This window comes from Schistocerca serialis, chromosome 2 (assembly GCF_023864345.2).
Source record: "Schistocerca serialis cubense isolate TAMUIC-IGC-003099 chromosome 2, iqSchSeri2.2, whole genome shotgun sequence".
NCBI lineage: Eukaryota > Metazoa > Arthropoda > Insecta > Orthoptera > Acrididae > Schistocerca > Schistocerca serialis.
Genome location: NC_064639.1, coordinates 663,866,541 through 663,991,619, shown reverse-complemented (window position 1 = coordinate 663,991,619; position 125,079 = coordinate 663,866,541). Strand labels below are relative to the sequence as shown.

General features: G+C 38.6%; 1 protein-coding gene across 1 annotated transcript; it reads left to right on the top strand.

Annotated features, from left to right (window-relative positions):
- The first annotated feature begins 58,357 nt into the window (after nucleotides 1-58,357).
- On the top strand, nucleotides 58,358-118,165 carry LOC126457745 (protein FAM98A). Its single transcript, XM_050094292.1, has 8 exons — nucleotides 58,358-58,616; nucleotides 58,709-58,914; nucleotides 61,923-62,083; nucleotides 79,931-80,041; nucleotides 90,555-90,734; nucleotides 99,309-99,509; nucleotides 100,591-100,669; nucleotides 116,549-118,165. The coding sequence occupies exons 1-8, from the start codon at nucleotides 58,579-58,581 to the stop codon at nucleotides 116,923-116,925; spliced, it is 1,353 nt and encodes a 450-aa protein (XP_049950249.1). The 5' UTR covers nucleotides 58,358-58,578; the 3' UTR covers nucleotides 116,926-118,165.
- The last annotated feature ends 6,914 nt before the right edge of the window (nucleotides 118,166-125,079 follow it).

The following is a 125,079-nucleotide window of genomic DNA, read 5'->3' as shown; positions in this document are numbered from 1 at the left end:
GTCTGTTTGATGACAGACTAAAAAAATGCTTCCTCCTTCCATATTTTACTATATATTGACAGACATGTATTTCATGGAACATTTTTTACTGTAGCTACTTCCTATGTACTGGGCGATGAAAAAGTCAGTATAAATTTGAAAACAATAAACCACGGAATAATGTAGATAGAGGGGTAAAAATTGACACAAATGCTGGGAATGATATGAGGTTTTATTAGAACAAAAAAAAAAACAAAGTTCACAAAATGCCCAACAGATGGCACTGGACAGCGAAACGTCAGTGACTGCGCATGACAATCGTGTATAAAAGAAGCAGTAATGAGAGAGAGAGAATCAGATGCGCCAGCAGTCGCAGCATGTTGAGGTTACCTGAAAAGGCGCTTTTAGTGAAGCTGTATTATCGGAATGGGGAATGTGCTAGTTAAGCGTTATGATCCTATCGCCATAGGAAGGGGATTCGAATGGGTAAAGGTCCGTTGACAAATTCAGCTGTGGTGAGAATGATTTCGAAGTTTGAAGCCACGGGTTGTTTAGACGATAGATGCAATAGTGACCAACCGAGCACAAGGCGTAATGCTGCTGAGGCAGTTCAGGACTGTAGCGGGTTTGTCTATGCACGGGGAAGTCAGCGCTCGTGCAGTCACACGTCGCTCAGGCATTCCATACACTACTATTTGGTTGGCACTAAGACGTACTCTCCGATGCTATCCGCACAAAATTAATCGGCATCATGAACTGTTACCTGGCGATTTGGTGAAGTGGAGGGCATTTGCAGTGTGGGCGTTTCAAAAGATGGTGGAAGATGACGATTGGTTGAGTAATGTGTTGTGCACCGACGAACCTCATTTCACGCTCCGAGGATCTGTCAACGCCCACAACTGTAGAATTTGGGCTACTGAAAATCCTAGACCTGTCGTGGAAACTCCATTGCACAACGAGAAAGTCACGGTATGGGTTGGATTTACCACATCTACCGCTATTGGGCCTTTTTTCTTCGAGGAAATGCGTGATTCTGGTTTTGTAGCTGCTACTGTGACGGGTGAGAGGTACGCCGATGTACGATGTTTATGCGGGATGGCGCTCCACCCCATATTGCCAGATGCGCAAAAGATCTCTTGCGAGTGTCGTTTGGTGATGATTGTGTGCTCAGCCGCCACACCAAAAAAAATATCAATCAGTCATTACTCAAGGAACAAATAGATTTCACAGAAAGATATTTTTTCAATCCGTTTGATGACAGACTGTAAAAAAAATGCTTGCTCCTTCCATATTTTGTTATGCAGACATGTATTTCATGAAACATTTTTTACTATAGCTACTTCCTATGTACTGGGCGATCAAAAAGTCAGCCTCCCAGACCTCAGTCCGTGCGATTATTGGCTTTGGAGTTACCTGAAGTTGCAAGTGTATCGTGATCGACTGACATCTCTAGGGATGCTGAAAGACAACATCTGACGCCAATGCCTCATCATAACTCCGGACATGCTTTACAGTGATGTTCACAACATTATTCCTTGACTACAGCTATTGTTGAGGAATGATGGTGGACATATTGAGCATTTCCTGTAAAGAACATTATCTTTGCTTTGTTATGCTAATTATTGCTATTCTGATCAGATGAAGTGCCAGCTGTCGAACATTTTTTGAACTTTTTTTTTGTTCTAATAAGCATATGTGTCAATTTTTACCCCTCTATCTACATCATTCCATGATTTATTAGGATTTCAAATTTATACTAACTTTTTAATCATCTGGTATAATACAAGATGTTGAAGAAACTGGAAAAACTTATTCTGAACTTGAAGAAATGAAACCACTTACATCTGAAGAAAATAAAATACATAATAATACATAGTTTTTACTTTGTGTAAATGTAATTATACGAAAAGTAATAAAAAAAGTTTGTTATGGTTCAAATGGATCTGAGCACTATGGGACTCAACTGCTGAGGTCATTAGTCCCCTAGAACTTAGAACTAGTTAAACCTAACTAACCTAAGGACATCACAAACATGCATGCCCGAGGCAGGATTCGAACCTGCGACTGTAGCGGTCTTGCGGTTCCAGACTGCAGCACCTTTAACTGCATGGCCACTTCTACCGGCAAAAGTTCGTTATCATGACCATCTAACTGGATTATATATTGCTCCATTGTGCAATAATTGTAATTTAAAACTAAAACAACAGTATTTAGTACCTATTTACTTACATAATTTATCTGGTTATGATTCTCATCTTTTTGTAAAAGAACTAGGTTTTGATAATAAAGAAATAGAACTAACACCTAACAATGAAAATAAATACATTAGTTTTGTAAACATACAAAAGTTTAAAAATGATATTTGTTAATACATTTAAATTTATGGCTTCTACACTTGAAAAACTTCCAACAAATTTAAGGAAAAATTAATTAAATATATTAAAAAGTATTTTTCTCAAGAATTATTTAATTTAGTAGTTAAAAAGGTGTTTATCCATGGATTCTTGGAAAAAATTTGAAGAAACAAAAGAACCAACAAAAGAAAACTTTTATAATAAATAAATGATTGTAATGTAACTGATGAAGATTATGAACATGCAAAATTAGTTTGGGAAAAATTCAGTATAAACATTGTTAATGGATATCATTACTTATATCTTAAAAGATGAACTATTATTAAGTGATATATTGGAAAATTTTAGAAAAACATGTATCTCAATCCTTCTAGGTATTTTACAGCTCCAGGTTAAGCTTGGGATGCAATGTTAAAAATTACTGAACAAAAACTTGAGTTGTTATATGATTATGATATGCCTTTGATGGTCGAAAAAGAAATGGGAGGAGGGATTCCACAATGTTGTAAAATAAATGGAAGAGCAAATAAAGCACATTTAAAAGATTTTAAGAATAAAGAAATATCAAATTAAATAATGTATCTAGATGCAAGTAATTTATATGGCTTTGCTATGAACCAATATTGACCATATGGTGGATTTAAATAGGATGGAACAAATAATTTTAATTATACAAAAAAAATTTCAAACAGTTGTGAAAATGGGTATATATTTGAAGTTGATTTAGAATATCCAAAAGAATTACATCATTTACATAAAGATTTACCATTAGCTCCTGAATGAAAAATTGTTCCAGATACAAAAGAAAGTAAATTAATAACTACTCCAGATAAAAAATATAATTGTGTTGTATATAACAGATATCTTAAACAATATGGAACTTATAAAAATACATAAAGTTTTAAAATTTAAATAAACTGAATGTTTAAAAAAGGATATATATTCAAACATGTAATAATGAACTAAGGCTACACATGATTTTGAAAAAGATTTGTATAACTTAATGAATAATTCTTGATTTGGAAAAACAATGGTGAATATAAGAAATAGCTAATGTACAAATTTAGTTTCAAATAGTGAAATTCGTGATTAACTAGTAACTAAACCAAACTTTAAATGTAGGACCATATTTAATGAAAATCTTGTTGCTATTCATATGAATAAAACTAAAATAACATTTGATAAACCTATCTATGTTGGATTAAGTATACTTGGCTTATCAAGAGAATTAATGTATGATTTTCACTATAGTGTTATGAAACCTAATATGGAGAAAATATTGAATTCTGTTATCAAGATACAAATAGTTACATTTATAATATTAAAACTGAAGTTTTCTACGAAGATATGAAATCAATGATTGATTATTTTAATACAGGAGATTATCCAATAGATAATATATCTAATATTACACAAAAAACTGAAAAGTTTCTGGAAAAATGAAACATGGATATAGTGGAAGATTGATTGAAATATTTTGTGGTTTAAAACCAAAAGTATATGCTTATGAAGATGGTGAAAAAATAGAGAAAAAATCTAAAGAAATTAAGATATGTGTGGTTGAAAAATAAATAAGTTTAGAAGATTTTAAAGATTGTTTGTTTAACAAAATAGAACATTTAATTTAATTAAAAGTGAAAAACATGAACTATATACGATTCAAGTAACCAAAATCATACCAAGTCCTCATGATAATAAAAGATATGTATTGGAAAATAAAATAGATACCTTACCATATGATCATTGTAAGTAATTAAAAATGTAATGAGTTAATAAAATTATTTGTATATAAAATTAATAAAAATTTCACATGTAAAATTTTTCTGAATAAACGGAAACTTTTTACAAAGATGAAATAAAATTTTACAAAGATCAAATAAAATACAAAGATTACTGTATAGAAAAACTACAAAGATTGAATAAATTTAACAATGAAATAATTAAAATGAAAAATGAGATAGGTTTTTCTTTATATACAATTATATTTTTAAAATTTCTGTATTTACTTCTATTAGTTTCATTTTTATTTTAGATTTGTTTTGTATTATTAAATTCATCAATTAGATTTCTAATTAATTTTAACCTTCGACAATGTCCTTGTAAAGCATTTTTTTCGCCATTTTTTCTTTAAATGTTCTATTAAAATGTTCAACAACAGATGCTTTTAATTCTGAAAGAGTTGAATAACGATTAATGTTATATTTCTCCTTTAAATGTTGAAAATATTTGTTATAGAATTCGGTACCATTATCTGCTTGAAAATTATTTAGTTTTCTAACTATTTAAATTTTTTGAAAAGCATCGACTATATTTTTAGATTTTTAACCTTTAATAGCAGCAGCAAACGAATGTTTTGAAAAAACACGAATTATTGTTAATAAATATTTATAACTTTTATTTAATCATGAAATTCCTTTAAATTACCAGAATACATTTGAACTAGAACAGCTTGCCATAAAACACCCACACCAAAAGAAACAACATTTCTTCTTTTAAAATTCTTTCTAATTGGTTTACGTAATTCATTAATTATATTTTCATGAATATTATTTAAACCTGCACCATTTACAAATTTTTTTTATGAATTTTCCTTTTTTTAGATTTACGAACTGTACAGACACCTTTGGTTCCTTGTCTTCATTTTTAGTTATTATTTTATGTCGATTATGTGTTTGTAAATATTTTACTAAATGGGAATTATGATATTTCACTTATAGACATAAAAAAATTATATAGATTTAAACATTTAATAAGGTTAAAATGAATCTAGCGACCTTATTTCTTCTATATCTTCACCTTCTTTCATATGTAACCCATTATTAATTTGTGATTCTAATGTTTTAAATGTACTTTCTAATGAATTAATTATAGTTCTTGTATTAAGGAATTCGTTTGCGTTTCGATTATTTTATTATTTTGTTCTTCCAAGTTACTAACGATAATACCATTTATTCGCTTCAAATCTAAACAAATCTTGTTATATTAACATATTAAATTGTGTTAAAATGCTTGTGTATTCTGGTTTAATAACATATTCTTTTTCTAAGCATTGTTTGTTAACTACATCTTATGCATCAATTGGATCATTTACATTAACAAGTCTTCGTATTTTTAATACCAATATAACTTTTGCTTATTTTAAACATAGCATTAAAGTCTATTTGACATTGTTAATTGTGTTTGATATCTTTGGATCTATTACTATTTCAAGTTGTTGAATAATATTTTGAATTGATTCATTGCATTAGTTATCTTTGGCTCTATTGATGATTTTAGTCATTTCATACTATTTTCAGTTTTTTCAAATTTTTCTAAATTGGATGTTGGTGTATTAAGTACCTGTTCAGTTTGTGTAGTTAGTTGTACCTTATTTCCAATAATGTCCATTTATTTAATATCATTGAAATTATTATTTCGCACGTAGCACTATAAAACAAATAATCATAAAAGACTGCATATTACTTCATCAAAATTTTGTATTCTTTCTGTATTGTAGTATAGTTCATTATTTCCTAAATAGTATCTAATTGTTTTGGTATATTACCACCAAATGAATAAAAACAAATTTTTTATCCATATTTTAATAATAACAAATCCAATGAGTGCCAGGATTATCAGATGTACCTAAATTTACTATACCACATTCAATTTTTAGTGGTTTATTTAGTAATTCATCAATCATGTATACATCATGAAAGTGTTTAATTTTTCATTATCTAGTAAGGTATTCTATATCCAAATTTTTTAATGCAGAAGGATATTTATCGATTACTTTTTGAAAATTTTTTGTAATCTTTTTTATTACCAACTTTTTTTGCATGTATAAGCTATGTCTCTTTTTTTCTTCAAATTTTTTATCAATTTCCTTCAATTGCTGCAGATCCACCAGCTAATGAATCAATTGTTGCTAAATATGGTTATGCAGATACCAGTAATGGAAAAAATCCACCTTCATGTTGTGTTAATCCTTTACCATTTCTATTTTTTGCTAAACATTCAATAATTTTTTTAACAACAGGAATAGCTAATGTAACAAGTAAATTTCACTGAACATTCTTTTTTTTCCGTTTTTTGGATATCTATTGAAAAAGGTACAGCTGCATTAAATTGCTCATTATTAAATTTAATTTAATTGACTTTGGTTTAGCTTAACTACTAGGTAGCAAAATATAATTAATCGTAAAGTTATTCATTTATATAATTAAAAATTTAATAAAGATTTTTATATACAGTTTAAAATTTAATAAAGTTTTTTTGTATTGTTAAAAATTTAATAAAGATTTTTAATGTAGTTTATAATTCTTTATGTAGTATAAAATTTATTAAGATTTTTTATGCAGTTCAAAAATTATAAATTTTTTATGTATTTAAGAAATGTATAAGAATTTTTTGTGTAGTTTAAAAATTCATAAAGATTTTTTATATACATTAGAATTGATAATGGTTTTATTAATCCGAAACCATTTTCATCAATATTATCACTAATTCTTATACCTAATCTTTTTTCACATACATTAATCCTCTAACAGCTCTTGCTGCAACTTTTTCACCAAATGAAACATCTATGCATACATTCTATCTTTTGCAGCTAGTAGAAGTTCTTTATTAGCTATAAGTCTTTTATCTAAATCTTTATTATCTGTATAAGCATTGTCTTGGTTTAACAAGCTTAATCTAATGGATTTACACCTTTCTCACCTTTAGCTAATCTCTCTGCTAATTTTGTTCCTGGTCCACAATAATTATAACCTGGAAGATGTATTTCAAATGGCAATTTGTTAATTAAAGTATTTACTAGTCCTTTTCCATATTTATCACTTTTCCAAAATGTATGTGGAATGTTATTTAAAAATCTAGTTAAATATTTAATTCCTTTTGGATTATCAATTAAACTTTAAATCTCCACCAACAATTTCATGACAAATAAGATTTAAATTTGTATCATCTTGTCTAAAAATATTTAAATTGTCTCTGACTAAGTGTTTTGGTATTTTTGAATAAGATTGTGCTAAATAAGAGCAATCTATATCTTATGTCTACATCTAGTGAAATATTGTCTTGGAATATCTTGATTTTCTAGAATAGAATCATCAAATACTATAACTGAATTATCTTCACATTCATCTAAAGGAATAATTACTTCATTATTTTCAATAAAACTAATGGTTTTTTCATTAATTTTATCTTCAATTTTTTGCATTTTTTTATAAATTCTTGATAGTTTTGTTGTTCTATACTTTTTGAATAAAAATACAAATGTTTAATTTTATGCCAGTTTAACCATCCTGGAGTTAAAATATAATTATCAATCATAATGTTGTTTTTCCACAACCACTGCGTCTAATTATAGCACATCTTATAGAATGTGGTAAAACTTTGCCATTTTTGCTTTTTAAATTATTTTCTGGAATTCTTACTTTAGTTTCCCAATCTGTTTTGTTCATTTATTAATAATTTTTTCTTTTATTAAATTTTTTCGTATATTAATCATATTTACATTTATTAATAATTTTTCAGTAGTAAATGAGTAGATTATTTCAACTTAGTGATAAATCTTCTATACCTAGATAAATATTAACGGTTTCAGTATGTGATAATTATAGTAATGTGTCATTAGCTGGTGATCATTTAACTTTTTTAACACCAAGTGTTACAACAAAAAATCATAAACTTTATTGTGATAGAGAAACAATAGAAATTCCTGCAGGTCAGTATAATTTTAAAAATAAGAAAGTTATACATTTGAAAGAAAACCAATATACACATTAAAGCAGATTAATTTTTTTAAACAGAAAAATTATTGAAGGTGATGTAAAATTGTATATTGGTATATCAGATAGTATTGGAAGTTTACTTGGATTTAATAATCAAATTGTTCAAACTAATGGAAAAGCTGTAGGTAAAGATGTTCCTAATATAATTCCTTTTGAATAATAAAGATAAATTTTAATCTTGGTAATGGAATGTATACAAAACATAATGATTATTTTCATAAAAAAATTAATATTGTTGCTTCATTTAAACATAATGCAGAATTTGGTGGACCAATAATTTATGACCAAATCATCCTGTAAATGTTCCTATTTTTTATACAATTCAAGATTTAGAAGTTGCTATCACCGATAAAAATGATAATTTAATTGACTTTAGTGGTGCTACTGTAACAGTTATTTTAAAAGTACCTTAATAATTTTTTTCTTAATAAATCAAGAATAACATTGAAAGTTAACAGTTTTGTTCATTTCCTGTTCATGAAAAAACTAAAAATAATTTAAGTTTTCCTAACAAAGATACAAAAATTGAAATAAATATTGGTGATGATTGACTACATCCAAATCATGCACAATTTAACTTTAATTTTTGGTATTATTGGAAATGATGGTACAGGTTATCCAACTTATGATGGAAAATCAAACAAAAAATTAATTGATAATTAAGTAACTAAATTGTTTGACCTTATAACAATAAAAAAGGAAATAATATATTATATAGAATGGAACAGCCTTTTATTTCATCAACAGTTTTTCTATATTTAACTTCAATTATTACCAACAAAATAAGTTTACAAGGACATATTCATAATACAGGAAAAATAAATAGTAAAAGAAATGAAGTACTTTATCCATTATCATTACTTGTTGGATTTTTAAAAGATTATAACGAAATTATGTTTGAAGGAAATTTAACAGTAGTTTTTACACGTAGTTCATCTTCTGGAGATTCAACTTTACATTGGTTTGATAAAAATGATGCTTGTGTTGAAATAAAAGATACTCTTCCTAAATAAGGTAAAATTAATATAGAATCTACGGAAATTTGTGTACAAGTTGTGAAATATGAACATAATTATGACCTTGAATAGTGTGAAAATATTTTTAAAAATCCAAAAATTCATATTTCTTTTTATGAACTTGAAACAGAAGAAATTACTGCATTAGCTGGTAAAAATAACTTTGAACTACCTATTACAAATTACTGTAGTTCTATAGAATTTGATATGCCATATTTTGTTTTTGTTGTATTTCATACAAATCGTATAAATAATGAATTAATTGATTCATCATTATTTTATCATGTTAAACTACAGAATATATATTTAAAAAATGGTAAAAATGAAGTTTATCCTGAAGAAACATGGAATATTATCCCTCCAAATACTTTTCTAAAAGCATATGAAAGATTTTTAGATTTTTTAAAGAATTACTTTACTAAAATCAGGACTGATGGCCATAGCTGTTAAGTCCCATAGTGCTCAGCGCCATTTGAACCAAAATCAGATATTGATATTAATCCATTTAGTTTTGTATCTAATTATCCAATTTATGCAATCAGTATGACACATAGAAAAAATGTTATAACTACACAAAAAGAAAGATGACACTTTGATAACTTTTAATGATTAAATTCCAAATGATACACATGCTTATGTAGTTATGTATGGTAAAAGGAATCTTAACATGTGATGCACAACATAGATTATTTACTGAAAATTTTTAATTATTAACGTTTGCTTGTATATAAATGAATGAAAAACTAAAAAAATATAAAAGTGTTAACCTCATGCTTAATTACATTTCTGAAACATATCAAGATAGATAGAAAAATGAAAACTAAAAATTTGAATATAATTTACTTTTCTTAAATAATACATATTAATTAATTTACTTATGTTCACAATGTGATTTTTTAAAAATAATGTACTTTTGTTAACTGATACATTTTAATTAATTTACTTACATTCACAATTTTATTCTTTTAAAAATAACTTACTTTTATTAACTAATACATGTTATTTTGCTACAATCATGTAGTAAATTAAATAATGAAATTAGAAATCGTGTTTTTTTTGCATTTAGTTATCTTATGGTAAAAATAGCTGTATAGTTAACGTTAATAAGATCGGTTGATTTAATTAAATATACTGAATTTTTAATTCAGTTTTTAAAAATCGATTGTTTTATATATAAAATACAGAACTTATTTTAACATTTAGTTAGTGAGCCAGAACTTACAAATATATTCTACTGCGATAATAAGGGACATGAGCTTTACTGCGACATTTCACTTGGACAATGTTGGTCTGTCAGCTGGTACAGCTAGCCTGCAGTGATGTGGCCAGCTGCAGTTCACACATAAAAAGAGACGAACAGAACAGCAATACAGCTTCGAATGTCATTTAATTTTTAAGCAGAATGAAAATCTACCACAATCTGAAAGTCTCCAAAAACATGCACCTTAGATGACTAGACGAAAACCGCAGCACATTATTGTTTTTAGCTAACGCAGTATTGTAATTAAAAATAAGAATTCCTGACGTAACCACAGGGCAATTTTTCCGCATTAACTGTGTGTAACGTAAGAGACTGTTGAAGGATTTCACCATTTAGTTAAATATTGAAGCCACTGAAAGTATTACTGACAGTCCGGTAATCTCTTAGCTCCTTCCTTGCCCGAATCCGAGAAATACATTTTATTTCTGGAAGTGTCACCTGCTACTTTGATAACTAAACTATCAATAACAGAATCCACGAAGCCAACCAGGTGCAGTATTTTCTCCTCTTCTTTTATGACGAGCCGTTCTATATTCCAGCAGCGTTTGGCAGTGACTTGTGAAAAAGCTGCATGCGTTAGTTCCAGCATGTCTGGCACTTAACAGTCTTGTTACTTCTCGGGCCAAATCTCGCAGCTTGGTTCCAAATCAGTTTTGTTGGGTTCATATTGTAATGCAGCATTTGTATGATGTGCTCGAGGCTGAGAAAATGATTTTTTTTTTCATGTTTCTACCATACTTATCTATCTCTGTGGTATAAAACTATGGACATAGTCTAAACAAAGAGAATCTGGTTTTTAATTTTTGCCTTGAAAATGAAATTGTTATGTTTTCTTAATTTAAACAGCCTTTATGAACAGTTTTTTTAAATAGAAAATCGATAACTAAGAATTTGTATTTGAAATGGAAACAGGATTTCGCCTCCAATACGTAATTAGAAACAAGAAGATGGCAAACTACAAAGCCGATTATCTCCATAAATTTATGAAAAACGTTGAGAACAGCCTACCTCTCAGCACTTTTTAACCATGTTCCACGCGCATTTCACCATGGAACAAAAGCAGCCTCAGCCATTATCATACTGCGCGTCAACAGCGCGACAATTAGAGCAGAATGCAGGCAGAGGCTATGACTGTACACGATTTTTTAAATAAAAACTACTATTTGGGAGATAATCTGAGCAGCCGTCTTCGGTTGCTTGCAGATGACGCTGTCATTTATCGACTAATAAAGTCATCAGAAGATCGAAACAAACTGCAAAACGATTTAGAAAAGATATCTGAATGGTGTGAAAAGTGGCAGTTTACCCTAAATAACGAAAAGTGTGAGGTCATCCACACGAGTGAGAAAAGGAACTCGTTAAACTGGCAGTTGACCCTAAATAACGAAAAGTGTGAGGTCATCCACATGAGTGCGAAAAGGAACTCGTTAACCTTCGCTTACACGATAAATCAGTCTAGTCTAAAAGCCGTAAATTCAACTAAATACCTAGGTATTACAATCACGAACAACTTAAATTAGAAGGAACACAGAAAATGTTGTGGGGAAGGCTAACCAAAGACTGCGTTTTATTGGCAGGACACTTAGAAAATCTAACAGACCTGCTAAGGAGACTCCCTACATTACGCTTATCCGTCCTCTTTTAGAATACTGCTGTGTGGTGTGGTGTCCTTACCAGATAGGACTGATGGAGTACACCGAAAAAGTTCAAAGGAAGGCAACACGTTTTGTATTATCACGAAATATGAGAGGGAGTGTCACAAAAATGATACAGGATTTGGGCTGGACATCATTAAAAGAAAGGTGTTTTTCGTTGCGATGGAATCTTTTCACAAAATTCCAATCACCAACTTTCTCCTCCGATTGCGAAAATATTTTGTTGACACCGACCTGCATAGGGAGGAACGATCACCACGATAAAATAAGGGAAATCAGAGGTCGTACGGGAAGATATAGGCATTCATTCTTTCCGTGTGCTATACGAGATTGGAATAATAGAGAATTGTGAAGATGGTTTGATGAAGCCTCTGCCAGGCACTTAAATGTGATTTGCAGAGTATCCATGTAGCTGAAGTGTGATTAAGAAAAATGTTGATGGCTGTTAATACATTTCAATATCTTAAAATTTCATGTAACATAACTTAGTAATGATATATCTAATACATAAGTAGGACCTACTACCAAGAGCGTAATAACACCAGTGAATGTGTGCTATAGCTACCGACCAGTCATCGCGTTTGTGTTCGTTTACACCAGGTTTATCTTATAATGAATGGATTAAAGGAATTTGAATTCTATCAATACTCCCGGCGCCAACTCTCGTCATATTGAATTCAAATTTCTGTGGAGTATATTTGCAACACACGCGATCCCGTGGGCGGATCGATGCAAACTGGGTATTACTGCACTATTCACTCATCCAGGGGGAGCCACGAACCAAATTATCATAAGCTGCGGCACACTGATAACTCTCTCAGACTCTCCAAACTGGTGTTTGGCGAGCCCCAGCCCCAAACAAAAGCGTTTGCTGAGATACTGTTTCCGGCCGCGACCTGCTTGCTTACTGCTATGCTTTCTGCTGCATTCTCCAGACTCACAAGAATATTGGGAACCAGGCTCATATTTATCAGTGTAACTACAGTTAAATATACTATTTCTGCTGCAGTCTGACACTGAGGGATGTACTGGAAATGTCTGCACTTGATGGCTGTGGTTCTGGAACGAATCTCTCGTTGAAATTTTAATATTTATAGCGCATATAACTTTCCACGTCAAATCTCTCTCATGCCCTTACAGCTATCCATGTGTGGAATCTATACCTCCCTCATCATAGATGTACAGTAATTTTCTCTGCACGTGGCTGAATATAAGCCATGGTAACTTTACACTGCAGCACAGCAAAAAAATTATAGGAAATTATTTGACGTTTAAGTCTTCCAGTCAGCGCTTCTGGAAGGTGCTGCCTCCTGCCAAGACGCTCTTAAAGAAGTGTTGTGAAGCACGGGCGTCCGGTACTATATTATAATTAACAACGCTCCCGCGAACGAAAGGGTAGTAAAGTCATCACCGATATGGGTTGCTGATCTGTAATCAACATCGCAGTCGATAGTGCAACAAGGAAAACGAGAGGGTATACTTAGTGGAGCTGATGAGGAGACGTTCCATGTATTCATTGTTACAGCCATATTGCTCCTCCTGTTTGTGCACTATAGCGGATCCAGTTGAACCCTTGCATTGCTATGTGGTGCAGCTGTTTGCAAAATGAATCTATCACCCCTTACGTTCGGATATACTCCTCAATGCGTTGAAATCACAATTCACCACGTTTAATCTAGCCTCCCCTTACGACTAGACATAAGTAATTTTTTCACATGAATAGTAGTTTGATTAATTCCCATAAACATCTGGTGATATGTCGGAACATAATCCACAGTACCTTTACGCTGGAGCAGCATAAAATTTCTGACTATCGTTTATAGGTGTATAAAAAATTATGATAGTCCCCATTCGCACCAGCTGGGTGTCGTTTTTGCACTGCCCAGTAGCAAAAAGCCACCCGCTAACACATATTTGTCGATGAATAAAGGACGTAATCACAATTTTAAAAAGCCCTAGCTTCTTTATTTTATTTTGTCTATTTCATCACTTCCACGAAACCTTTTCGTATTTTTGATACTTATAAATCCAGCCAACACACAGTGGCATCTTATATATATTCAGACCGCCAAGTTGGGGTTAGTATCAGTGCATTCCTTGCATAGATCTCGTAGACTTATCTACCACCCAGACCATACAAATTTCCACTAACTAAGAAATCAATGCGAGTACAATATACAGGGTGTAAATTTTAAACTGACAAACCAGAATAACTCGAAAAAACAAGCTTTACACAAAAAAATTTCTAGAATCCAAAGTTAATTATTTTCGAGGGGAACATCTGCTGGTGCTAAAAATAGCCCGCCATCCCAGCCCCCTGGGGGTGGAGTGGGAGGCAACTTTAAAATATCAAATGGGAACTCCCATTTTTTATTGCAGATCCGAATCTACATGAAAAACTACGTACATTTTGTCTTAAACATTTGTTTTGTTTCTTACGTCTTGTACATTTTAGCAGCAGCAGATGTCCCCCTCGAAAATAATCAACTTTGGGTTCTTCACATTTTTTCATGTAAAGCTCATTTCCGAGTTATTCTGATTGATCAACTTAAAATTTTCACCCTGTATACTGGAGTACATGCATTCGGAACTAATTTTCAGGGGCCAAGCAAATGGGTGGAGAAACCGCAAAACTGTTCTGTATCGAGTCCAAGCACATTTTAGGTTCCTGTTGCTAACCACCGTACTTCTTTAACACTTTGGAGCAGGAAGAGGATCACCACGAGGCGGATCTGTTCTTGCAGCTGGCAAAACTGAGTTTGTTAAGAGAAAACAGAAGAGCCTGATAGAGCATCATACAAAGATTTTGTTTGTTATAATCTATTCATCATAAGAATAAACCTGGTGTAAGCAAACACAAACGCGATGATCGGTCAGTAGCTGTAGCACACGTACACTGATGATATTATCTCTTGGAAGTAGGTCCTACGTATGTATTAGGTATATCATTACTAAGTTATGTTACATGAAACTTTAAGATATTCAAATTTATTAACAGCCATCAATGTTTTTCTTAATCACACTTCAGCAATGTAGTTTTTATTTCAAAAATCGTGTACAGTCACAGCATCTGCAACGTTCTGCTCTGATTGTCGCGCTGTTAGTGTTCAGTATGAAAATGGCTGAGGCTGCTTTCTGTTCCGTAGTGAAACCCACGCGTGGAACATGGTTAAAAAGTGCTGAGAAGTAGGCTGTTCTCAACTTTTTTCATAATATTAATGGAGATAATCGGCTTTGAAGTTTGCGCGGAGTAGTATATAATGCAACAGACAAACAAAGCAAGTGTAGTGCAGATGTTAGTGTAATGGAACGTGAACATTCTGCCGTTATTTGTAAATTGGTTCAAATCTCCAGAGCATAATTTTTTTTCTCGTTCAACTTGAATACCTACATCTCGTAATTAAAAAACTCATCGTCATTTTTATGAATGATGCATGTGTTCTTCTTTCTAATTACATATTGAACGCGAAATTCCTGTTTCCATTTCAAATACAAATTCTTAATTATCGATGTTTTATAAAAGAAACTGTTGATAAAGGTTGTTTAAATTAAGAAAACATAACAATTTAATTTTCAAGGCAATAATGAAAAACCAAATCCTCTTTATTTGAACTATGTCCATAGCTGTATATCACAGAGGTAGATACGTATCGTAGAAACATTAAAAACAACAATTTTCTCAGCATTGAGCACATCATACAAATGTTGCATTTTTGCATTTGCTACTGTACCATTACAATAAGAAGACAACAGAACTGCTTTGGAGCCAAGCCGCGATATTTGGCCCTAGAAGTAACAAGACTTAAGTGCCAGATGTACTAGAACTAATGCACGCAGCTTTTTCATACATCACTGCTGAACGCTGGTGGAATATAGAACGGCTCAACATAAAAGAATAAGAGAAAATGCTGCGCCTGGTTGGCTTCGTGGATTCTGTTGTTGATAGGCTAGTTATCAACGTGGCAGCTGACACTTCCAGAACTGAAGTGTATTTCTCGGATTCGGATAAGGAAGGAGCTAAGAGATTAACAGACTGTAAGTAATACCTTCAGTGGCTTCAATATTTAACTACACGGCGAAATCGTTCAATACCCCCTTATGTTACACACAGCTCGCGCGGAAATATTACCCTGTGGTTAAGTCACGAATTCTTATTTTTAATTACAATACTGCATTAGCTAAAAACGATAACGTATTGCGGTTTTCGTCTAGTCGTCTAAGGTGAGTATTGTCGGAGATTTGCAGATTGCGGTAGATTTTCATTCTGCTTAGAAATGACATTCGAAGCTGTTTTGCCCTTCTGCTCGTCTCTTTTTACGTGTGAACTGCAGCTGGCCAAGTCACTCCAGGCTAGCCGTACCAGCAGACCGGCCAGTGCTGTCCAAGTTAAGTGCTCCGGTAAAGCTGTTGTCCCTTATTATCGCCAAGTCGATGTGCGCGTATTGCACAGCACAAAACGTATCCTTTTTATCGTACTTGACAGTACTCGAGACAGCTTGGCTGCAGTCCTACTTGGAATGGAAATCCAATGAGGTTCCAGCTAACGCAGAAGAATACATAGTGCAATGTTTACACCAGATTTATTCTTATGATCAACGGACTATACCCTCAGATCCTTCTGAGGCGGCCCCCTCACAGTTGGCGGGCCTCTCTGGCTGACACGTACTTCCATGGTTGCAGCCACGGGCCGCGTTTATGGCGGTAGTTCTCTCCTGCCTCTGAGCGTTAGTTCTGTGCTGCGGCATGGTGCACTGAGTGTTGACGTCTGGGCCGTGAGAACGTGGGATGTAAGAGTGTTTGCAGGGATCTCAGACATCTAGCCATGAATGGATCGTCTTTCTCAATACACTGCTGTGGTAGTTGTTGTTTCTGTGCTATCACGTGGTAGACCCTTTCCTCCCTCCTTCTGAATGTACGAGCGTGAGTCAAATGAAAACCTTAAACTTGTAATAACAAATCGAAATTCCGCGCTGTTATCCTGTAAGTTGGTAAGCGTGCTACAAACAGCGTGCAGAAAGGCCTGTGGGTGGCAGCATAGTGCAGATGCACACATACCGTCGCAGTATCAGTATAAAGATCGCTGCCCCCTAGCGAGTTGCACCAGGGAAGAACAGCGTTCTGTTATTCGGTTTTTGCGTAGTAAAGGTGTGAAACCTATTGAAATTCATCGACGAATGGATGTTCAGTACCGTGATGCATGTTTGTCACAGCAGCAAGTCTACGAATGGAGTAGCAAGTTCACAAATGGTGTGACTTCAGTGGAAGATGCTCCTCGTCCAGGTCAGGCACTACGAGTTGTGACTCCACAGAACATTGCAGCAGTTGAAGCCATAGTGACGGAAAACCGCCAAGTGACACTGAATAACATTGCAGCATGTTTACAGATTAGTCATGGGTCAGCACACCACATTGTACATGATGTGCTCCAGTTTCACGAAGTGTCTGCAAGATGAGTGCCATGGCAGCTGACTCCTGGGACTTAGTAATGTGATCTGTAATTAGGACATTTGGCAGTTTCGAACATTGTGGCGGCTCCCTGACGATAGACACATGCATGGGAGACCACAAACGGTGAACGCACTTCATTCCATTCATGATCTGTGGATCACTTTTGCAGAGGGACAGGGGTTAATTAATTGATCTATTTAATTAATTAATCAAATTGATATCAAAGAGTGCTTCTATTGGCGAGGGGATTATCCGGAGGGATGGGGAAGGAGGTGTCACAGGGGAGGAGGAGGGGGGGAGGGGAGGAGGTGGAGATGTGGGGGTCTCTTGGTAAACCACTTAACCGAATAATAGATTAAGAAGCTGTCAATCAAAAGGCTGGATTATATCCAGGGGATCATACTCCTCTTAGCAGAACAATAGGTTAAGAACCTGTCAGTCAAAAGAGAACAATAGGTTGGTCCTGAATGTATACTTGCCCCTCATGTAGGCAACCTGCACTGACAAATTTTGCTCATGTTCTTGTTGGGCTAATACTCACTATGCCTAACAATGGACTGCAGTAGGGAGAGAATGAGGCGGGCGGCTTCTGAAGTACTGCCGTTGTGCCGTGGCATCACTTGCATAAAAAAAGAAAGAGAAGTCCATGCAAACTGCAGTTAAAACATTGTTTCAGAGTATGTTTTTTTCTGATTTGAAGAGACACGTTTCGCCGCGCGCGCTCTCGCGGTAGTTTTCTCAAGCTTGAAGCCAACTGCAGTTTGGCACCGTCTGGCCTCATAAGCACTGTGTGAAAGGCTTGGCCGTTGGTTTCTATACGCCTGTTATGGCCGAGGTGGTGCCACAGCTAGTCTGACTCGGAGCTTTATGTTCCTTCCGCTAGAGAGCAGTAAAGTACAGGACCTACAGAAGCACTAACTGCCATCTAGTGATCAAGTTAGAACACATCAGGGGTCAGATTTCTTGGAATACAGTTTTACAGTCCTTCTGCAAGTTAATGCTAATGCATCCCTAAACGCTAAATAGTGTTTAATTAAATCGAACACTGAAATAATACACTTAAATATCGTTACAAATAGCTATATCTAATCTGAATATAATTATGGCCTCATATTTTATAACTAAGAGGTATTATTTCAATATGGTATATTTCATAACAGCAGGGCTATCACTACAGAACAAAAAAATTAACATATACACCACCTGTTGAGCATCTGTTTTCCAAACAAAGGTGTAGTATCTCTGTTTATATCCATTACGTTCGTGTAATACAGTTCTGTACAAACACGTTGTAGTTATTGTGAGGTTGAGTAATTGACTTTAGATATCTGTCTGAACAGCGTTATCTGCAAGGGAAAATTCAGCTGACTGTGAAAATAGCAAACATGAACAAAGTAAATGAGTTATTAAAAACGGTATTCAGTGACAGGACTCTCAGATAGAAGACACTAGGTAGGCCACTCACAAATCTGAATCTGTAGCAGCAAACAAAAAATCGATGTTGTAAGTTCAATCCAGAAATTTACCAAAACAAGAAATGGATTTGTGGTTATGAAGAAAGCAATGCTGTTTTTTGTTTCCCTTGTGTGTTATTTAGTCGAGATCTTCAATGGTGTAAGGCTGGAGCAACTGATATTGGGCATATATGGTATAAAATGAAAGTACATGACATGTGAAACCAACACATGAATAATGTGCTTAGTCTTTCATTTCTAGGCAAACCCAGCATTCAGCAGAAATTAGATCTGTAATATAGACAAAAAAATTGACAATCCCAACAAATGTGTAGAAAAGAACAGATATATATTGAATTTAATTGTAAACTGTATCCGGTTCTGTGGTGCTTTGGAACTGACTCTCAGGGTCCATGATGAATCTGATGCCTCTCAAAATAAGGAGGTTTTTAGCCAGCTAATTCAGTTTAGCACAGAACTGGATAAAGATCTTCAAGTTCATCTAATTCAAGCATCAGTGTTCAAAGGCATTTCTAAGACCGTTCAGAACGAACTACTACAATGAACGCTGGAAGTGTACTATGATGAAGTTCGTAAAGAAACAAAATGTGCCGATTATGTTGCAATAATCGCGGATGAAAGCACATATGTGTCTTGCGAATTTCAGTTGCTTATTGTTTTACGTTATGTTGTTGAGGGAAAACCTGTTGACACTGGCCGATGTGGCCGAGCGGTTCTAGGCACTTCAGTCTGGAACCGCGCGACCGTTACATTCACAGGTTTGAATCCTGCCTTGGGCATGGATGTGTGTAATGTTCTTAGGTTAGTTAGGTTTAAGTAGTTCTAACTTCTAGGGGACTGATGACCTCAGATGTTGAGTCCCATAGTGCTTAGAGCCATTTGAACCATTTGAAAACCTCTTGAAAGATTTTGGAAGTTTGCTAATCCAGAAAGTCAGAATGCGCATACTGTAGCTGAGAGTATTCTGAAAGAAATTGAACCATTAACTGGCGATGATAAAGCAAAACTAATAGCTCAGAGTTACGATGGTGCATACGGAATGAGTGGCAAGTCGAACGGGGTTCAGAAATTAACTAAAAACAAATATCCAAATGTAAACTACATCCATTGTTATGCGCTTCAGTTCAACCTTATGTCTACAGCAGCCACTGTTAATCGCAAAGCCCACGTCTTTTTTGCACACCTTTCAGGTAATTCTTTTTTCTTTTCTAACTCGCCTCAGAGATCAAAAGTGTTGCATAGCATTATTCAAAAAAGCTTGCCCGTGTGTGTGATGAGATGGAATTACCATTGGCAAGTAGTAATAGATGTTTTTGAAAATAGAGAAAAATCTTATTACTGTTATGGAATTCACTGAAACAAGTGAGAGAATGAAACTATCTTTTACTGCTGAAAAAGCTGGTTCATACAAACAAAGACTGCAAGATAACGAATTCATTTTCTGGCTACTATTTTTCTATAAGACAATGCCTTATGCAGATGTACTTATTAATCAGCTTCAGAAGAAGATAACCGATCCGACCACAACAACACAAGAAAATGAGAACTTATGAAGCGATAATGTAAAACATCAGAGGTGACATTGACTCCATCCTTAACGAGATTAGTTTCGAAAATGACGAAACGATGCCTGCCAAGATGCAACGGATTCATGATGGACATAAAAAAAGAGATGCTTTGGAAGTGTACGATGCCATCCTTTCTGAAATAAAATTACATTTTCGGTTCACTGGACGCCTCATTGCAACCAACTTATTTGATGTAAATTTGTTTGACAAATACATCATAGATTTACCTGACAAATATTGTGAAATTGTAGTGCATTTAAAATTATATTCGAACCCTGTGACACATCAATACTGCTCTCTGCACTCATTTCAAAATAAGAAAAGGAAACAACCAGCAAACACAACTCAAAGCAAAGTGGAGCACGTAAATCATTTGGTAACGGCTATAGCGCAGTTGTTAGCTGAGGTTGGCGGTGTCGTTACTTGGTAGTTCAGGCCCCATCTTAGGCAGCTATACATTAAAACACCCCCCACTTACGACTGCCACTTAAAAGTAACCGAACATACCCTGTGAGGAGTGAATAATTGTGCTGTTGATATGTGCGCGCGTGTGTGCATTTGTGTGTGCGAGAGAGATTTTCGGAGTTGTGTTACGTTTTATATCTCTTGCATACATGCGAAAAAGATAGCTAAAGCAACCTCTCTCTCTTATACAAACACTTGCTATCATTTTCCCCAGGAATATATCAATCTCTTACTGTGCATATTTCTGTTTCTCTGTAAGTTTTGTTTGATGTAGTTTCTTACGAAATATATTAATTATCGACAAAATTCCGTAATACTTTCGATGCTACGAAACTAAGTTTTTTTGGCATCACTGATGGAATCCCTCAACGGTCGCCACTGGAATGAGGTCTCGGTAATGTCCCATGCGAGCATCTTGCGTAATTCTTGTTTCACCACCACCTTCCTGGCCCATGGCATGGCATAAGTTTGTTTACAAAAAGTGTCATGGGAAGCAACATTCATGTGATAGACATATCCTATCACAATACCATGTTTCTTAGAGACAACACATACACATGTCTTCAAAAAATGCATAGATTCATTCTTCTGCTGCACATGAAGGCATTCAGATTCCTGAGCCTTGGTGCAAATTTTGTTTACACCCGTTAGATCATCTTCCGCACTGACTGACACCGGCTCTGCTTTGGTGTTGGTAAAATGACTGTCCACACCCAGCACGTTTACACCAACTAATCTGATTGACTGGCGATGGTATAATCTGCCCTGATTTTCCTTGGTACAAATTAATTGTAATTTCAGCTCCTTCTCATTAACAAGTAGGATGCATGTTCCGAGTTGTAGACTGACATACGCATTCCTCCATATTAGAAACTCCATCCCCACCAAGCAAAGTATGGTTACACCCCTAACCTCTAAGAACATGCACTCAGTGGCTCTGCTCTCAAATTCTATTAAAACCAATACCTGCCTCTCTATGTGTGCAGGCGCCAGTAGCTCCTGACACAACACAATTCTGTCACAGCAAAGTCAGAATCTTAGTTCTTTCCAAAATAATTTTTAAGAAATGAGTGGCCATCACACTCTTACTAGAATGATGACAGTCACTATGATGACCGGAATACCGCTAATTACACCATTCATTGCAGCTTGTACCTGACCTAGCCAGACTTCCCTACATGACATCAAATCATTATTATTAAATCAAGCTTTTTTATGAATGGATTACTGTATCACCGCCAAGTTCAGATTTTTATTCCTGAAAAGATATTTCCACACCCCATTGCCTTTATAAGAAGGACTGTTGCCTACATCATGAACGGATCACCAGAAATTATAATTCAAGCAGCTTATATGCAAGGCTTATCGGTCATCAGACAGAACAATGGTAACCAATCGAGACAAAACTGTCCACAGAATAATAATCCACAGAACGAAAATTATGGTTGGAATCATTCTGTTTCCAATTCGAGACCACAAACCCTACAAAACGAGACAATACAGACCGTGGAATGCGTGGATGACCGACCTCCACAAACGAACAATGCGCCAAATTCAATGGGAATTAATGGGGCCAGTAGTTCTTGTAATCTGATGAACATGCTTCGTCATAATGATAATCACGACAGTAGTAGGGCAACAAGGGCATCACCCCAGGGTGGGCGTCACCCCAAAGTAGGTCACCCCAGGGACAGCGTCACCACAAATCCAAGATGGCGACCGTGACGCAAGTACGTGACGTCAGCTGATGATGCGATTGACGTCAGCTGATGATACAAATACCGTTATCCAAATATGGCGGGAAGACAGGTCAATTGGGCTACCTGCACTAACCTAAGTCACCCCATTCTACAAACTTATGAGAAGTTTTAACTTTGGTGGGAAGATAGGTCCATTGAGCTACCTATACTAACCTAAGAAAATGGTGGGAAAGAAATGGCAGTTGGACTACCTCTACAGCCTAAGTGATATCGTCCTAAGAACTGACTGGAAGTTTGAATTTTGGTGGGGAGACAGGTCAATTGGGCTACCTCTACTAACCTAAGAGAATGATGGCAAAGAAACAGTACTCAGCCTACCTCCACTAACCTAAGCCACCTCTTCCTAGGAACTGGACATAAGTCTTTCTTTAAACAATTACAAGCAGTACCATTATGAATTATATTAGCCATTCTCTTGGAAAATTTAGTTGAGCAGAAGTGGTATGGTGTCGCTCCACTAGATGCTGCTCATTTAATTCGAATATAATTTCTATAAATTTGTTTAAATTTGTAAAAAGTTCTTTAAATTTATTTAAATGTCTATAAATTTGATTAAATTTATTTAAATATGTTTAAATTTATTATCTACCTGCAGCATTAGTGTTGTGTTATCACCACAAGAGGTCGAGATATCAGTTTCTCAATGTTTTAATATCTTTATTACATATACTGGACATAAGTCTTTATTTAAACAATTACAAACAGTACAGCCATCAAGTGCGTTCGCCATCCTCTTCGAATTTCGAGTTTTTTGCTCTAACAGCTTGCATTCAATTCGAATATAATTTTTATAAATTTCTTTAACTTCGTTTAAATTTCTTTAAATGTCTGTAAATTTGTTTAAATTTATTATCTACCTACAGCATTAGTTTCGTGTTACGACTACAAGAGGCTGAGCTATAGATAGCTGTATTACATACACTCATTCAGCTTTGGACATAAGTCTTTATTTAAACAGCTGGAACCACTACCACCATCAAGTGTGTCTGTTGTCCAAGATTGCGGCTTTTGGCGGGAAGATAGGTCAATTGGGCTACATCTACTAACCTAAGAAAATGCGCGAAATAAATGGCACTTGAGGTACCTCCACTAACCTAAGTCACCTCTTCCTACGAACTGGACATAAGTCTTTGTATAAACAATTAGATGCACTACTACCAACAAGTGTGTTGGCCATCCCCTTGAAATTTCGAATTTTGCTCTAAGACCTTACATTCAATTCCAATATAATTTCTACAATTTTTTTTTGTTACCACCACAAGAGGCTGAGGTATCGATAGCTGTATTACATGCACTGGATATAATTCCTTATTTAAACAATTATATGCAGAACCACCATCAAGTGTGCTCGCCATCATCTTAGAAAATGTTCACCAATTTGTTCTTAGAAAATGTTCATCAATTTTACTCTAAGAGCTTACATTCAACTCGAATATACATTTTTTTTTAAATTTACTATCTACAGCATTAGTGTCATGTTACCACAACAAGAGGCTGCACTTCATGAAATGTCACATTGTCCTCAGGCTCTATGTGTGTGTCGCTAGCTAATAATACGTTCGACAGCCGACTAGCCTACTTTCACGCCTGCTGACGTCAGCCGAACACAAACATTCTCATTTTCTCTAAGAAAACTCAGGCCCATCTGGGCTAGCCTTATGTGAGGCCGAAGTACCACAAAGCTTTACATAGGTAAGAAAAGGGGTTCGCTACACTTTCAGCTACCTAGTTTCAACTACTTTTCAACTACTTTTCAAGGTCATCCAACCACATTTCCCGCATACATCGAGGGACAGATGTCACCTAGTTTATTACGCTGATACAAAACACTCACCACACTCTGGAGGGAGGGAAAATAGGTCTGTAAAACGAATCGACCTGTTCTGAGATGCTGGAGAGAGGAAGGAGTGTACTTTATTTATTGTTTGGACAATTTATTTAGCTACAGATTTCACCTAATTTATTTATTACACTGATGCAAAACACTCACCCTAACGTGGTTGGAGTCACAGTATACAGTTTACAGATCTCGAAAGTACTCCTAAAAAATGCATTACACTGTACCATATCTGTACCATTCTTATCAGTTGACATACTCTACCCTTTGCTATCACAGTATTCCATGTCAAATCCAAGCCTTCCTTACTACTGGACATAGTCATATCCTTTACACACATCTCAGAACATAAGCACAGACTTTATAAACCAGATGCTCCCAATTTAGAAAATAATTCTGCTAAGGAACTTGTTATGAAACCAGTATTTTCAACCCCCTCAAGCCACCGCAGCTAGATATTTATCTAGTATTTATAAAGCATTCTCTCTCTCTATCCCATGTCAGAGGTTCCGAGATATATTGTCTGGGCTATAGGCGATGCTTGATTGAGAAGGATTACAAACAGTGGATGATGTCGTAAGAATTGTACACTAGCTTTTCAGATCTCTAGTACTACGCTATCCGCTAGAAATGCAGTATCCGATTTTGAATCAAGTCCTCACATTCAAGCACATACCTCCGTAGGATCCTATGGAGAAGTCCTTTATTACAGCCGCTAATGAATCATATTTCTAACACTCTCGTATCTCGAAACGACTCACCTTTCTCGAGCCGACCTGCCACAGTTTTAGTTAGCCCCCATGCAAGTGCTGCCATTTCTCCAGCTTTACGAATCTATCGTTCCAACTTAAATCGAAACTGAGTAGGAGTTGGGGGAAAATGTCTCTACCATCTTCTGCAACCCATGTAGAAACAGGCTAAGCTGCGTTTCTGCGACAGGATAGTGTTTTAACCATTCGATGGAAACTGGAACTGCTACAAGGACAATAATTTTTCCTACCGCGCTGCGGTGCCCCCCCTCCCTCCCAACTACATATAAGTACTACAGGTCTGCGTCCATTCACATCTATCATCGTTGTTCTGTACCATCCAACAGAGAAATATTACCAACTATAAAAGCTCCACTAACTTCATCTGACAGGCAACTCAATAAGATTTTCACCGCATCTCTCTCCTACCATATGTCAAAAACAAAATACCGCATGCCTGCAGGCATCGAGCACATGTGATGATCTTATTAAATATACACGTCTTGATCAACTACACACTTCAGTTTCAAGTTTCACCACCTGTACTGTAGGACAATGATTGTTTCCCGATGACTATACTGTAAGTCGCAAGAGATGCACCCTGTGACCCTGTCTCATTGTTTGAAACATTAATTTTTCTGCTCTAACATGCTTTGTACACTGTCAAATATTTTATTTATTTTTCCCCTCCATGACTCCGAAGTCTGTGTCAAGTTCTAAACTGACATTAACACAGCCTCTCGCAGAAAACTAGACCTCCCCCAGTGACATGATTGACATCAGCTGTCGGCATGAGTACTGCTACCCAAGATCACGGGAGAGTGCTGTGCCACCCTGCCAAACCCCCCTTTGTGGGAAGTTTGAATTTTGGAGGTGAGATAGGTCAATTGGGACACCTCTAGACTTCGCACGGTGTAAATAAATTTTTTACCATTGTTACTATAACACACACTCGATGATTTTAAATAAAATTCACTTGCAATATAACGAAATTGGAATAGCTTTACCGCCTCTGCGTGGGTTTCCAAACTACAGTCCGAATCTGATTGCTATGCGTTCCATTTCGACTGATTCCTCATATTGCAGTCAGGTACGTGATCACTGTTTCGGTGCTAACATTCCCCAGAAGGTGTCGCCCCTCAACAAAACTGTTTCTCCAACTATAACAAGGGTTGTCAGTCAATCATTATGTGGTAACCAACAACGTGCCAGTGGACGACAAAGACACCGCCGATCTACTCAAATAATAAGCATTACAATTGATTATATGAACAATTTTACCAATTCAGAATTAATTTCAACTCCAACCAGTAATGTGAGAGCACGTATCATAGCTAAACCACCCCTTCTCCACTTTTGCGAATCTGGATAGATGACTGTGCAGTATGTCTGCACTGCAGCATCGGTCCATATATACAGTAACACGCGGCGGGTCCACACTCGAACGCCAACTCTGCTCTAGTGCGGATCCTGGAGGTCTTCTGTGACACATGCACGTACACAGTCATACAGAAAACAAGGCAAATGCTCTCCAAATGTGTGGGTGACTGGATACAATCGAGTACTGTGCTATACTATGACTTCCGATCAGTGCATTTGAGCTACGTGTTGGCAGCTGTACTGATTTTAAAACCAATTCTAGAAAACAGAACGAGAGATTATTACACGATTGCATGGATAGAACTGCCATAAAATAGATAGAATTGCGAAAAGCGATGGGGGAATAGGTATAAATTGACAGAACATAAATGCTGCGAAATTGAGCAAGTACTTGCGCATCTTCTGGTTGGTGCAGAACAATTTGTACATCGGATCAAGTACGCTGCAGCAAGAGTAATCCAAGAAAACGTCGAAATGGAAGCGAAGGGAAGCAGTAAATTTTGTCTGTTGAGGCAGCATGATAATGTATGTCTATTGAGGTCTCAATGATGCACGCAGGTTGACTACTGTATTTGACAATTTTCAGGAAGATAGGGAACCATCTATCTATAAACTTAAATGTATCTGTGGTCAAGTAACATAGCCTGCATTCGACTCACATACAGCCGCGTGCTCTGTATATGATTTAAAGAGCTGTCTACTTGCAATCGTTCACTGTAAACCTATCCTGCATCAGATGACTTCCATCCCATGTGTGATGAAACGTGACACATTCCTCTAAACGAGTTATGATTTATGTGATGTACTTCACCCCTCCCCTGTCGCATCTTGGGTGTAACAGCTTCATAACTAAGTTAGTGATAGGTGCTTGTGAGGTACTGCAACGCCCTGTGTGTACATTTGCCTGACAGATGTGCTGTTTACAGAATTAGGAATGACTTGTTATTCGTGAGTGTAAATATCGTTTAAGACGTAAATGTGTTCGGAGAGGTGATGAGTTTCTAAGTCGAACGTGAAAAACTATATAGATTTTTCCTCATAAGACTGGATTTTGTCTATTTTCGTGAAAAATAGGACATTTATTGTGATCGGAAATGTTTATAGGAGCGAAGTTGATGTTAAATGAATAATAATCGAATGGTGAACGGTGACTATCGTCCAGTCCTGCTCGAGCATACTATGTGATGTAAAAACAAAGTTTGTGGGCACGAGGCATTGTGGGGCTGTGCCAGCGATGATTTGTGGGTATTAGGGACGAACAGGATGCACTTGAAGGTGAAAGCAGGGCTTTCGCGGTGAGGCATTTCGGTGAGGCAGGTGCCATGAGACTGTTAGCGTAGTAGCTCGATCGCGTAGTTTGTGGTTGTATATGGATGAGAAGGCAGTCTTTTCAGACAAGGATCCCCGCTGGCTTCGGTTAGGGTGATTTTTTAGTATGTGTGTGTAGTGAACTCTGACGTCAAACAGGGATAGATGGTATATGCTTGGAGCTAATAGACTTTTTTGAACTCATCTCAGTCGAATAGCAGGATCTAGTGAGTTTTCCCCTAGCTTGTAGGATTAGTGTAGAGTTTGAGAGTTTCTGTCGCTGGTTTCGAGTGGTACAATTTTTTCCCAAACAGGATAACACGATTAGTCAGTTTTCTGCACATTATTGCGGTTCTTGTGCAGTGCTACGCATATAGTTGTGTAATTAAAGCATGATAAGGTGAGTTGTGTAGTTAGTTTTTGCTATTTTAAGCCGTCCTTATGCAGTGCTATGCACATACACTCCTGGAAATGGAAAAAAGAACACATTGACACCGGTGTGTCAGACCCACCATACTTGCTCCGGACACTGCGAGAGGGCTGTATAAGCAATGATCACACGCACGGCACAGCGGACACACCAGGAACCGCGGTGTTGGCCGTCGAATGGCGCTAGCTGCGCAGCATTTGTGCACCGCCGCCGTCAGTGTCAGCCAGTTTGCCGTGGCACACGGAGCTCCATCGCAGTCTTTAACACTGGTAGCATGCCGCGACAGCGTGGACGTGAACCGTATGTGCAGTTGACGGACTTTGAGCGAGGGCGTATAGTGGGCATGTGGGAGGCCGGGTGGACGTACCGCCGAATTGCTCAACACGTGGGGCGTGAGGTCTCCACAGTACATCGATGTTGTCGCCAGTGGTCGGCGGAAGGTGCACGTGCCCGTCGACCTGGGACCGGACCGCAGCGACGCACGGATGCACGCCAAGACCGTAGGATCCTACGCAGTGCCGTAGGGGACCGCACCGCCACTTCCCAGCAAATTAGGGACACTGTTGCTCCTGGGGTATCGGCGAGGACCATTCGCAACCGTCTCCATGAAGCTGGGCTACGGTCCCACACACCGTTAGGCCGTCTTCCGCTCACGCCCCAACATCGTGCAGCCCGCCTCCAGTGGTGTCGCGACAGGCGTGAATGGAGGGACGAATGGAGACGTGTCGTCTTCAGCGATGAGAGTCGCTTCTGCCTTGGTGCCAATGATGGTCGTATGCGTGTTTGGCGCCGTGCAGGTGAGCGCCACAATCAGGACTGCATACGACCGAGGCACACAGGGCCAACACCCGGCATCATGGTGTGGGGAGCGATCTCCTACACTGGCCGTACACCACTGGTGATCGTCGAGGGGACACTGAATAGGGCACGGTACATCCAAACCGTCATCGAACCCATCGTTCTACCATTCCTAGACCGGCAAGGGAACTTGCTGTTCCAACAGGACAATGCACGTCCGCATGTATCCCGTACCACCCAACGTGCTCTAGAAGGTGTAAGTCAACTACCCTCGCCAGCAAGATCTCCGGATCTGTCCCCCATTGAGCATGTTTGGGACTGGATGAAGCGTCGTCTCACGCGGTCTGCACGTCCGGCACGAACGCTGGTCCAACTGGGGCGCCAGGTGGAAATGGCATGGCAAGCCGTTCCACAGGACTACATCCAGCATCTCTACGATCGTCTCCATGGGAGAATAGCAGCCTGCATTGCTGCGAAAGGTGGATATACACTGTACTAGTGCCTACATTGTGCATGCTCTGTTGCCTGTGTCTATGTGCCTGTGGTTCTGTCAGTGTGATCATGTGATGTATCTGACCCCAGGAATGTGTCAATAAAGTTTCCCCTTCCTGGGACAATGAATTCACGGTGTTCTTATTTCAATTTCCAGGAGTGTAGTTGTTTAATTAGGACCGATCTTTGTGATTAATTATGTAATTAGGATGGATATTTGGGTCAGTTTACCGCATCTGGGAAGTTTCCATACGTTAGGCTTTCCATCCAGTGGAATGGGGATTCGAATGGTTGATAAGTTTTACTTGCACTGAGTGTTTGTACATTGAATTATTTTCGTGTTTAAACGTTGTGAGCGTGTTTGCATGCATTATTTCAGTGATGTGCATTGTGTGTACTGGAGTATTTCGGTTGTGTTGTTTGAGGGAGGAGACCAGACAGCCTCATTGGATTAGGGAAGGACAGGGAAGGAAGTCGGCCGTGTCCTTTCAAAGTAACCCTCCCGGCATTTGCCTGGAGCGATTTAGGGAAATCATGGAAAACCTAAATCAGGATGTCCCAAATGCGAGTCTAGTGTGCTAGCCACTGCGTGACCTCGTAATTTACCAGTTGTTTGCGTTTCTACACCTCACTGTAATGCATTATTTAGGAGTACTTTCGAGATCTGTAAACTGTATATTGTGACTCCAAGCACGTTAGGGTGAGTATTTCTAAATAAATTGTTCAAAAAATAAATAAAGCACACTCCTTCCTCTATCCAGCAGCCCAGAACAGGCTGATTCGTTTTTCACATCTATTTTCCCTCCCTCCAGACCATGCAGGATGAGTGTTTTGTATCAGCGTAATAAACTAGGTGACATACGTCCCTCAACGTACGTGGGAAATGTGGTGTAGGAGACACCATACCAACTCTACTCAACAAAATTTTCTAAGAGGATGGCTAACAAAATTGATGGTGGTACTGCTTGTAATTGTTTAAATGATGACTTATGTCCAGTTCCTACGAAGAGATTGCTTATGTTAGTGGAGTACCGTTCTTTGTGGCCATTTTCTTAGGTTAGTAGATGTAGCCCAATTGACCTATTTTCCCCACCAAAATTCAAACTTCCAGTCAGTTCCTAGGAAGATGTGACTTAGGTTAGTGGACGTAGTCCAACTGCCCTTTCTTTCCCTTCATTTTCTTAGGTTAGTATAGGTAGCTCAATTGATCTATCTTCCTGTCAAAATTCAAACTTCTCATGAGTTCGTAGGATGGTGTGACTTAGGTTAGTGGAGGTAGCCCAGTTGACCTATTATCCCCTCATTTTTTGATAACGGTACTCGCATCATTAGCTGACGTCAATTGCGTCATCATCTGACGTCACGTGAAACCACGTACTTGCGTCACGGCCGCCATCTCGGATTTGGGGTGACGCCGCCCCTGGGGTGACCTATTTGGGGTGACGCCCGTCCTGGGGTGACGCCCTTGTTGCCCTACTACTATCGTGATTATCATTATGGCGAAGCATGTTCATCGGATTACAAGAACTACTGGCCCCATTAATTCCCATTGAATTTGGCGCATTGTTCGTTTGTGGAGGTCGGTCATCCACGCCTTCCACGGTCTGTATTGTCTTGTTTTGTAGGGTTTGTGGTCTCGACCCGGAAACAGATTGATTCCAACCGTGATTTCTGTTCGGCGGATTCTTATTCTGTGGACTGTTTTGTCTCGATTGGTTACCATGGTTCTGCGTGATGACTACTGCTCTGCGTGTGACCCATTCCTAACATTCTGGTAACCAAGGGGAACCTATTATTCCGGTTTCTACGCTGGACTCCAGCACCGGTATGAGCTTGTTATGGCTGCAGGAATGCACTGTTGGCGCGCATCGTTCCCGTTCGTGTATCGCGTGTCGTCATGGATTAAATCTAACGCTTCTACAACAGGCAGAAAACACTCAATGTCATCTTCGAGCACGTGGATTGACTTTTCACTTATGTCCACAGGTAATTAGCCTTTTAGTATTCCGATCATATCCTTGGGTGCGCAGGGATTATCCCAGTATCGCGTCTTATTAATGTACCACTCGAAATATTTTCAAAGGCTCCTTTGCTTAGTGTGGCGCATTTCAGGATTGAAAACTTTCCATCATAGGTGGGCCTGTATGTGCGGTGACCATACTTGACCAAGAACGCATGCTCTAACCGATAGTATGTAGAATATTGTTCATCTGTTGCTTTGGCCCACAGTGCAGACTCGCCTTGCATATAAGCTGCTTGAATTGTAATTTCTGGTGATCTGTCCATGATGTAGGCAACAGTCGTCTAAAACTTCTTATAAAGACAATGGAGTGTGGAAATATCTTTTCAGGAATGAAAATCTGAACTTGTCGGTGATTCAGTAATTCTTCTTCCAACAACACCGCGCTTAAAGTTGTTGCTGCCTGGACAGGTATCAGGGGGGAATTTCCATACAGACTGTAAGTTCCAATATGTAGCAGAATAGTATGTGCTTTCTCTCGTCCCTGCCGAATTATCATGCGAAAACGACGGTGGAGATGTTGCCACAAGCGGTGACTCTTGTATGTGTCAGGCTCTTGTATCTGTCGGATTTTCCGTTTCAACTCATTGACTTGTTGCCGCCAGCCTGGAAGCTCGTTTGTTAAAATATTTTGCCTCTGGTCGAGATCATTACGAATAGATTCGCCTGATGTTCCCGGTTCGGACAATATTTCCGCACCGACAGCTTGCAATGCGGACCATATTTCCTTCTCCACTTTATGAAGTATGTCCGTATTGCGCTCAGAAAGCCATTAATAAAAAAAATTGATTCTGCTTGGTCAAATGTGTCGTTTTTGTCGCACAGAGGTGTGAGTACCTTTCAACTCTTACATCTTCAAACAGGCTTTTAACTTGAAGAGGAACTTCACGTTATGTGACCTGCAGACTCGTGGTCTCGGTTCTCATCTGCGTGAGACTCGCATTTAATTGACCGTTTAAGTCTGTCACCACAGTATTAAAATTCACATGTATATTTCTATAGACGGCTTGATATTTCGAATCCAGTTCAGTGCTTTACTCACTAAATTTTGAATTTCATTCATTTCTTAAGTCTTTTGACACATTATCAAATGTCTCTTGAATATTTCTCGTTAAGTATTCAGATTTTGTATTTAACTCAGTAGTTATGTTTTCTGAGATCTTTGCTGCCAAGTCGGCACTATGTTTTGTAGTAACCTCAATCAACACATTTGCTAGCTTTTGGTATAAGTCATGATGCAATCGGTTGCTCAATTTAGGCAGTTGCTTCACTCGTTCCTGGTTGCATACTCCCTTACACAAATAGGTTGGAAACATTAAATGTTTTTGTGGATCTCGTTTCCGAAACATACGTTTTGCAATCCGTGCTCCCCATTATTGGATCGGTAGCATTGTCGCCATCGACATGCGTTTGTCTTTGCGTTTCATCTTCAGTATTAATGTTGGAAAATTTCCGTATTTCGGCATTTACAATAGAAATGACATTAAAATTGATATTAAAAATGGTGATGAAATTAAACTACGTAATGACAACGTACTGATGTCTAAATATTAAGCGCAGCTGCAATAATACAGAGCGAAACATTAGAAAAATAAGTATGCCACCTTGTCACGGTGTAGTGCAAAGGTAGATATGTATGACAACTTTTGGCAATACTGAAAATTGACTTTATAAGGAAAAGTAACACTTATTACACAACTTCTTTAAAAATATACCAAAACATAAGCTACTGAGCAACTGCTTAAAACCATCAAACATGTACAACAGGATAAGTGCGTTGATTTCCCTCACCTTTCCCACAAATGTGTAATTTTGAAAGCCCAGAATTTTATAATATCCGTTTTTCCTTTATTGTCGGCCAAGCAGCTTCTAATCAATGATCCGATTTCTTCCAATTATAACAATTTTTCACCATTTCGGCTCTCGAAGTATGATACATGAAACGTAGAACACAGTACAGATTAGTATAATAGAAATTTTGTCAGGCCTCAAAGTGAGTGTCAGAATAACACGTTGCAACCCTTAAATAGAATCAAAAACACTAATTTCAATTTTATATATATATATATATATATATATATATATATATATATATATATATATATATATATATATATATGTATTTATTTCAATTAAATCGAGTGATGCTGTCAGGTCTCACAGTGAGTGTCAGAATCGCGATGTGACTGACATGTGTAATCACACCTCCAAACTTATCAAGAGGTCCGAAACGAATAATACGGTCTGCTGCGATTACGGGCAGCATGGGGTTCACGCCCGAGCCTCAGGACGTGCGCTAGCAGCGCATGTCGGGTGTTTCAAGCGTCAACTTCGCGTCTTAATATCTCGAAATGTAATGGGAATATTGCGATGTAATCAACGCCATTGTGTATGTGCTTTGTCATGCTATGGATTGCTGAAGAAAAAATATTGGAGGTCCATTAAAAAAACATAAGTTTGTGTTAAAAAACACATACGCTTTCGTTTTAGAATGTTTCCAAATGCGTACATTCATGGGCCCCAGCCCTACATTGATACCGGTGAAATTAGGAATTGAGACACTTTAAGTAGATGAGTTTTGCTATTTGGGGAGCAAAATAACTGATGATGGTCGAAGTAGAGAGGATATAAAATGTGGACTGCAATGGCAAGGAAAGCGTTTCTGAAGAAGAGAACTTTATTAAAATCGAGTATAGATTTAAGTGTCCGTAAGCCTTCTTTGTAAGTATTTGCATGGAGTGTAGCTATGTATGAAGTGAAACACGGACGATAAATAGTTTTGACAAGAAGAGAATAGAAGCTTTCGAAATGTGGTGCTACAGGAAAATGCTGAAGATTAGATGGATAGATCACATAACTAATGAGGAGGTACTGAATAGAATTGGGGAGAAGAGGAATTTATGACACAATTTGACTATAGGGAGGGACCAGTAGGTAGGACGAAAAAGGGATCACCAATTTAGTATTGGAGGGTAGCGTGGAGGGTAAAAGTCGTAGAGGGAGACCAAGAGATGAATGCGCTAAGCAGATTCAGAAGGGTGTAGGCTGCAGTAGTTACTTGGACATGAAGAAGCTTGTACAGGATACAGTAGCGTGGAGAGCTACATCTAACCAGTCTCTGGACTGAAGACCACAACAACATATATAAAGAAAGGGTAGGTGTCACCAGATGATGGTTGGGCATATTGTCGTCCACAGTATCTACGGCACATCGTGCTAATGCTTCGTACCGAGTTTGGCATAAAGCTGAGGACGGAACATATAAGGAAAAGTAACCACCACCAAAAACTTTTAACTGGCCATCGGGTCTGTGTCCGACTGGTGTAGGCCGTACTACGACGTCATTTTTACAAGAAAAATGACCGAAACATTCTCTGCATAGCTTGCGTGAAAATCTTGCAAGATACAAATAAAATGACAAGGCCAAGTATCTCAGGGACGTGTAGCGTAAGACGCAATGAAAAGTAGTTACTGGACACGAAACGTGTTCGGTCATTAATGTTCATTAACAATGTGCCGTTGACGCCTCTGTTCTAGCCGCAATCCTCTGAAAACACATCATACAAATTAAAAATCATATAAAAGTGACATAGTTTTTGTTAGAAATTAAAGGCAGAATGACTTTAACTTCATACTATTTCAAGAAAACCTGTCATTGACATAATAATCTTTACAATGAGCACAGCAGACTCCAGTGAAGAGTGTGAAGTTTTAGGAGTCGATACACTCACGTAAATGCGTAAATTTAGAGTACAGGTGCATAATCGTTTACAGAATTATTTCACAAGCGGTTCATACATACAAAAGAGGATGAAACAAAAAGTAATAATACAAAGCTCACAGTACTGGAGCCCCCTTTTTTTTACAAATCAAGCACTAAAGAAAATGATAAGCATAGTCCAAAAAAGAGTGACTTTGTGGTATCCTGAGGTTAATAATAACATAATCAGGATATAATTTTGGATCTGTGGACTGAAATCGCAGATGTATTGGAAACCACAAATAGGCAAAACCTTTACTGGAAATTTTAGGCATAGATTATAGCCTCAAAAAAAATAGTTTGTTAAGTGAGAGGGGTGGTGCATCTAAGGAACTTGTAGGATTTGGGTAACGAGCACGATGTTCATGTGTAATGTGTAATGACATGTGTAATGACTGCCGACGTTACCGATTTACATAAACAATATTTAGTTATACACATTATACGGAGAGATACAACTTAAACCCTTGGTGTCCCAGAACACACTGCCCATGGTCCAGAGATACTGTTTTTTTTTTTTTTTTTTTTTTTTTTTTTTTGCAGCGATATTCAAGGCACGGAGTGCTGAAGTTGTGTTGCAGTGTGGTGCTGGTCGTCTCTGGAGTTGTTGTCTAGTTCGAACTCAAATAGATGTCTTGGTCGGTGCAGTGATCTGCCTGTTCTTACCGTCAGTACTGGCTAAGTAGGTGGTACTGGAGGTGCCATCGTTAGGTCACCTGCCGGTGGTTCTATGTGATCCTGTGGTTTGGCTGTAGGTTGATTCTGGTCCGGTTTTCCATGTTGTAGTCTGGGGCTGGCACATGTAGGATGCCATCCCTGGATAGCGTAGGTAACAGTTCAACTGTGTCGACTGACTGTGGTATCAGTGTGGAATGGTACAAAGATCGCAACATCGTTCTCTTGTCGACCTGTCGATTTTCGTACGTGGCAGATACCATGATCATCGTGTCATGTAGAGACACTGTGACATCTTCTGGAAGGAAGTGCTTGACATCGACTGTGGCGGAAAATGGGATTGTGTCGTGGCGTGAGGTCAAAATGTCGGTATTGTTCTGCGGTATCTCCACTGAAGTCCATGCTGGCTTCAGTCTATTGACGAACACAGTAGTGGGTTTGCTGGCTAGCATGATTTCGAATGTATTGAGTCCCCATCTTAGTACTTTATATGGTACACTGTACGCTGGGTGCAGCACTGGCTTGGCAGCATCTGTGCATAGCATCATATGAATGCAAATCTGTAGATTTTTGTGCACAAATACACTCGGTGTTGTGTGGTGCGATGGCGGTGGGACTCTGATGCTGCGTATCCGTTCTCTGACCTGTCGTATGAGGTCTGGGAGTCCTCATTGAATTCGTCCGTTGTCTGTGTGACAAATTCTGCCAGGAGGCTAATCGCTTTGCCATAGGGGATCTCTGCTAGCGAGGTGTCGAGGTCCTCTGATACCCAGCAGCACCCAGAGTAGGGCCTCTGACCATTCTTGGCATATCAAAGATGCTTTCAGTGTATGGTGCCAATGTCCCACTAGGCCATTTAACTGTAGATGGCAGGCTGTGGTATGGAATCAGTGGCAGTCGCAGAGGCGGCACAGTTCCGTAAACAGGGTCGATTCGAATTGTCTGCCCTGATCGGTTGTTAGCGATTCAGGGCAGCCAAACCTCGCTATCCATAGGTCGATGAACGATCTCGCCACTGTCTCCACTGATATGTCCCTGAGAGGAGCCGTCTGCACCCACCAAGTCATGCGGTGGATGACTGATAGGGTACAACTAAATCCGTTAGATTCAGGTAGTGGCCCACTAAATCTACATGTGCATGACAAAAACGGCCCCTTGGGACAGAAAAGCTCCCTAACGGCAGCTGGTTGCGTCATCCTGTCTTCGCCCTCTGGCAAGGAATGCACACTCGTGTCCAAGTGGCACAATCCCTCTTCATATTCAGCCACACACAATGCTCAGAAACTAGTTTCATTGTGGGGTGCACTCCGAGGTAAGCTAAGTTATGGAGCTCGTCTAATGTTGTTCAGTGATAGTTGGCCGGGACGGAAGGTTGGTGCTTCCCCGTTGACATGTCGCACCAAAATAGATCGTTGGTTCTGAGCACTGTGCATTGTCATAGTTGTAATCCTGTGTCGCTGCCTGACAAGAATCATTCCAGGTCCATTCTGATGCCTTTGCGTCCGCGAGATTATCGATATCCACTTGAGTGGTCACAACCACTAGACAGGACAGGTAGTTTGCAACCATATTATCTGCTCCGAACACGTGGTGAACGTCTGTTGTGAACTGTAAGATGTGCTTCAAGTGCCTAAACCGGTATGGTGTGGCCTTGGCAGACGGATTCTTTACTGTGTCAGCTAATGGTTGATGGTCTGTATAGATAGTAAGTGGTCTGTGTTCAATTTTGTCGTGGAAGTAGCATACCGCTTCGTATATGGCCAGTGGTTTGCAGTCAAAGGTCGACCACTTCCTTTGAGAGTTTGTCAGTTTCCTTGAGGAAAAACAGAGAAGTTGTGTCATCCCTGGCACTTCCTGCTGTAAATACACCGCTTATCGCTCAGTCGCTCATGTCTGATGTAATGATAATGTAAGTAGGCTGTTTAGGATTTTATATTGGCAACACCACGTAGCGCTCTGTATGAAAATCATGGCTGTGCTGTGTGCAGTCTGTGGCTAGTTTGCATTGTTGTCTGCCATTGTAGTGTTGGGCAGCTGGATGTGAACAGCGCGTAGCGTTGCGCAGTTGGAGGTGAGCCACCAGAAGTGGTGGATGTGGGGAAGTGAGATGGCGGATTTTTGAGAATGGATAATCTGGAGGTGTGTCCATCAGAAACAGTAGATTTGTAAGAATGGATGTCATGAACTGCTATATATATTATAACTATTAAGGTAAATACATTTTTTGTTCTCTATTAAAAGCTTTCATTTGCTAACTATGCCTATCAGTAGTTAGTGCCTTTCGTAGTTTGAATCTTTTATTTAGCTGGCAGTAGTGGCGCTCGCTGTTTTGCAGTAGTTCGAGTAACGAAGATTTTTGTGAGGTAAGTGATTTGTGAAACGTATAGGTTAATGTTAGTCTGGGCCATTCTTTTGTAGGGATTACTGAAAGTCAGATTGCGTTGCGCCAAAAATATTGTGTGTCAGTTTAAGCACAGTCATGTATAATTTTTCAAAGGGGACGTTTCATATATTGACCCTTAGCCGAGGATACCTCACTGGAATCTTCTGATTTTTTCTTGTAGTTTGTGTAATTAGTGTAGCTTTAGTTTATTGCTAGCACGTAATTGTAGAGAGAATCTCCTTTGTAGTTGCAGTCTTTCATTGTTGTACAGTAAAACAGTTGTGGCATGCATGTAAATTTGCACCAAGTATTTCGCAGCTGCGCTTGCAATTAACTAGATATTTTTTTCAGTGCTATGTTAATGTGTTCTCTTATTTTTGCTCTTCAAATTGTGCTTTTCTGTGTTATCGTGTGAAATATTGTGACAATAATGGCGTGTAAAAAACGTAACACTAGGCTCCAAAGTAAACTGAGAAATAATACTGACGACGAGCGTGGCTTATCAGCACCACTATGTAATGAATTAACAGACATTCAAAGTAGTAATTTGGTAACTGTGCATAGGGAAATGGAGCGGGCGGCAAATAATGGTGTAGACAGTGAAACAAGTAGTGAACAGGAAAGCATTATCAATCGATCGGTCGGCAACAGCTCGCCTCGGGAATCCAAAATGACAGAACACAATATTGCAAATACTGTAGACTCAGGTTTTGGGTGCTCACCGTTTTCTCAAATAAGTCAAGACACATTTTCTGCTCGTCAAAATGTAAATGTTGCCGGTGCAAATGCACTGCCGAAAAGCATAGAGGAACAGATTCCAGACACTAATACATTATTATTGCAATTAATGCAACAAATGAAACAAAATCAGAGACAACCACAGCAACAGTTAGACACAATGGAACAAAATCTTGAAAAGTTAGACTCAATGGAACAAAATCTTCAAAAGTTAGACACATGGAACAAAATCTTCAAAAGTTAGACACAATGGAACAACACCAGAGACAAACACAGCAAAAGTTAGACACAATGGAACAACACCAGAGACAAACACAGCAAAAGCTTCAAAAGTTAGACACCACACTTGAACAAACACGTCAAGATTTAACTACTGAGTTACATAACATTGAATCGAAATTTCAAAAAGTCTGTAATGATGTAAAAACACAAATTTGTGAGCATTTTCAACCTATTTTTTTTGCGGCATGAAAATGCGTTACAGAATCACGAAGCAGCCATAAAAGAACTGCAAACTATTGTTCATGAAAATCATGAGACCTTGCAAGCTAAAATTGACTCAGTTGCATCTACCGATTCGGTTACGCAACTTGCAAAAACTCAGGAAAACTTAAAGAACACAGTAGATACTCTGAAAATTGGTTCAGAAAGACACATGGAGGAAATTAGTTCAGAGAAAGTAGTGGAACTTTCGATCAGCTAAATAATTTATCTACGAAGGTAGATGATAATCTGAAGGACGCAAGACCAGTAGTCTTTAATGACACAGAAGCGTACGAACAAATTACGAAATTCAAACAAAATCAGAATCAAATTAATACACAACACCAAAGAGAAATCCGGGAAGTACAAGATCAGCTGACACACGTAATACAAGAATTACGTATTTCAGAGGACACTCGCGCTCCAACACGGGAAGAGGGACTTAGAAATACGGAAAAGCCGCAAAATAATAACACAGCGCATTTCGGAAATTATGAAAGAAATTGGCAAAGGGCACCGAATTTTGAAATGGAACCGCCGAAACCTCGCAACAATGACCGACATGCGACTCGCCGACACGATGATTTTGACTATAAGCTGTTCATTACTACACGCAAATTCAAAACATTTAAGAATTCTGGCAATGACGTTCATCCACAAGCGTGGCTTCATTAATTCTCTCATTGTTCCCCCCCCCCCCCCCCCAACTGGTCATTAGAGCACAGATTAGAATTTATGTGTGGCTATTTAGAGAATGAACCAGCTGTAAGAATGCGATCGGTCATTCGCGATTGCCACAGTGAAGGAGAATTTTATCATGCCTTCCTCTCAGCATATTGGTCTCAAGCTACACAAGACCGAGTAAAACATAGCATCATAATGATGAAACATTTCGAACAATCTGAATTTTCCAGTCTTGTGAAATATTTTGAAGACATGTTGCACAAGAATCAGTACCTGTCAAACCCATACTGCCCCTCAGAACTCATTTGCTTAATCAAATTACCTAAACATTTACGACATATTATTTTGGCAGGACGTTGCAAAGACGACATTGAAGCTTTTCAGGGACTCTTACAAGAATTAGAAATTGACACTGACAATCGCGGAACGCAAAAACAGGAACACAACAATTACAGGTCACATCCGTCGCAATTCCGCGATGAAAGGAATAATAACTGGACACGACAAGGCTATTCTCACAACACAAATGGTGACCAAAACAGACATCACCCGTGTGACAACCGTTGGCAGAGTAGTAATAATTACAGGGAAAGATCACCTCTCCGCGGTAGTGACTATCACAGAGACAATCAAACAGTCAATATGGGAACCAAAATAATTATTATCAAGGGAGACAGAGTAACTTTAGACGCAACGGTCCAGCACGCAGTTACGATTCAGGGAGAAATTCTCCACCATGTGACCGACAAGAAAGAAACTATGGAATCTGCCGACATGACGACAGACGATATGATCTTAACGACAGACCTGAATTGCATCAGAACTGGCGGGATTCAAACAGGGCGGAGCCCTCTCGACAAGGTGAATTTGTAGAAGTTAGGTCTCCAAATCCCAATAACGACGCGCGCCAACAAAGAGACAATAGGCAATGACTCATACCGCTGGCAGCCACAAAACGTACTTCTGAAACTCACGACGCAGCTGTTGTAGCTATTAATTACGTAAAAATGGAAGACATTAGGGACATCTTACTCCAGGAACACGATGTAAAACATAACATCATTGCATACCCTGTGATTCACATTACAGTAAATGACGTAAAACTTACGGCAGTACTTGACTCTGGCAGTCCCATTTCAGTAATTAGTGAAACAGCCTTTAGCAAATGCAACAAATCGAACGATTGCCCCACACTTCCGTTACGTAAGATTAAATTACAAGGTGCGATCGTTGGAAAAAGTGTAGATGTACGCCAACAAACCAACGTAGAATTCTTTTGTCAAAGCCATAGCTTCTCTATGAACTTTCTTATTGTTCCATTATTGTCGACGGAAATTATATTGGGAGTAGACTTTTTGAATAAATACAAAGCAATCTTAAACCTTCACGATGCTGAAATAAGTTTAGAGAAAGAAGGTAAGTCAATAGCTTTGAATTTTGAAGATTGGATCTCAAACCATGACGAGGAAATTAATCGGCTTTACCTTCTGTTAGACAACAGGTCGGAATTTTCTACGGAACTTGACACTAACAATCACTCTGCAAGTACTGACGGGGATGATATCGACGACATATTTGATACTAATGAGCTAATTCAGAATAAAATTCAAACAATTGAGAATTGTAATGACACTGATAGGCAAGACCTTTTTGAGATTTTACAAGCACATTCCACAGTTTTTACTCACAAAACAGGAACAATCAAGGGATTTCAATACCAATTTCGTGTTCGTGAGCATACTAAATTTTGTGTTAGACCATACATAATTCCAGCACATTATATGGACCGTGTTAGAACAGAAATACAATCTATGCTTGATGAGGGCATTATTGAGCCTGCAGTAAGCTCATACAACAATCCATAACATGTTGTTGAGAAGAAAAATGGATCGATCAGACTTGTCTTAGATTCGAGACAAATCAATACTATCATTATTCCTGAAACAGACAGGCTGCAAACGATGGAAGAGCTTCTTCAAAATTTTAATGGTGTAAAAGTGTTGTCTTCTGTTGATCTCAGATCCAGCTTTTATCAGATCGAACTTCATCCAGAATGTAGAAAATACACAGCTTTCCTTTGTTTCGGCGTTTGTTATCAGTTTCGGAAACTTCCTTTTGGTTTGAACATTTCTTCTGCAGCATTCATTCGCGGGCTAAATTCCATATTACCTGAGTTCTTAAAACGTCACATCACCTTATATGTGGACGATATTCTGATAGCAGAAGCCTCATGGGAACAACACAATCGCATCCTCAACAGCGTGTTACATATTTTTGCAGAATCTGGAATTACAGTTAACTTGCAAAAGTCTGAATTCGGTAGGACAAAGGTGAAGTTTTTGGGACATATTATTTCTTCTGAAAGCATTCAGCCGGATCCTGAAAAGTTTGAAGCAATCAGAGCCATTCCAGTTCCATCCACAAAAAAACAAGTCCGCAGTTTTCTAGGTGTCGTAAATTTTTACCGTCCTTTTCTGAATATGCAAATTCTAGTTACACCAAAACTTTGTTCTCTCACTGGAAAAAATACTATTTGGAACTGGGTCGAACAAGCACAGTTGGAATACAATTCTTTGAAAGAATCGCTACTTAACGCGCCAATACTAGCTCATCCAGATCTGTCACAAGATTTCTGCCTTAGCACGGATTCTTCTAAAGTCGGTCTTGGTGCCCATTTATTTCAAGAAGCCATAGAAAATGACGCTACTGTTCAGAAAACCATTGCTTTTGCTAACTGAGTGCTAACAAAATCTGAAAAAAATTATTCCATTACTGAATTAGAAGCTTTAGCTATCGTTTGGGCATTTAACAAATTCCGTTTCTTTCTTTCTGGTAAGCACGTAAAAATATACAGTGATCATCGTGCATTACAATTTCTTATGTCTTCAAAACTAAATCATGACAGGTTAAAACGTTGAGCATTGTTTCTGCAAGAATTCCACTTCACAATAGTCTACATTCCCGGCAAGGAGAACATTGTTGCGGACGCACTGTCATGCGCACCGACTGGGTTTGAGAAAAGTAACACAGAAGGCAACCTCGAGAAAAATTTCAGTATTCTTTACATTCAGAAAATCGCCTTTGAAAACTTCATCACCACATCTTTAAAGGACATTGCTCATGAGCAAGATAAAGATCCGATTTGGAAAGACATCAAAAGTAAATGGCAGGAAAAGACACACACTCAGATTCGGCATTATTATCTGGTTAGAAACAACATACTCTTCAAACGCTGCACTGTTGATGACAAGCTATGGGTACTTTGCATTCCAGACGATTTTGTTAATAAGCTCATTTGGTACATTCATTTCAGCTACGCACATTTTGGTCCACGAAAATGTTATCATATTCTTCGAACGACTTGTTATTTTAACAATATGGAAAAGAGAATTCGAAGAGTCTTGTCTATTTGTAAACTTTGTCAAAAGGCGAAACCATCTACTATCTCACACTGTGCTCCGTTGTTTCCTATCATTCCTTCTAAATTAAAAGAATTTGCTGCAGTTGATCTCTTGGGACCCCTTATCAGAACATCGAATGGATTTTCGTACGTTCTAGTCGCTGTTGAACATACTTCAAAATTGGTTTCTTTCACTCCGTTACGTAAAGCCACTGGACGGTCTGTATCCAACGCCTTTGTTAAAAATTTCTTACGTGAAGTTGGCCACGTTGCTAAAGTCATTTCAGATAATGGACCGCAATTCAGATCTGCTGTTTGGTCACGCATGCTTCGGAACCATAAAATCAAACCTGTTTTTATTTCATTGTACTCACCACATTGTAACCCCCCGTCTGAACGGATTATGAAAGAAAACAATAAGCTTTGCAGACTTTATTGTCACAGAAAACATCAGCATTGGGACAGATATTTACACTTATTTCAAAATGTGCTGAATGAAATGCCTCATGACTCCATTGCTTTACCACCTACTCTTGTACTGAAGAATGAAGAACCACCGAACAGAATCAGAGAGCTTGTACCTTTCCCGAATACACATAAATTTCGACACAAAGACATAATTGATTTGGCTATTAAAAATATAAAATCTGCAGCAGACAAAAGAAAAAAAACTACACAGTAAAGCAAATGCAAAGAAATTATATATTGGTCAGAAAGTTCTCATTAAAGCTCATTCATTGTCACATAAGAAGAAACACTTGAGTCACAAATTCCTTCTGATTTACAATGGACCTTACAGAATCCGACATATACCACATGATAATTGCGTTGAAGTTGAAAATCTGCGTACTAGGGAGAGTAAAGGATTGCACCACATTTCACATGTAAAACCGTTTATTGAGAGATAATCTGTTTTTTTTAAATTTAGTCTTTACTATAAATTTTTTCACTTCACGTTACTAGTACTCTTTGTCACACTTAGAAACTGTTAACATGTAACTATGTTTTAAAATAAACTATCCAGTCTATAACCTAGGGAACATATTTAGACAGTAATTGCGAATGCATTGTTACAGTGAACAGACGACACAGTGTTATTGTGTGTGTACTTTCTTGCTTGTTAGTGGCACGATTACGTAACGAACATAAGGCTCACATACTTAGAACATGTACCGGTACTGCTAATGAGATTTTAATGCAACATTCTGGTTTATTTGAAAATACATTCTGGATTTAAAGTACTTTCTGAGAGATATCAGATGACACAGTGGTTAGTTTATTTGACAGCTACATGATTATATCACGACGCTACTAATGAGTGACACAATTTATATTATTGCTTTTGCGCTGTATCTGTTTTATATCTGCACAGTTTTTCTGTATTATTCTGGAAAGTAAAACATGTTTTAGTAGTAACTTATGTGGTATAGCTACAATGAGACAGCCTTTCTCATAGCACAACAATACGTTACATTATAGTACTTTCTTGATCACGGTAAGGTACGTAGTAACTACGATATCTATACGCAAAGCATTTCACTTTCGTTTATGATGAGGTAAGTACATTGACTTCAGCAGAACTTTGCTTACAGAGGACGATAACTACGACAGTTCCACAGAATTATCTTACAGCAAGACGCACATTTAGCGCTACAGGACACGCATTTGAGTGATTAATTTTGTACTTAAACCAATTATTTTTCAAGATTTTTGAATTACAAAGAAAGTTTTCCGTGATACATTTCATTCCATTGCTGTAATCTGTAACACCTGAGGGTATAATTACATTTATACTCAGGGGGGTACACACTTACTTTGTGTACCATGTTTTTGGCAAGCACAAGGAGCCCTAGCTAATATGGTATTTGCTTATAAAACTTTACACATCGGTACCATATTTCTCTAACACAAAAGCACACAGCTATCTGATTATTTAACAGAGAAACAAACATATTTTTACTACGCAGTCACACATGTTTACGCAATTACACCATTGGATAACTTCACACTTATGAAATTGTATTTTGTCTGTACTTTGTGAACTGTTCATATTTTTTCGGAACCATTGTGATAATATGAGAGCTTAGAATGATGTATTTGGTAAGGGATCATGATTTTTGAAGTACGTTTGAGGTAGATGACTTTATTGAAGGTCTTGAAATTATTGAAAGAAGCTGCGACGATTCTGAGATGTGATTGATCTGTTATGATGTTATTATTGCGATGACGATGTGTATTACGCTATTGAGGTACGTTTATGATCAATAAGCTGAGAATCGCACTTTAAAGAGTTATGAAATGTGTGTACATGCGTGAATGTATCACAATGCCACCGAAAATTTTTTGGACTCTGTTATATTGATAGGATTTTGTTTCTACACATTTGTAACGCAAATTCTCGACCTGTGAAATTTTTTTATGTGAGACTGTCACTGTAGCGGAAACTGCTGTCGTAAATATTTCGGTAAGAAAGGTAAATGACCGTGACGTAATGCGTTGTGAGCGGCCAGGTGTGCCAGCCGCCTTGAGAAAAAGCCATTAGGTGGAGATGAAAGAGGCTATTATCCTCGCTATTGACATTTCTTTGTAGAAAGCATCGCAAATACGACATGCCCAAACTTGAAAACATATGATTACACTGTGGAGCTCTTAATTTATGATATTTACTAAATTGCCTAATGAAATGATGAGAAACATTTTTATATCTATTGTCTTTCTAGTTGAGAGATTTTTTACTGCCTTTGGAGATGCCATATGGCTAGTGAATGACGCTTCACGCCTTGCTTTGCCTATTTTGTTTAATATCTAGTTTCTAGCTACACTCCAGCATTGGTTAAAATAAAATTTAGTGGATTTACTAATATAAATGTTTTCTGTCTACAGATCCAGTAAATAATAATTTTACGATCTACTTCCAAAAAAACGAGGGAGCACAAAACGAAATTTCCCTTCACAGGAACTGCATACATAATTTTCTTTTCAAGTACTTGGTAATTTATTTTGTAGAATAAGTTGTGGTGCACCACTTTAATGACATAGAGATTAAGATGTGAATATACATTTCCCTTATCTGCATTGTTGTCTTTAGTGTACTATTTTTTCTGCTTGACCTATGTCATGTTTAGATATAAGTTATTGCACTTGCTGCTGCTGTTTGCCAGGCATAGTGCTACCGAATTTCACTTTGCATTACTCTGTTAAGCCAGTTTTACTAATGATTTATTTTTATTGTTTGCTGCACATTGCCTTATATTAGATGTAATATTGCATTTGCTTTGCTAATTTATGCTGCTTGCTTTGCCAATTTGCATTTTTTATCATTGCTGTTTGTGTTAATTGTTTTGCGCTGCTGCATTATCTCGTCCCTTAGTTTAGCATCTGAGCTCAGTAGATTTAAGTTAGCTTAAGAGGGGGTAGACTATATAGGAAACTAACTATGATGAATGGAAAGAAATGCATTGAGAAGCTATAAGAAAATGGTTTGGCCAAAAAAAGAATTTTGAAAGAGGATATGAACAAAAAGTAGGGTTAGGGACAACAGGTTTAGGTAGGATTTTCTTCGAAATAAATGATGAGGTAAGATAATGGAAAATAAATAATGAGGTAAGAAATATGTGAACATATAAATACAGAAAACATGCTTTGATAAGATTATTTTTGGTGGAAACAAATGTTGAAATAAGACAAAAGATCTATGGAATGAAGTTTTGGGTTGGACTGCAGTACCAAATGTTACACTGAAAACAAACCCTGTCCTGTAATTTTATGTTATTACACTATGTGAATTTGTGTTTTTCCTGTCTGTATGTGTTTAGCTAATAAGATTTATGTTGTAGAATTCTTCTGATAATATGTTATTTACCTTGTAAAGATGCTTAGACATTATTTATTCTGTTTTGTTTTAATGCTCATGTGTGAAGTTGATGTTTCAAAAGTTATTCTGATCTTTTATGTATTTACGTATGTCATAATTCCTGTAACACTGATGTATATGTTATTTCGATTCTTCTGTAAAGCCTGCATTACCACAAATGGTATCTGTATTGTTATGTTCTTTAATTATGTATTTTGTACCTTTGTTATTGTATTCTTATGTTATAAAATTGTAATTGACACCAGTTCATCAAATTAAATAACTTGTAAGTTACATTTCACTGCACACGTTTCTGTTGGTCATAGTATATGCACAATATGTGAGAAGTAGGGACTGATAGTGTTTGCACGTGTGTTAATAATTCAGCAAGGGACTGGATAACAGCATTGCTGGTTCTAAGGACATTTCAAGAAAAATTTTGTGAGTGCACAAGTGGTGGTTCATGGACTTGCTATATTGTACACAAGACTCCTCGATGGTGATTGTGCACCTGCACAGTCACAGCAGATGGCTGCTGGCCATCTCTACAAGGACTGCAGTGGGTCTGCACCTTTAATGACCCACCAATACCTTTATTTCTACAAGGACTGCAGTGGGTCTGCACCTTTGATGGCCCACCAATACCGTACTCTCTACCAGGACTACAGTGGGTCTGCTCTGTGATGACCTACCTACGAATATTCTTCAAAACTTCGACTGACTCTGCTGTGGGTTTGCTCTGTTGTGGCCCATTACCTGTCTGCATATCAAGAGTCAGCACTGTCTTTCCGTTGGAAGGACAACACTACTTCTTCAAGACTGCTTGGAAATCCACTACTTCCGTGTAAATTTTCTTTTACTGCTCAGACTTTGAGAGAAAAAAAACACTGGAATTTTACTGTGATGAATGATCAGGACTGTCTTTATGGACTGTGAGAAGATTTTAGCTTTTGACCAACATTGTATCAATAAGTGTGTGCATTTGATTTCTTTGTTATTGTACTTATGAAAAAATTTTTCAAATCTGTATTGGCCACTGGCCAAAACAATTTGTAAAATTTTTTGTGGGGAGCATGGGGCTATGTAAGTAGGCTGTTTAGGTTTTTTTATTGGTAACGCCACGTAGCGCTCTGTATGAAAATCACTGGCTGTGCTGTGTGCAGTCTGTGGCTAGTTTGCATTGTTGTCTGCCATTGTAGTGTTGGGCAGCGGCAGCTGGATGTGAACAGCGCGTAGCGTTGCACAGTTGGAGGTGAGCCACCAGAAGTGGTGGATGTGGGGAAGTGAGATGGCGGATTTTTGAGAATGGATAATCTGGAGGTGTGTCCATCAGAAACAGTAGATTTGTAAGAATGGATGTCATGAACTGCTATATTAATTATGACTATTAAGGTAAATACATTTTTTGTTTTCTATTAAAATCTTTCATTTGCTAACTATGCCTATCAGTAGTTAGTGACTTCCGTAGTTTGAATCTTTTATTTAGCTGGCAGTAGTGGCGCTCGCTGTTTTGCAGTAGTTCGAGTAACGAAGATTTTTGTGAGGTGAGTGATTTGTGAAACGTATAGGTTAATGTTAGTCTGGGCCATTCTTTTGTGGGGATTACTGAAAGTCAGATTGCGTTGCGCCAAAAATATTGTGTGTCAATTTAAGCACAGTCATGTATAATTTTTCAAAGGGGACGTTTCAATAAGATGAGCATCCAGTGAAGGTATTGTGAGTGTGACAATGCGGGATAGCTGAGCTTTGATGTTGTCAAATGCCATGTACATCTTGGCTGTCCATGTTAGCTTCCTCTTCCCCTATGTATTTTTCCCCTGTAGAGCTTCTGTGATAGGAAGCAGAGTTTCAGCTGCATGGGGTAGGTGCCATCAGTAGAAATTGACAACACAGAGAAATTTACATAGTTATTGGTACTTTGTGGGAGGGGACCAGTTAGTAATCTGCTCAATTTTGTCCTGTGTGGGCTGTATGCCTGTTCCGTCGACTAGATGGCCGACGAACGTGACGCAAGGCTGTCGCAGTTGATATTTGTCAGTATTAATTTCCACCCTGTGTTGTGACAGCTTGTCGTTACTCAATGCAGGTGGCGATCCTGTTCCTCTGTGGGTTTTGAGAATATAATTAAATCGTCTACATAGTAGTAACAGTGTGGCACATTGAAAAACAACCTATCAATGAATATTTGCCACGTCTGTGCGGAATTTTTCAAACCAAACGTCATGAATAAGAATTCATATAAACCGAATGGAGTGGTAATGGGCGTTTTGTGAACGTCCTCCAGGGCCATAGATATTTGGGAGTACGCTATTTTACAGTCTGGTACGCTAAAGATGGTTGCCCCTGCCAACTCGTGTGTGAAATCTTGAGTATTTGGGACCGGGTAGCTATCTATAAACGTAATGGCGTTGAGTTACCGGTAGTCGCCGCAGAAGCGCCTTGTACCATCTTTCTATGGCCTTTTAGTGATAGATGATGCCCATTCACTATGCAAAGGTTTGATTATACTGTCCTGGTGAAATTCTTCAATGGCTGCCTTGGCCGTCTTGAGATTCTGAGGGGCTAGGCGCTGGAGGCGGTGGCATACGGGCAGTCTAAGAGTCGTATTAATTCTGTGGACGGTGCCATCTGTAAGTATGCTAACTGTTTTGTTTGGTGGGGATGGTCCGGGGGTGGTATCCTGTTGTCTGATCTGTCTGCAGGAGTGAGTAATTAGCTCGCTAGAGCAGAAACACTGTCGCTATTCGACTTGCTCCCAAAAGTGTAAACACTGTCACTGTTCAACCCACTTGCGAGAGCTGCGCCACAAGGTATAATAGTCACTGTACTAACCTATGTATTTTTGATAGTGGTTGTACAGTTATCCTGTGGCTCCCGAGTGCGCCTGGCCATGTAGTTGCTGCCAGATTCGTTGCTGTTGGCTGTCCAGTTCATGATGGTGGCTGAGTAGCTGCTCGTTCTCTGTACATATTTTGTTGTTCTCCTTGCAGATGTTCTCATAGGCCATGATCTTTTCATGGAGTTCGTCACACAGTGTTCCACACTGTAATGCAAGATCTGCTGTGGTCTCCATGTCTAAAGGTGGAGGGGGAGGGTTGGTGGTGGACGGCAGACTTTGACTGCAGATGCCCCCTACAGTGTGTAGCCCATCACCTTATAAAAGCAGAGCTCTAGTGAGATGAGGCTGTAATGACAAAGGAAGTCTGCTCTGAGTACTGGTTCCACCATTTTGGCCACAAAGGACGTCCATGGACGTGGTGTGTGGCCATCTAGCCAGAGCATTCCAGAGGTTGTCCTCATTACCGATATTATTGAATCATTTGCCGCTCAGAGTTGTATGATTGAGGGCTTGTGATCTTCTGTGGTGAGATGTGGGGGTACTGTGCTGATGTCTGTGCCCGTATCGACTAGCAGGTACTGGTGTATCCAGCAGTCATAAACAAACAGTCGTGCGCCGTCTACCTGTTGTGTGGCTTGTTATGTGCTTTGGTATCTCTAGTAGGAAGGCAGCTTGTTGTAGGGAGCAGGCTGGTGTGCCTAGGCCAGTCCGCCGGTGTAGTTTGGGTAGCCACATGACTGTCGGCAGCAGCATGCGTCAATGCTGAATCGCGCGTGAAACCAGCAGTCGTTTATCGTTTTGTTTTGGCTGGGCTGTGTTGTGGTTCAAATGGATCAAATTGCTCTGAGCACTAAGGGACTTAACAGCGGAGGTCATCAGTCCCCTAGAACTTAGAACTACTTAAACCTTACTAACCTAAGGACATCAGACATATCCATGCCCGAGGCAGGATTCGAACCTGCGACCGTAGCGGTCGCGCGGTTCCAGACTGAAGCACCTAGAACCGCTCGGCCATCCCGGCCGGCTGAGTTGTGGTGGCCCAGATGTTGACCGTCTCCCTTGTTTGTTTTTATCCAGCAGGAGCTGGGTCTGTGCGCCGTGATTGTCGCGGCGATGCAGCGGCCGCGGCCTGCAAGGCGGCTGGGATCCAGTTGTGGGGGAGGAGGACGTTGCCCAGGGACTGTGCATAGTGTTCTGTGCTGTGTCTGCCGCTCTCGCCGTCCTTGTCTGTTATACGCCATATCTATCACTGGCATGGCAGTTGTAGATAGGTGTCCTGCACTGATCAGTGTCCGGTGGCATGCGAGTGCCAGCATCAGCCAGTTGTAGGCACGTTTCCAATGGTGTGTCCGCATGTACTAGAAGTGGTGACTGTATTTGCTCTGGGAACTTGAGTAACCACAGTGACCATAGGGACCGGTCTGGTAGTAGATTGCTTTCAATTTTCATACGCAGTTTGCACCATAATGCTGATGGTGTGTCATTGACCAGCATCGTCTCATTTATGGCGAAGTGCAGTTGTTGCTCTGGCGTGCGTGAAAATCGTTGCAATATTAGTGACTTCACTGTCTGATACTTGTGTGCAGTTGGAGTGTTTAGCAGTAGATCACTGCCGGGATCTGCTTGTTGAGAAGTATTAACTGCTTGCTCTAGTCGTGTTCAATCCCAGCTGTCCTCATCATACATTTGCATAAAGCAAACCACACTTCTGGTGAGTCTGGGTGAAGGGGCAGCAGGTGGAGTTTGATAGATGGTGGGTACCAGAATGAGATTTTCACTCTGCAGCGGAGTGTGCACTGATATGAAACTTCCTGGCAGATTAAAACTGTGTGCCCGACTGAGACTCGAACTCGGGACCTTTGCCTTTTGCGGGCAAGTGCTCTACCAACTGAGCTACCAAAGCACGACTCACGCCCGGTACACACAGCTTTACTTCTGCCAGTATCTCGCTTCCTACCTTCCAAACTTTACAGAAGCTCTCCTGCGAAACTTGCAGAACTAGCACTCCTGAAAGAAAGGATATAGCGGAGACATGGCTTAGCCACAGCCTGGGGAATGTTTCCAGAATGAGATTTTCACTCTGCAGCGGAGTGTGCTCTGATATGAAACTTCCTGGCAGATTAAAACTGTGTGCCCAACCGAGACTCGAACTCGGGACCTTTGCCTTTTGCGGGCAAGTGCTCTACCAACTGAGCTACCGAAGCACGACTCACGCCCGGCACTCACAGCTTTACTTCTGCCAGTATCTCGCCTCCTACCTTCCAAACTTTACAGAAGTAATGCTGTGAGTACCGGGCATGAGTCGTGCTTCGGTAGCTCAGCTGGTAGAGCACTTGCCCGCGAAAGGCAAAGGTCCCGAGTTCGAGTCTCGGTCGGGCACACAGTTTTAATCTGCCAGGAAGTTTCATACCAGCGCACACTCCGCTGCAGAGTGAAAATCTCATTCTGGAAACATCCCCCAGGCTGTGGCTAAGCCATGTCTCCGCTATATCCTTTCTTTCAGGAGTGCTAGTTCTGCAAGTTTCGCAGGAGAGCTTCTGTAAAGTTTGGAAGGTAGGAGGCGAGATACTGGCAGAAGTAAAGCTGTGAGTATCGGGCGTGAGTCGTGCTTCGGTAGCTCAGTTGGTAGAGCACTTGCCCGCGAAAGGCAAAGGTCCCGAGTTCGAGTCTCGGTCGGGCACACAGTTTTAATCTGCCAGGAAGTTTTAGATGGTGGGTAGTTCCTGTTGTGTTCATTTTGTGTCTGTCCCAGTGTGTTGTTGCTGTGCAGTAGTTGCATAGCGTTGTTTGGACCAACTGTGGTGGCCTGATGAGGTATGGCCACTGTTTGTTGCACTTGTCGGCATGATGTGGTGCAATATTCCCGTTGGAGTTGTGGTCTGGCGTGTAGCGCGGCCAGCCAGGCGGCGACGTCATGCCCATACAGTGGCGAGTGTCGTGGCATGGCTGATATCTCTGTGCCGTCACCTGTGAGATGTATAGAGGCATCTGCAGACTGTGGAGAAAAATAGTTCTGTTGGGTATCACAGTTTTCTGGTGATGTTAGTCCGTGTGTCCACTGTGCACACTGTTCCGTTAGTCGCGTCATGGACATTGCAGTTGCTGATGTGGTGTTGGTGTAACAAAATGTAGCACATGGTGGGTGTTGTAGCAAGTAAGTCCGTGTTAATAACATCACACCCATCGGTTGTAACGTGTGTCGCGGTAGAGGGGATTAAGTCACGTTCGTTCCGAGGCCATCGTGACGCTGGACATCTGTGCAGCGTGCCCATGGGATTGGCGGCGTGTCATGTAATCATCATCAGCTGGATAAATTCGTGGTAGATCGTCGGCCCACTCGGTATGGGGTTCACTATAGGCGTGGTGGTGATATCTGGCTCGAAATTGACGCTCTTCATTGTCAGTGTGGATGGTGTAGCAGTCAGGTTGTAATTGTGATATCCATCTTACGGTCGAACTGCTGCTGATGCATCTGTTGTTGCATCCTGGTAGCTATTGATGTGTGGTCGTTGTAAAATGGTCGTGTTGCGTCCATACCAGCACACAGCGGGCATCAGCATATCCCGGTTCGAGCTGGGGTGTGGTGAGTGGTGCGTCTGGCGAGCCCGTGACGCCACGCCCGATATGTACTGTGATATGTGGCACGGCTGCCGTGACGTCACCCACCTGATATGTGACTGCGAAAGCTGTTTGCAGAAATTTGCCATTCTGTTCAAAATCACTGTTAACCAGCACTATCTGACTGTGAGAGCACCAAATACACTGGCCTACATGTTGGTTTGTTGTCACTGATTGTTCGGCCTTTGTTATGTCACTGTGGTTGGTGTCTGTAATTAGCCTGTCAATGCCTGACATCTCAATAATGGTAGAGTCACTCTGCTGATAGGGAGACTTATGAGAAGCATTAGTACTAGCTGGATGTATATCAATTGGAATACTGCACTCGAGAATGGCGCGGGCGGCAGGGTAGCGCCATTGTTCATTACCGCCGATCGTCGTTGTCCCTTCATTATGTAGTCTAACGATGTTAGTGTCCACATAAGCACTCTTAGTACTATTTTCAGTGTTTGTTAAAGGCACTGTGGCTGATGGAATTTCAGTATCATAGTCCTTCTGTGTGTGCTGATGTGACAATGGTTGCATTGTTGTGTGGGTATTAAACACAAAAGTATTGCAATTTCCGTCTTGTAGCAGCGAGAAGTCGTTAGCTAAACACTCACAAGACTTGCTATCGTTGACTGTAGCTAGCTGACCATCGACATGTGTAGGATCCACGTTGGCAAGGTGTTGGATTCTCACGTAGGGCGCGGGTGGAGCAATGGGTCACACGAAAATGTCGCGACGCGATTGTCAAAAAATTTGCGGTTACTAATGTAGGATATGCGTAATGAACACGATGCTCATGATCTGTAATGACTGTCAATGTTACTGATTCACATACACAATATTTATTTATACGCATTATATGGACAGATACAACCTAAACACTTGGTGTCTCAGAACATACTGCCCAATGTCCAGAGATACTATTTTTTGCAGCGATATTCCTGGGGACAGAAGTCCATAGAGCTTGTATCCCCACATATCTGTTGCTACTGTACTGGATCTTTTTTGTGGTAGGTTGGTATTTGCTGTCTACAGATTATTATTACTGCTTACTGGTGTTTTAATGCCAGTAGAGTAGCGATTTCATTAATATAAGGTAGTGTGCAAATGTGATTGTACGATATTTTTGGGAACTGATGACCTCAGATGTTAAGTCCTATAGTGCTTAGAGCCATTTGAACCATTTTGAACGATATTTTTTTTGCACTTTTTGGTGCTTTAGGTGTTCAGGGTAAGTTATACTAAACTTTGTGTTTGTCTTTTACAGGAGTGATGAATAACAGTAATTGAAGGTTAATTGACCTATGTATGTACAACTTTAAATAAATACAGCGAAACAAAGTATTTATAGCTTGCTTTTCAAGGTCACTACGAGTTATCTCGAGTACATAACTGAACATTTCTTCCGCCCACTGTTATGTTTGTAAAAGTTGCCTGGTTATTCCGATAACGGAGGACAGAATGTACAGTACCCACCACGTTGTTTTAGAGAGAGAAACCCTCATTCATATGCATGCAGCGTGTTTTTAATAGCAAAACCCACTATGTAGCACTTGTCTCCAAGCACAGAGGCGTCATGGTATCCATCCCACCCTAACCTGCGACACAATAACAGAGTCTAACCTAATCTAACCTTCACCCCCTCCAAAAAACTGACGAATAATATCGGACGCTATGTGGTCATGATGTGGCTGTCCGCCCCGATAACTGAGTGGTCAGCGTGACAGATTGCCGTCCTACGGGCCAGGTTCGATTGCCGACTGGGTCGGAGATTTTTTTCGCTCAGGGACTGGGTGCTGTGTTGTCTTCATCATCATTTCATCCCCATCCGGCGCGCAGTTCGCCCAATGTGGCGTCGAATGTAATAAGACCTGCACCAAGGCGGACAGACCTGTCCTACAAGGGGCCTCCGGGCCAATGACGCCAAACGCTCATTTCCATGATGTGGCCGATGACATCGGACGACCTCTGGGGCCGGTGTCTGACAACCTTTGTCGGTGCCTCTGTGAACACAGTCTTTGCTGTTGAAAGAACTACACTGGTATACTGTTGAAAATAGACGAAAACTATCCTGAGAAAGTCTGTTAACAAATTTTCAAGTACTGGCTTTAAATGATGACTCTAGGAATATGCTACAACCCCTTACGTATCACTCCCATAGGGATCATGAGGATAAGATGAGATTAATTACAGCATGCACAGAGGCATTTCCCTGGCTCTATACGTGAACAAAACGGGACAAAGCCCTAATGACTGGTACAGTGGGACATACCCTCTGCTACGAATTTCACAGTAATTCGTAGAGTAAAGATGTAGATATAGATTACTTCCAGAATAAGAAAAATATTGTGATCCAAAGTGAAGTGATTACTGTGTAATTTATTTTCTTAAAAACAACAGTGTAATTTATTTTCTTAAAAACAAAACATTTCTTTTAACAGCACTTGCTGTTTGCATTACCAATAATCTGCTGGATCACGAAGTGGACGTTTCTCGTATGTGGTGCGGTCAGCTGCAAACTCACTCTTAACTCTTACCTATTTCAGACTCCCGTTTCTGAATGCTTTAATAGTAATATAGTTCTGGTGGTGTATTATCTTACTTTTTAAAAATTATCAGTTTTATTGTAATTGTTAATGGCTGAAGGCAAAACAGAATAATTATTTGTGGCGAAATAGCGTATCAACACTGAAGGCCAAATAAATGAATAAAAGTACCAGGTCAACTGAAGAACGGGATACAACCTATCGGCTCTGACCAATTATGTCATAGATTTCTCATAGTTATTAATGTCTTTGCTGTCGAGCCATAGATAATAAATCGGTTGTCTGCTGTGGATAAGCGCCATCATTGTAAATTGAAATAAATGAATGTGTTTTTAAAAGACAGCACTAGACATTGTGTGATATTTTTTCGTTTGCATTGATTTAAATAATCGGTTCTTTCCAATTCATTCGGTACTTAATTTCTTTCTTAGTGAGTTTGAGGTAATTTGGAAGAATAGTTTTTCATTTAGAAGAATTTTTAGTCTTTGATTTTCGTTTGCAGTTATGGATTTTTCTATTCCCATGAATGATGAAGACTTAAAGCAGGCTTTGGGCGTAGGCATGATGGCAACCATTCGATTTTTGCAAATTCCTGGTCTTCTTGCTGATTACGTTTGTTGTCGCGAGTGCGGTGAACTTATGCGCCTGATAAGCGTGTCTGCTTGTCGTACGATTTGTTCATGTGGAGGTGTAGCGCTTAATTAGACGAGGAACTTAGAGGTCAACTGAAGTACAGGATGTCGTTATTTTCCCATTCGATAGTACTAGTATCCTATTCTTCAGTTGACCTATATAACTCAACTGTGGAATGGGACGGAAATTTTATTGTTGTCGGTTTTGCTGTCGTTACTAGCAAGACTATAATAATTTTCAGTCCATACTACTAGTATCGAAGGCAAAAAAAGTATCCCATATTTCACTTTACCTATATAGCTCAACTGGAGCATGGGATACAAATTTTATGTGTGTCTTTTGTTTTCGCCTTTGCGTAGTTCAACTGAGGTAGAAGATGCCAATGTTAAGTAAATCGATTTCTTCGTTTTCGTTTGCACTGTTATCCTATTCTTCAGTTGACCTACACAGGTCAACCAAAGTATGAGATAGAAATTTTACGTATGGCGGTCTTTCCGCCTTCGCTAGTAATACTGTCTACCTAAGAACAGAATGCTAGTAGTAGCGGAGGCCAAAAAACGAATACCTGAAAATCTTGTATCCTGTACTTTAATTGATCTACGTACAGGTCAGATGAAGAATAGGATACTAATGCTAACGAAAACGAATAAATTGACGTACGTTAAATTTATATCCAGTACTGCAGTTAACCTATACAGATCGACTGAAGTTCGAGATACAACTCATATATATGTCAACTGAGATATTTCATGCTAAAGTTACTTGTATCCTTTTTTTTCTTTATTTTTTACAGAAGTACTAGGAATCAAACAAGCGATATCCTTAACATTATGTTCGAAATATTAAGGCACATGATATATGTCTACCATCCGTTTTCTCCCTACTGCATCCCCTTCTTTATGAACACTTGTCTTTGCTGTTAAATCTGTGTAATAAATCATCTCTGGCAAAGTCTGACGTTATTGCTCAAAGCCGACGTATTGTATCCCGTTCTTCAGTAGTCCCAAGTAGCCAGTATATATCTATGGTCTATGTCAGTACACAATATAGAGAAACAGTTGGTAGTTCCTGAGATATATTTTTTTCTGACAGTACAGTAAAGGTCTTTGGTTGCCGGCTGTATGTGATGTGTTGTAGGCATGCGAAATCTTTCCCGGAGAATTATTATATTTTTGAGTCTCTAGAGTTTGTAATTCGAAGAAGTTAAAAATGGAGAATGATATTTTAGACTCTTTAGAAGATCTAGGGTAACAGTTTTTATTGTCAATGTGTAACTTAAAAATGCTAATGTGATATTGATGACCCAACCCAATATTATGAATTGTTATGCAATTTATAGGTACACCGGTCCACTGCTTGACGATTCCTGCTTGGAAAAAGCTTTAGACGGTGGCCCAAAATCCGTCGAGTACACGGCCCTTGTGGAATGGATATCAAAAGAACTCCAGACACTTTACCATTTGGAAGAACATGTTAACGCTATCACAACGGCAGAGGATTCTAGTTCGTTCATGCTAGAACTCAGTAGTTTCTTGAAGGAGTTGGGTAAGCTCCTTTCATTTGGAACATTTATCACACAAAGTATCCAAAAGACTGCACTGATACTTTATAGTAAGATTGACGAAGTCAGTTGATTTGGGAGCACCTATCTCATCGCATAGTTTTCTATTAGAAAGTTAAAACAAATACTAGCATAGAGAAGCTGTTATATGTCCGACAACTTGTACAAAATGTATACTTTACATATTGTTCATGGCTTAAATACGGAAAGCAAATTTTGTTGTGCACATTGCAGTGGTCAGTGTCAGCAGCAAGAAAAATAAATTACTACCGTGAATGACCCTTCTAAAGTGGCAGTCCTCCTGTAAGTGAAATATTTCCTTCAGTGTTCAGTTCAAAGCAATGGTTCCTTATTTCTTGTTCTCCTGTGTTTCTACCTCGAGGGACTGTGAGTGTATTGCAGTAAATTACCAGAAACTCTTATTTCTGATTCACAGTCATTGGAATTGCAGACTCCAAATCAAATTGACACTGCCCAACTCAACCTAGACCTTGGACTGTGCCACAAATGTCACCACAACCATGGTTTTGGAGCCGTCTATTGTTATATGAAACATATTATGATTACCTTATTTTTGCCTTTTCTGTCAATCTCCATTATAGAAAATACAGTGTAAATTCTCATCAGTGCCGTACGAGTATTATGATGTGTTTAGTTGGCAATTGTCAGAAAGATATTCACACCAAGAAATGCAAAATATTCACACCAAGATATGTAACTAATTGCAGGACATCTTTATAACAAAAATAGCTTTTTGGCATGTATAAATGTTTGGTTAAGGTGGCATGCTGTAGTTAGTAATTCATTTCTGTTGATCGTAGCTGGTTGGGTGATGATAGGCTGTATGATAGCCAGTGAGAATCGCTGCATCTAATGACTTATTTCAAAACCTATGCCTTGCATTAACCGAGATGACCTGGTTTCGGAGATTGTGATTCAGGAACCTAAGAGAACAGTATAAATTTTAAGGAATATTTGTTTTCTGCCATCTTGTTTACTCTTTCAATTCAGGACTAGTTGTCATCGCTTCCCATAATTAGCTGAGCAGCAATGTGAAAGCTGCTGCCACAGTAAATGCACTTTTACTAAATTTTCAATGTTCTTAAAAAATTATAGGCCCAATGTTTTTGTCCGGGGAACGGGAGGACTTAATTTTGAACTCAGCTGTATCGTATTGTGTAGAGCATTGGTAGTCAACCTGATCCCTACCAACCACGAGTAGAACTTACAAATTTCATCATGGGTGACGAGGTGTTAGTGTTTAAAAGTATTTTCTTTAGATTTTAATCAAATTTTGACGAAGTATTTGGTATGTTATTTTTGTTATATATATTAACTTTGAGGAACTCTGCTTTATAAATTTTATTAAGTAGAGTTACTATGCTAGTTTCTAAATGATCATTATTGTGGAGCCAGTGGTCAGTGAGAAGATTTCACTAGTTAACAGAGATACAAAAGTGGGCAGTTGGTAAAAAAGGTTGACTACCCCTGGTGTAGAGTGTTAGGGTTCCCTTACTTGTGCTGACATCTTTCCTGTGTTGACAGACTGAGCCATAGTGCAGCCTGAGTATTAAGTTCTTCATTTCAAGAGTGAAATAGAGGGAAGTGGGGTCATTATAAGCTTCGAATTCTATCCATCTGCTTTGACCTATGACATAATGGTGTCATGGTGTGTGGCGTCACTGTGGTGCTGTGTTTTAGAGTTGGTTTGTGTTTGTGGATGTCGTGTTGTATTTGTCGGCACCCTCTGGTGGTGGATGTTGACGTGTTGAGTTTAATGTGTGGTATCGAGTTCATTTGTGTCTTGGTTAGCATTGTCAAATGTTAGTTCATTTGAGTCGTGGTTAGCATTCTCATAATGTTGGTTCATTTGAGTCTTGGTAGTCATAATATGGATTTGGAAGTGTCTGCTTTGTTTTGAGAGTTATGGATTCTTCCCTTTTGTTTATGTGTGTGGCGTTTTTGCTAGGTGTGATCAGTTTGGTGTTGTGTGTGTGTGTGTGTGTGTGTGTGTGTGTGTGTGTGTGTGTGTGTGTTGTTGTTGTTGTTGGCAGCCAACCCAAGTGATTTTGTTGGTAAGTAATTTTTGTTTTGATTTCATGTGTAGTAATTCTGATATTTTATCTGTTTTATATTTATGGTGTTTCAGTGAAACTAGTGACTGAGGGTTTTAGGGCTTTGGATTTGGTGGTGTTTTGTGGGTTATGTAGGTGTGTGAAGTTTGTGGTTGTGATTTTTTTTTTTTTATATGTTTTTTTTTTTTTTTTATTTATGCTATGCCAGTAGGTATCAAGAACTGCATTTGAGCTCCGTAGGTCAAGCAAAGTGTCCATTTCCTGTTTCTGAAATTTTAAGTGTTGGTTTTTTGGTATCGAGGACAGCATTTGAGCTGTATAGATCAAGAGAAACGAGACATTCTTGTGTCGTTTGTATTTTTGTTCACTTTTGTTGGCATGTGTATGCAGTGACGATATCATTGCCACTTTGTATACAGTGGAAGTAGGCATTTCCACCATATTGATGACATGGGTCAAATGCCGGGAAGTGACTTCAGCATTTCTTGGCTGTCAAGCTACAGTTTAATTATTAAGTTTTGTATAATTTTCATTGCTTTCACACATTTTTCTCCCCATTTGATGGTGGTTCTGTATTTGTACCCCAACCATGATTGCGGAGTAACTGTAATTACCAATAAAGTGTTACTTTTTGTGGTATCCTGGTTCTTAACTAGAAAATACTTGTAGAAATGTAGGCCTGTAGTTATAACAAAAGTTTGAAATTAAGGTAGGAAGTCAAAATAGTTTTTACCAGAAAAGGTTAGAAAATACGTACTACTCAGCTTACATAAAGCAGTTACAAATGAATAGTATATTTTTAGCTTCATAATTTTCTTTGAAGTGTTAACTGCTCTTGTGGATAGGATTTGTCAGATTCAATATGTATTACATCAATAAGAATTTCATAAAAATGCTGTATCTGCATTCTGTAATAGGATGCGCATATAGCCAACTTACTGGGGGACATATGAGTGAAAGACTGGGATCGAGGAAGAATCGGATGTTACTTCTGGACTTTCTTCTGACTGAGCTACAGGCAGCACGGATGATCCAAGTCAATAAACCAGATGACTCTAAAACGATGCAAGTTGAGTTGGTAAGTTTGATTTTGAGATGATGCATTCACACATCATGCAAAAGTAATTTTCATTATGTCATGGCTGTGTAGTAGTTAATGTAGGGGATGTTTAAGAATATAACAGTTCTTCCAGCTAAATGGAACTCACTTGAATGTATCAGTGCTTTCGTTTATATCGAATATCACACACCCCTTACTGTTCAGTGAAAGATATGACATAGCGTAATTAATCTTAAAATTCTTTTATTGACTTTTGAAATCATCGTACATATGAGTTGTAGTATTAAAATGATCTAAGTTCACAGCAGACAACTATAATTTTTTGTAAAAGTTTTTTTATCAAAAAAAATGTTTGAAACATGTTTAGCTTACATTTATATTGTTACAATACACCAGTGGGTACTTGCTATTTCACACTTTAAAATTCTTCAATCAGATGAAGTCATTTTACAACTAAAAAAAGTTTTTTTAGCTTTGATTTAGACAGTCTCATGTTACCTGTTATCTAAGAGACTGGCAACTTTTTACACCATATGAGCCTATTAATGAGTGGACTCTTGTCAGTAGTTTGTGTTTTTTCTTCTTAGCATGAGGTAGTTACATTTGGACCTGATGTGATCATATACGTACTACATTTAGCCTACTTACTTAAAAGTTCCTTGATGAATAAAAAAGTAGTAGGACCTGGCTTTGTTGTCATGTATCTTTTATTTTAGTTTTCTGATGGACAAAGAAAGTGATAAATTTATGCAGGTACAGCAAATGGAGTGAAGTACCTGCATTGCACGAAACCTTCGTGACAAAATTCTCTTGACCCTAAGGTTTGTGTAATCCTTATCACTCTCTTGTAGCTGCAATACTTCTAATTATGAAAGTCTGCAGCACAACCTCATATTTCAAAATAGGCATAGAATGTCCCATGGTCCCGTTTTCAGCATGCGTATGGACACTAGTTTTGACAGCTGGGTAAAGAGATACCATCTGTTACCTCAACATTAATGTGGTTTAGAGTTTTTAGTTTTGAATCAAAATCGACATTATTGTTATCGCATGAAACAAGAGACAGAGCAGCCAGTCACACAACTGTATAACATCACTATTGAAGGGCTAGAAATGAGTTGCAGGCAGCAAATACGTGGAATAATTATTTCGTAAATGTAGTAAAAAAAATATAGGGACAAATGGTTAGAGAGAGAAATAATGGCAGTACATTGAAAGACAAATCTCATAAAATCCATTGTATGAACATATCATCAACTTCTCCTTCCAAATTTAATAAAATTATATATTCTCTCAAAAATTAATTCTCCTGAGGTATGTAAACTGCTTTAACATACACATCTTCAGTGCTGAGCTTTGTGTGCATCAATGGTGCTATACTGGTTGTACTATACAGTCAGGGTCACCCAAGCCAGACAGGCCTCATTGGAGGGGCCTTATGAAGTCTGTCCCACAACTTAGGGAATGAAGGACTCTATTTTTCCCACGGAACTCCACCACCAGTGGTCGGGTATGGTTGTGGCGTCCCAAGTTTTCCCGAGCTGGGAACTGGCTTGTGCTGCTATATCTCTTCTGACATAAACTCTGAGCACTATTCTTCGCAGTGTGGACCACAAGGAAGGTACACTCCTCTTAAAAGAAAACAAACCCTCAACCTAAAGGTGTGCTATGTGCTGATGAGGTGAGTAGATGTTTCGGTAAAACAGTCTTTAGTGGGCAATCCCTAGTTGTGTAAGATTTGCTCAGGCACGCCCGTATCTGTCAGGGTCGAAATTTGTATCCCTTGCGGTACATGGGATCCCTGTGGAGCGATCTCAATTCGGTCTACTCCATATGAGACAAGTGTACCATCAGGTAGTGCCTGCACCCAACCAGCAGAGACTACATGGTCAGTCTTCTCCTTGTGTAATGAGGTGGTCTTCCATTCTGCACAGCCGGAGACACTGCTCCAGGAATGGATCAGATTCATTATGCCATTCTCTGTCATCTGTGTCATGGAGTCAAAGGAAAGCTCCTATCTTGGTCCATCAGATCTCGTTTTATGGAAAGTGTCCCCCAGTTGGATATTCCATTGTGGAAACCAGGCAAGGACCCTAACAGTTACCCCAAGTGTATCCTTTATCAGTTGTCGGGTAAGACTGTCAAGCGCACGGTCAGCCGCCGCTTCGTCTGGGTCCACGAGTCCCGGGGTCACCTGTGCCACTGCTGGTACGGTTTCAGGTGCTATTGTTCTGTCCTTGACAATTTATTTCTGTTGGAGATTGTGATATAGGATTCTTTCTTACTCGAAAACCGTATGGTTGGTGTGTTTTTTGACCTCAAAAAAGCATATGACACCACTAAGAGGTGCACGGTCCTTCACCAGTCGTGAATGGGGACTACATGGACATCCGCTAGTTCTCACCCGATCCTTTGTTGAGGAGAACGCATTAGATATCGTGTTGATGATGCCTCGTCTTATCGCTATATTCAGGAGAATGGGGTCCCCCGAGGCAGTGTACTCACACTGTATGCAGTTGCTATCAGTGGCATCTCCTCCACATTCAGAAAGCATATTAAATGCTCTCTGTTAGTGGATGACTTTGTAATCTTCTGCTCTTCCTCCGACCTTAAGGCGACAGTGAGACTTCTACAGCTGACAACTGGGAGGCTGGAAGCTTGGGAAACTAAAACTGCTTTTAGATTCTCACAAGAGAGGACTGCAAGTCAATTTTTACCATGCTTGTCACAATTTCAACCAACCAGAGCTCACAAGGGGGACAATATTGTACATTTCAAGGAAAATGTGCAGGTTTTGGGCACACTATTTGACTCAAAATTATCCTGGCTCCTGCATCTGAGAGACCTATGAACAAAGAGCTTCAATTCATTGAATGTTTTGAAATGCCTCTGCAGAAAGGCTTGGGGAGCCAACAAATCCCGCCTGTCAAATCCAGTTAGATTGTGGTAGTGTGGTTTATGGATCAGCCGGTATTTCGTACTTCAGGACGTTAGTTGCTGTCCGCCACGAGGGCCTTCATATTTTGATCGGAGTGTTTTCAGCTATGTCTGCAAACTCGTGTGCAGAGGCTGGTGAACCACTGCTCTATATTCAGTGGCACCTTCTTCTGGTTTGACACCCCGGAAATCTCAGTGTTGCCTGTCATTGGCATCTACAGGGTGATTCAAAAAGAATACCACAACTTTAAAAATGTGTATTTAATGAAAGAAACATAATATAACCTTCTGTTACACATCATTACAAAGAGTATTTGAAAAGGTTTTTTTTCACTCAAAAACAAGTTCAGAGATGTTCAATATGGCCCCATCCAGACACTCGAGCAATATCAACCCGATACTCCAACTCGTTCCACACACTCTGTGGCATATCAGGTGTAACAGTTTGGATAGCTGCTGTTATTTCTCGTTTCAAATCATCAATGGTGGCTGGGAGAGGTGGCCGAAACACCATATCCTTAACATACCCCCATAAGAAAAAATCGCAGGGGGTAAGATCAGGGCTTCTTGGAGGCCAGTGATGAAGTGCTCTGTCACGGGCTGCCTGGCGGCCGATCCATCGCCTCGGGTAGTTGACGTTCAGGTAGTTACGTACAGATAAGTGCCAATGTGGTGGCGCTCCATCCTGCTAACTAACCTTTTTCGTAGGACTCTCCATACAGTTGATTGTGGAGTTTGCAGCTCTCTGCTAGTTCTGCGAGTCGATTTTCCTGGGCTGCGAACAAATGCTTGCTGGATGCGTGCTACATTTTCACCACTCGTTCTCGGCCGTCCAGAACTTTTCCCTTTGCACGAACACCCATTCTCTGTAAACTGTTTATACCAACGTTTAATACACCACCTATCAGGAGGTTTAACACCATACTTCGTTCGAAATGCACGCTGAACAACTGTCGTCGATTCACTTCTGCCGTACTCAGTAACACAAAAAGCTTTCTGTTGAGCGGTCGCCATCTTAGCATCAACTGACGCTGACGCCTAGTCAACAGGGCCTCAAGCGAACAAATGTACAACTAAATGAAACTTTATAGCTCCCTTAATTCGCCGACAGATAGTGCTTAGCTCTGCCTTTTGTCGTTGCAGAGTTTTAAATTCCTAAAGTTGTGGTATTCTTTTTGAATCACCCTGTAGTGTGGTGATCCACCCCAACTTTGAGCAGCTGTTCGGGAATTGTCCCCATGCAAGCATCCCGTTCGGAATACGTGCTACTGATTGAATCGAGAATCTAAATATATCAGACATCTGAATAGATGGCTAGTGATGGAACAAATTTACACCTTGGCGTATTGAAAAACGAGAGTTTGACACAGTACAAGAAAAGTTGGACTGCAGATTATGTATTTACAACTGTGTTTTCATTTTTAAGTACATGCTGTTACCACAGTTTTATGTTTGTTTATACGGATGGATCCCAGCAAGAGAATGCCCTCAGTTGTTAAGCTGTTCTCCCTGATGCGGTTTTCCGGGATAACTTACAATCATAATGCTGAGTTATATAGTGTTATGATGGCACTGGAGTGGATTCATAGGCATCATAGACCAAGGTATCTCTTCTGTTCTGATTCGCTTATTGCACTACAAGTGGTCCACAAAATGTATCTGGTAGACCAGTTGATTCGGCTCATCTTTGACTACTTACTGTGGCTCCAAAGCTATGGGAAGGAGGTGGTCCTTTGCTGGGTACCAGGACACTTATCTATACAGGGAAATGACATAGCTGACAAGCAGCCAGCGAAGCATTTTGGGATGGTACTGCATGCCTGTGTGCTGTCCCCTTGCATGCCGTCCTCTCATAATCTGACAGACAAACTTTGCAACAGTGGAAAACTGAATGGTTGGAGGTGTTGGAAAACAAACTGTAATCACCCAATTCGACCACACAGGCGTGATGGACTCTGTGCCAACCTTGCTAATGTGCGTATGACACGGTTTTCTCCTCTGACAGGAGAATTGACCATTGTGTGAAGTTTGTGGTATGCTACTTTTGGTTCAGCATATTTTGGCTGTGTGTGTCTTGTGTGCTGATGTCAGAGCAATGCTATGTTTGGCTGGAAATCTGCCAGCCATCCTTGCTGACACTGACAGCAGTGTTACACGGGTTCTGAAATTTTGTAGACTCAGTCCTCATCGTTAAAGTGCTGGGTAGGAAATAAATGGATAAAAACTACTCTTCATGTGAGGAGTCTCTCCCACCAAACCCTACAAGAATGACATGCTGAGTTTTCGTCAGGACGGTGATGACTGTGATGTTGAATGTCTTGCTTCCAAAATAATCATCATGATAAAAAATAAAAACATCTGGATTTCATTGTTTCAAACAGATTATTAAACATTTTTTTCCCAAATAGTAAGCCCTGTCTTATCAGAAATATGTAATGCATCGTTAGCTCTGGGCATTTATCCACAGAAATTGAAGTATGCTGCTGTTAAACCCCTATTTAAAAAGGGTGATAGGAGTGATATCGACAACTACAAACCTGTTTCACTCCTGACATCACTTTCCTTAAGTTTTGAAGAGGTGATGTGTTCTAGGATAGTACCTCATTTGAGCAGTTGTCAACGGGTGCTTGTTGCAGTTAACAACAACTCTGCACTTCGTCTCCACGTCACCAGTGGAGGAATTACTGGTCTGCTGATGTCTTTGAAACAGTTTACCATACTATAAAAATATAAAAACAATTCCAGTTTGGACTTATTGTTTTTGTTTCATTACACTACAAGACCACTGATGATCCATCTAAAAGAGTTCAGAATTTACCCCACCAGTAGCTGAAGATTCCAGTTCTTTTGAAGAGAAAGAATCTAATAGAAGCAGTGATTGTTCTTAGAGCTTTCGTGTTATGACTCCAGAAGTATTTTTTCTTGAAGACAGGAAGATTAGTTATAGTGGTCTATAATTTCCAACTTCTTCTAAACTCCTTTTTTTATCAGCATTGAAGAAACAATACTGCATAACACACACTGTCAATTTGCTGCTTAATTAAAAACTATGCACAGTTACAGCAAATTTGTTGCAGCTAGTTAACATATCTCTTCGCATTCTACTGCAGCTCAAGTCAAGACTTCATTTGACGGAAATGGACAGTGTTTCAAAGGAAAATCTTTCCACTAAGAAAGAAATCATCTCTCATTTGAAAGAAAGTGGAGATTCATTCTTGAGTGTGATTTACAGCATCAGTCGTCAATCCTGTGCTGATCTCCCTGCGGCATTTTTCTACAGTTCTGGCATTGAACACCTTTACTGCAGCAATATTGCCTTTAGCCTCAGTATTTCCAGTGCCTCAGCTATGCAATATTTCATTCTTTTACAATTACGTGAAATTCAGTATTTTTTTTTCCTTCTTTTATCGCTGTATTCTTTCAACTTCATTTTCATTGTACAGAATTGGAATTTCATTATTACCACGGTAACAGCAGATGCGCCAAGTCAAGTGTGCCAGCTGACTGAAATGCAGAAAACGGAAGAATCAGTAATGTAGTACTGCTTTTTCAATGTCACTGTACACAAGGTGAAGCATTTAATACTGTTTTTTGGAAATATCTGGGCAAAAATACAAATCATATTTAAAAAAATGTTGTAAGAAAAATTATTCATCTCTGAGGACACCAAACTCGAGCTCCTGTACCACTCCCAGGGGGTGGAAAGGGGCTCAACTTTTGAAATCTTAAATAGGGCACCACATTCAGAATCTCCGGGAAAACATTTAACATTTTTCGTTGGGTGAAAGGTGGTGACCTAATGAACAGAAATCAAAATGGGTTAAAAACTGTTGAAAAATATCTCTAGAAATACACATCAGATTAGAATCCCAGGAGGTTAGAAAGGCAGTTATTCCAAAGCTTTGACCAGAAACTGGTCTTTATAACAAAAATCTCGAGTCTCACAACTTAATAGGAATTAGGAATGAATCGGCCTTATTCAGCATACTTTGAGAAGTGCTACATATATTTGATCAAATTATTAGATTTTGGAGAACACAAGAAAACTGTTAGTGCACTAGGTAATTTGACACTTGAGTGTTGTCATGGTGGTAGAATGGAAACTGCAGTGTTCCATCCAAAATCAAAATAATTATCCTGCAGAATGCTTTTGTCTTATGAAAAATTTACCTGTCTGACAATTTAATTACTTTTGTTGTATTATTTGGAATCTGTAGTATCTCTACTACTTATTTGCCATGGTGAGCTTGAAATGCGGCTGTTCAGAATATTTTTGGCCAGATGGAGTATCCAGAAGAAGAAGCAGTTTACTAACACAAAATGGAAGCAAAGCATAACACCTGAAAATGTAACATTTCATTTCCCATATTTTCCAGACTGTGATGTAGCTACCTCAAGATTATCTGTATAGAATGAGCTGTCCCAACTTTTGTGCCCACTGACAGGCAGCCGGGCAGATATGGGTACTATTGTGGATTTGTGGCAAATGGCCGGTGTGGTCAGGCAACTTGTGCATGTGCAGAATGCGTGCAATATGGTTTCCTCGTTGATAGCCTACACTATTGTGCCTGTCAGTGAGCACAGTGAGAGGTGGGCACGGCCACTGTTGCCCCAGGGGGGCAACATTGGAATAGCCTGGTGAAGAAGATTGATCTTCTTACAAAATTCGATTCTTGAATACAAACGTATACCATAGGTAACAGTAAACCGTCCAGAGTGGTTATTGTGTATAAAGCTGATAATGCAGGAGTGGAGTGCTCATGGTTCTGTATCCATTTCCATTTTGAATGGCCGTGTCATTTTAGTGCACATTTCGTTTTCAAAACTTGGTGTTCTGCATTGTAAATGCGAAATTCACTAAAACTAGCAAATTTGTGCCTTCATTTGTCCTTAAGAGCTTCAATCATTTCAGCTTGAATCACTTCATTTTCTTGAAAAAAGTTATTTTTCTTGTGAAGTTTAATGCTAATTTTTTGAAGCTTTTAATCCAACTCTGACAAGCTGTTAATTCTTCTTCGCATCTTTTGTTAGTAAAGCCCAGCCACACAAGATGCTATCACTGACACCAAATGACTTTAATCTACTGTCAGAAAAAAAAATTAAGGCACACATTTAATGTTATCATAATTTCTAATTGGTCTTACAACTGCAACTTCATTTTTCCATCTTTACAGTTCGCATTCAGAACAAACAAAGTAAAATTCCTTTTGAACAGTGCTCTGATGTTGGTGTTTTGTACTGCTCTTACCTTTTGTTCAGTACACCACTGCTTTTTCCTTGTCCGGTAAGGTTATTGGCATTTCTTTCAAGGTTATCAGTTCATTAAATGGGGTACTATCATTTAAAGACTCTGTACAAATGTAACTGTATTCAGTTTTATCAACGTAAATGAATCCACAACTTGCAGTGTCTAGTGTTTGTTGGTTCTAACTGTTCCTACACTACTTAAATGTGTGTCCAAAACTTAGACCAACATTTTTGAAAATCACATAATCTTCACACACATTTTGTGTGTGTGTGTGTGTGTGTGTGTGTGTGTGTGTGTGTGTGTGTGTGTGTGTGTGTGTGTGTGTTTTGGGGGGGGGGGGGCACACACTTACTTAACTCTGTGTGTTCTTTCCAGCATGATTTCATCAGTTTCTTAAAATGACACTTTCCAACTCCAAAGCACATATATTGCTGTTCAGACGGATGTGTTGTCAAATACAAAAACAAAAAGAATTTAGTGAATTGTCTCACCACCAGGAAGATTTCGATGTTACACAGAATGCCATTTATTTGCTACAGCACATTGTTAAGGACTTCATTATTGGGATGCAGGGACTGTAAAGAGATTAGCGGCACTAACCAGCCTCAAGTGACATCAGGAAAAGCATATGTTGACACCATGACAATTGTTTTAGCGATGCAGAGAAAATACTGCTTCAGTGTTTTCCTCCATACATCAGCTTCCCATGAAGACGACGACATTGTGCAACATTCCAAGCAGCTAGCCCATTAAGTTGCGGCTGTCTGTGACTGGCAAGGTGCCATGATGCGATTGTACAATATGAGTCAGGCATGGCTTGGGCAGAGTGGCCGGGTGGTTGCAGCAAGCCTTAAGTGCAGGGTGGGTGGTGGTGGCAGTAGCAGCAAGCCAGCAGTGGGAAATCCCAGTAGTGATGGAACTTAGCTGGCCGAGGTGGCTGAGCGGTTCTAGGCACTACAGTCTGGAACCGCATGACCGCTACGGTCGCAGGTTCGAATCCTGCCTCGGGCATGGATGTGTGTGCTGTCCTTAGGTTAGTTAGGTTTAAGTAGTTCTAAGTTCTAGGGGACTGATGACCTTAGAAGTTGAGTCCCATAGTGCTCAGAACCATCTTTTTGATGGAACTTAGGTGGTGTGCCCACTGAGTGAGTTAAGATGGCCCCAGTGAATTGTGATATTTCATCATCATCATCATTTAAGACTGATTATGCCTTTCAGCGTTCAGTCTGGAGCATAGCCCCCTTATGAAATTCCTCCATGATCCCCTATTCAGTGCTAACATTGGTGCCTCTTCTGATGTTAAACCTATTACTTCAAAATCATTCTTAACCGAATCCAGGTACCTTCTCCTTGGTCTGCCCCGACTCCTCCTACCCTCTGCTGCTGAACCCATGAGTCTCTTGGGTAACCTTGCTTCTCCCATGCGTGTAACATGACCCCACCATCTAAGCCTGTTCGCCCTGACTTCTACATCTATAGAGTTCATTCCCAGTTTTTCTTTGATTTCCTCATTGTGGACACCCTCCTGCCATTGTTCCCATCTACTAGTACCTGCAATCATCCTAGCTACTTTCATATCCGTAACCTCAACCTTATTGATAAGGTAACCCTGAATCCACCCAGCTTTCGCTCCCATACAACAAAGTTGCTCGAAAGATTGAACAGTGCACAGATAACTTAGTCTTGGTACTGACTTCCTTCTTGCAGAAGAGAGTAGATCGTAGCTGAGCGCTCACTGCATTAGCTTTGCTACATCTCGCTTCCAGTTCTTTCACTATGTTGCCATCCTGTGAGAATATGCATCCTAAGTACTTGAAACCATCCACTTGTTCTAACTTTGTTCCTCCTATTTGGCACTCAATTCGTTTATATCTCTTTCCCACTGACATTACTTTCGTTTTGGAGATGCTAATCTTCATACCATAATCCTTACACTTCTGATCTAGCTCTGAAATATTACTTTGCAAGCTTTCAATCGAATCTGCCATCACAACTAAGTCATCCGCATATGCGAGACTGCTTATTTTGTTTTCACATATCTTAATCTCACCCAGCCAGTCTATTGTTTTCAACATATGATCCATTAATAATATGAACAACAGTGGAGACAGGTTGCAGCCTTGTCTTACCCCTGAAACTACTCTGAACCATGAACTCAATTTACCGTCAACTCTAACTGCTGCCTGACTATCCATGTAAAGACCTTTAATTGCTTGCAAAAGTTTGCCTCCTATTCCGTAATCTCGTAGAACAGACAATAACTTCCTCCTAGGAACCCGGTCATATGCCTTTTCTAGATCTATAAAGTGTAGATACAATTCCCTGTTCCACTCATAAAACTTCTCCATTATTTGCTGTAAGCTAAAGATCTGGTCTTGACAACCTATAAGAGGCCTAAACCCACACTGATTTTCAACCAATTGGTCTTCAACTAATACTCGCACTTTCCTTTCAACAATACCTGAGAAGATTTTACCCACAACGCTGATTAAAGAGATACCTCTGTAGTTGTTACAATCTTTTCTGTTTCCATGTTTAAAGATTGGTGTGATTACTGCTTTTGTCCAGTCTGATGGAACCTGTCCCGACTCCCAGGCCAATTCAATTATTCTGTGTAGCCATTTAAGACCTGACATTCCACTGTATTTGATGAGTTCCGACTTAATTTCATCCACCCCAGCTGCTTTATTCCACTGCAACCTATTCACCATTTTCTCCACTTCCTCAAATGTGATCCTATTTCCATCATCATTCCTATCCCATTCTACCTCGAAATCTGAAACATTACTGATTGTATTTTCACCTACATTGAGCAACTCTTCAAAATATTCCCTCCATCTGCCCAAGGCATCCACAGGATTCGCCAGCAGTTTTCCTGACCTGTCCAAAATACTTGTCATTTCCTTCTTACCTCCCTTTCGAAGATTGCTAATTACACTCCAGAATGGTTTTCCAGCAGCTTGACCCATAGTCTCCAACCTGTTTCCAAAGTCTTCCCAAGATTTCTTCTTGGATGCTGCAATTATCTGTTTGGCTTTGTTTCTTTCTTCAACATAACTTTCTCTGTCTACCTGAGTTCTAGTATGTAGCCATTTTTGATACGCCTTCTTTTTCCTTTTACAGGCTGCCTTGACTGTGTCATTCCGCCAAGCTGTTTGCTTCATCCTACTTTTACGCACTACTGTTCCAAGACATTCTTTAGCCACTTCTAGTACTGTGTCCCTGTACCTTGTCCATTCCTTTTCCAATGACTGTAATTGACTACATTCAACTAACTGGTACCTTTCTGAGATCGCTGTTATGTACTTGTGCCTGATTTCCTTATTCTGAAGTTTCTACACTCTTATCCTCCTACATATGGACCTGGCCTCCTGCACTTTCGGCCTCACAATCCCAATTTCACTGCAGATTAAATAATGATCAGTGTCATCAAAGAATCCCCTGAATACACGTGTGTCCCTAACAGCCTTCCTGAATTCCTGATCTGTCATTATATAGTCAATGACAGATCTGGTTCCCCTGCCTTCCCAAGTATACCAGTGAATGTTCTTATGTTTAAAAAAGGAGTTTGTGATTACTAAGCCCATACTGGCACAGAAATCCAAGAGTTGTTTCCTGTTCCTGTTGGCCTCCATATCCTCTCCAAATTTACCCATAACCTTTTCATACCCTTCTGTTCGATTTCCAATCCTGGCATTAAAATCACCCATGAGCAGAACACTGTCCTTGTCCTTTACTCTAACAACTACATCACTGAGTGCCTCATAAAAACTATCCATCTTATCTTGATCTGTCCCTTCACAATGCGAATATACTGACACAATCCTAATTTTCTTGCTAGACACTGTCAAATCTATCCACATCAGTCGTTCGTTTACATACCTTATTGCAACTTCGCTGGGTTCCATTTCTTTCCTGATGTAAAGCCCTACACCCCATTGTGCTATTCCTGCTTTGACTCCTGACAGGTAGACCTTGTATTCTCCTACTTCCTCTTCTTTCTCACCCCTTACCCGAATGTCACTAACAGCTAAAACGTCCAGCCCCATCTTACCTGCAGCCTCTGCCAGCTCTACCTTCTTCCCAGAGTAGCCCCCATTGATATTAATAGCTCCCCATCTCATTACCGTTTGTTTGCCAAGTCGTATCTTAGGAGTCCCTGGTTTGTCAGTTAGAGGTGGGACTCCGTCACCTCCAAAGGTCTGAGGCATTTTGCTCTGATTATTGCCAGCATCATATTTAAAGTACCAGGGAAGCAGGTTGCTAGCCTTACTTGCCCCGAGTCCCATTGGGTTTTACCCCTAACAGCTGAGGCACTAACCGGTGGATTTGATAGTGTTTGCCGTATGAGCACAAAGGTGACCACGACTCGGAATATGTCCGAAATGCCCAGCCTTATTCCAAAGTAACTGGTATCCCGACTGTCGGGACCACTTACTTGGCCACTCATACGTCGCCCGTGGTTCATGAACTAGGACATGACTACAGGAACCCACACCGTGAACCACGTTGTAATATTTACTGAAAATATTTTAACATGTCCTACAGATGTGCTATGAGAAAAGTAGACACCTTATGATTTGTTGTGGTGAGACAAGCTCATTGCAAAAGTCATAAAAATGGTTACAGTCATGCAAAGTACTTGAATGAGGCACTGTTTAAAAGCTCTTGATACCAGCAATGAAGATAACAAGTTGTGTTTATTGCCAAACAAGTTAGTAAATATTTATAAACAATTTATTTAATAATATGCAGAAATGTGCCTCAAATAAGATTAATCCACATAAACACACTTAATTAAAACTAGTACGGAAATCTCAGTTTGACTCCATTGATTTCTATGTTATTCAACTATAGTTTGACATTACATTGTATTTAAAACTGTTTTGACTAGCATCAAACTGCACTGCCTTAGTATGTAAAAGTTGGTGTTTTGACTGGTTGGGTTTCAATGGCAGGTGTGGCGAGTAAATACCTTAATGTTTTATTAGTATAAAATCTGGATTTATATATTTTTTTATAGAGTCTCAAACTGACCGTGAATATTTATCGTGTATTGTAAAATGTGTGTATGTAAAGGTTAAGTACAGCTTTCTTGAAAGGTGGTCATGTTATAAGACAATGTATTGATTAAAATTGTAGTCAAGTGACGAAGGTTTTAAATAAGCATGCTGAGCAGAGTTACGGGTCTTTTGTGAAGTTGTTATTGTCTCTAAATGCTCTGCTTGCACAATGTAATTACATTTTACTTTGCTACTTTAAATTCAGTTAACTTATTTTGATGTGAGGCCACCATTCACATACAATTGTGTTGTTATTGTGAATAAACTTTCGATGAAAAGTCTAAAGAAATCGTTGTACACATTGTCATCCTATGTTCTCGTATATTTACCTTCAGTTTTAATTATTTATTGACTATTTGGTGTTTCATATAGCTACTGCTGATACTTGTAAAATGGCTTCATGGTTATGTAGTGCTTCAATTTGGGCTTAAAAGCTACAGTGTAAGACCAGCTCCTATTTCTACAGCTAGCGACACTGTAATATCAGGTTGTACAGTGCCCACAGCGAGCTATTTGTCTGATCCAGTGTCTAATAGTACCAAACAGCCAGTCAGGTTTACAATTAGCAAGCTGAACCAAAATTCCAACCATAGATGGGCAATTCCAGGTACCCATAAGCCATAATAATGTCAACGAATGTATAGTGAAGGAGGGCATATTCTATTTCGTTAATGAGTAGAGCTGAGCCAGTGATTACTATGGTAACAAAAGGCATTTAACAGTCATGCATGGATTTGTTGCCTGTATGTATGACAATCATTGGTGGGTTGCACATGTCTTACAAAGGAACAAATGGACAGGCCAGCATCTCCATCTGCAAGGACCGTCACCATCATTTGTGTTACGCACTAAACCAGACATTTGTGTTATCATTAGATATGACATTATCACAAGATTCGATACAATGGCACCAACTGGAAAGATACTTAATCACCTTGCAACAGATATAGCGAACATTAACCATTTAACGTGTGATGTTTTGTAGCCACTTTTTATTGAGTCTTCATGGAAGCTGCACTGTAGATGGTTTATAATACATTGCAGTGAAATAAACCCTATTTTTATACAACATTACTTACAATTCATACTTCTCAATAATTTGGTTCATACTTATGAGCTAATTACCAATTTTTGAAATGGTAGTGATATAGACAAAATAAATTTTTGGGCATGGTGACTGTGGTGTGCCATCTAGATATTTACTATTTTTATAGTGCCACCCTTGAGGAATACAATAAAATTTTTTGGGAAATTGAAGGTGGGTTGTTTCGAGTTATTCAAGACCAAATGTCAATGATTGACCTTGCATATGAAAATCCTTAGAAACCTACCATGCCACGTTTCTATATAAAGCTCAACTCATTAGCTTTTCAGTGATATAAGTTTCATTTCTGTATCTGGATTAGACACACAAATTGTAGTCATTTGTATTGAGACACATGTGCACAATTCACAAAAGTTCCGAACAGAGCTGGACAATAACTTTATTCGCAGTTGTCATATACCTCTGCAAAGTTTTTGTCTTTTATCTGATTATTGAATACACCGAATTTGGAAGAAATCCAGGATAGTCAGGTTGAAAATGTTAGTTTTCTGTATTGAACTGGCATTGAATTACTCTGTTGTGACATTTTTTAGGTAACTCCCAGTTTATATCAGCACTGAAATTTAGTATGTGGCAACTACAAATGGAAAAAAAATCACAGCAAATTTTGAAATGACAAGTCTGATCACTCCATTATGAGTGAGGAGGCATAGAGGTAAGACACTGGACTCGTATTCAGAACAACAGTGGTTCAAATCCCTAACTGGCCAACTGGATTTAGGATTTCATTGGTTTACCTAAATTCTAAGAAGGTTCATCCTCACCCAATCCAAGTCTGAACTTCCTCTATAATGACCTAGTCATTGGCAGGACGTTAAACCCTAATCAGTCTTACGTCTTTTGGTTGTTCTTTCCTTCCTTATCTAGGTTTCAGAGGACAATAGGGTTTATGCAAAAATAAAAATCAAACCGAAGAAAATTAAAATCATACCATATTTGTCACTTAGCTTCAAATTCTCTTTACCTAGATTAAAGGGTTGAAATTTGCTTTTAGCTACATTGTTAGTTGTAAACAGCTCTCACACGGAAACATCACCAACTTATACTAAGATTTTAAGGAAGAAAAAGAGTTCTCTGCTCCAGCAATCTATCCCATGTGAAAATTATTCCAACCTCAATATTTTAATAACATTCTCATATTGATATTCTGCAGCTATATGGGATGTAATTGAAAAGAAACAGGAATTGTTTTTAATTTTGCAGGTTTTATATGTCAGATTTAATTTTTTTTCTATCTTATTGGTACACATGTTTCTGATGACTGTTTGCATTTACAGCTGTTTTAAATGTTTGGTTTATTGCTGACAATCAAAAAGGTTATTTGTGTTTTGAGTGCTCAGTGAATTTTTAGTTTAGGAAAAGAAGGATCAAAGAATCTGTATTAAATTTTACTTGAAATGTGGAATAAGTGCAGCACCACATTCAAAATGTTGACTGTGGCGTTTGCTGAATCTATTGTGAGTAAGACAAGAGTTAATAAGTGGTGCAGACTTTTCAAAGAGGGTCAAGAAGAGGACGACCGCCCTGGACACCCTAGCACATCATTTACTAAAGACAATGTGGAAGAAGTAAAAATATTTCCAGAAAATCACCACCAGAGAAGTTGCTGATGATGTCAGCATATCCTTTGACTTGTGCCAATCAAATTTTTCTGCTTTTTGGGCATGAAACATGTAACAGAAAAGTTTGTTCCTAAATTGTTGAATTTTGACCAAAAACGATATTGTGTAGAAATCACTCAGGAATTTCTGCATGAGGTTGACAGTGATTGATAATTTCTAAAGAAGATTATAACAGGTGATGAAACATGGGTATACAGGTATGACGTCGAAACCAATCCCCAATCATCCCAGTGGAAACTGCCTGGAGAGCCAAGACAAAAAGGAATTCAAAAAGTTCGATCACATGTGAAGGTTCTTATCGCTGTTTTCTGTGATTGCAATGGGATAGCACACCATGAGTTCCCACCTTATGGATGTGTAATCAATAAGGAATACAACCTGGAAGCTATGCACCATTTACATGAAGCTATTATAAGAAAACAACCAAACTTGCGGCAAAACTACTCATGGAAATTGCATCACGATTGTGCTCCAGCTTAACCTCAGTGCTTGTTCGTGATTTTTTGGCAACAAACAAAACCATTATGTTCCCCTCGCCACCATTTTCACCAGGCATGGTGCCCTGCAACTTCTTTCTATTCCCAATGCTGAAGAGAACCACAAAAGAACGTCGTTTTGCCACCATTGATGAGATAAAAACAGAATTGCCGAAGATGAACACCATAACAAAAATTTGGTTCGAGAAAGGCTTCCAAGATTGGAAAAAGTGCTGACAAAAGTGTTTTATATCTGAGCGGTGTTACTTTGAAGGGGAAAAAGTTGATGTTGATTAATAAAGATTTTTTAAGAAAAACAATAATTTCTGTTACTTTTTAATCAGACCTCAAATATATGCCTCAAAATCAAAATGAATAAACTTAACCAACTGAAGAATTATTATGAAACAAAGTTAATGATTTTGGATGTATGATCATGTTGAAGAATAGCACATCTCCTTCAAATGTGCTTCATTTCAAAAGCACCAGCTTTAAAATCCAATGAAAATAATATACAACAGTGATGTTAGTAATACTTCGACGCCACATCTTGAGTGACACTTGTTCATTTAATTCACTTACACTGCATTTGTAGATTCTAACAAACATTCAGTGCAGAGAGATCTCTGGAAACAGCTACACTTAGAAACCATGTGCTTGGATGCAATACACAAGACATACAACAAATGTTAAAACATATTTCATATACCTCTCACTCAATCCGCTGTACAGTACTTCAAGCTTCAATATTAAGTGGGTGCAGTGGAGTGGAACGAATGTCAACCAATGCGTGGGCATGCTTAAAAGCAGTCCTTTCAGAAGTCATAACTGTGTACTATCAGAGTTAAGGCCTAAATTTTCATGCAATATCGATTTCTATGGCTAATACCTTGCAAGTGTTACTTTCTTCTCCTCAAAATGTGAGGTCTTGTTGGGATCTTTCCTTGTCAATTCTTGTCATGGATAGGTAACTACTGTGATTAATGATGGTATTAGAAAGCAAGCAATAGGAAATAAACCTCAGCAATTTAATGTAACTGAGGATGGAGCAGGTTTTCCTACACAGTCATTCCTCCTATTTTACTATGTTAAACATGACTAATATAAAACAGGCACGCGCGCGCGCGCACACACACACACACACACACACACACACACACACACACACACACACACACACACAGTTTTAACATATGATTTAGTCAGTCATGTATACTTTGACTTATTCCCGTCCCTGAAGAAGGGAGCCATAGAAAATAATGGGTATGTGAGAGAGTGTATGAATTAATTAATTAATCTATGTACTTGTAAGAAAGTTGCTTGCATGTACTTTTATATGGTGAAACATGGTTGCTGTAAAAAGTTGTTGCATACATGACCAATGGATTAATGAACCAAATACTTTTTGTTTCAGAGTGAAAGTTCCACTGCAAGTGACCTGAAAAACATGCTGATAGCATTAAAATTTCCAAAACCTCCAGCAAATATTACTCCAGCCCTTTTATTTGGAAAAGTTGAAACAAAGGTATTTCTTTGAAATGGAACCTTTAGTTCTTACATAATTTTTGTCTGCACGTTACTTGAGTGGATGTTGCAAGATGGTTGTATATCAGTTAGTTTTTGAACAGTTATGACAGGCATGTCAGTATTGTTCAGTTGGTATTAATACACCCTATGTCAGTTTTCCATTAGTTAAATATGATGATTTTGTGCAGTGACCAGCTATCATTATTACTGTTTCACCAGTCAGTTTTCAGCTGTTCAATTCTCCATTAAACTGAAAGGGATTTAACCTGGTGAAAATGTTACTTCATCTGTTACTGTTACCAGGCAAAGTGAAAAACAGAAAGTTGATTTGCTAGCTGTGATTCAATTGGAAGAGGTATACCATTACTTAGCTCCAATCATGATTAATCAGCCAGTTGCAGGGGAAACTACAGTTCAGTGGACTTTGAACCACAAAGTGCCTTGTCTGTTTTCACTATACACGTCATTGCCAGAGGTGGAGGAAGTGAAAACTGGCGGGGGGGGGGGGGGGGGGGGGGGGGATTGTTGTGCCAACCAGGGATTGAATCCCAAGTGCATAGATTTGTAGCCTGGCACCCTTTGATCTACCAAGCCACGCATTTAATATAGGCCTAAACAAAATAAAAATTGAATTAGATCAATGGAAATGATATTAATACCCCCTACACAAGTGGTCATATAAATCAGGGATATTAATGCCTGCATGACCAAGTTTTTTTATTTTTTGGCGGGGGGTGGGGGTGGGGGGGGCGAAGAGATTAGCATATCTCCAGTCTTATGTATAAATCTTGCAATGGAAAGTAAGTAGTAGAAGAGGTTGATGGTTGCCAATGAGCTACCAAAGCCTAGATTGAGATTAATTAGTTTGCTTACAGAATGCATCCATTAATACATGTTGTTTCCAATCACCAATGTATGCTTAATGTTATCATTCTGAGAGAATCTCAGACTTAATGAGACTCAACAACATCATTTTAAATTTCATGAATAAAACTTCTTAGTAGAATAGTTATTTATTGATGGTCGAAGTAGAGAGGATATAAAATGTAGACTGGCAATGGCAAGGAAAGCGTTTCTGAAGAAGAGAAATTTAACATCGAGTATAGATTTAAGTGTCAGGAAGTCGTTTCTGAAAGTATTTGTATGGAGTGTAGCCATGTGTGGAAGTGAAACAGGGATGATAAATAGTTTGGACAAGAAGAGAATAGAAGCTTTTGAAATATGGTGCTACAGAAGAATGCTGAAGATTAGATGGGTAGATCACATAACTAATGAGGAGGTATTGAGTAGAATTGGGGAGAAGAGGAGTTTGTGGCACAACTTGACAAGAAGAAGGGACCGATTGGTAGGATATGTTCTGAGGCATCAAGGGATCACAAATTTAGCATTTGAGGGTAGTATGGAGGGTTAAAATCGTAGAGGGAGACCAAGAGATGAATACACTAAGCAGATTCAAAAGGATGTAGGTTGCAGTAAGTACTGGGAGATGAAGAAGCTTGCACAGGATAGAGTAACATGGAGAGTTGCATCAAACCAGTCTCAGGACTGAAGACAACAACAACATGCTTAATGTTATCATTCTGAGAGAATCTCAGACTTAATGAGACTTAACATCATTTTAAATTTCATGAATTAAACTTCTTAATAGAATAGTTATTTATTGTTTGAAAATAAGTCTTATACAGTTCCAGAAAAGAGCAAGGCATAGCAGGAAATTACAACTCAGAAATTTTCTTTCCACCGCATGTTGTTTGTCTTTTTGACACACAGCTCACTGATCTTAGTTTCTGTAACTGTGGAGTAGCTTATTAGTCAATGTCTCTGTTTACTATCCAGTGTTGATCGTCAGTAGCAAAGTCCTCATGTTTTCTAATAATGTATGAAAAAGCAGTGACCCTTATTAGACAATTAGTTTCATCACTGTTTATTGTAAGCTAGTACCACGAGGTTGTCCCACAACAAAATACTGAAGTTCAGACTGAACCATCTAGAATATATGGTAAAAAATGTTTCACACTTTGTTACAACATTGGGGGAAATTGTAGGTAAATACTTGTGAACAGAAATTATTATTCTTAACCAGGAATTTATCATGCATGTATACGACATACATTCAACTGTAATTCTTTTTGTGCTAAGTTACCAAAATAAGATACAGATTACTTTCCTTGCTCTATAAAATCTGTAAGAGTTAAATTCAGTAATAGTTCCATTTGCAGCTAAGTATACTGATAAAGTAATCCACCTTCTAGGGTGGAGGTTTTAATGTGTTGCAGAGTGGCTGGCTTCTCCATTTTTATTTTCATGGTCAGCCAGCCATGGTAACCTGCTTTGTTGTTTTAATCTCTTCATCCCGTGTCTTGTGTTTCTGTGGTTTTCTTGTCCCCTTTTGTCCATTTACAAGTTTTCTGCCCTTCATCGTTCTTGCGATTTTTCCTTTCATTCCATTTTGAGTTGTCAGTCTCTTTTGTTTTATTCTCACACCTGTGGCATTGTTTTATTTGGAACAAGGGACTGATGACCTTGTAGTTCGGTCCCTTTCCTCCTCTTTTCATCCAACCAACCAACTGTAACTTGCAAATTTTTGCATTGAAACATACTATCAGGCTTCACTCTATTCAGGCATAGACAAAATTGTGAAATACAATATAACATATTAATATAACAGAGGGAAACATTCCACGAGGGAAAAATATATCTAAAAACAAAGTGATGTGACTTACCAAACGAAAGCGCTGGCATGTCGATAGACACACAAACAAACACAAACATACACACAAAATTCAAGCTTTCGCAACCAACGAGTGCTTCGTCAGGAAAGAGGGAAGGAGAGGGAAAGATGAAAGGATGTGGGTTTTAAGGGAGAGGGTAAGGAGTCATTCCAATCCCGGGAGCGGAAAGACTTAACAAATGTCTGCTTGTGTCTGTGTGTGTGTGTGTGTGTGTGTGTGTGTGTGTGTGTGTGTGTGTGTGTGTGGCGCGCGCGCGCATACACCTGTCCTTTTTTCCCCCTAAGGTAAGTCTTTTCATTCCCGGGATTGGAATGACTCCTTACCCTCTCCCTTAAAACCCACATCCTTTCGTCTTTCCCTCTCCTTCCCTCTTTCCTGACAAAGCAACCGTTGGTTGTGAAAGTTTGAATTTTGTGTGTATGTTTGTGTTTGTTTGTGTGTCTATCTACATGCCAGCACTTTTGTTTGGTAAGTCACATCAATATAACATATTATGATGCCTTGTGCAAACTTGAGGGAGCCATTGGAATTTCGTTGTAAAATTCACCGCTTAACAAATATATTTCAATGTGTACCTTCACTACGACCTGTTGCTGCAGATAAGGCATGACTAAACAGTGCTCCATTAGTTTGTGCTCTCCAATCATGTTTCTGTCTGGTACACCATGTGCGGAATGGGATGAGACTAGAGGATGAGGGGGAAAGAATACTGTGGCCTTGTCACATGCTCACAAGTTTGCTGGCTATATGAATTGGTGTATATGTGGTGGCACAAAAGTCGCTGGACACAGAGAACTGATTTAAACAAGATTTAATTTAGGTTTCATTACAAATACAAACAATACTTACAATTATTTTATATGTTCAAAGTGTTTTCCATCTCCATTAATTCATCTTTGAAGTCTGTGTGGAGTACTGTTACACACTCTTTGGCATAGTGATTTATCACTGTCCAAATTGTGAAATGCATTGTGTGTAGATCTTTAGTTCAACAATGGTCTGGGAGTTATTGAGAATAAACAGAGTCCTTGGTGACACCCCATAGGAAAAAATCCGTGGACATGATATCTGGTGAACATGGAGGCATGTCAATACCTTCCCTTCGACCAATCACATTTCTTTGGAAAGTTTCGTTTAAACAGTCGTGGACAGCAGTGGCATAATGTGTTGAAGCACCATTGTGTTGAAAGTAAATTTCTTGAGAGTTTTCAGCACGTCGTCATTACGTAAATGTGGAATGTAAACTTTAAACTTCTGTTTGGTAACATTCTTTGCACTGATCTTTGTGATAAATCCAGGTCAGTTGCTAATGGTCTGATTGATTTTCACTGGTTCACAGTTAAACATACTGGCAATTTTCCTCTGCTGTGACTGTTGTTGGCTGGCCAGATCTTGGTGCTTCCATAACTAATCCATGTTCTTCAAATCTATCTCACATGTTGTACACTTTTTGTCTCGACAGTGGTTTTGATCTAAAGTGTAATCCCCAATCATTAACAACTGCAGTAGCACCACTCTTATAAAAGGTGTTTAACGCAAAAATCCTTTCTTCTTTCTTTAACGTGACAGTTCGGAAAACTACAACTGTAAACTTGTCTCACAGATCACGCATTCAACAACTCACTAGTCTGATTATTGTAACAAACTGTCCACCAACTTTTTCACCACCCTGTATAATATTTATATTGTGTGTTGGCCTTACTATTTTGTCTATGAACTTGTCCTTATTGTTACACCATGCAAAATGCTTAGTATGTGTAGGAAGAACACTCATGGAAATGCTATTAGTGTACCAGTCACAAAAGTGGTATGTTGGGTTTCTCTTGCAATTTTCAGTGTTTCTGGAGATGACCACAAAAGAGGACAAGCATCTCTGTAGTCCTTGGTTTACTGTTAAACAGGCTTTTATAGTTGGTGTTGTCAGTTATATGAATTCTGTAAATCTCAAAGTGTGCAAGAGGTGAAACATTGAACCATAGATATGAAAGACAAAACTGATACTTCCAGTGAAAAATCAAACCTATTGAAAAACAAACACTCAGGATGTGTAACACTTCTTGGAAATCACTCTCTATTAATGAGCACAGCAAAAGGATCCATCTCATACATTGAGACTCCAGAGGACATCAATAACAACCATGAATGGTGTATCTGGCTTGGTGGACAGGGGTTAAACAAATTAAATTTTAAGATATTATTTCTAGAACAAGGAGTTAATGAAGAGAACCATTTTTCCTGTGCCCTCCGGTGTCAACAGCAGTAAAGCAGTAATTATAATCACAAGCAGGTTCAGGTTTTGACAGGTCAGTCACACTTCTAATTATGAAACAATGATCACACTTGTAATTATAAAACAATGAGTTGGTTTGTTTTGGATGAATAATTCACTTGCTTTCTATTAATTGAGCCTACACAATTAAGGAAATTAGCTACTTGGGTAAGCCAACAGCTGTTGTTTCCCATTTTTTTTGTTAAGCACTTATTTCATAAAGTGTCTCATGTTATCTTTTAGGTATTTGCATACAGTTTGAATTATTCCAGGTCAGGTCAAAATTCCTATCCAGGACATGTATTCCAAATCAGTAAGAGTTGCCTCCATTCACATGTCAGCAGTTTTACATAAATTTTGAAAATTGACATAACATTCTTGGGGAACAGATCTGCAATTACTGATTTTAAATGGAATATTATTATCCATCTTGAGTGCATTAATTTTTAAAAGGCCTAATCTTGGTTCAACATGAACCATCCTCTGTGATCTGTGGGCAACAGTAAGAGAAGTTGTATTGCTTAATTACGGTCTTTTGCAACTGTAATGAAAATCTTAATAAGACCAAACCCATTTCGCTTTATTCTAAAGCACCTTCAGTGGTCACTTTAACATCATGGTTTTTTCTCTTACAATTTGTTTGCTAGGATCATGAACAGTTTACACACTTTACGTACTATTGTAAAAGTGTTAATTCGTTTTCTTACTCACTGTTTTTTGTTGTTTCTTTCATTCTTCCTGTTCTTCCTTGTGTCTGTGTTGGATCTTAGCACACAGCAGTTTCAACTGCACTAAATACATTCACGTTTTTTTGTTGTGAAGAAAACTGTGCTTGCTATTATGTGTGTTTTGTTTTGCTGCTGTGGGGTGTGTTCATCTTTTGTTTGTTTTGGTAATTGCAGGAGTGTCTGCTATTGTTCTGCGAGTGTTTATATTTTCCAACTACAGCAATAGCAAAACAAAACACATGAAATGGCGAGATGACAGTACTTCTTCACAGTGGAGAAATGTGTGCTAAAATCCAACACATACATGTGGAAGTAAACAACAAAAAAAAACATGGGTAATGATGAGAATTAACACTGCTTATAGTAGTAAGTAAAGCATGTGAACTGTTCACGACCCTAGAAAACCAAATTGTAGGAGAAGAAAGAACATTATTATAGTAACTACTGAAGGTACTTTAGAATAAAGCAAAACACACTGGTCTTAAGACTTTCCTTACAGCTACAAAAGACTAAACAACATATACAACGTGCGTATCTGCAAGTGCAAAAAGGAGGCTAAAAACAAAGAAGACAGCACGTGCTGTAAAATTACTCTATGAAATGCAAAAATGTTGCCATGGCATGCCAACATCAAACATCACATGCACCAGAATGTACCGTACTGTATCAATTACAAGAGCAACCCATCCTTCTGTCAATAAATTCACACGTACATCACGTAATAAAATAGTGGTTTTGTAGAATCCATGTTCTTGAAATATTCCATAAGGCTACTGCTTACAGGTGGCATCTGCTATATTTGTCACATTTAGATCACACACACACACACACACACACACACACACACACACACACACACACACACACACACACACACACACACACATTGAGTCAATAATAAGTTTTGCTTGTTTGATAAGAATGGAGATAATAAAATTATGAAATACTTCTAATTTAAGAGGGGGGGGGGGGGCGGTGTCCACATCCTTGGCGTTGCTGGAAGCCTGACATCATGGCTTGCTTCCTCATGTGATGGCCAATTTGGTGTTGTGCTGCAAACCGACCAGTTGTCTGCTGACCATCCCTATTGTCAAAGGGCTGCACAGGAGGGCCCCTTCACCAATGTCAGGCACTGCACATGTCCAATTGTTCCACCACACACTTTCTCTCACCAGTTGACTTATACACATGTAAGCAATAATCATAACACATTAGTAAGTAATAAATATTTAAATAAACGTGATATAATTCAGTGTGCTTATTCAGGATTACATTCAGATCTTGCTTTTATGAGTGTAAATCTCAAGTTCCTTCAAACCGTCAAGGAATAATCCCTTTTGAGCCATATGTAGGATGTCCATATTTTGCTCAATGTTCCAACTGTATGTGTGCTATCTCGTTTGCCCTACATACTGTTTACTGCAGTCGTTGCATTTGATCCTGTACGCACCTGAATTCTGAAACTCAGTCCTAATATTACAGATTATATAACAGAGCTCGAATGTTAACATGTTATTTGTATGAAGACCAATTTTGATATTTGTGGTATGGAAACATCTCTCTGTGTTGTTAGAAATAAGTTAAAGCCATATACTCTTTGTCGTTGTTCTTTTCTGAAATGTGACTTACGCTTACTTGTTTTAGGTGCTCTTCTCCATTTTATTATAAATTTTCACCACGTCCTTGCTCCTTTACCCATTCTCTATGGCCACTCGCTTTAGAGCTCTGTTTTTCCTGCTTCCTGCTGGTGTAATAATAATCTTAATAACCTGTCCACAATTGCATTACAACATGCCCAATTGTAGCATGGAGTGTGGTATGAATGGTCATTAATACTATCTGTAGATGTATGTTTTCTGAACATGCTAAATTCATATTTTCTATGATTATTAGTGTTAAATCAAATAATTTATTGTGATTATCTTCCTCAGTCCAAAGTAAATTTAATTTTTGGTACTGAGAACTTTTCATGTACTTTGTTTTCAGTTCATTTTTGTCTCCTCTGTGTCATCAAATCAAATCCTCTCCATACTTCCTGTAATCATGATTTCCTCTTTAATATAAGGATCTTCATCATAGAATTTCTTTTCCAAGGAAAAATAGTTGAAGGAGATATGTGGATGATTAGATTTTATTACACAAAGGAGAAAATGTAGCACATAGAATGAGTCCTCAGCACCCAAAAATTAAATTCTCTGTGGACTTTGAAGAGGATAACGGCATAAAATACTTAAATTTAACCCAACAAAGAATGACAGAAAACATGAATTTAGCCTAGTCAGGATATGTACATGTGTAGATGTTGTTATTAATGGGCACTCATGCCACCCTCCATGATGCTAGTGGGTGTACTTCAGTGCAGTGATGTACAGGTTATTAAGATTGCTGCTAGGCCAGCAGGATGTAAAATAAGAACTGAATGTTTTAAAGCAAGTGACTGTGGCAAATGAGAACAGGAGCAAGGACATGGTGAAAAGTTATGAATAATAAAATAAAGAAGCAATTAAAACAAGTAGGTTTAAGTCATTTCACAGTTAAGAATAACAACAAAGGAAGGTATTTGGCTTTAATTTACAATGGAAGGACTTCTGACAAAATTGTGATATGTTCTTGTAAAGCAAATTTTAAAATTAGTTTCCATACAAGTGACATGTTAAAATTCAAGTTTGCCCTGAAATCTGTAACTGTAAGAACAAATTTCAGGACGCAGATGTGTACAGGATCAAATGCAATAACTGCAACAATAGTACATAGGGCAACCGGAGAGGAGCTTTGGAACAAGGTTCAGGGAGCACATAAACTCTTGGACCAAAACATTATTTGGGGCACATAGTGCAACATGAAAGCACTCTGTCATGAATGTTGAGCAAAATTTCGACATCCTACACAGGGCTCAAAAGGGACGGTTCATTAATGTCTTGGAGGAATTTGAGATTTATACTCACAAAAAGGAAGAACTGAATCTAATACTGAATGATCAGAGAGAATTCAGTCACTGCACTTATTTCAACATTTGTATTGATTTACTAATGTGATGATTGTTACACACGAATCTCCAAGGCTGTTGCACATGAATGTCCAGGGCAACTAGTGAGAGAAAGTGTGCGGTGAAACAAGTGTGCTGTGCCCAAGATGTGTGAAGACACTTCTACACGGGCCTCTGCCCCACAGTGGTGATAGCAGATGACTGGTTGGCTCGCAGTACAACACAAAAAGAGCCATCACATGAGGAAGCAAGCCACAATGAAGATAGGCCTACAGTAACACCATGGATACAGACGCTGTCTGTCTTTTAAATTATATATATAAAACACAGACAGACACATACATACACACAAAATTCAGCTTTCGCAACAAACTGTTGCCTCATCAGGAAATCTAAAAACAAAGATGATGTGACTTACCAAATGAAAGTCCTGGCAGGTCGACAGACACACAAACGAACACAAACATACACACAAAATTCAAGCTTTCGCAACAAACTGTTGCCTCATCAGGAAAGAGGGAAGGAGAGGGAAAGACGAAAGGATGTGGGTTTTAAGGGAGAGGGTAAGGAGCCGTTCCAATCCCGGGAGCGGAAAGACTTACCTTAGGAGGAAAAAAGGACGGGTATACACTCGCACACACACACATATCCATCCACACATATACAGACACAAGCAGACATATACAGAGGCAAAGATTGAAACTCGTTGCCTCTGTATATGTCTGCTTGTGTCTGTATATGTGTGGATGGATATGTGTGTGTGTGTGTGTGCGCGAGTGTATACCCGTCCTTTTTTCCTCCTAAGGTAAGTCTTTCCGCTCCCGGGATTGGAACGGCTCCTTACCCTCTACCTTAAAACCCAAATCCTTTCGTCTTTCCCTCTCCTTCCCTCTTTCCTGATGAGGCAACAGTTTGTTGCGAAAGCTTGAATTTTGTGTGTATGTTTGTGTTCGTTTGTGTGTCTGTCGACCTGCCAGGACTTTCATTTGGTAAGTCACATCATATATATATATATATAAAAAATAGAGGGAAACATTCCACGTGGGAAAAATTATATATAAAAACAAAGATGAGGTGACTTACCGAACGAAAGCGCTGGCAGGTCGATAGACACACAAACATACACACAAAATTCAAGCTTTCGCAACAAACTGTTGCCTCATCAGGAAAGAGGGAAGGAGAGGGAAAGACGAAAGGAAGTGGGTTTTAAGGGAGAGGGTAAGGAGTCATTCCAATCCACAACCACAATATGTTTAAGACTGAAAACATGGCCAAAGCAGGCCTTTATCTATTTATTGTCTGTGCTGTTAGCTAATTTCAGCCATTGGTCATTTTCAAATACTTATCACAAGTCTCGAGCTTCATATATTATTTCTCTAAGTAGTCAGTACATATGTAACAGCACACATCATTTTCGTGTGCATGTGTAGTACAAATACAATACAGCACTTCTGGATTGTATTGATGCTACATATGCACATGAAAACGATGTGCCGTAACGTATGTACTGGCTATATGTGATGCTTGAGTTTTGTGATAAGTGCTTGGAAAAGACACAATCAAAATTAGCTAATAGAACAGACAGTAAATAGATTAGTCTTCTTGGACCGCATTTTCGTTCTTTTAAGAACATATTGTATTACAAGCATTCCGTATAATCTGGCACTTACGTATAAGCAAAGATGTTAACAAAGTGTGTTTTACAATAATGTAGGTATGGAAACAATGAATTATATAAATTGCTGATGAATTTACTTCTTTGTGTACATGCAGTTACATAATTTCTTTCCCTACAGATGAAGGAGGTATTGGCGAAAGCATCTCCTGAATTAATTGGGAAGCCGTTATTCACAGGTGTTCTATCGGACAAACAGTGGCACATCCTAGCTAACTTACAGTCTGAAATGCAAGACGAGTATCGTGTACGGAAAGAACTCCTAATAAAGAGATTAGATGTGACTATACAGTCTTTTCAGGTTGGTTCCCTTTAATAAAGAGCAATGCTCTATTCCTTTATGAAGTTTGTAGCTGAACTATATCTAAATTTAGTTAATATCTACAGAAACAGTGAGGAATGTACTAATTATGATTATTTTCAATTTTTAAATCTCAGTTTGATGTTCGTAAATAATTGAAAGTAAAAATTAGTGAGAAATAATTAGTTTTATACATAAGATTTAACATACGTTACTAGATTTGTGCTTCATAATGAACTGTAAAATACTTCATATCATTATCATGAATGTCATATCAAGACTCACTTGTGAATGCTGCTGCCCTGTACTATTTTTGTGTAATGCGCTCGAACTCTTTACTTTTATCTTCAGTTTAGTGTATGACTATTGACTTCATGTCGCAGTATATATTCTGAAAGATGGCAGTCATCAATCTTGCGCCAAAGTTATTACCAGTCACTTTACTCAACACAGTTTAAACTAATCTGTTTTGTCGTTGCTTAGTTGTTACGTAGGACTGCACCACACATTTGAAGCTTGTAAATTTCCAGTTTTGGCAGTTGAAACATCTTTTTTTTCACACATCACTGAGTGCTGAAAACTTGGTGCCATAAAACATAACAAACATGATATTGGAAGACTACTTAGTCATTATCAGGGAGTGATAGGTATATGACAATTTGTCAAAAATCTGATTTTTTAAAAATCTACTTATAGCATTTAAATATGGTGGAACGTGCGTTGTGAAATGTAAATGGTGAGTTGTTAACTTTACTGTACAACACTTAAGATACATTTTGGGTCATAGTTCCTTCATCAGAAATGTAAACATGAGCTACAGGGTATCCATAAAGTTCTACTATCATTTCAGAAAACCATAATTTGAAAACAATTAGAGAAGAGAATTGTGATTCATTGTAAAATGTTCAGTAGCTCTAAAAGTTTTTCTTTTCTGTTACACCAGAATTTCAGTGTGCGGCGAGAGATCAGCCATAGAAAATCGAGGTGATATTAAGAGTCCTGTCCATGTATGAGTCAGCATTGCAGCATCAACAGTTCAGATTGCGTCATTGCTTCATACACAGACTGTAGCAATGTCATTGACTGGTGTTGTGTACACATGATTCTTGTCATAACCAGACAAAAATAAATCTAATGGCATGGCATCTAGAGAACAGGGAGCTGTACATTGTGATCTTAACAATCAGTCCAACTCTCAGGAAATGTATGTAAACAGACTGTTTAAATACATGCTTTGCCAGTGGTGCCTTTGCAGACTGGCTTCAATAATTCTGCAGTACCACTGCCAGACTTGAATTCTGTATACCAGATGACAAATTGCACTTTCTCCTTGTTTTGTCATCATTTTCATGCACTCCAAGTAAAATCTGCAACAGAAGAGAGAGGAAAAAAGCCTTTGAGAACTGCAAAATGGTTTATAACAAACCATGAGTCTCTCTCTAATAGTTTCCAAGTTGAGATTTTTTGAATGACAGCAGACCTTCATAGATGCCCTATCTACATGTAAGTTCATGATGGAGCAGTTAAGTTAGATAACCAACAAAAGGATAACGTTCTACGGCTCAGTGTATGGAATGTCAGAAGTTTGAACATGGTAGGTAAGCTAGAAAATTGGAAAAGGGAAGTAATATGGCTCAATGGTGGGGGTTAGTGAAGTGAAATTGGAAAAAAAAGCAAGGATTTCTGGTCAGATCAGTATAGGGTAATATCAACAGCGCTACAGAAAATGGCATAATGGAAGTAGGATTCATTATGAATTGGAAGGTAAGAAAGACATTGAGTCACTGAGAACATTTCATTGAGATATTTGCTGTCATCAGAATCGACAACAATAGTTCAGGTATATATGCCAGAGTTGCAAGCATAATATGAAGAAATGCATTATGTGAGGATATTGAGCGGGGAATTCAGAACATAAAGAGAGATGAAAATCTAATGGGGACTGGAATGCAGTTTAAGGGAAAGGAGTAGAATGAGAGATGAGACAGACAGTTCTGCAATGAACTTCAGCTAGTAATAGTGAATATTCTGATCGAGAATCACAAGAGGAAGAGTTATATTGGGAAAAGGTGGGAGATAGGGGAAGATCTAAGATTACATCATGCTCTGGCAGAGGTTCCAAAATCAGATATTAGATTGTAAGGCATACAGAGGAGCAGACAGAGACTCGGATCACAATTTAGTAATGGTGAAGAGTAGGCGAAGTTAAAGAGGCTAGTCAGGAAGAATCAGTGTGCAAGGAAGTGGGATGCAGAGATACTAAGGAATGAAGAGAGATGCTTGAAGTTTTGTATGGCTATAGATACTGCAATAGTGAATAGCTCAGTAGGCAGATTAGTTGAAGATGAATGAACATCTCGGAAAAGGCAAACATGGGTACAAGAGAGGTAACTGTGAGGAAATGATGGTTAACAGAAGAAATACTTCAGCTGACTGCTGAAAGAAAGAAGTACAGAAATGTTCAGGGAGATTGACGAATAGAGAGAAACAAGTCACTTAGAAATTAAAGAAATAGGAAGCACAAGGAAGTTAAGTTGAAATGGCTACATGAAAAATGTGAAGGAGTTGGAAGGACCGACTCAGCACATAGTAAAATCAAAACAACCTTCGGTAACATTAAAAGCAATGGCGGTAACATTAAGAGTGCAATGGGAATTCCACTGTTAAATGCAAGGAAAGAGCATAGAGGTGGAAGGAGTACATGGAAGGCCTCTATGAGGGGTAGGACTTGTCTGATGATGTGATAGAAGAAGAAACAAAAGTCGATAAGGAATCCAGTATTAGAGGCAGAATGTAAAAGTTTTGCAGGGCTTCAGATCAAATAAGGCAGAAGGGATAGATAACATTCCATCAGAATTTCTAAAATCATTGGGGGAACAAAACAACTATTCAGATTGGTGATCAGAATTTGAGAGTCTGGTGATAAACCATCAGACTTTCGGAAGAACAAGTCCACATAATTCCAAACATAGCAAGAGCTGACAAGCATGAGGATTGTCGCACAATCAGCTTAGCAGCTCGTGCAGCCAAGTTGCTGATAAAAGTAATATACCAAAGAATGGAAAAAAAAATTGAGAATCTGTTACACATCGATCAGCTTGACTTTAGGAAAGGCAAAGGCAGCAGAGAGGCAGTTCTGACGCTGCGGTTGATAATGGAAGCAAGACTGAAGAAAAATCGACACACATTCACACGATTTGTCGACCTTGAAAACGTGTATGTGAATAGTGTAAAATGTTCGAAATTCTGAGAAAAGTAGGGTTGAGCTATAGGGAAAGATGGGTAATACACAATATGTGCAAGAACCAAGAGGGAACAATAAGAGTGGGAGACCAATAATGAAGTGCTTTGATTAAAAAGAGTGTAAGATACGGATGCAGTCTTTCACTTCTACTATACAGTCTGTATATCAAACACGCAATGATGCAAACAAAAGAAAGGCGCAAGAGTGGGATTAAAATATATCAGTGTTAATGTACGCTGATGATGTTGCTATCCTGAGTGAAAATGAAGAATTATTGCAGGATCTGTTGGATGGAATGAACACTATGATGAATATATAATATGGATCAAGAGTAAACTGAAGAAAGACGAAAGTGATGGTGGTTAGCAGAAATGAGAATACCAACAAACTTGACATCAGAATTGATGATCACGAAGTGGATGAAGTTGAGGATTTCTGCCACCTAGGCAGCAAAATAACCCATGGTGGATGGGGCAAGGAAGACATAAAAAGCAGACTAGCAATGGCAAAAAGGGCATTTCTGGCTAGGAGAAGTGTACTAGTATCACACATAGGCCTTAATTTCAAAAAGAAATTTCTGAGAATGTAAGTTTGGAGCACAGCATTGTATGGTTGTGAAACATGGATTGTGGGGAAAACAGAACAGAAAAGAATCAAAGCATTTTAGATGTGGTGCTGGAAGTTATGTGGACTGATAATGTAAGAAGTGAAGAGGTTCTCTGCAGATTTCGCGAAAATATGGAAAAAACTGACAAGGAGGAGGGACAGGATGGTAGGACATCTGTAAAGACATCAGGAAATAACTTCCGTGGTGCTAGAGGGAGCTGTAGAGAATGAAAAGTGCAGAGGAAGACAGAGATTGGAATAAATTCAGCAAATAATTGAGGATGTAAGTTGCAAGTGCTACTTGGAGGTGAAAAGATAGGCACAAGACAGAAATTTGTGGTGGGCCACTTCAAACCAGTCAGAAAACTAATGATTCAAAAGAAAAAAACTCTTGTTTGTTGATTGAGATATTATTACTTTGCTCCCGCACGTAAAAATCTTAATAGGAATTCTCTGATTTCCTTTAGAACCACCAAATTGTTTTCAACCATTGTGATGAAGAGTTGAATATATTCAGAATGTTCGATTGTAATGTACTTTTTCCTATAACATATTGTTTAATTAGAGTAAAAGTTTCAAATATTGCTACAACCTAGTTTTCTTAAATGAACATTATTACAAATGTACATATGGTGTGCATTAGATTTATTACTGTTGCAGTCTGTCTAAATCTTTTTGTAGATGAAAATACTTGTATAAATAATAACGATCTGAGGAAGAGATACAGTGCTACATACCATAAAGATAACAGATTAAGTTGCAGACATGCACAACTAAAAGACGCATATTAGCTTTCAACCACAGGTTTTGTCAGAAAAGTGAACTTTACTCATGCGCGCGCGCGCGCGCGCGCGCGCGCGCGCGCGCGCGCGCGCGCGCGCACACACACACACACACACACACACACACACACACACACACACACACACACACATACATTCAGGGTGTACACAGTCTGGAACAACTGGGAAAAACCCGGGAACTTTTTCACCTAGTAGAAAACCAGGCAAAACCCAGGAATTTTTCATTGTTTCTGTTTTCAGTTAAATTTTTATAATTTTGACTGATAAGAACTGATATTCCAGTGAAAAATTTTACTTTAGCCTGCTGCTAAAAAATAATGCTGCTGCAGTAAAACATAAAGAAGGGAAAGAAAACCAAAATAAACGTGAGTTTGCAAAGGAAATGCGCCATCTCCAAAAACAAAACACAGTGCACACATAAGTGTGCCAACACAAAAATGTGTCAAAGGCCTTAGGACAAAGACTACACAATACTTCATAACAACAAACTGCTTTTGGTGACCATGACGTCACAATGGCTTACATTAGTTTCCTTTGAGCAGTTGCCAGCGGACTTGTGCGCAGGCACAATTGAGTCGCATGTGAGCAGTACCTGCTCCTGCTTATGGCTACTTGAAGTACGGCTGTTAGCTGTAGTAGTAGCAGCAAGCAGCCAGACACTAGCCGGAAAAATTCTTCTGGTGAACACAAGCTGCCAGATTCGGGCATGCGCAGAGCAGTCTAAGTTGCAGTGGAGAGAGGTGATAATCTCCACGTGACCTGTGTTTAGGTTTAGCAATTTTTCTGTTTCTTCTTCATTTACAACTCTCATGTCAAATGAAAACAAAATGGATTTCTGTGTCCAAGAGCTAACAAATGAATTAAAGTACATTGACATACTTATGGAAAGCTGAAATATGTTATTAGTTTTAGTTTCCTGATCTTATTTTACTCCGAGGTTTTTGGAAGTCAAGCATTAATTGCCTTGCAGAACACTAAAGTTATTTTCCTTGATTTGCTAAAGAAATTTGGCTTATATTAATCTTTTCCACACAGGCAGTCAACGTACTTGAAGTGGAGTGTTTCATTCCACAGTGTCAACTGTTTGCTAAATTAAAAGTGCCCGTTTTTATCACATGCCACATGTGGCGTTATGCAGTAGTAAAGAACCAAGCCTGAGAGAATACAGTACTGATACTCCGATAAAATTTGCAGCCCTAAAACCACAATGAGAAGCTTAATATCAGGTCGGTGCTTGCTTCTTTGTGAATCTGGACATACAGATGTGCACTTTCAGCCAAATTATGCATTTTGGTCTGGTTTACGAAATTCAGATGCTCTTGGAGTACCCTATGATGATCTGTTTCGTGTACGGTGTAATGCAAGATCTCTTAATGCTGTAAAGGTATGAATATGTGGCCTTCTTATGTCATCATAGCTGCGCACGCGCAGTAACGCCATTTTATGGCGCACTCTGACAACTGCTGAAATGATTATAACAGGTTTCAGGAGAATATTACAAAAGGTGATTGAAAAGTGTTACTTTCAAAGTAAATTTCATTTTACGCCAGATGAATTACGTTACATGTGCAAATGTACTTTGAATTTCTTAAATGATTCTCATGTAAAGCTTAACACTCTGAGGGCCAACCACTTAGAAGAATTTCGAGCGTAGATGTTTAGGTATTTAAAATTTTATTGGCACATTTGTGTGATGTTTATGAAAGTGTAACACATGCAAAACAGACCAATATTATATGTGAAAGCTTAGCTTTTCTTGTAGCTACACTATGTATATTAATTTAAACCATTAACTTTCCTGTTTATGTGTTCGCACTATCGAACAGTGACTTTGGTTGCTCTTGGCTGACTGTGTCACGTGTCCTATGTCCTGAATATCGGCTATCATCAGCTGGTGAGATCACGTGACATCAGCTATGATTGCCTTACTAAAGTGCATAGCAATCTCGATTTCAATGCTACGGAAACTAACGTGCTGTGTGTGGTGGAATTCAATCATTTACTTTTGTAATATACAGCGTATGTTGCTACACATCAGATCTTTCCAAAATGCCTGTGGTTTTTTTTTGGGAGGAGTGTTTGTTTTCTAAAGTTTAAGGAAGTTCTACGCTGGTGTATAAAACCTTAACCGTTCAAAGGGTGGATAAGTTTTATGGTTCTGTGAGAAAGTATTCTGTCACTTAACACAGAAAAACTATATTTTTACCCGGAAAAAAGTATATTTTTAACCGGGTCATCCGGGAAAACTCTGGGAATTTTTTTTTTCCCCCTTGTCCACGTATACACCCTGACATTCATTCACGCAGGCATGCACACCTCACACTTACGACCACCATCTTCATAATATTAATAGGACAAATAACCATCCTTAATAACTTTGAATTGGTGGCTCTGTTGTGACTATTACCAGATATTTGTGAAAGTGCTACGTTACACCTGTACATATTCATTTCTCTAATTGGCCACCCATATGAATTCCTTCCTGTAATTGGCTGCCCATATGAATTCCTTCAGTAGCACATTACAACACAAATTATTAAGGACTTAATTGATGACATTTCGTGATGGGTCACAAAATGTATTATTTATTACTAGAACTGTTCCTCCTCCAAAAGACAGTTCAAGCTACACTATGATTTAGAAAAATCCCATATGCCTCATCTCATGATCAACTTCTTCACACTGAAACTTCAGATACAATGGAAATGAAGCACAATTAATTAGACCGACATATACTATCGAGAGGGATGTAATTTTGCTTCTTCATATGGAAACACCCATAATTAAACACGTCTGTATCTGAAGCACTCTGCTGACCTGCTGGAGGGTTCAAATGTTATATCCAGTGCTTGTGCAACACAATAATAATTCTCAAACTAAAAAAAAAAATTTATTTTACTGCTAGATACAGCTTAATTAGCTGCATGACTGTTGACACTCATTATGTGGTAAAATTAAACAATAAGTTCAGCAAATGCTAAAAAATTGTAAATATGATGATGTGAGCAAATAGTATTCTCTCACTACACTTCTCTGGATGTCTATAATGGCACCGAAAGGAGGATGGCGTCACAGCACTCTGACTACAGACTGGTTTGTTTTCTTCCAGTACTGCCCAAGGCTTTAAAATATATATTTCGTGAGTTGTTTGGCAACTGCGTAGTTACAAACAGCCTACTAGACTAATTACAGTCACATTATGGTGAACATTTGCTTTATTTCACAAGGAGACGGCACGACCATGGGGTCGGGGATTTGTCCGAAATTTTGTGTGGTGAAAGAGGACCCCTAACACCTCATGTGGTTAAAATATTAGGACGCACTACTCAGAAAATCCCGAGAAAAATTGATCCAAAGTTTCTTAGGTGCCTTATGGGTATAAAATGTTAGTCCATTGCCGAAGCGCCATATGGCCTAGATGGTTAGGGGTTGGACTCTTACGCCAGAGGTCTCGGGTTCAATGTTAGATCCAATACTCTTCTCGTTGTACATCAGTGACATACCTGTTCTGTGTAAATACCACATAGATGCTGGTGACTTGGTTTAAAGCTCAGTCCATCCATTACCCAAGCAGACATGATTGGTCATTCTAGGTTCATTAATCTGAAATTTTAGGTATCCTAAAGGGGATAAATATAAATATGCCTCTATCAGTAAAGAAAACATTAAGTAGGCTGAACACACAGCTATAACACCCAAAAAGGCATTAACATCTCTCCACACCATACAAAAATATAAAAAGCTCTTCCCATTTGAACTGAAAAGGAATGTTTACAAATATATGTTCTTCTGGTGTGCGCGTGTGCATGTGCATGTTCTGTTAACATGTTTGCCAAATATTTTTTTAAAATTATTGTACATTTTTCTCAGAAATAATTGCTTAAATAAATAAGTGTTTAACAGTCCTCATTTTATTGACAGTGGTCAGAGCGGATGCGTGGTAGAGAGGACGAGATTGCATCTATTTTTCTAGTTCGTCGGAAAGCTTTAGACTCTGAGCCAAATGTCCATCTTGCTGATCTTTTAGCAGCTCGAGAAGACCTGGCAGTCATCGAAAAGACAAGCAGTGCTTCAGTCCGCAAGAACACTCAGTCTTCTATCAATAAAGTCATCATAGGCAGGGTGAGTTACGCTTCATGCATACAGAAGCCTATAACATTCAGGTATCATAGTCTCCTGTTTTGTATGCTAAGTTTTAAGTGCAAAATATTTTATGATAAAAAGATCTAATTTTAATTTAGTATTTTTGTCTTAGAAATATTTTTAACATTAATTCATCATTTTAATGCATATATTGAAGTTTACAAAAGTCTGAGCGTTCATTTTATATAAATATAAAAATTTTAATTCATGAATTTTCAGTATCTGTTCTTGTTGTTGTTGTTGTTGCATTTAGTAGACAAGGCAGATTTACAGGCATACTACGTTTTTAACAGTAAACAAAGCTTATGTAGGTCAGCTGACAATTCCTTGGACCTGAATGGTTTGCTTGATAACATTTCTCTTTCTTCTTTTTTTCATATTAGCTAAAAGTAAAGAAATCATTGAACAGTAATTTGAATGTGACTGTTCAGCCTTTGATGTGTGCATATTAGGGTAGTTGCCTGCCCTTTTCAGCCCAGTGAACCAGCTATGTGGGACTTACAATCAGATGTGTAGCTTGGTTGTTTTAATACACCTTCAAGCACTGCCAGGAATTAAAATAACTATAAATAACAGGAAAAGTCCTTCAACTAAATGGAAACTGAATTGTAAGTTGTTGGACATGTAATCAGTACAAGTACATAGAGACACTATTTCATATCTGTATTCCATAATGTTATCCTTATCCAGACAAATGTGTTTCTGGAAGTGCCCAAAGGAATGTGTATTAACACTGCTCCAGCTTGTTTCTGGTGCTGGTGCTTGAAAGAATAAGAAACAGTCTAATGCACACATGTTCCAGAATTCCTTCTGTCCAACATATTGACCATAAAAACCTGTGTTTCTTGCTTGAATTAATCATTCATGAATCTCGATTTTATTTTATTTTATTCCCCCCACCCAAAAGGAAATATTTTATTGAAGTGAGAGGTCAGAAAAACCTATTTTCAGCTTTTATTTGTATAACTGTCTTACAGATATTTGTGGGACTTGTATTTTTGGTGATGTGTTAATACTTTCTCAAACATTCCTGATGGTTGATCTTTGTTGTGCCCTCCAGGTTCCAGATAGAGGAGGCCGCCCAAGCGAACAGCAGCCACCCCCACCAGAGATGCCTAGTTGGCAGCAATCAAAACCAGGTACATAAATCAATAAATCAAAGTTTTTGTACATATCAGATTAATTAGGTAAGAAATGATTGAAGTTGATGGCATATATATTTGATGAAAGCTGTTTAAATTAATTTTCATCTCTTCATTGCAACATAATTCACAATAATCAGTGTGAATTGGCAGAATATGACCTTCCACTGTCTTCGGGATCCCTTGAAAAATAGAAATAGCACATTTTTACTTGATTTATTTGGCAACAGGAGCTGCTGTTTCATTTGTCTTTGTATCATCCATTTATCTGGTTCTCTCTCTGTCTCAAACTGTCTTTAATTATCTGGGAAATTTTTGAAATACTTACACCATATTATGATTATGTATAATTCTGATATTGTGTTGCACAGAAAAGTATCTTTTGCAAGATAGGTTTGTTGTTTGTTTGAACAGTTGCTACTATTTCTTTACCATTAGCTGAGTACACCGTTTTTCTTTTTTCATACTTTCTAAATAAATGATGGCATGTGGACAATCATTACTGAAATAAGTCCAAGCTTTACTTTTTTACCTAAGTCATGTGCATATTTTCGTGCTATCAAAACCAAATCTCTCTTATGTAAAAAAAAAAAAAAACTTATATTATGAAAAGTTAATTCTTATGTTCCTTGTGTTCTATTGACTGTTGCAAATTTTTTCTTTTCTTGACGTAAGTCATGACAAACAGCTACAGTTTCTACCCAATGGACAACTGTCCCACTGATCACTATTAGAACAGAAGTCCTTGTCTAACGTGTGTTCTTAGTTTTACCATAAGGGTTCACATCACTTTTCCTCGTTATGTGTGAGAAATCATGATTCACTAATTAAATAAATGCATGGAGTAGCTGCTGCTGGAATCTCAAGAAATGCTACTTTGAGTTGATGTATTTTCTATATGTTACATAAGTGGAGAAACACTTTAATAAAAGTCACTTTCATACTGCTGCTACCATAGCACTGGTGTAACATTTCTGCACTTTCACACTAGTCTCTCTGGTTCATTGTCTTTCCACTACTGCCAGTACAGCCAGATTGTTTGTGTTGTTTTACATTTGTTAGTGATCACTGAAAATATTTTCAGTAATTTGGTTAGGAGCAGTTGGATTACCCACCATACAGCCTTGATTTCACACCTTCTGACTACCACTTGTTCTTGAATTTGAAGTGCATTTTGAAGGAGGACACTTAGACAGCAGTGATGATGCAAAAATGGTATTCAGCAGTGGCAGTCTTCATTGGTGGCATCTTTCTCTGTAAAGGGCTTAGAAAAGTTGGTTTCCACTTCGACAAATATCTAAACAATGGTGGCAACTATGCAGAAAAATGGTTTAAGAAGTACTCGTTTTTGTTAAAAAAAGTTTGAAAAAATGTTTTAGAGTTTTTTCCAAAACAGTAATTACATTCCCCAGGCATCCCTCATACATATTTTGCAATTTCCATCTCTTCCACAGTAATAAGCCATCAATAAAACCTATGCAGAAAGGTCAGAGTGTGGGATTGGAGCCACTTACACATACAAAGTAGGTCCATGTAGCACGTTTCGTAGAAAACAATGTGCACAAAAATTTTAAGTTTGTAATTTTAGCACATCATGGCGACCTATTTAGTTATCAAGTCTCACTCACGACCACCTCTGACAAAGAGAGTACTTTTCTAAATTTTTATTCATGTAAGGCAGTTGCATTGATGCATCTCATTGCCTAAAACTGGGAAAATGACAACAATGTTGTTGTTGCAGCAGTGGCACCCTTCACTCAAAAGACTGGTTTGATGCAGCTTTTAGCACTGGTCTGTGCTATGAAAGTGTATTCACCTTTGCATAACTATAGCAACTGATATCCAATTGAATGTGCTTACTGTACTCAAACCTTGGTCTCCCCCTTCAGTTGTTACCCCTACCCCTCTCACATTTCTTCCATTACCATACTGATGATTCCTTGATTAGTCTGTATGACCTGTCAACTGATTCCTTTTTCTAGTTAATTTGTGCCACAAATTTCTATTCTCCAGTTGAGTTCAGAGTCTTCATTAGAAATGTGATCTCCCCATCAGATCTTAAGCATTCTTCTGTAGCACTACACTTCAGAAGCATCTATTCTCTTCTTGTCTGAATGATCCTGTCACTTTTGTACAAGGATACACTCTATACGAATACCTTTGGAAAATAGTTATAAACGCTTAAATATTTACACAGTGTTAACAAATTTCTCTTTTTTTTCAGAAATACTTTTCTTGGCAGTGCCAGTCTCCATTTTATATGCTCTTTTCTTTGACAACAAGAGGGATTTTGCTGCACAAATTCCAACACTCAGACTATTTCTAATTCTATCAGCATCACCTGATTTAATTTTACTGTATTCCATTACCCTCACTTTGCTTTTGTTTGTGTTAATCTTGTAACCACTTTTCAAGATATTATCTATCCCACTCAACAGTTCTTCCAAGTCCTTTACCATCTCCGACAGAATTAAAATATCATTAGTGAACATCACAGTTTTTATTTTTATGAGACAAAAGAAACATGACTGTTACAAATAAAATAAAATCAAAGAAACAATATGCTTCAAGGTATATTAGATACAACAAAGTTGTTGTTGTGGTCTTCAGTCCTGAGACTGGTTTGATGCAGCTCTCCATGCTGCTCTATCCTGTGCAAGCTTTTTCATCTCCCAGTACCTACTGCAACCTACATCCTTCTGAATCTGCTTAGTGTATTCATCTCTTGGTCTCCCTCTACGATTTTTACCCTCCATGCTGCCCTCCAATACTAAATTGGTGATCCCTTGATGCCTCAGAACATGTCCTACCAACCGATCCCTTCTTCCTGTCAAGTTGTGCCACAAACTTCTCTTCTCCCCAATCCTATTCAATACTTCCTCATTAGTTATGTGATCTACCCATCTAATCTTCAGCATTCTTCTGTAGCACCACATTTCGAAAGCTTCTATTCTCTTCTTGTCCAAACTATTTATCGTCCATGTTTCACTTCCATACATGGCTACACTCCATACGAATACTTTCAGAAGTGGCTTCCTGACACTTAAATCAATACTGGATGTTAACAAATTACTCTTCTTCAGAAACGCTTTCCTTGCCATTGCCAGCCTACATTTTATATCCTCTCTACTTCGACCATCATCAGTTATTTTGCTCCCCAAATAGCAGAACTCCTTTACTACTTTAAGTGCCTCATTTCCTAATCTAATTCCCTCAGCATCACCCGACTTAATTAGACTACATTCCATTATCCTTGTTTTGCTTTTGTTGATGTTCGTCTTATATCCTCCTTTCAAGACTCTGTCCATTCCATTCAACTGCTCTTCCAAGTCCTTTGCTGTCTCTGACAGAATTACAATGTCATCGGCGAACCTCAAAGTTTTTATTTCTTCTCCATGAATTTTAATACCTACTCCGAATTTTTCTTTTGTTTCCTTTACTGTTTGCTCAATATACAGATTGAACAACATCGGGGAGAGGCTACAACCCTGTCTTGCTCCCTTCCCAACCACTGCTTCCCTTTCATGTCCCTCGACTCTTATAACTGCCATCTGGTTTCTGTACAAATTGTAAATAGCCTTTCGCTCCCTGTATTTTACCCCTGCCACCTTTAGATTTGAAAGAGAGTATTCCAGTCAACATTGTCAAAAGCTTTCTCTAAGTCTACAAATGCTAGAAACGTAGGTTTGCCTTTCCTTAATCTTTCTTCTAAGAAAAGTCGTAAGGTCAGTATTGCCTCACGTGTTCCAGTGTTTCTACGGAATCCAAACTGATCTCCCCCGACGTTGGCTTCTACTAGTTTTTCCATTCCTCTGTAAAGAATTCGTGTTAGTATTTTGCAGCTGTGACTTATTAAACTGATAGTTCGGTAATTTTCACATGTGTCAACACCTGCTTTCTTTGGGATTGGAATTATTATATTCTTCTTGAAGTCTGAGGGTATTTCGCCTGTCTCATACATCTTGCTCACCAGATGGTAGAGTTTTGTCAGGACTGGCTCTCCCAAGGCCGTCAGTAGTTCCAATGGAATATTGTCTACTCCGGGGGCCTTGTTTCGACTCAGGTTATTCAGTGCTCTGTCAAACTCTTCACGCAGTATCATATCTCCCATTTTATCTTCATCTACATCCTCTTCCATTTCCATAATATTGTCCTCAAGTACATCGCCCTTGTATAGACGCTCTATATACTCCTTCCACCTTTCTGCTTTCCCTTCTTTGCTTAGAACTGAGTTTCCATCTGAGCACTAGATATTCATACAAGTCGTTCTCTTATCTCCAAAGGTCTCTTTAATTTTCCTGTAGGCAGTATCTATCTTACCCCTAGTGAGATAGGCCTCTACGTCCTTACATTTGTCCTCTAGCCATCCCTGCTTAGCCATTTTGCACTTCCTGTCGATCTCATTTTTGAGACGTTTGTATTCCTTTTTGCCTGCTTCATGTACTGCATTTTTATATTTTCTCCTTTCGTCAATTAAATTCAATATTTTTTCTGTTACCCAAGGATTTCTACTAGCCCTCGTCTTTTCACCTAGTTGATCCTCTGCTGCCTTCACTACTTCATCCCTCAAAGCTACCCTTTCTTCTTCTACTGTATTTATTTCCCCCATTCCTGTCAATTGATCCCTTATGCTCTCCCTGAATCTCTGTACAACCTCTGGTTCTTTTAGTTTATCCAGGTCCCATCTCCTTAAATTCCCACCTTTTTGCAGTTTCTTCAGTTTTAATCTACAGGTCATAACCAATAGATTGTGGTCAGAGTTCACATCTGCCCCTGGAAATGTCTTACAATTTAAAACCTGGTTCCTAAATCTCTGTCTTACCATTATATAATCTATCTGATACCTTTTAGTATCTCCAGGGTTCTTCCATGTATACAACCTTCTTTCATGATTCTTAAACCAAGTGTTGGTTATGATTATGTTGTGCTCTGTGCAAAATTCTACCAGGCGGCTTCCTCTTTCATTTCTTAGCCCCAATCCATATTCACCTACTATGTTTCCTTCTCTCCCTTTTCCTACACCCGAATTCCAGTCACCCATGACTATTAAATTTTCGTCTCCCTTCACTATCTGAATAATTTCTTTTATTTCATCATACATTTCTTCAATTTCTTCGTCATCTGCAGAGCTAGTTGGCATATAAACTTGTACTACTGTAGTAGGTGTGGGCTTCGTATCTATCTTGGCCACAATAATGTGTTCACTATGCTGTTTGTAGTAGCTTACCCGCATTCCTATTTTCCTATTCATTATTAAACCTACTCTTGCATTACCCCTATTTGATTTTGTGTTTATAACCCTGTAGTCACCTGACCAGAAGTCTTGTTCCTCCTGCCACCGAACTTCACTAATTCCCACTATATCTAACTTCAACCTATCCACTTCCCTTTTTAAATTTTCTAATCTACCTGCCCGATTAAGGGATCTGACATTCCACGCTCCGATCCGTAGAACGCCAGTTTTCTTTCTCCTGATAACGACATCCTCTTGAGTAGTCCCCGCCCGGAGATCTGAATGGGGGACTATTTTACCTTCGGAATATTTTACCCAAGAGGACGCCATCATCATGTAATCATACAGTAAAGCTGCATGCCCTCGGGAAAAATTACGGCTGTAGTTTCCCCTTGCTTTCAGCCGTTCGCAGTACAAGCACAGCAAGGCCGTTTTGGTTATTGTTACAAGGCCAGATCAGTCAATCATCCAGACTGTTGCCCTTGCAACTACTGAAAAGGCTGCTAACCCTCTTCAGGAACCACACGTTTGTCTGGCCTCTCAACAGATACCCCTCCATTGTGGTTGCACCTACGGTACGGCTATCTGTATCGCTGAGGCACGCAAGCCTCCCCACCAACGGCAAGGTCCATGGTTCATGGGGGTGGACGACAAAGTATAGAGTAATAATTTTACAAATTCATAATCATATCCCTTGCTTTCCAGTATTTCTGCCCAACTTCCCCCATAGTGACAGACTGATTTTTGCCCAAAATCAGTGACATCAGGCCTCAACCAGAGCAAGCAGTTTTAATTGTCAGGGGAGCGTAGCAGATGAAGGCAATTGTGCTGTTGTGCATTGAAATCTTGCAGAAACTACTTCTCTGGACCATTCGAGAAGATTGGATTGGAGGGTGCCTTTGCAAGGTTTTTTCCTTTATTTGAGGCTCAAGATAGCATAGTACTAATTACCTCACTCAGACAGGTGCATTGACACACAGGATTGTATTGAGTTGCCCATTGTATCTGCAAGTTTATTACATAAAATTTAATAATGAAACAATATCCATTGCTAACAAGTGTTATTACAGGCCTTTCGTTACCTTCCATTATTTTGCCAGGCAGTACTGCTGACTGAAGGCACCATATACTTAGAGATCACGAATCTTACTGATTTGAGTCACTTTGGATTAGTGCATTAGTGTTGACACTTACCTGTAAGTAATTGTAGTTAAAGCAATTGTATGGCTCAGACTTCTCCTTCAAGAAGTGTGTGATCTCCTCCTAATGTGAAATATGTGAGTATTTTGCAGCTCCAGTCATTCCATTTTTGTCTGTTTATGACATACCAGTGCAGAATGTAGTAATTTATGTTGTGAATATTGAAACTTAATGGTTTCCAGTCCAGGTACTAGGAATGCTTATTAAAATTAACTTTGTACTCGCCCATTGCTTTGGATCTAGGTCGCGACAGATGTAACTCACATGCTATCTGGTGATATATCTAACTTTTCTTTTGGCTATTAGTTACTGGAAAAAACCTCTTTCCGTAGTAATGTGTGGTCACAAAGTAAATTTGGTATGCTGTGTGTGTGACACCTAATTTCTAAACAGATTTGAGTGTTTCAGAACTAAGCAATATTTTTAATATGATGAAGAAGAGTGTTAGCTGGTATCATTGGTTCTAAACACACTTTAATTTCTTAATGGTTAACTGTGATGGAATTAAGTGCACCACACAGTAGTTTTTCGTAACAGGTTTTACATACAGTGCATATGTGGAGTTCAAAGTTGCTGCACATCCCTATTTTGTGCCTGTAAGCATCTTTAGGGTGTTTTTACAATTGTAAAGTGTTTGCAGGTTTTTTTATTTTTAGTTTATATTTTTTGATGGTATGAAAATGAAAAATTGCCAGTTTAAATTGCTGTCTGATCTGCATTTCATTTCTGTAAGTACTTACTAAAACTTCACACTTTCGTTTTGTATTCATTGTCCTAGAGCCTTCATGTAGTTGATAAATATTATTATTTGGTATAGAGCCCAATTTTTCCGGGCAGGTATCGTACTACACACTTGTTGTTAGTGGTCTTGTATTTTATTTTTATAGCCTCATAGAAATTTTGCAGATGTTACCAGTATAACACTAGAATTATTCCTGTTTTTCTTAGGACCACAGATTTTGAATGTCATAAGCGGGAAAATGTACTACTGAAAATACCTACATTGGTAATAATTCGATTTTTTTTTTGGTGGTTAAAATGCAGAATTAGCCCTTTAACTGACATGGATGTTGATACACATCCCACTACGCAATTCCCTGGGTGCTGTGGACATGTACATGTGTTCCACTTGGGTTTCACTACCATGCTATGGATGTTTGTATGCTTCCTGAGCTGCTGACCTGTCACTGCTGCAGACATTTTACTTCTATACCTAAGTAAATTACAAAAACAACTTTCAAGTATGTATTGTACAATATATGTGCCTCATTTCATTCTATCATTTGCCAAAAACCTTGTTTCAATAACTTGAATCATTTGTGAAATTTACAATTTATGACCACAATTCACGATGTGCAAGATGTGAATGGGCGTGTCGCATGCTATCGTATATCGGATATAAACCCAAGTACTTGAGAATAATTTGAGATTTAGTTCTGCTCTCAATTTTAAATAAAATTTCAATATCTTAACTTCATTTCATTCACTGCAGTTTATGAGCCAAAATCAACCATATACAGTTTCTGCAGTGTGTTTTTATCTCTGCAAACTCTTTAAAATTCATACACTGTTTTACTTAATTTGATGCAGTTCAGTAAGCATGACACTCAATGAATAGAAATTCAGCTCTTTATCAAGCACATCTGTAAGATGTGCAAAAATAAAAGTTTTTGGCCAAATGTATTGTAAGAATCGGATTGTAAGTATTTCGTGTCAACCAGAATGCTGTCTCACACACATGCACCAGTCTTCGTGGCCAGTACAGCCATAACAAAAGACGCCATCAGCTTGGAATGCAGAGCATGTCTGTCGCAATGAAAGGTTTTAAGGGGATTGTGTTTGAAGTAATATGTAATACCATAATGTCACAGTTGCTGGCATGCTACCTCAGTAAATTATAATTCAAAATGTGCCTTTTCAAGATCATATTCAGGATATAACATGCAGAAACACTCAAAATTTCATCTTATTAAACAAGAAGCAAAAATATTGGTGACATCGGCTAAATCAGTATGTCAGAAATGTACACTTCTGCCATCAGCCAGTTAGAATATAGGGAAGTCACGTGACACAAAAGCATAACCTGTAGCATCCAAAAATATGTACCTTATATGTTATGTAGAAAAAATAAAAACACCCTAAAACTACAATTTTTATTACATTTCTGAGAACAAATGAGTGTTGTTCATTTAGCATCTCTCCGTTAATGAATCACTACTGTTAGTATCACAATATTATGAAAAGGATAGTTGCTAATCACCATGTAGCAGATATGTCGAGTCGAGATAAGCACAACAAAAAAACTAAGCAGTCGAACAATGGAGACTCCATGTACAATTGTAAGAAAGACTAAGTAGTCTTTTTGTTGTGCTTATCTGCGACTAAGCAGCTCCACTATATAGTGAGTAGCAATTATGCTTTACATAATGCTGTCATTATTCCATCCTGATTTTTCATTGTTTGATTTTACCTAACTACTATTAGTATATTGTACATCTTGTTAATCTAACTACACTGTGACACACCCTAGAAGATAAGGTAGTCAGTGTTTCTTCTTGCCGCGTTATTTGCTGCCATTTTTCAGCTGCAGTTACTTTGTTTTTTGGCATGATGTCTTTATTAAGTGTCTCATGAAAGCCATCTTTCCTGAAACAGTTTGAGATTGTGCTTTTGTGTGTGGGATGCCAGGCACTTCTTAAAAAATGGATATAACCTTCATCAGTATGAAGACAGGCCAGCCTCTCATACAAGAATCTTCCTGCATTTTTATTTCAGGCATTTTGTAATACCTTGGTCAAGTGACTTGTACAGGTGAGATGAAAAAACACTTCTCGTATATTGCATAGATGGCCAGCTGCTGTGGCCGAGCGGTTCTAGGTGCCTCAGTCCGGAACCATGCTGCTGCTGCGGTCGCAGATTCGAATCCTGCCTTGGGCATGGATGTGTGTTAGGTTTAAGTAGTTCTAAGTCTAGGGGACTGATGACCTCAGATGTTAAGTCCCATAGTGCTTAGAGCCATTCGAACCATTTTATTGCATAGATGCAACATGTCTTCGGGATGCACTGCACAGTGGTGCAAAAAAAGGTGATGTTTCCAGTTTCTAATGCCCAATCTTGCATCAGAGACATGCAAGAATTGTTTAAATATAGTTGTTGTTATCCATGTATTCACATTTGGTGTATATTTACATGGAAATATGTGCACATACCTTCAGCAACATGGACTTTTCGCCTTTCCAATTACTTGTGGCACAAATTTTTCTGTTCCACTTTCATAACTACATAGTAAAACAGTCAGCCTCCTTTTACTAAATTTTCCACCATGGCATTTTTCTCCCCCCAACTCAAGAGTTTTGTCAGGAAAAAGGTGAAAACATAAGCCTGTTTCTCTGCATTAAAACCATCGTTGGGGCTATACTTTTCTATGATGGAAGAGTGTTTTTCCATAACTGAACAGTGTTGGTGTTCACACTTTCAGCCTCACTTTGAACACATTTATACACCAAATTGTCTGTTACTGAACCTTTTGATCCAACTATTGGGTGCTTCGAAATCTGCAAGTCCCAACTTTTGTGCCAAGTATATTGCTTTGGTGCAATTCTCAGTACCATCAGTTGGAATGTTCAAAGCTAGACCTTGTTTCAGGCACTTTATTAGCACGTTTTCCAGTTCTGTAAACTGTCACACACTTGCTTTCATTTGCCAGTTCATCCCCCCCCCCCCCCCCCCCCCCCCGTTCATGTGTGAATTTTTGTACACTCCCTGAATAATGTTCCAATTTTCCTTGTTTATTAACTGTCTCTGTCTTTTCACCCATGATGTGCTGGTGTACTGTAGAACACAAAAAAACAGTCACAGGCTGGAAGCCAAACACTCAACAGAAACAAAGGAGCCCAGTGACTGAATTACTTGCTGTTCAGTGTGTTTGGCAGCTACAGAAGTCTGAAGTTGTCAGAGGTGCTGCTAACTTATACAAAGTACTTCTGCACATCATTTCTAGAGAAACAAATTATCTGTATTACTTGCAATGTTGCTGGCATTGAATGACACTGTCCCTCTGGGTATTTCCACCCAATGCAGCTGCAGATGCCCTACTCCCACCATTCTCTCAACTATCTGTGTCAAAAGTTGCAGTGGCCTAACAGTACTAATACTGTCAAATTTGAACACACTAAGCGGGGAGGAACAATACACAAATGAGTCAGTTAAACACGTAATTAATACAGTTAACAAGATTCCACTGTAATATAATTTAAAGAGCAATTGTCTACATGGACAATTTACCATATTTAAAGTTGCGTAAAATGTTCAATGTGGGTTTCCCAGTACAAATTCAATTAAGCTGTATATTAGTTATGACAATATCTGCTTGCATCTTTCAGAATTGCTCATATTGTAAGTAATATCTGTAGAGACTAGAAGAAGATCAGGATTATTTCTTTTATAACCAAGAAAAATGGAGGTGTCTCGGTTTTAAATTTATTTTTTGCATGTGCTGCTTACTTTTAAAGAGCTTCTCCAGAGGGAATTGTGGTTTAGTATGCGTGTGGTGAAGTTAGAGATACTGCCATTCTGCTTTGATGAGTGGTGTCTCTATCAGTACTAGTTTTAAAATTAAGGTCAGGTTGACAGACTAATGTACAGCTGAGTCCAAGGTCTTAGGTTATGTTGGAAGATTATGGTTTGATGGTAAGTTGTCAAATCCAACATATCTGTGATGACAGCGTTTAATTTTTTTATGCATTGCACATTTTGTAGTTACAGATACGTTCCCAATGGAGACCTCCATATTCCCAGTGTAGTCTGATAATTTTAAATATGTTTGAAGTCATTAAATAACAGAAATGTCCTTGACCCAAAATCTCCTTAGTTTGATATTAGTTCCAATACTTTGATAATACATTACACACAATTGTATGACATCCTCCTGAATGTGATTGCCTTGTTGATAGCATCACTAATTAAGTTGAGGGGTTGGATTATATTCTTTACTGTTTTGTTATAGTGTTAATAAGTTTTTAGGAGCCAGTTGACAACAATTACACTATTATTACTGGCGTGTATATCAAGATTTTGTTTGTATGGTGGCGGAGTGTAGCATGCAAATCTGTTGAATTATTGATTTTGAACATAACTTTAATAATTTTGAAAACATGTAGAAATTTTTCTCTAGCATCAACAATAATTTACGTAGTTATTTATCTGTTTTTATCATGCAGATACAGGGTGATTATAATTGAGCTTTCACTGCTTGACCAGTTGTCGGCAGAAAACTATTCACCTTATGTGTACTAAACTTCATTGGAATGATTGTGCACTATAGAATTTGCATTGCTAGTAGTGTTAGCGTCATGACTTGCCATTAGTTGCCAGTAGTGGTGCAGTGATATGTGGTTGAATCACAAGCATCAGTGTGTATTACAGTTGCAGTCAGTCATCAGGGGTCTGGAAAAGGTGAGCAGGGTTCTACTCGTAAAGCTGTTTTATCAGAACAACAGCAATAGTGCTGCTGCTCTTCACGAGTATCGCTGCATTAAAGGAGTGTGGAAATGTCCTCTTTCCACACAGGCTGATGGCCAATTGTGCCTCCAGTTGTTGAAGTTACTATTGCCATGGCTGAGAATGCTGCATGCAGTGCACGATCTTCAAGCAGTGTACAAGCTGTGTCACAACAGCTGAATGTTCCGTAGCCACCGTTTGAAAAGTGCTGCAAAATTTGTGAAACGGTATCTCTAGTGCTATTCCAGGCCGTCATGAATGCAGATGTTCATCTCATTCAGCAAAACGTTTGTAACCTAGGATGTAAAGACAGTTTGCAATTAACAAATGTTACCCTCTCATATGAAAATTAGTGTGTCTTTCTTTCAATGATTTATTTGTTATTTCCCTTCCACATGTCTCTACAAATGTTTCCAAAAAGTTTCATTGTCCCATGATACTTTCTGTGGGAGCCCTCTAAGCAGCAGAAGTTTAATTATAATCATCCAAAGTTTGTGAGACCAGGGAACTTGCATTATTATTATTTTTAATTTTTTTGTATGTCTTATCAGTTAAAGATGTGTATTCTTAATAATTTGTTTGTATGCTCCTGGTAATGGTAGTCTTATTAATCATAATTCTTGGTAGACCATGTAGCCATCCAATAGACATGCAAGAGAGAACAGTACCTTACTTTAGAATTCAACTTTCACAAGGCATTGACGGGGCTGCCTTTCTAGATACCTAAACTGCAATGTGTTGCTGTTTGGACTTGTCACTATTTTAACACTAATTTCTAAGCTCAAGTCAGCAATAAATAGCCACGAAATCAATTCTTCCACAGCTAACAGTGACTAGTTTGTGTGAACTGTGCAATTGTAGCTAATTGTTTAAGTGATGAATATTTCTTCTCAACCGTTCAAATTGATTTCTCACAAATAGGGTGTAATTTTTCTATGGTAGCTGATGACCTCCTTTTACATCTGCACAAGTTTTAACATAGAAACTCTGCTTTTCTTTTGCGATAATATATTGCAAAGAATATTCATATCTTACTATATACAAGTCTGAAATAAAAGTAAAAATGTTTCTAAAGTGTGGTCCATTTTCTGTTCTTCACAAGTCTGCAACAATTTCCATTGAATTACTGAACTGCAATGGTTGTTTTAGATATTTACTGTAATTTATTGAAACTGCTTGCAGGATTCAATTAATCCCGCTGTGTTTGTTGGAGGGGTGGGAGGTGTTAAACACTCTTAAGTTTTTTAGTTAATTTTCTCTCTGAATGAAAATTTCAGTTGTATAGGTTTGATCTCTAGTGGAAGATGTTATGCGAAATATGTCAGTTATCTGACATTTTTATTTTTCTCAAATTTCAACGTATTTTTCTCAGTAACATTAATATGCTGTTATTGCTAATATTACTTTTCACTAAATTTTGTATTACCTGGCAATAGTGCACTTTGTATGATTTTTTTTTTTTTAGATTGATCATTGCATTGCAATCGTATTGAAAAAGTCCCAATTTTGAACCATTTCCGTTGTATTAAATTGTAATAAATGAAAAGAAAAAAATGTGGTGTTTGGTGGAACAAACATCAAAACAGTATTTGCGAAACATGATTCAAAATCAGTGAAGCTTGCGATAAGGCAAAAATCAACCAACCAAATAATGTAAGAATGATGAGAATTCCTGGATGGAAAAATACCTAAAATAAAGAAAGGCAACCACTCACCCATAGCACATAGTCTGTGTGGTTGTGTGAATGTATGTTTTGTTAGAAAAAGAGCAAGAGCTTGAAAGTTAGTGCGAACACTATTTTATATTATTCATATCTATGCACTGCACATCAGTTTGTTTATAAATGAGTGGTTGCCTTACCCTTGTTTTAATTACGTAAGCCATATACAAACAAAAATGACTTAATGAGAATAGAAAACTGTATGAAATTCATACGGTTATTATAAGATCCACCATGACAGCTTTTTTAAATTTTATTTGTCACTGCAGGTTGAGCGAAGGCTCATTCTCAGGTATTAAATGTGATCATATTTGAAAAATAAAAAAAAAAGCAGCCCTGGTAGTTCTTATTACAACAGTATATGTTTCATACATTTTGATGAGGCTGTGGAACAGAATAAACAAGAAATATTCAAGACTAGAATATTGTGCTTCTTCAAATGTGTTTTCTGTGCTATTTTTGAATTGGAATCACTTCGCCCTGTAACTACAAACTGATTACTATGTAAAGAAAAGAATTCTCTATTGGAATTTCATTCACAATCAAGAAATAAAAACAAAGACCCTTTTCCTGATAAAGAATTCAGATTAAGTTTTGAAATATCATGTTTCTCAGATTTAAATATCAACAACAAGTAGATTTGGTTTCGTCCTATTTCCCCTGTAACAAAATTGGCACCACTGCATTCACCTCTCCTTATCAGTTTATCATTGCTGAAGTGTGTGGCAGGTTTTGTCTTCTCCTTCTTACATTGTTTTTAAAGACCCTTCAACATAAGCAAATGTTTTGTCTCAGTAGTAACAGAATGTAGGCACAAGGAATGTTGTATTGTTGTAATCTTTAGTCCGAAGACTGGTTCAATGCAGCTCTCCATCCTGTGAAAATTTCTTTATCTTTGCATAAGTTTTGCAACTTACATCCATTTGAACCTGCTTACTGTATTCATACCTAGCTCTCCCTAACAGTTCACTTCTCCCCCTTTCCCCCCCTCCCCTCCCCTCCCTCAGTTGCCAGACTGATTATTCCTTGATGCCTCGGGAAGTGTCTTAGCAAGTGACCTCTTTTTTTTGTATACTCAATTTGGGCTGTAAATTTGGTTTTTTCTCCAATTCAGTTCTGTACATCCTTATACATTATTCATTCATGCCACCTGATCTTTAACATTAATAATAGTTTATTAATGACTAAAGCAAAATTCGTTGTAGATGTTCTTGACGAACTTCAAATGGTAAATTGTCCACCCTCGTGAGGAGTGGAGGAATAGGAAAAGTGTTGTCCAAACAGTTCAAAACATCTATATTTACTTGCTCGGGAAAATATTACTTGCAAATCCATCAAACAATATTTAAAAGGTAGTAAGCACTGCCTTTTTACTTTATCCTTTCTATCTTGTTTCATAGTGCCAAACAATATAAAAAAATTATTTTTCTCATTAAATAAATCCAACTTTTTCGCTGTGGAAACAATTTATCATTAACAACATGTATCTATTTATGTTGTTACTCATGCGTAGTGTAGGCTTTCCCTTTGTCCAGGTATTGCTTTCAAATATTTTGTCTCCGTTTGGGAGAACACAAAAATTCCAGACACTTGGGCGACCTTTGCAATCTGTGGAGAAAACAAAGCATAAAATAACATAAAAATTAATGAGGCACAAAAATACAAAATCTATTACTGTAATAGGAGAGAGCTTGGTGAGTAGTAGTTAACTATTGGTGTTAACGAATGATGCCATCATGTCGTTTCTGCCCATGTATTGGCTGCTGCATACTTAGTGTTTGATAACTCCACATGGTCAGCTGATCATTGGTGCCACTGACCCAGTCGCACACATAAAACAGGCTTGAAATGATTGGTGATATTTTGGCTCACAAGAATAGCTATTAGTTCCTTTTGGAAGCAGCACAGAATAAGTTGAGGAATGTCAAAAAAAGAAGGGCAGGTCACTCAGACCTCAGGATGAGAGGGACTCGCATGGTGTCTGTCTATTCAGTCTTCCCCAGTGTATCCCTCTCACCTCCCCAAGGAAAGAAATAATAGTTTCAAAAGGTACGACAGTGTCATGTACTTTTATATTTGTCTGTCAACAGTACTAAAAATTTTGCTTACTGATGTACTGGCAAGTAATTTTGTCCCACAATTTCATAGTTTCCTCCAGTTGATTTTCCTAAATACAAAATATTAAAAATCCCAATTAAAAACTTAAATGTTTTTAATTTTTAGGTGGCGGAGGCCGAGGTGGTTTTGGGGGTGGAGGTGGCGGTGGGAGGGGAGGAGGTGGTGGCGGTGACAGAGGTGGTAGAGTACAAGGTGGATGGAACACAGGCAATGCAGGTGGTGGCCGTGGTGGTGGCGGCGGAGGCGGTGGCTACCAAGGTGGTGGCGGCGGAGGTGGTGGCTACCAAGGCGGCGGTGGTTACCAAGGTGGTGGTTACCAAGGTGGTGGTGGTTATCAGGGAGGGGGTGGATACCAGGGGGGCGGAGGTGGTTATCAGGGAGGAGGTGGTTACCAGGGGGGAGGAGGTGGTGGAAGAGGGAGAGGAGGACGTGGAGGTGGTTGGAGTCGAGGTGGTGGAGGAAGGCAAGATGGCTACCGATAACATTTTTGGCTCATCATGCATTTACTGTTGGAAAAATGATTGTTCTATATTTTACCTTTAGTCATCTGCCTCATCCTGAAAACAGTGTGCTTGCTATTGTGATGTAATCAGCATCTAAGTACTTAAGTTGTGTACATTATGCATATTGTTAACTGACATTGAAAAGCATATGTGAATTTGTTTTCTGGTTAACAACCTGTTGAGTAGAATGCTAAGCTTGCTCACACAATGGGTTCATTTTTTTTAATGTTTCACATTAATGTATTTTCCATTTGAATGTATTAGTTTCTTTAAAAAAAAGTAATGTCTCAGTTGTGTAGCATGATGTATCTGCTCTATTTGTGTATTAAATTATTTAGCATTATTTTGAACCCTCACATGCTTGTTAATGCAAAGACATAATCAGAATATGTTTATCCTCCTTGTTTGTAGCAAGTAATTAATTTATTTATAAATGGAAATACATTCTAAAATCATTGTCAAAGTTGATCTGAGAACTTTATAAGTTTAAGGCAGTTAATGAATGACAGTTGAAATTTGTGTTTTCTATTGTATTCATGACAGAACTATTTAATTCTTCATATTTATAAGCAATGAAAATTGTAGCAACTTTACTTCTGCATTAAATATTTATATATGTGAAACTGTCTGCAGAGCAAGATATTTGCTCCTGATCAAATGGAGTGTGTACTTTATGTTCGTGTTGAAACCTTAGCAGCTAGTAACACTATATATTGTATTGAATATTGTAAAAAAAAATATGACAATGTGGGACTGAAGGAAAATAGTGATGTGAAGCATGTGTTTGATAAATGTTGAGTAATTGTAACATAATTTGTGATTTAATACAGTTGTGACTGTGTGTGTGTGTGTGTGCAAATTAACTTAATTTAGTTCCCGTAGCAGTCTTCCAGCATTCATTTTGTGAGCATTCTACATATGTATGTTAAATTATTCCACACAGCTCAGATTGCGTGCATTATTTCTGTTTGTGCTATTTGTGCAGTGAATTTTCTTTTGAAATGCCAGATATATGATCTAATGGAAAAAAGGTGCGCGACATGAGAGGGTTATGGCATATCAGTCACTAAGATATGCAGTACTAGTTCAATTATTTTATTTACTCTTGTGCATCTCAGTGGAAACTTTGTTTCCAAAGTATTTTTAAAGAACACAAGTAATAAAAGACAAAATAAACATGTGCAACTGATTTATTAATAAAATGAGCATCAGTGTACAATCATTGTAATAGTGATTTCAGTATAATAATGTAAGTGCTGTCCTATATTTATTATAACCTTTGAGAACCTTTCCTTTTCTGACAATGTAATGTCACTTTTCCCCCTGTGAGAGAAAGGGTATTCTCTCGTACTAATGTGCAATGTAAAATTCAGAACAATTGTATTCAAGGAAAAATATTAGTAATGTATGTGTGTGCATATCTTTAATAATTAATAAAACATATGCTCTGTTTGACACAGAAAATGGCTCTCTCAGCACCTGAATGTCCACTAGTCTGCCGTTTATAGCTTCGACTGATAGTTGTGTGTGAGAGTATGATCTAGGAAGAGTCATTGAGGTGACATAGACCATAATAATAAAAAAGTTTTATCAAAATAAAGTAATTAATTAAATGCTACATTATGAAAATGTGTGAATATTTGCAATACATGTTTCTTCTGTCTTAAGAAATTTGACATTGATTCGGTATATACTGACCCGGAGCATTGCTGTCTGCAGTAACAGTTCAGAAAATCAGTTTTCTAGTTGTTACTTCGTGTACACCGATGATGATACTGTGAAAGTAGGTTTTCTGTCAAGGAAGCTGTTTGTGTGTGCTTGCATGGTTTAATTTGAAATTTTTTGCTTGTTTTTGTATTTGAGAGGGTGGTGTCAGATTTTAATATCTGCATAGTGTAGAGTTTCCCACTGTGTAGCGCATTTGTCGTTTGTTCTGAAAGAATAGTTAGTGTTGATCACAACAGTCGGCCACTAGCCTCCATTCGAGTACCAAGTCACATATTTAGCTTTCTCTGTTTGTTTTCATAGTTTAATTCTTAAGAAAATATCAGTAGGATGTATAAGGTGTGCCACGCGGGATTAGCCGAGCGGTCTAAGGCGCTGCAGTCATGGACTATGCGGCTGCTCCTGGCGGAGGTTCGAGTTCTCCCTCAGGCATGGGTGTGTGTGTTTGTCCTTAGGATAATTTAGGTGAATTAGTGTGTAAGCTTAGGGACTGATGACCTTAGCAGTTAAGTCCCATAACATTTCACACACATTTGAACATTTTTTTTGTATAAGGTGTACGCATGCTGTGTGCGGCCGCAGGAGGAACTGGCCACAGTATGTGAGGAGCTGAAGATGCTTATGCCCATGGTCAGTCGCCAGTCTGCTGACTGCTGCCTCATGGGGAGCAGTGGCAGAGCATCTGGCACTTTGTATGGGACATCTCAGGTGTCGCTTGTTTCGCCCATTGGCTCTGCTGCCTAGGCAACTTGCAGTGTACCTGTCACAAAGGGTCCTCGCTCACTGCAGGGAGAGTGGATGGTTGTAATGTGTTTGCATTGCTGAAGTCAATGTGGAAGATGGAAATCTGCCCTTGCCCATTCACAGGCTGAATGGGGACACCTTCAGCCCCTTCCAAGCAGGTACAACAGTGGGAGGGGGGTTACTGGTTATCAGAAGGTCCAGTGCTAGCATGTTGTGGAGCCCTTTAGGGAAGTGGTGTTGGGGACTGAAAGAAATCCAATGGGCACTCAGAATGTCTGCCAGGGGGGTCTCATCCAAAATGTGGAGGAGCTTCTACCTGTGGCTGTCAAGCATGAAGGATGCAATCGTCAGCTTATGGAAGCACCAGTGATGTCTGTTCCTTGGGTTCTGAGGCCATCCTCAGTTCATACGGTCAGCTTGCGGAAGTGGTGAGACTACTGGCCTCATAAGCAGAGCAGTTTGCAGCAGCATTCTTAGAATTGATCAGGGACCTTCAGTTTGGAGCCGAGCAGAACGTCTCACTCAAAGGCTCCGTTGATTCTGTGATGGTCTTGGCTGCAGATTTCCCCCCCAGGGGGCTCATATCTCTCTTGTGAGTACGTCCTTGGCCATCCTGGGGCCCCAGCCCTTGCAGTGCTACTTCCCTTTTCCATGCTACAGGTCCATCTGTCTGTCATTATTTTTTCTTGGTGCTTGGATCTGGTTTGTGATTTTGTACACTTTTTCTTCTCGTCTGGCATTCAACAGCTTTTCATTCAGAACTATATGGTCCTCTTGTTGGGTTTGACGTGGGATGCTTTTCAAAATGTTACAGAACTGCTGATCATGGAGGGAAGGTCACCCAGTTCTACATATATTCCACCTTTTGTGCCTCTCTCTCTCTCTCTCTCTCTCTCTCTCTCTCTCTCTCTCTCTCTCTCTCTCTCTCTCTCCACCCTTCCTTTCTTGCGTAGGTACTATGTCCAAAACCGTACACGTAACAATTATCTTGTGGGGTGGTCATCAAGTACTTGCATAGTGGTGGCCCCCCCAACCAAGCAGATTGCACTGATGGTGCCCAAGCTGGAAACCCCACAGCAAGCCGAGGAGGATGTGCACATCATGACTGAGGCACGGGGACTCCAGGTAACGGTTTACTGGCCAGGTGATAGTTGCTGTGGCTGGGTGGTGCCAATGAGGAGAGCCCTCGTGGTACCATGGTGGAAGATTCACACGTGAAGCTAATTAAACTTTCTTCTGCTGGTGGCTGCAAGACTCCAGCAGTCTCTTATGACGGGGAAAATTACTATAATGTAGAGAGATATGACCCAACGTCGTGTCCTTCCCTGGCTACGCCTTGGGAAGAGGAACGGGCCGGACTTTTGGAAGTAAGATGCTTCACTCGATACTTAGTATGTACTCAGACTGATGGGGATACTCTTCCTGCCACAAAACCATTATATTTTGTCACAAACATTAAAGACAAATTTGGGGAAATTGAGTCTCTGGGAAAAATGTTCATTATTAATTAAAACTTCCTCTGCTGCCCAATCCATAGCTCTTAAGACATGGAACTGTCTAGTGTATAAAAGTACAGTTAACGTTGACGAGAAAGGTATGACGATAGTACATTACTCAGCAGCACCTGTCAATTGATAAAGTTTTTTCTTTTACACAAACACCGTGCAGGATATAACAATAGGTACTGCATCTTGCTGGATCGCACAAAGTGCCGTCCAAGAATTGTCTTTTATGCAAAATTTAATGGAGACGGGTTGCTCCTCTAACTCTGCCATATCGAAATTCACAAACTGTGCGACACAACATTCTACTCAATACAGCAGTGAACAATAACTAACAGACATACAACAGTGAAACTTCTGGCATTTAAACATTAAAGACAGATGTGTGCAGTGATGCCAACTGCATTTTGCTCCAACACACCCTTAGTGTGAAATTACAAATGTTCCTGAATTTTTTGAACCGACTTCGTATGTACAGTCGTAGACATAAAAACTGGGCGCCACAGAGACTAAAGTCCGAGTCGTTCACTTAAGGTGGCCAATAAAACTGACCACCCCTGACAACTCTTAAGTTCGGCTATCTGCACAATCTGGAAGATGCGGAAGTGTTGGAGGAAGTGTTGTCTCCTTCGGTGTTGTTCTCGGACGAGGTGAGCCCGTGGTCTAGTGGTAATCGTCGTGCATTCTAAACTTGTAGTCGCATGTCCGCGTCCAGTGTACTTTTTTTTTTTTTAAACCACATGTCGGTCTAAAGTTATGAGTCTGATTGAACATGGAAGATAATACACTTAACATTCTACCCACCAGCAATAACAAGAATTCCACAAACAATTCCGCGGGACAGCTCGTGGCTGCGTCGTGATCAGAAGAGCTTACGCTCGAGCGTTTCCTCGCGCTGCAGGGGCCACCAGCCAGACGCCACCCACAGCCTTAAATCCGGCGCCGCCAAAGTGAACGCGGCACGACGCTGTCAGTGTATGTATCAACTGTCATTTTCGAATTTGAAGTTCTAATTATCATCTTGCAGTTAAGCACTGGATTTTGCGTACTTGAAAATCACACACTACAGTTAAGCATTGTAAAATTGAGTCGCATGTGGAAAAAGGTGTAACATCTGCAACACAATGTTTACTTTTGGTATAACAGAGGGTTGAACGCAGAGGAGGCAGCTAGAAAGATTTGAACTGTGTTTGGAGCGAGTGCTTTTGGGAAAACACGCCAAAGACCGTTCTGGCATGAATGATTTTCCACTTTAAGGAAGTCTCGACTACTGAGATATGTGTTAGATTACCATTTTACCATGATGCGACATTTGCATTCAACAGGCAAATTTCAGAAGTCTGGTGTAGGAATACTGCATGCTCTAATTCGAAACAACAAAAATCAACGGAGTGACTATTATTGAACGTCATCAGGTCGCTCATTGAGCGTTCCTATGCAGTACTGTTACTGGTGACGTGTTGTGATGCCTTTATCGTTAACTACCTAAGAAGAAATGAAAGGATGAGCACCACCAAAAGACGTAAACTCGAGCAAAGAGTAGTGTGAACATAATATTTTACATTTCATAGTTCCAAAAGTGTGTTTTTGGCTACGAATTCTGCCCCAAGGGGTGTGTGCAACACAGCTGAAATTTGTTGCCAACAACATCCAGGAGATTGATAGGAAAGTCGTCTCTCAGGCACTTGAATCGATAGGAAAGTCCTCTCTCAAGCACTTGTCCTCCTCGTCATATATTCGTAAAATTTTACCTTTCGCCCTCTTGATCGATCAACCGTCGAGGCCATTCATTTCTAGATGAAAATACTCTTAAAACTACTCTGGTTTAATGACATCGTCAGAACCAGTAGAATTCTACGGGAGTAGAATTTGTAAACAACTTTAGCATTGTCAGATTGTTTTAGATAATGTGAAAGAAAATTCTGCTGCTGATTAATTTCTCTTTGATGATTACTGTTGCGTTTAGTAAACTATTGGAAAATGCAATTAAAATATTCACTGTACTAATACAAATTAAATTCAGCTTACTACAGAAACATCACGACAGCGGTCTATCTTAATAAAGCGTTAAATGTCAGTAAGATGATTGAGCCTATTTTAACAGGAATTAGTAGGATATTACCGACTTTTGACTTCGTAAAGATTTGTATTTACGTCATTTCCTGTATCATTCGCAAGTATTATGAAAATGTGGCATTTCACAGATAAATTATGTATTCACAAAGCCGGCCAGGGTGGCCGAGCGGCTCTAGGCGCTACAGTCTGGAACCGCGCGACCGCTACGGTCGCAGGTTCGAATCCTGCCTCGGGCATGGATGTGTGTGATGTCCTTAGGTTAGTTAGGTTTAAGTAGTTCCAAGTTCTAGGGGACTGATGACCTTAGAAGTTAAGTCCCATAGTGCTCAGAGCCATTTGAACCATTTGTATTCACAACAACAACAAAATGTGTCGGACGAAACAAAAGTGACATTATGAATTTGGCAGTAGCGTACGGTTTTCGCTCCGACACCAAGGGTTACTGAAAGTAGCAAGACGAATTTTGCTAGAGCGTTGTCTTATGATTCCCTTATTGAGTTCCTATCTGCCTGCTTGTAGCTCGGCTACAAAAAAATTAAAATTCTGGCTTTCAGCGAGTCTCGAAAGGCGAACGAAAGCAGCTTGCACCTGGCAGCCAAGCATGTTAGCTGGGAACTGATTTTTTCCTAAAGTGGGAAGATATCCTTTTGTGGTTGAATTGTTGGCAGATGTCAGTCTGACGTGTGCCGTTGGTCTAAGCGTTTCGGCGTGTTGAATTTGTACCAATGATTTTTCTATACGTTTTTTTTGTCCCAAATAGAGAGTTGAAGTCTCCCATTAGTATTATCACGTCATCTTGGTGAATTTTGCTCATAGTATTTTCGAGTGTGTTCCAGAATTTTTCGACATTTCCGGTGTTTTTCTTATTTTCGATGTTGGTGGGGGCATGTGCATTGATGAGTGTATATTTTTTACTGGGGCTCTGAATGAGCATAGTCATAAACTGACTGTTGATGGGTGTGATTTCTTTGACAGGGTTGATGATAGATCTGTGTTCGAGAAATGCAATGCTGAAAATTGGTACGCTTTTCGCTACCTTTTGTTGTATTTTGCTCTTGAAGATACAATGGTTTCCGTAATCCAAGGATTCATTGTCAGTTAGTCGTGATTCTTGAAGAGCAAGGATGAGAATTTTTTGTCGGTCGATTTCTTTTGTGAGATTGTTTAGTTTTCGTGTTTGGGTCAATGTATCGATGTTTAGTTTTCAAATGCATGTTTTCTGTTGTAGGGAAATTTACCAGAGATCTTCGATATTCTCTGCCGTGTTGACCTGGACTCCCCAGAATCCGAAAATTCAACTGCCGCCTGTCGACAGCCGGGTTGTGTACCACCAAGGGTAAAGTTGACTTTGCTTGCACAGTTCATGTTTGTTTGTGTTTCATTGGTTTGGCCTGGGTGATTCCAGGACCGGACAGGACCAGAGGGTGTTGAAGCTTTGGAAGTAAATATTTTCAGCCGAGCTCATTGAGCTAACAGACGGTGACCAGAGTAGCGGTGATTTTCACTCACAAGGGGAGGCCGCCAATTGTGAAATTCAGATTCGATTCATACTGCGCATAATAAAAGCTCATGGCCAGAGGTGTAATGTGGCAAAGCACCAAGATGCACTTCTCAGCCATTGTCGAGAAAATCGACAGTTAAAAGAAACCGTTGCGGTGAAATACTCTCTACGATTTACTATTTTGCTCAGCGTCGTGGCGCAGCGGTAAGCGCTCGGGTTCGTAATCCGAAGGTCGCCGGATCGATTCTCGCGCCATGCAACTTTTTTTTAGTATTTGTTTTTTTGTAATTCAAATATATATATATATATATATAAAGCAGATGTAAATTGGTGAGTTTGCTCTCCGACCATATTCAAATTAAGATATTTTAGTGGTGGGCCGCATATATATATATATATATATATATATATATATATATATATATTCCCGGCAATCAGTTTGCAACAATTATGCATATAATAAGTTGTTGAAAGTCGTTTGTCGTGGAAAAACTGGCGACTTCGAACATGATAATGTTTTCCGCAAACAGAGTTGTATTTCACAAATGTTATTAATTGTCTTCATAATGTTTACACGTGTACTTA

Coding starts and splice junctions, on each gene's coding strand:
- LOC126457745 (XM_050094292.1), top strand. CDS start 58,579: ATGGAGAATGATATTTTAGACTCTTTAGAAGATCTAGG. Junction 62,084..79,930: donor AAACGATGCAAGTTGAGTTG/GTAAGTTTGATT, acceptor TTTTTGTTTCAG/AGTGAAAGTTCCACTGCAAG. Junction 90,735..99,308: donor TGACTATACAGTCTTTTCAG/GTTGGTTCCCTT, acceptor TTTTATTGACAG/TGGTCAGAGCGGATGCGTGG.